The sequence below is a fragment of the Phragmites australis genome, chromosome 16 (genome assembly GCF_958298935.1).
Source record: "Phragmites australis chromosome 16, lpPhrAust1.1, whole genome shotgun sequence".
NCBI classification, from domain to species: Eukaryota; Viridiplantae; Streptophyta; class Magnoliopsida; order Poales; family Poaceae; genus Phragmites; species Phragmites australis.
Window position 1 is genome coordinate 12,482,866 of NC_084936.1, and position 144,179 is coordinate 12,627,044.

Sequence of the window (144,179 nt, forward strand, 5' to 3'; positions counted from 1 at the left end):
TACACTTATTGCCACATAATTCGTTTGTTTTAATCAACATGGCATTCAGTCGAGAAGACGTGTTATGTGCAGTATTGATATTTTTACTATAAATCCACAGAATACCCAGGACCCAGGAGGCCAGGAGTACACATGAGAAACCTCTGTTTGTTTTCTCTGAGGGCACACAGTGTGGAGTGTTACGACGAGAGGCGTCTCTCGAGGTGCTGAGATCTCGTCTAGTTATTTGGTAAACTCAAACTAACTGTTTTCCTTGCTCAATTTTGGAGCTGCTTTGTTCAATAGAAATTCCACCCCTAACGTGAACGCCGCAAAAGTTCTTAGTATCTGAATTTGCTCGATGACTTTCAATTCACAAAATAAAAGGAAATATGCATACGAAATATTTAAGTTCCGGTCATGCAGTCGCAAAACGCTTAGGGGCTATAGGGTTTGTTAATCATCACACAGGGAGTTCAAATTATTACATATAACATGTTTCAAATACTCATAATACTTAACATCAAGCATGGAGGAGGATAAGGATCAGCGCCTGCAGCAACTCAGAATACTTGTATATCTTGGCAACTTTGACATCGGCACTACAACCATCGCCTAACCAAAGATGGAAAATGTGATGGTATGAGCTCAATGTCCTCAATGGATTTGCCAATTGGTGCCAACAGCTTGAGCAATACGCCGACTCTTTCGTCGTGTAGCTGGAAATAGATTGTGACCTTCTTAAGGTGATCAGCTGTAAATGCTCCAGCTCCCGGGAATGCCGTTGGCTCCTCTCCGCTGCAGACCCGGCACACCTCCTGTAGTTGCAAGTTGAAATTATTAGGATGTTCAATCATGCACAGAAATAATAGGTCACAAATAAATCAAAACAAAACAGATGGACCACCTTGTTCAGTTTCAGAGTGAGGTTTTCCAATAGAGGTGAGCGCGACAGCAAGTACAGTAACGGAGAGAATTCATCAGGCGTGCACCATTCACCAAGCGTTAAGCTTGTTAGGTTGTTGAACATTGGGCACTCAGGTATTTCCCAATCAAATGCAACCTGCATGCATACGGTGAAGTGGACTAAACAAATAGTTTGAAAATTAACATCAGTCACGAGGAAAAGGTTGAGGTGAAGGAGAGAGAGTTGGATGAACCCATTGGTCACTCGAATCCATGTTCAAGACTAATTCTCACTCTTGTTTGTGTCAACAGCCTTCTGGAACAAAATTAGTTGGTTTTTTTTCACCCCGTAGTTTTGTGTGAAAGACGACAAACCTCCTAGAATCATCTCACCTAAACTTTTCAGCATACAGTACTTAGTATTTTTTCTTGGGGATAGTTTTTTGTTTCAGTGATGCAATTCCAACTTTCCTTTTGAAAAAAATGTCCATCATATTACTGACAAAATGAAGACAAAAAAAAAAAAAACAGAGCATGCATGCAACAAGAAAAGAAGAACTGGAAAGCTTACGAGCATCGATATTCAAAACAGGCAGAAGCATTGTACCTCTCTTTCAGCAGCGATCAACTCCATGCTTCTAGCATTTGAAAGGCCATCAAGTAAGCTATAAGTGACATCATCCCAATCTTCTTCTTCATCCTCCTCCACAGGATCAGAACAATGTAAAAACTCATCAAAAGTGACTACAGCTACTACTAGGGATGGCAATTTCTTGACCATAGCAGCTTTATATCGAGGATCCTTGATGCTCAAAGACTCCAAACTTGGAGCCGAGATGAGAAGGTTTTCAAACAGACAACAGTTAGTGATATCCAGGTGCAACAAAGAAGCAGATGAGATCTCAGGGACCTCAAGAGAGCTGTCCCTGAGCTCCAGCCTTTGCAGTGCTGGGCATGCAGAATTGATAGGATAAAAAACACTGCCATCCAAACAGACATTGCCGAGCAGCAAGCTCTTGAGGTGACGAGAGGTGAAGTCCACAATGTCACGCTCCAACCTGAGAGGCTCGCATTCCATATCTTCCGAGAACTCCAGCACTTTAAGGTTGTTCCTGATTGCACATCTGATCCAAAACTTTGCTTCTTCGATCCCCGACGACCGGAGGCGGAACAGGTCCAACGGAGCGACGCCGCGAAGGCGCAATACACGGCTGACGAAGCTGGAGAATTGCTCCCTGCGCCCTCCGAACTGATCTAAGTCAAGGATAAGGCATGGTGCACCGGTCCAGGTGTGTCGCCACCGTGAGGAGAGCACGCTCGTGTGTACGGCATCCAACGTCGGCAAGGAGGACATGACGTGGTGAAGTAGGGCATCGGGAAGGTTGCTGATTCTATCGAGGCCCCCGTGCATCGTGCTTCCTGTATTGTCTTGATCAAATAGTTGGCCTGCATTGTAGTAGTTAAAAAATAGTTTGTAGTTTGGCAGGAATTATAAATTTCAGATTGAGTATGACGATCACTGCCTCACACCAATTCTAATGGATGATTAGTTACAGGTAAAGAAAGGAGGAGAAAGAACGAGTCTATTTGCACCCAAAAAATATTCCTATGAACAAACTCAATATAATACTACTAGATTTTCTACAGTACAGAAAATGTATTGAGGTGTATTCAATGCTTCTCTGTTAATGAAAGGCACACATTCTTTTGTGTGCTTTTTAAAATGAAGTAAACATTTGTTTTTCAGGTACAAGCTGACAACAAAGAAATTTACAAATAACTTACTACTAGATGACGCCTGCTGAGTAGTACTTTGATCCTGAGTAAATTGCCCTTGCAGATCACTAGAATCTTCTTCCAGAATCAGGGCATCTGAATCTCGATTTCCTGGTTGCTGCATTCCCAAAGGACCATTGGAGTGACCTGGCATCCTGTGCTGGTCTTGCATTTCGACAGGATTGTTGGGCATTTGTGGAAGCAGTGAATGACCCTGTGTTCTGCTGGTTATGTTAGCTGTTCTCACAGCAATCCTCCGTACATAGTCCTCCTAAGTAATTAGGAAAGATATAAGATTTTCCAAAAAAAATTTGCTTAACATTCTCACTGATCCTTGAGGGGGGAAATTAGGTAGCAAAGAACACAAAAAAAATGCTCCCATTTTCTGCTTCATGTTTCTCCTTTCCCTGTTCCCCCATTCTTCATGCATAGCATAGGAATCAAGCATTGGGAAAGCTATGCAAAACGGGTACTAACATGAAGATTCTATATATCAAACGAGCCCATGAAGATAAGTCTCACGATTGTAGTGCTGATAGGCGTGCTAAACAAAATTGTCAACACATGTGCCAATTAACTGAGTGTGTTGTGAGCATTATCTGCGTTGTTACCAGATACATCTAGCACATATATAGTCTTGTATTGGCGTGAGCCTATTTCAACCTAAACTTTGAAACACCTTAAGAATATCAGGTCTAGAAAAAACTGATAAGTTGACAAGCTAAAATATTTCAATGATCTTTCATCACAAACAGAGCGCAGTTCTTAACTCTCTGGAATCGAAAAATAGCATATTATTCCACGTGGGTTACAAGTAGCGAAATACATTCAGGAGAGAAGAAAGTTCTACTTCTTCGTGACATGTTGCCCATGTGCCAAAATCTTCTGTTTTACCAACATATCAAAACGACCCACAAAAACAGCCTCAACATGTGCGTTGAACCGTTTTTGTTAAGTTCAAGGGGTTTAAAATACCCGATATTAAAGTCGAAGGATATAAAATAGACTTATTCCTTCTAGACATAAACTTATGTTTGTTGTTCCTGAGCTTCTAGCAAACCAGCACAAGTACTTTTTTTGAGTAATTAGTTTCATATTCTTCAATATAGTACGATAGATACATTCAGACATAATAAAGGACATTGTCATGACTGCTATCAACTTTACCTCACTGGTGGCGCCCATGTATGATTCCTCCTCCAGAACAGTGGCAACTCTGAAAAGTGCACCGAATTTCTCTGGTACAAAACTCGGAAGCCTCTCCATAAGCTTTTGCAACCTGGTCATATAAAAAGGTAGTGAGATGCTCTCTCTTTTGCAATCTCTCCTGGCAGTGTTGTTTCACAAAGTTGACTATCAAGAAAATCAAGCATGGTTATTTCAATATTTCAGTCTTGTCCCTACTTTGATGCCGTAGAAGAGGTTGAATACATGCTTGTTGTAGTATATTATTTAGTAGGATGTCTATGGCCTATTACTGTTCATTAGAATTGGTATCTCGCTCTTTGGCTACGTGCACGGTGGACTTAGGCAAATATTGCACAGGGGAGTTGGAATTAATTACTAGGAAAAGTGGATTATACAGATATAGTTCACCTGAGTTTTACCCTTCCAGGTGTATTGAGTGATGGTTAGTTGAATGTTTTTTCAGGTATATAATTTGATAACTTGTGGTGCATCTAGCTCACCAACCAATACAAAAATGGTAAAACTCTATATGCATGCTTCAAGCATTCGACAAAATGAGATGTCAAGCGACTTGCGTCCTTTTACCTAGTGTTATACTTATGATAAATTATCACATTTAGAACATGCAGGGAATCTGCTTGTATCGGGGAGCACGTACAGCCAAGACACTTAAATTCTCGTCCATTCTATATTTATGTGCTAGAATTTCCTGTTGGGACTCTTTATAGTGATTACTATTATGCATACGTACCAATAATTTTGTAAAGTAAGAATGGTGAGAGGTTTGGATTATTTTAATTACTTTTACAAAGATATACTTATAATACTGTTTAGCATAAATATGTGCATGATAATCTTGTCATCTTTGTGACATTTTACTCTTTGACTGACGCATTTTTGTGTTCGCGACTAAGTATCTGACACTTACACCTACTGTAGATATACCTCATTTATTGTTCAAACTAAAATGAAGTTTGCAAAAGCTAGTTGAAACGGAGCATTCACAGTTTCTGTAAAAGATTGGGAGAATGTTAGTAGTTTGCTGCTATGTGAAGCGGTGTGACAGAAAGCAAGTAGTGCTCAATGACAATACGGACCTATGTCAATGGAGGAAAACGAAAATACTGTTATACTTCTTGAAAAATTCCTACTTTCCAATCAGGCGTAAAACATTACAGATTATGATATGGCATTTAGAACCTTCTCCTTTTGACAAGCGAAACTAGAAAAAGGTAGTGAGCAAAACTATATATTTGAACCAAGTGTTATCTTTTAACATGTATATAGAGGATATATTCTACAGAAGATATCATGACCTGTGCAGTTTCTACAATATTTTCCCCTCCTTTTGTTGTGTGCTGGGGAGTCCGATTTCTATAGTGCGTGGAAATTATATTTCACTTTATCTGTATGAATATTATATTGTCAATTCTGTAAAATCGAATTGGGTCCTCATACCAATATGAAGAATTATTCTTCATTTAGATCTGCACACACCTGAATATTTTGAATTACTAAACAGCAAACAAGTACACTTAGCCTGGTAGATGTTAATTTTCAATACAAGCAGGGGCGGATTCAAGGGGGTAGGGGGGTTTCAGAAACAGAGAGCCCCATGCCCCCCTACAATTTTTGGACATGAAAGAGGAAGAGGAGAGAGGAGGAGAAGGAGGAGAGAAAAAAAGAGGAGAGGATGGAGGAACAAGAAGTTTAGCCCATCTTAAAATTTGGTTCTGGATCCGCCACTGGATACAAAAGTTACAACAACACAACTTTTATGTAGATCATAAAAGAACCAAATCACTTATATGGACTGAAACTACCAAGACTTTCCATGACCAGCCATGCATGATGCATTTTTTTTGTTTAGTATGATAAGTCCAAAGACAAGTTTATATATGCTCAAATTCTCTTTAGAAAACAATAAAATATTTAATTTGTCAATCCAAAGAACATGCGTGAGAAAGTAAGATGGTGATCCTCACATCAAGTCAAAAGCCCTTGAGCGAGATTCTGGAGGCATTTGGGACCTCCAGTGGGCACCTTGTCCAGCCGCAATGCCGTCCATGCAGAACACAACTAATGGTTATTTCTATGAACCGAGGTTTGTAGTGATGGAACAACGGAAAATGAGAGGAAGAACAGAAAGTATGAGGTTTTGTCTTAGGGTAGTGAGTGGAGTTTTATAGTGGTGTGGGAGAAGATGACGTATTGCATTTAGTGCTTGGGTGGTTGGGTGTTGCCACTATAATCCTTTTGGGGCCTGCGGTCTTTGATGTCGTGCACACCGTCAGACTCTACCGTATACCACGTGTAGCCCTGATTACGCTATTATCATCCATGTGTAGTTCCTTATTGTGCCACATATGGCAGTGCATGCCACATTGTTATACACGTGTAGTCTCTTACATATGCATGCTAGCCTCTATTATTCTGTGTCTTCACAGTGTACTTGACAATACATGTCTAGTCGATATATAGCTGTATGACATAAAGTTTTCACACTACTTAGTCATCTTCCTTATTACATATACTGTGCAAGTTGCCATCCTTGGAAGAAGTTTAGTTATCGAATTACCAATGTGCAAATACTTTATCCTTATGCATGCAAATCTTAGTAATTAAAAAAAAAGATTCTTGTTGACCACAAATGTTGTGCGTTGCCAATTGTTTCCGTAGGCTTGGAGTCTAGTTTTGATGTGAGATATATAGGAAAATGTACATTTTTTTCGTTAGTGTCGTTTAATTTACAGCACAAGCTCTCAACACCAGTGCAAGTTTCGTCCCAATGCTTATGGGTGACTTTTTTATGGGTGGTTTCAGGTGATGTGGCACTAATTGTGGCCTTCGTTTGCACGTTTCCTCGTCTACTTAGAACACTTTCGGTTAAAAGAAAATGTACATGTTTCACGAACGTGAAACTTGTGTCGAACGTGTATATAACTTGAATAGAACAAATGCAGATATACCAGTATACTAAGTATACAAAGTAAAGGAGAACAATGTAAAAATATTGAGCTTTATTAATTCATTAATAAATTAATAAAGTATAAGTTTCATTGATTACAATGCGTTACTCCACACATGAACGCACAAGCTATCTGACTAGTCTTGATCATCTGGAAACTATGTTTTCTTGGTTCTCGTGTCCTTGTGAAGCCTCCAGTTAATTACGCCCATCTCTCGGGCTACCTCCAATTAGGCTGCGTTGGTGGTTATCATCTCAAGGTCATCTTTGAGTCTGCAAGGTAGTAAAAAAAAAAAAGATGCACATCCAAGCAAAACATGATAATGTTCGAGAGTCTTGTATCATCGACCTCAGCATAATGAAAGACAACAAAAATGAGTTGAGAGCATGGTATGATACGTAGCTACAACTGGTGCAGCAACAGGGCTACTATCGGGAGCTCAAAGTCATACTTAACTCACTAATTCTCTCAGACCTAAGTATGTACTTCATCGGTCATCCAGTAAGGCAACAAAACTCTCGAATGACAGGCCTCATTGGTAATCATCGGCCAGGACAACCATAGCCTCAAGGTGACAGCATCATCAATGCATCAGTAGACAGCAAGGCAAATAGGGGGGCAGAATAACATGGCCCACAATCCTCAAATAAATCAATAGTCAAAGCCTCCTCAACCCTTAGCATCTCACTTGTAGGCAGCACCAGGTAACAACATAGTAGGATACCTAACGAATATCTAACTATAGAGTATATATGTATAAGGAATACATTATATATGAATAGGATATTTTGTTCATATCTTTAACGATTCTGGATATTGCGGACCCCAATCTACAGGACCCAGGATACTCGGAGATCATGAAAGCCCATACTAGGAAAGTCTTGATCGGGTTAATCGACTCGAGTACGATTTGTATCCACACTGTTTTCGGCTGCCTTGCTTTGATCGACAAGATGGAGGACTCCTCATTGATCATGGCAGGATTCAAGGCAGTGCTAAGGCCTATATAAGGCAGGGACCCAGACTCTTGAAAGGACAACTTCTATAAAACCCCATAACTTTGACAACCTATAGCAGTTTAACATAACTCAACTCAATGTAAGCACCCAGAACATATGAGATACTCAACGACTTCAATTCTAGTTTTGTTTAGATCCGATCTACTCCTTGTAATAGGTCTAACAATCTTGCTTGTACTCGAGATAATACATATACATCAACCTCCATACAAGAGGTAGGGTATTACTCCAACCGAAATCCCGAACCTATCTATATAGCATGTCTTGTTTTGTGCTCGATTCTTGATCTTGAAGGTACCCCAGTCTAATTACGAACACATTATCAGGAACAAATCTTTGACAGTTTGTGTGCCAGGTAGGTTGTCACACCCCAAAATTCCGATTTTGGGTTATTAGCATTTTAAAACAATAAAATAATATTTTTCCTGAAAATTTGAAAGCTTTTCCAAAAAATAGAGTTTAAAAAGAATTTGTTTTGTGTGATGAAAAATGTATTTATAAAATATTAGAATAGGTTAAGGAATTTCAAGGTTGGATAAAATCCTTGTTCCATTTTTCTCAATATCGTCCAAAAATTCTCTATGGACAATCTCATTTCACGTCCTTTTGATCCAACCCATCGTGCACTACCTTTTCTTAATGTTTTTCTCTTTAGCCCATGGCGCAAAACCATCAACATGCCATCAACCTTGCATGTGCATGTACCTGATCATTTCCATTCACCTCCAAACGATGTCGCCCCTTCGCCTGACAGCCATGACTGGCCAACTAAGCTTGAGTACGTGCTCAATCAAAACGCATTGACATCCATCAAGTAAGAAGAACCGATGGCCACTCTATTCTCTTTCAATTCCTAGCAATTCAGAGTGGAAACCGATGCTTTTATGGCCATAATGGCAATTAAAGCCGGCCGCTATTACTCCTCGTTGCCTAGCCTTGTCTTCTCTGTGTAGTTTCGGAGTTCAACACTGCCTCAAATACAAATCTTGATAGTACCAAAGTTGTAGGCCTTATCGAGATCTTCGATTTGCACCTACGAAAGTCCACATTTGGATAATGTATCTAGGAGTTATTGCCCCTGAGATCAGTGTTGCGCAGATAAGGCTGAATTCAAATAGTTTATCTTGTGATACATTTTTGGAAATCAAGATGATATTTTTAGAAGTGCGAATGAATACCAAAGATGTATATATTTTTGAGAACTACAATTTAGAGTATAAAAACGTCTAATTTGGAGTGCGAATGGTGGAGATATCATCCTCGAACCAAAGCCATCCATTTCGTATTCCACCCGTTCATTTCGTCTTTCATCTCTAGCCGTTTCCTCTCCCCACTTCATGGCCAGCCGCACCCAGTCCCATAAATAGGTCCAGCACAATCCCCCCTCCCCCTTCTCCACACCCAAAACCCTAGCAACCGCCGCTATCCTGCCCGGGCTCCGTTCGCCATCATGGACAGTCACGTCGCCGCCATTTGGCATCCATGTTCCCAGCTATCCAGTGCACAAATCACCGGGCCCCTTCATCACCGTGAGCCCCTGGCTGTAGCACACGACTCCACGAAGCAGAATGTCCATAGGAGAATAGACAACTCTAGGATCTATGTCACCGACTACGCTGCTCTGTGTCTGGCCGCGTCCAGGGCGCGAATCGACAATCTCATCGGTGTTCCCGATTCTTCAAACTAGATCATGCTGCACCACCCACGTCCTCATGTAGAATGTCAAATTCCCATCAGGATCACCAAAGGGTTTGTCCTGATCAGCAATGACGTAGTGGAAACGCGAGCCCAAATGCCAACATCACCACTGAATTGGATCTTAGATCCTGTCGACAACTGTACGTTTCTGCTACCTCGACCACCACCATCGTGTGTTCCTCGCCATGTTCTAAAACTCTAGGTGAATCTCTTGACTTAGAACCTTGTGTAACACGCCATTCCATGGTCCATGTCTTTTCAGCCGCGTCGCCGCTAGATGGCATCAACGTTCTCGGTGCTCTAGCTCTTCAAACTCTGCGCCCCTTTGCTACTGAGTGCCTCTGGTGTTCTTACGCAACATCACAAAGTGGATAGCCTAGAGGAGCAATGAAGTCACTGTCATCTACATCGCCGTGCCTGCTGCCTCATGCTTGGGTGCGTCCAGCGCACGCGCCGCGGATTTTGTCCGCGTTCGTGTCTATCCTTAGGCTATATTGATGCACCAACCACGTCAACGTGTTTTCCATCAAGTCATCTACATGTCCACAGGAGATCTCAGTAGGATCTACAGCGATGCCACCAGAAATGTGATCCCAACTTCCAATGTTGTTGCACAATCTCACCAAAGTTCCAACTAGTCGATCTCCTTCTCAAGTGAAGTTCTATCCAAACCTCTACCCTAGCATTGTGTTCCTGATATATATGAATCTCTGTGTTCAAGTACTTTCATTGAATTCATAATCTATCTCAAGGAACACGAGTGTCTTTGTTGTTGCGTCTGTTTGTGGTCACCACCCAAACCTAGCAGCGTTCGTTGTTGTTTTGCTGCTACCTCAGAACATCCCTGCCTTTAACAACAATACCATAGAGCTTTCCTTCTCGTTTTCTATGTTGTGCTTCCCTTATTTCACTGAAACACCACTAAAGCCCAGCGTCGATGTCAGTGGCCACGCGCCCGATCACCACCTCTGACGAAACCCGATCCCCTCCGCCATGTGTGCACCTCCACATGTCGTAGCCAAGGCGAGCACCTCCTCGAGTCCACGGCAACATAGCCGCCTATTCTGAGCCAACTGGTGTCACCACCGAGCCATATCATGCCGCCGAGGTCGAGAGCCCACCGCCAGCCATCGCCCCGTTCTGCTCTCTCTATCCTCTCTATTGGTATGCGTAATTGCAGAAAACCCCCTCCCTTTCTCTCTTTTGTTTCTATCTTTATTTCCTAGCCCCTGCCTTCTATAGTCAATTCCATTTCAGCCCTTTTAATTCAAATAGAGTTCATCATTTCAAATCTTGCTCAGCGAATTTCATCTAAATTCCAAGCCACTTTGTAAATTCATCTAAATTCGGCAAGTTTACAATGAATCATCCTTGTTCATGTCTGATAATTGATTGGTCACGTGGTAATATATAATTCTAGATATTATTTTAATAATTGAATGCCTATCAGATGGCTTCAATGTGTAGAGCTCACATATCGTTGCACATAGGATATGAGTTCAATATTAAAGTAATATTAATGAAATTATATAAGATTTCACATGTCAATATTCTAGGACATCTTTGTACATCCTTCTCCGGTAAAACCCTAGTTTCCGTCGTCTTCATGTTAAATCCACTCAACCCAGTTTTTTGTTCAATGAAAGCCCCAACCCTTGGTTCTTTCCTCTTTTGATTTGCAAATTGGGTTTATTTTGTATTTATTTAGTTTTGCTTTTAATTGTATGTCATCACGATTAGAGTACGACGTTTTTGGAATCGATGATCTGTAAAGTCAAGACTTTGTGATATTCCAAGATCTAGTTTATGAAGATAATGAGCAGCATCCAAGCAAGTGTCCTTGAACATCTTGTTCCTATTTTAGGGTTTATATGTTACCTGTTTATCCTTCATTACATGCTTGTCTAAATTGAAAACCTATGATTAGGGTTTACTAGATTTTGTATGATTATCCTTATCGCTATTGATGAGTCATGGGAAATGAAGGGTATATATGCTAGTCGCTGTTATGGTTAGGATAGATGTTAAACTTGACTAGTGATTATGCAACATAAACCGGGTATGGTAATTTTTTTGCAACATGGTACAGGGAGCCTAACATGATGGATGTTTGATGATGGTGAGGGCACGTGTGCGTGGAATGCACAGTTGGTTTGTGGTTGTTCCTGTGTGGGATCCTAAGGATCGGTTCTTGAAGCATGTAACCAAGCTAAACCGCAACTATTGATACGGCCTGACCAATTAATTAGCCACCCCTTCGGTTCTGTGAGCACCATTGATCAGTTGAGTGGCACAAGAGAGGGCTTCTATAGTGATGGAATCACTGTTAGTAGTGAAACCTCAGTAGGTGCTTGTGGGTTGATGGGAGCTTTGTAAAGGCCTTGTAGTGAACTTTTGGTAGCACACCATAGGAAGTATGCAAGTGCTTGATCAGAATGGCAACATGGAGACTATCACCTGGTAATACGGGTGATGAAATCACAACCCATGGGGAAAGATGAGCGAACTCCGCAGAGTATCAAACTGATCGATCAACCGTGCTCACGGTCAAGAGCAGCTTGGACTTCTTGTTGATTAGTTGGGATCAGGGTTTCGGCATGGTTGGTCGGGTAGCCAGGTAACGAGATTACCTGGTGAGTTTTGGTAGCCGGATATGGAATATCTGGTGAGTTTGGTAGTCGGATGGAATTCGATGAGCTGCTCCTCTTGTTTAAGTTGTGTCTTCACATGTAGAAATTAGGATGTTTGTTGTTGGAGTTATAGGTTAAGGTTGCTTAGTACAGTAAATCAGTGTCTAACCATTTCTTGACGTAAGCCCCATGTCATACTTTCCCACACTTCAGAGTATGATATATACTCACACTTACTATTTCCAATAATAAATGCTGCTCAGTTAGAGAAGACTACAAGAAGATCAAGGAAACTGAAGACTGTTGATTGGAGATGGAGCGTTCCAGATCACGTTGCCCCTAGTTATTGCCTGTGGTGTGCCCAAAAGATCCATAGGAGTCCTCTTGTGTTCTTCTGCTGCTGTCTTGTAAACTCTGGTATTTATTTTAATAAAGTTGTTTTTGTTCGATATAGAACTGTATATCACTGATATGTCACCACATGTATGATGAAACCGATCCTGACATACATGTGGAATGCACCTGGTTATTCTTTTGAAAAACCGGGCGTGACATAGGGGCATTCTTCTATTTTTTAGGATCGATTATGTCTCAAGTGCGCATCCGCGTTGGATTCTCCAACACCTATTTCTACGACCACTTTGATTTGGTGACAGTCATCTTTGAATCACCTCCCGTTGGCTACGAGATCACCTTTGGAACTATGGTTTATCACTGGGACAATCAGGGTGGACTAATCCACACTGGTATTCTCAAGTCCAGTCCATTGGACGCATATCGCAAGATAGGGCACCTCGACTGGGATCCCAAGAAGTCTAACGTTCTCCAGCTCATGGACACCGATAGTGACGACGAAATTAGGGAAGTGACAACGGCGGCTCCATCGACAGCCGGAGTAGTCGAACGTACCAATTCGTGTTAATAGCCATAGCCAGTGATGCACCCGTTGAGCAGAACACTAGAGATAAGGATATTGTGATGAAGGATGATATAAAAATTCCTGATGATCCAGTGGTGCCAGCCGCTACTACAAGAACCGGCGCCATGGAGGCGCTATCATGGAGTGTTATCCCTTATACAACTCTTCATCAATGGACCGCTATGGGTCAAGTTCATCCTAGTCTTCAATGATGACTTGCTGTAGATACGCTTGCTCCAGCAGCTCCCTTGAGATCAAGGAACAAACTCCCTTAGAATAGTAATTATGGAGCAACATCGGTCTGACCACAGATAAGCTTAGGCAGCGGTGTTTTCAGTACACCAGAGGCCAATGTCCATGGCTCCCACATGATTCTAATATCTTTCCCTAAGTTGAATTCAGTGAATCCGTTGACCTTGATGGTTAACCCCAGTGGCTCTAGGCACCCTAATCAGTAAAGTGCCAGTTCGAGGAGCAACAGACGCAGATAGCCCCGAGTCGAGGGATCACAGACAAGAAGCTCGGATAGTCGAACTCGAGCATAGCCATGTGGGCCGAATTGTAACTGCCCTATCCTTAGGCGCAAAAATTAGGAAGACTTAAGGAACCGCATTCCTCACGATCGACATGATCGACATGATTGACTTAAGGAACCATCGCAATGAATGCCTTGAGGATGATTGTTGGTACAACAACCACAGATTTCTGAGACGAGATGGTTGACATGGCTCCCTTAGTCGAAGGAACATGCATGATAGTCCTTTGCCATCTCCTCCTGAGGAATTCAATGGAGGCTGCGAAGCTTTCATGCATGAGCTTCGGTCGATACGATGTTCCAAGAAGTTCAAAGCAGGTCTGATTCAGAAGTATGGAATCTCAACCCTAACGAGTGGTTGCAGATCTATACAACTGTTATTCGAGCAGCCAGCGGTGACAACAAGGTGATGGCCAATTATCTATTAATTGCCCTTGATGGACCTGCGAGGTTCTAGTTGCTAAACTTGCTACCTAACTCGATCGATCATGGGTGAAGCTGAAGGCTTAGTTCATCACAAACTTCCAAGGTACATTCGAGCACTTGGGGACGGAAGACGATCTTCATCAGTTGAATCAGGGTAAGGAAGAATCCCTTCGAGATTTGATTCACAGGTTCAATGATAGGCGTAATACGATCCCAGACATCTCTAATGAGTCAATCATCATTGCCTTCAAGCGAGGCATCAAGGACATAGATTTGGTCAGGAAGTTGGCTACTTAGAAGATTCATACGGTTAAGGAGCTCTTCGAGTTGGCCGACAAGTACACAAAACGTGCTAAAGCTCAGGTACATGCCAAGAATCCTCAGTCTGGGAGGGACAAGCCTGAGTCCTCGAAGAATGAGAGGAAGAAGAATAACTTGGTGACAAGCGTAAGGGTCCAGACACGACTATAGCTGCGGTCGATAGGAGAAAGTCACACAATACAAGAGATAACAATAGCCTGAGCCGAGGTGGCGGGAAGTGGTGTCATGCCCATCGGGCCAACCAGCATGACTTTGATGAATGCCATGACACTAAAGATGATGATCCTGAATTCCATGAGGTTGATAAGAGCTTGGCGCACATCTTTGGAGGATCCGCCTTGTATGAGTCCAAAAGACAGTACAAGGCAGTTGAAGGGAGGTCAATCTAGCATGATCAGGCCTCCCTGGTACCTTAAGTGGTCAGAAGTTAAGATCACCTTCGATCAAGTTGACCATCCAGCTGCAGTTCCACACTCAGGTCGGTATCAGGTTGTGGTCCAGCTGACTATCCTCAACATCAAAGTTTCTCGGACCTTGATCAATGGGGGTAGTTCGCTTAACCTCATCTTCGTCAAAACCTTAGACAAGATGGGGATCGTAAGGCTAGAACTCAAGAAAGGAGCTGAGCCCTTCCGCGGTATAACTTCAAACTCATTGACCATGCTCCTTATCCAGATCGAGTTGTCGGTTACATTTGGTGAGCCTGATAACTTCCACATAGAAAAGTTAACTTTTGATCTTGTGGACTTTGAGACGGCTTACAATGTGATCCAAGGCCGCCCAATGGTTGGCAGGTTCCTAGCTCTAGTACACTATGCATACAAGACGTCAAGATCCTAGGCCCCAAAGGGGTCATAACCATCAAGGGAGACCAACGTGCAATATTAATGTGACAAGCAAAGCCTAGATATGGTCGAATATTTCTACCGAGTGACAACCACTTCGAAAGGTACGGAGTCTAAGCGCTAGAAGCATCAAGCTGCCGTCAAGATTAAGGACTCCAAAATCGTTAGCCTCACCGAGGCCTCCCAGTCCGACGACACCGCCAAAGGATAGAACACAACGGTGCTAAGGACAAGAAGACAGGTGGTGGTGTCAAGGAAGTTCTCAACCTGTCTGAACCAGCTAAGACAATCAATATAGTGGTTGACCTTAATCCCAAATAGGAACTCAAGCTCATCACTTTCCTCCGGAAAAACCAAGATGTGTTTGCATGGAAACCGTCCGATATGCCCAGAGTCCCTAGAGAGGTGATCGAGAATCGACTGGCTATGAAACACAACGACAAACCTGTGGTGCAGAAGCAACAAATATTTGTGGAAGACAGAAAGCAAGCCATCCTACATAGTTTCATCCGAGAGGTTCGTCATCCTACGTGGCTTGCAAACCCTGTCCTTGTAAAGAAAGCCAATGCTAAGTGGAGAATATTCATCGATTTCACCGACCTCAACAAAGTTTGTCTTAAGGATCCTTTTTCTCTTCCTCGCATCGACCAAATTGTCAACTTTATGATGAGTTATGAATTGCTGTGTTTTCTAGATGCCTATTCGAGGCATCACCAGCATGGGGATAGAGGATTAAGAGAAAACTACTTTTATTACTCATTTTGGTGTATTTTGCTATGTAAAGATGCCATTTGGTTTAAAGAGTGCTTGTGCTACTTATCAATGGCGTATTCAGAATTGTTTATAGCCCCAAATCGGGCGCAATATTGAAGCTTATGTCAATGATATTGTATTCAAGTCTAGAACCAAAGATGCGTTGATTGTCGACCTCAAGGAAACATTCGACAACCTCGAAAAATACCGTATGATGCTTAACCCCAAGAAGTGCATGTTTGGCATTCTGTCCGGCAAGCTTCTTGGCTTCCTTGTGTCAAGTCGTGGCATTAAGGCCAATCCGGGCAAAATCAAGGCTCTCGACCAGATGCAGTCACCTCAAACACAGAAGGAAGTTAAAAAATTGACAGGATGCATAGCAGCCCTTAGTTGATTTATCTCTAAGATGGGAGAGTGAGGGATGCCCTTGTTGAAGCTTCTGAAGAAGAACGACCGGTTCGAGTGGACGGAAGAGGTGGATAAGGTGTTTCAAGACTTAAAAATGTATTTATTATCTCCATTGATTCTAACCCCACCTAACAAAAAAGAGGAGCTCTTTTTATACATTGCAGCTACTTCACAAGTTGTAAGCACGGTCTTGGTGGTTGAACGGGAATGCCCTGAGAAGAAGGCCATGATCTAGAACATGGTTTACTACGTGAGTGAAGTCCTACATGATGCTAAACTATGATACCCGTAAGTGCAGAAGTTGCTATATGTCATCCTAATGAGTTCCCAGAAGCTACAACACTATTTCTAAGTGCACAAGATCACCATCATGATAACGTATATGCTAAAGGATGTTATACACAATAGGGATGCTACTAGACGAATCGTGCAATGGACGGTCGAGCTCAATGAGTTCGAGGTAAACTATGCACCACGTATGAGCATTAAATTGGGAGTATTAGCAGAATTCATGTTGAGGAAATAAAGCCGAACATGGTCAAGGACTACTGGATGCTCTTCTTTGATGGATCACTTATGCTTCAAGGCTAGGGGGTTGGCATTGTACTCAAATCTCCAACGGACGATAAACTCAGGTACGTCATTCAATTAGAATTTAAAGCTTCCAACAATGTTACAGATTACGAAGGACTGGTAAAGGACTCCGCATAGCTATATCGCTTGGAATCAGATGATTACTCATGAAAGGGGACTCACATCTAGCCATAAACCAAGTACAAAAGGAGTATCAATGCTTAGACAACAACATGGTGGCTTATATGAATGAGGTATAGAAGCTCGAGCAATGGTTCGAAGAGTTGGAAGTCACACACATCCAAAGAAGTACAATTCCATTGCTGATGAAATTGCCTGGCTCGCTTGATCCCGTTCTCCAACACCTACAGGAGTCTTCATCAAGAAACTCCTTAAACCATCTGTCTTGATACTTTTGAGCTAAGATGCTGCCCAACTTGGCCGGTAGTCTGGTCAGGCCAGTGGACAAGATCCGCAGACACTGTAGCTGCACTACTCGAACACAAACTAACTTGGATGACTCCATTCTGAGCCTATCTCGAATGTTGAGGGATCCCTAAGGATGATACGCCTGCAGAGAAAATTGCTTGTAAGTCTAAGCTATATGCTTTAGTAGATGGCAAGCTCTACCAAAAGGGGAGTAATGGAATCTTGATGAAGTGCATCACTCATGAAGAGGGCAATAAGACATTGCTCAATATTCATAGAGGCATGTGTGGTAATCATACATCTTTTCGCACGTTGGTCGAAAAGGTTTTTTGCCAAGGATTCTTTTGGCCGAATGCCCTCTAGAATGCTTCTAAGCTGGTCGAAAAGTCTGAAAGCTACTAATTTTTTGGAAGGCATACCACTCGACCAGCCCAAGCTCTACACATATTTCCTCTTTCTTGGCCTTTCTCTGTTTGGGCCTTGGATATCTTGGGACCATTCCCAAGGACCTAAGGTGGTCTCAAATTCCTATTTGTGGCTATTGATACATTAACTAAGTGGATCAAGTCCGAACCTGTGGGAAAGGTAACCATAGAAGTTGCCAAGAAATTCATGCGGAGCATAATTACTTGATATGGTATTCCGCATCAGATAATTACAGACAATGGTAGCCAGTTCAGAAGTGGGACCTTTATTGCGTTCTATGAAGAATTTGGCATAAAAACTTGTTTCACTTCAGTAGCTCACCCTCAAAGTAACAATCAGGTTGAGCACGCCAATGGTATAGTCTTGTAGGGTATCAAAAATCAGGTTCTCGACAAGCTTAAAGCTTACTCAAAACGCTGGGTGAAAGAGCTTCGCTTGGTGCTATGGGCCATTCATACCTCGACTAACAAGGCCACTGGTGAAACTCCTTTTTTTAGTCTACAGAGTAGAGGCAATGCTTCTGACTGAATTGCAATTCGGATCACCACGAGTGGAAAGTTACTCAAAAGAAGGGCAAGAGCAGTTATGAGTAGACAATATCAATACACTGAAGGAGTACCATGATTGAGCATCCATTCGAGTGACCAAGCATCAACAAGCGTTGCGTAGATATCATAGCCAGAAAATCCAGCCCAAGAAACTCACTGCTGGCGACCTTGTTTAATGAAAGGTGTAGAAATAGGCTAGGCTCTATAAGTTATCACCTAAGTGGGAAGGACCCTACACAGTAGTCGAAGTTACTCGACCTGGATCAGTATAGTTATCTATTCCAAACAGTAAGATACTCAAATACTCGTGGAACATCAACCAACTGCGATAGTTTCATTCATAGTTAAGGTAACTCGAAGGTAGGTCGATTACATTTTGATTAGACTGACTATCCTATTACATATTTTTCTCTTTCTAACCTGTGTGGCTAATCCAAAGTTAACAGAAAGGATTTGTCTAGCTCTTGCAAATAGTGAAGATTCTACCACTTCCAAGAGTTCGTAAGTATGTGGACCCCTACTTGCCCTCGAACGAGTTGAGGAACCTTTTCCGCTCCTCTTTGGGGTGGCAGCTGATTGTCCCAGGGATCGGCTGTTGGCCAGCATAAGGGCTAGGGAGATTGACCGAGGCGAAGGCCCTGCTAGAGCTGTGGACCGGCGCCAATGATGCCAAGTGGTCCTCTGTGGGGGCGTGAAGGCAACTATGCTTTCTTCACCACTGGAGGCTCATGGGCTCCATCGCCGAACACCATGTTGGTGACCTGGTCGATGATCTCATTAAGATCACCACCATTTTCATCTCCCTCCTATACGACCCACGTTGCCAATTCTTGTGCTGCTCGTTCCATGATGTCAGCGTCAAGGAAATCCTGAAGGTGGCAGGTGAAAGGTCGATGACCTCTAACGGACATTCTGTTTCCTTTCCTCCTAGGCCTTTCACTCAATTCCTCCTCGTCAAAGGAAATGATGATGACACTAGGTGGAACCATGGTGAGAGGCCTTGGGGTGAGAGGTCCTACTCCTCTGATTTCTGGACATGGCTCGGCTGACGACGATGGAGTGGATGGTATGATTTCAAGCTCTACAAGTTTTCTACTAGGCAATGTGTAGGGAGAAAGGAAGGAAAAGGGGTGAGAATAGACGGCCTCAGTTTTCCTTATTTATAGCTGTGGAAATGGGTCATACTGTGGAAACAACACCATCAAGATCTGCTAGTGCCAGGCGTGATAGAGGTTGCCTCGATTGCATAGTGCATCTGGTGGAAGTCAAGGCATTGCTAAGGCGTTATGACTTGTCTAATCTCTGCAAAGAGGGGTGTGGAATCATTGTGTCGCATCACATCTCATGCCTAATGTCCCACAAGATTCTGAAGTTCTAGTTGGTGTCACACCCGGTTTTAACGGACAAAATCATATGCGGCTTATATGTGCCCAGGATGTTCAACACACGTAAGGACGTCACAGGTGAAGTAATAAAAGCAATACTTTTATAGAATAAATGTTAAACTCTTACAGCAATTGACATATATTATCTTCTATCAAGATATCTGCAGCGGAACAGAAGCACTGGTGCCCAACAACACCGCAGGCAACCGACCGGGAGACACACGCCTAGAATGTCACAACCTCGTCTTGATAATCTTCAACTTCTTCACTCACTAAGCAACAACACACATATTGCATGGTATAGGGAAAATAGCAAGTGTGAGCACATACAGTACTCAGCAAGTGGGGAAAAGTAATGATATGCAGGCTTATACCAAGAATAGGCTAACACATGGTATATTTGCGTAAATGCGAGTAATGAAAAAATATTTGGACTCAAAAGCATTAAGCAATTATTAAGTGAATGTAACCCATATAGTCTAATATCCAGCATACAAGGCTCCCCACCTTGCATACTATAACCGTCTAGTACTCCCTGTACTATAACCAAAACCATAGCCATATAGTACTCCCTGTACCAGAACTATAACCACAACCATCTAGTACTCCCTGTACCAGAACCATAACCACAACCAAACTCATAACCACAACCCATAATCACAACCCACTAATCATGTGAGGATCCAAGTCTCTCATATCTGTGAGCACGGGTATTATAACAGTTTTACACTCTGCAGAGGTTGTCCAGCTTTCCCCACGAGTCAGTGAATTCCATGTTGCCGTGTTCGCGAAACACTTAACACACGCCAGTGGTATGCTGCCAAGAATCACAATATGACACTTTCACTAATCAGAGACTAATCCAGTATGTGTCTGCCCACTAGGTTTCACCGCCAGGCTTTAGGCAAGCTAGGCTCCTACCCAGAAGCCCCCTTTTGTGCTGACCTAACACACACTGGATAGACTCTAATCAGTATATCATGCCTTACCCATATTAGTCTCGTGGTTGGTACGTTACTTCTTGGGTTGTCGCTCCACGAACCGGTCCTTACTTAGGTTACTTGAGCAAACACTAAACCAACATCATAACCATGATAACCATCAAAACCACTTTGCTCAAGGCCTAAGGTTCCATGTTGCTAGACCATTAACCAGTTAACCACTATTGTTGCATATGTTCATTAGTGAAGTATATGACACTTCCCAATATCCCAAAAGCATGACTAAGCAATCTACCCACAAAAGACACCTAACCATAAACTATCTAGATTCCAAGGGATGATAAGGGAAAATCTAGGGAAAACCCTAACATAGGTGACTACCTATCATATTGACACTGCATGCAATTTTGTAAAACAAAACATTTAAAAATATGGGTTCAAGATATGTGTGTTGCTACTCAGTGAGTGAAGAAGTTGAAGATTATCGAGACGAGGTTGTGACATTCTAATCATGTGAGGATCCAAGTGTCTCATAACCGTGAGCACAGCTGATATATCAGATTTTACACTCTGCAGAGGTTGTCCAGCTTTCCCCGCAAGTCGTGATTTCCATGTTGCCGTATTAGCTAGACACTTAACACACGCTAGTGGTGTGTCACCCGGAAAGTCACTTCAAAGCCGTTACAAAGTTTCATCCAGTATGTGCATGCTCGCTAGGTTTCACCGCCGTCAAAGTGGTATTCACGCCACCCAGAAGCCCCCTTTTGGGCCTTGTAGCTCCAGAAAGTTTTCACCCTTCCCTTCCACTACACATCTCATACCACTAACCAAATGGTTCTAGCCTTTGCCGTCCCCACACATCCACTCTTCCGTTTGGCACGCACAAAAACTGGAATCCACTAATTAATAGGCTAGGGTTGTTCCATACCAGGTCTCGTAGTTGGTACGATATTTCTTGGGTTGTCGCTCCATAAACAGGTCCTTACTTAGGTTGCCTAAGCAAACACTAAACCAACATCATAACCATGACCACTATCAAAACCACTTTGCTCAAGGCCTAAGGTTCCATGTTGCTAGACCATTAACAATTTAACCACCATTGTTACATATGTTCATTAGTCAAGCTTATGGCACTTCCCAGTATCCCAGAGCATGGCTAAGCAATCTACCCAACAAAAAATACCTAACCATAAACCATCTAGGTTCCAAGGGATGATAAGGGAAAATATAGAAAAAACCGTAACATAGGTGACTACCCATCATATTGATAGACACTGCATGCAATTTTGTAAAATAAAACAGTTTAAATCATAGGTTCAAGATGATCAAGGACACTTGCCTTTTACCCAATGCTGCTTAGTGTTGTCGAAATCTTGGTTTTGAAGTCCCTCGAACTGCTCTGGAACGTTATCGACTAATCGTGAGAACTACCGACAAACAACACAAAAGAAAACACCAAGAATAACATACCAAACATCATTAAAACACTTTAAAAATACTATGGTTGGATAGGGATGATTTTAGAAACATTTATACGCAAGAATCGCCTAAATCAGAGTTAAGATGAAAAATGAACGAACTTTCAGAAGATGGATTAGACTGAAAAGGAAATGCTGATTTTCCGAAACTATGTTTCTATGGGAAAAGGCTTCATTGCACAATCACTGTGTCAGGCTTGACAATATTATTGCGCAAGATTCAAAAGTGTAGGGCAGACTGGACTTCGCTGACTAGGCTAGGGAGAATGATGTGGCGCTGACTTGGCATATTATACAAGTATCGTCTTGGATTAAAGAAGGGATACACTAAGATCTAGTACCGACCACCTATGATGGATCAAAAAGGCCGAAGGTTGCACTTCTAGGTTAAGGATACTACTGGTGACTCTATGTAGTGGTGGTGGTTCGAGTTTCATCGAAGACGGCGATCGGGCACGTGGCCACAGACATCAATGTTGGCTTCAGTAGTGTTTCAGTGAAACGAAGGAAGCATGGCGTAGAACGTGGAAAGACTAACTCAGTGGTATGGTTGGTTTTGGAAGGGGTCATCCAAGGTAGTGGCAAAATAGCGATGACTGCTTCTAGGTTTGGTGGTGACCGTGAACAGATGTAGGAATGAAGACGCTAGCGTTCCCAGAGATTGGCTTTGAAATTTGAGAAACCGTTTGAATAAAGATGTTAATATATCCCGGGAACACAATGCTATGGCATAGTTTTGGGTAGATCATCCACTGAGAGGAAGAACGATCAACAAAGATGTGACGGGTGATGGCTGCGACGTACTGCGGTTGGCATTGGCGTCCTGGTCGTGTCGTTGCACAAACGGGGATGAGCTCCTAGGTTCACATAGAAGACTTGATGGGACACGCCGTGACACAGTTGGTGCATCCATACGGCTTTCGAATTGACGGGGAACGCGAATGCAAATCGGTGCGCGCACAGAACGTGTCCAGAAATCAGACAGCGGGTATGTTGACCTTGATTACGGTAGTTTGGATGCTCTACTAGCCGACCAGGTTGGCGAGAGCATAGGGAACATCACGGGATATGCACTGGTGAAAGGGCTTGGTGATTTGATCTCTGATCGGTCGGGAACATCAATGTCAATCGGCTACAGCGCGGCTGTCGCGCGGCTATCCGCGACGGCGATGACCGTGGCAGCGTAGATCGGGCTTTGGCAGGGACTAGGGCTTGGCTAGGGTCATAGTATGATGCTAAAATAGTAGTAAGGGAGGAGAAAAAGGGGTCCTCACCTTGCTTTGATGGTCGAGGAAGGAGGATTCGTGGAGAAGACGACGTAACACATCACGGGCGGTGGCTCCGGCGAACGGCGGCGCTCCGGCGACGCACGGGCACGGCAGCAGCGACTTATAGAGCTTGGGAGCATGGAATAGGGGTAGGAAAGGGTGTGAAACTCATATTTATAGGGCTAGGGCCGGGTGGTTGAGTTGGAGTCCAAACCGAACACGAATCGGATTTGAGTTCGAGTCGGTTACGATTTTCTTTTTCGTAGCTCTCTATTCCAAGGATAATATCTCCATTGTACGGACTCCAAATTGGACGTTTCTTGATTCCAAATTGTAGTACTTGAAAACATCTACAACTTTGGTAGTCATTGGAACTTCTGAAAATGCCATATTTATTTTCAAAAATGCACCACAAGATAAACTGTTTGAACTCGGACTTATCTGCACAGCACTGATTTCGGGGGCCATAACTCCTAGCTCCATTATCGAAAAGAGGACTTACATAGGTTCAAATCGAAGCCCTCGACGAGACATACAATTTTGGTATTGTCAAAATTTGCATTTGAGGCCGTTTTCAACTCCAAAAATTCATGAGAAGATGAGACGTCCAGGACTCCGCAAAAATTTACAGATTTTGTGGATCCTTTGTTGGGCCATCTAGAAGATTTTGCTAAGGGTTTGGACTTGAGCAAGATTGAGCCCAAAGACACTTTAGTTATATCTAGGGTTTAGAAAAGAAACTTTTGTAGAGAAAATAGAATAGAGTTTGAATTTGAATTGAGCTTGGAGTGAATTGAAGAGAAACGAAAAAGATGAAGTTGAACAAGAATAGGAGTAGATAAGGAATTTGAATTTAGATTTGGGTAGAATTTTGAGAAAGAGGAGAGATTAGCTTTAAACAAGGATTTGGATAAAATTTGAATTGACCTAGAGAAGGATCAGGTATGATCAAGGATTGAACAGATGATGAATTTAAAGATTTTGAATTCCAACTATTAAGATCCTTAACTTATTCACTACTGAGTTTTGTAAAAACCTTTTTAAAATCTTTTTCACTCAAAACACCACAGAGAAAGAAAAAGAAAAAGAACTCTAATGCATTTACCTGGGTCCTAACAAAACTCAGCATGTAATACACAAGAAATAATAACATATATTGATTGATTGATTAAGAAAATAGGTTTTAAAGCTATTCTACTGGTGAAGCTATTCAATAATCTTAGAAAATTTTAGAAATTTGAGAAAACTGAAAATCAGGGTGCTACAGTTGGTCCCATATGTGTTTCCTATCAAGTTCATGTTCGTATGTTGGTTAAATACACAAGTCGGTGAAAGTTTGCAAAAAAACATCATCATGCTATTTCTTTTTCTAGTTGTGTACTAGTCTCTTCTCTACTTCTTTCGATTGCTTCGAGTGTATACTCGTGGACCAATGCATCTAACGATTTGTCTAGTTGAGTTTTCAAGCAAGTCTCAAGGATGGTTATAGCATGTACTCATTAGTTTTTGCGTCTACTTATGCTAATTCTATTTCATCGACAAATGAATAGCAGGCAATGGCATAATAAACAGGCAAAATTGTAGGACTGTGACAAACATTCCCATACCACCAAAAACAAGTTATGAATGTTTCTAGTCAAACAGACCATCAGCTTGTGGGACTTCCCTCACTGTCATTGTCAGGCAGGCTGAGCCCTAACGACTCAACAAAGGCAGGAACTACATGCTTGATGCTGAGAATAAATTTTGCTGCATCCTCTACAATGCAATCAAACCCCTCTGTCACTATTGATGTGCTGAGTGTAGGGTTGTAGCTCTTGAGAATACCAAGTACTATTTTAGTGCTTACGGAGGCCGATTGATTCATGTGGTCGAGGGTCTACTCCTTTAGAGTCTAGAGTGCTAAGATCGTGGCATCTTGCTCGGCAGCAGTAGCATTTTGCTAGGTAATTGTAGCATCTAGTTCGGTAGCTATGGCCTTTTGTTCAGCTCTTGTTGTCTTCACATCATTTTTTAGTTTTTCCTAATATTTGAAATTATCGTTGATGGTTTTCATTACGTCATTGATGAGGGCCTCTTTGCCATTCAAGGAGGACTCAAGAACTAGAGAAGCAAATAGAAATTGATTATCATTAGTTGCCCAATGATTGAATCATGTACTTGTGATTTGGGAGTGGACTTACGTTCGATTCTTTCTTGGCTGGCATTAAACTCCTTTTGGCAGTCGGTGTGGTCAATCTCTGAATATTGGGCCTTGGCATGAGCACCTGTGGCTATGAGGAGAACCTCTATCGCCATCCAAGGGTCATTAGTTGGAATCGATGTCAAGGTCTAAGCTTGCTTAGGCTGCGGGTCTGCTTCAGATGCATCCGAGGCAGGATCTTCCACTCGAGGGGCTGGAGGTAGCGTAACAGGAGAGGTCGACGTCAGTTGGATGACCAACCCTCTTGCGGTTTGTTCTTTTGGTTTCTCTGGAAGTGATGTCCTACAATTGACAGAATGAGGAAGGGAAAGGAAAGCTGCTAGTCAAGATGAAGATTCAAGCCAATCCTCTTGGTATTTCTTTTTCTTAACAGTTATTTTCCTCCACTTCACACCCACGACTGGGACTGGCTGTGTCGAAGGAATGGCCTGGGAATTAGATGAAGTCAAGGGAGCAATCACTTGCTAGAAATTAGCCAATAGTAATTCATCTTATTGGACTTATCGAGTGAATACTGAGAAAGAATGACAAATGAAAGAGCGATAACTCGAGGCTAGTTACCTCTTTGGCCGAGTCATTAGGCGTGGAGGTCTCTCGAGGAGGCGATTGAGGGGTTACACTTGTTGTTCCTTGAAAGAAGACCACTCATGCAGACCAGGCATTAATAATCATTTACTCGATAACCAAGAAAGCAGATGAACAAGTAGTCATTGAAAGACTCAATCTCAATACCAATGGACTTTTTCCTTGTGTTCGTTTGGGGGGGGGGGGTGGTTGGTCGGGTGACGAAGAAGATCTCTTGGATTGAAGAGACCCTTCAGCCTCTTAACCAGTCGATGTATTCCTCTTATCGCCGGCGTCTGAGGAAGTGTCTTCTTGGTGGAAGTTTGGAATTTGAAATCAAAAGACAAGTCAAATAAGTAATAATTAGTGCTTCTCTTCTAATCTAAGCAAATTCTTACCAGTGGACATTGATGATTCTTGAGGGAGTAGGGCTGGATAGAGCACTATTGTCGCTCCTCAACAAATAGCTTGCTTAATCGAGCAGTGGTGTCTTGTAAAGACAGAGCTGAAGAAAGGAAGAAGTCACTCGACGGAGATCAATTGCGGCTGCAGAGAGAATTAAGGGCTAAGTAAGTCTTACATCCGGCCGCTGTCTCCAGCATATTCGCAAGCAAAGTGATCCCATGCTTTTAAGGGGCTTAGCCTTCGACTGACGAAGTCTTTAGCCACATGCTACCCTGTTAAGCTACTCTATCTAAGTTCGCTAATCTTTTTAACATAATAGGCAGTATGGTCAAGCTCACAGTGCTTCTTCGACCAGGACGAGTTTGGGTGGGGCTGAAAACCTCTATAGACCAAGGGAGAGGAGACAGGTCAGGATTGGAGACATAAAACCAAAGTTTTTTCCAATCTTTTTGCCAGAGGGAGATCAGAGCAATCGGGATATAGGAATTCTTCATTCTATTCCGTAGTTGGATACCACAGCCCCCAATATATTTATTTTTAGTATTTTTCATTTGATTGTAGAAATACTGAAATAGATTCAAACTCAGCTCGATGCTGAGGAAGGCTTCGCAAAGATGAACAAAAACACTAAGCATGGTGATTGAGTTTGGGTTTAGGTGGTGAATCTCGATTTGGTACGAATCGGTTACACTGAGATGAAACTTAGAAAGGGGAACATTGAAACCACAATGAAAAAAGGACTCAAAAACCACAATCTCGTTGTTGAATTGGCAGGATGGGAATTCCTCACTCAATGCTAGCTTCCAGTTGGCCAAATCGCAAGGAGGAATGATGCCTTTGCCTTCAAGTTCCTTGAACCTTGATTCTTGCATCAACGAGATCACCCAGGCCTCCGCTAGCAATCTCATATTGTCTAATTGCTTGGGGGATGCGTTGGCAGCCTTCGAGTTGGAGTCTTTCTCTAGCGAGGAAGGAGAGGTGGTGTTCTTGAAAGGGCTGGAGGCCACGGGGCGGATATTTCTGTATGGAGGCACACGTTTGGTCGAAGAAAGGAGAAGGCTTGAGTGAAAGAATTGGCGATGCAAGGGTGAAGAATGGCTGAAGTCTAGGTTTGTATGGATAAATATTTTAGAGTTCAACATTTTCTTTGGTAACTGCTCCCGTCACTGTGGTGCCTCGTTCGGCATGAAAGACGAGATGATGGCATTGTGTGAATCTCTGCATGCTCATCTGAGTGCATTGAATGCTCATGTACCCAATGTTTTACATTTCAGAGATGTTCTTTTTAACTCTACTCAAAGATGGATGTCGAGAAGTCGAGTTTTCAAGTCTTTCTCAAGTCTCGAGTGCGGACAATGGCAGGACACTTGACCCAATAGTGTTTTCACTCGATACTCGGAATAGAGCTTTTCTTTGCTTGATTCTTTCGATTGCAGGCTTGATCTACCTTACTCAATCAGGTTCAGACTTGACAGTACTCGAGTAGACGCTTGTGGAAATCCTCCTTGCTGAGCATAGTTAGGGAGCTACTATCGAATATCTAACTATGGAGTATATACACATAAGGAGTACATTATATATGGATAGGATACCTTATTCGCATCTTTAACGACTTCGGATATTACAAACCCGAATCTATGGATCTCGGTATACTTAGAGATCACGAAAGCCCATGCTAGGAAGGTTTCGATCGGGTTAACTGACTCGAGTATGACTAGTATCCAAACTGAATTTTTAGCTGCCTTGCATTGATTGACAAGGCAAAAGACTCCTCATCAATCACGACAGGATTCAGGGCAGTGCCAGGGCCTATATAAAGCGAGGACCCAAACCCTTGAAAGGACAAGTTGTACAAAACCCCACAACTTTGACAACCTAGAGCAATTCAACACAACTCAACTCAACGTCAGCACCAAGATTATAGGAGATATTTGGCGACTTCAACTTTAGTTTTGTTTAGATCTATTCTACTCCTTGTAATAGGTCTAGCCATCGGATGGCAATGGGTTGGGTTCGTTGCGGGCGAAGCAGAACCATGCCTGACCCATGACCCGATTCAAGTTACCCGACCCACCCCCGCGAAGGGTGATAGGCATAATATTGTGCCCATGCCTATGCCTATCGGGTACCCGAAACCCACGGGTCACCCGTGGGGATGAGGGTTGGTGGCTGGTGAGAGGGGAGCTAGGGATGGCACTCGGGTATGGTGGCGGTCGGGACATCACTGGGGGATGGGGTCGGCTGAGGTGGCGCTCAGTGATGGGGCGCGATGCTTGGGGAATGGGGTGGCTGAGGGCAGCAGCACGGATCTAGCACCCAGAGCCAGTGGCGTGCAGGCAAGAGGCTGACGACGGGTGAAGCTAACAGAGGGTGAGAGGCCGACGGTGGGGGAGTGCGGGAGGGATTTGGTGGTGCACGGGAGGATTCGGCCGAGCATGGGTGATGAGATCGGGCGGCAGTTCCGATCGGGCGGATGGTAGTAGGCGTGGAGCGGTCGTGATCGAGGGCAGCGCTTAGTGATAGGGGCCTAGAGGCGGGGCTCAGTGCGGTGGTGGTCGGGGGCGGCACTCGAGGACGGCGGCCTAGAGACGGTGCTCAGGTATGGCAATTGCCAGGCATGGCGCTTGGGGACAGGGGCGCTCGGGAAACGGGGCGATCAGGGGGCAACGATGGTGACGATGGCCACAACCTCCTTAGTAGTGGAGACGGTAGCCTCGGCCTCCACGGTGATGGGCTGATGGCGGCGTGGGAGGAGAGAATGAGAGGTGGTGTGGGAGGCGAGAATGAGAGGCTAGGGGAACGGGAAGAGTAGGGGTCCTCATGGGCCTGGGTTGAAGGAAAGCAAAGCTAGGGTTAGACCTGTGGAATGGGCTGGGGAGTTTTGAGCCAACAATGCTTAACGAGTATACCCATGAGTAGATTATAAAACTCATGCCCGACCCACTACTTCGCGGGTACCTGACCCGCTGTGCCCGTGGGTAAAAATTCAAACCCATGTCCGTGCCCGTCAGGCGTACTACCCACGGGTAGAATTGCCATCTCTAGACACCTTACTTGTACTCGAGAGAATACAGATACATTAACCTTTATACAGAAGGTACAATATTACTCTAGCTAGAGATACGAACCTATCTACATTACGTATCTTGTTTTATAGTCGATCCATGATCTCAAAAGTACCTAGTCTACACACATTATCAGAAACAATCTCGGGCAGTACCGAAGGCAGCATCACAACCGACAAGAAAACCTTCACATGAACAGCATGACAGGGCACCGCAGGCTGACATTACAGCCAGCAATAGGGCATGAGCTGCCTCTGAACAGGGCTACCTGACATCACCGCAGTAGAACAGGGCATGAGGTAGACGGCCACCACAACACCCTCATCTCTAGGGCACATCATCACTGGCCGCAAGGGAACACAGTTGACGGCCATCACACCCATGGTGCCAAAACATAGCACCATCCCCGGCATCAAAGGGGCACCTCATGGCGACGACAACACGGACAGTATGTCATCGTGCAGGGCGCCTTTACGACAGAGACGATGCGGATAGCACAACAGTATCCAGGGTACCTCATAGTGGCGACGACGTGGGCTGGCCGGAGCACCTCACGGCGGCGACGTCGCGCGAACATCGGAGCACCTCACGGTGGCGGCGCATTACACCCAGGCCAAAGCATCCTATGGTGGCAGCATGGCTGACGGCCTCAGCCTGGCATTCACGACGGAGACGATGCGGACAAAAGAAAGGCGTCGGAGTTAGTGCGCACAATGAGAAGACGAACATCATCCGGGCAGCAATAGTGACCTCATCAGCAACATGACGGTGAGAGCTTCGGCACGGCGACAGGGCTGGGCGGCTAGCGGGAGATTGGTAACAGGAACGACGGAGAATGGTGCGAGCAGTACAACAACGGCTGGGGCACCTCATGGCGGAGACGACGCGAGCCAGCCGGAGAACCTCATGACCATGAAGTCGCGCGAACTCCAGAGCACCTCGCGGTGGCGGCGCATCACACCCAGGACAGAGCATCCCACGACAATAGAGTAGCAGACGGCCTTAACCCAGCATCATCGACCCCGACCCGGTGCAATGGGGCGGTAGATTCCGATTGGCAACACGGCGAGAGCGCCACCGAAATACAGCGACTCCATCAAGCCAGCGCAAGAGAGGAGGAAAAGGGGAAACCACAGATGTGAACTAGAGCCCACGGAAGGAGCGCAGAAAGGGCGTCCACATGGTGTCCATGCGATCGGTGGCAACGGACTTGGCACAGTCAGTAGCAAGCTCGCGGTGGCGGCCTTGATCTGCGGAGGTGGCAAGAACTCAAGGCTCCAGTGCAGTAGGGCTTCGGCCGTAACTTCCCGATCGATACCCCTTCATCAAGCGCCCCCTCTGCTTATATAGGCCGGCCATCGAGTGAAACCCGCAAGAGATCGTCTCAGTTACGATAGGAGCGGATAGAGATAAACACCCAATTCACATCCAAATCCTACGAATATCCTGGGATATTCGTGCTCAAACCGTTGCGGATAAAGAGAGGGCACCGGCAATCGGCTCGATTTGAGAGGGCAGCAAATTGTAGAGATAGAAGAGGGGGCACGCTCGGGCTAGGGACCGAAGAGTGGCGGCGCCCCTCTCTGCCCATCCGGAGGCAGCAGATGGAGAAGGTTAAGCCGACCGGCCGTGTGCCGAGCCAACCCGGGCCGAAAAGAAAGAAACAGGGGGACAAAGGAGAATTTTTTTATATATTTTTTAATATTTTCAAGAATACATGTCCATTTAAAACAATTACATGTGTAGACTACTGTTGCCTGCTTAATGGGTGAGAATTTATGGTTTGACGCTCAGTGTATTAAATAATCGAAGGGAGGAATATATCGCCCATTCAGTGGGCGAGACCTTCATCTTGTCAGGTGAATGGGTGACATCTTTATTAATATACAGTGAAATAGGCATATGTATAATTGTTTTTTCTAATATCACTTTTGTATACTGCAATTTGAAAAATATTGCACATTCATTAGGCGAAAAATGCTAGTTATGCAAATAGCTATCCAAACGGCATCATGGAGTGGTTCATTCTATCCTTAAATTTGGTTCGATATTATTTTGTCGACATTTCTTTATTTAGTTGATATAAAAGTGTGTGAGTTAACTTTTTTTAGTGAAGTAACGTTGGGAGGATATAAAATCCAATTTGTCGAACAATAGTAGTTGTGAAATATAATTATCATATAACCCGGTACAGAGGTTACATATGCTGATAAACATTACATGGGACATTCGGTTTATCATTGCTATGCGAATGGGCCCTAACCATAAAAAGATGACAACAATAAATATTGGCATGTATGGTATGTGTAAATACTAACCTAATAGTGTGCCGCTGCTAAACCTAAAATATCTTAAGGAATGAAAATAGGCCGGTTACAATAACTCCCTATTGAGTCTACCTAGGATATTTGCCCTTTCACAGGGTATTAGGGCCCTCTGTCTTAGCGCAACGGGCTCTTTCCCGCTTTTTTCTCTCTCTGCTTCGCGTGCCTCAGTCACGGCGTGCTCCTTCATTACCTTCCTCATGTGCCCCTCCTCTTCCTGGCACTTGAGCCGTAGTTCCTCCTACTGTTGCTCGTACTCCCGACGTTTGTAAGCTTGCCTCCTCTACCACATGCTCATGTCGACCCACCGCTTCTTGTCCTCAGTTTGCTCTATGTCCAGCCATCCCATGAAGTCACAGATAGCTGGAGGAGATTGGAGAAATGAAATAAGAGCGGAGATTAGTAAAACAGTGCAAGAAATCATATGAAAAGTGCCACATGAGTGATCTATGTTGCTATACCGGTGGGTACTCGTACGGTCCATGTCGAGACGGGTCGTACTAGTAGTTGGCACACATGAAGGAGCGTCCGCCACAGGTGTAGAAGATGTCATGGGACTCGCAAAGCCTACAAGGGTCGCCACAAAAGGATATCGATGGTTCAACCCTTAGGGGATGAAAATCCCCCAATATTTCTTGGTGGGCTTGGTGATGCTGAGGAAGACAGTGCAGTTGAGAGAGCTGAGAAAAAGGTGGTCTATCTATAGTTGAGGGTGGGGTTATTTATGGTGGCTGGTGCTGGTGTATGGACTGAGTGCATGGGCATGGCTAGGAGTTGGAGCATGGGATTCCTAGTGAAAGTTGTTGCTTGGTGTAGTCATTTTATTATACAAAAGTTCAGGAAGATGTTTTTGTTGCCTCTCGCGGGAAGGTGGTTCAACTAGTGCAAAGCATTGAGTTTGTTACCACCAATATATTCCACGTAAGAAATTCTTGTGTCATATGCTATGTGTACCGTACTATCGTTGTTGTAATTTATGAGGGTTTTGCCAATTTAGTATGACTAGAAGCAATGTATCCTGAATATAGTAGTGGTAGGGTTCATAATACGAATGGTTTTGATGTGGAAAATTGCAAGCTAACGATTAATTTCCTAACAGGATGGCACCCCTACCTTGGCCCTTGCCTCTGGTACACTTTTGTCTACGTGATGACGCTGGTTTTCACCTTAATGTAGAGTAGGTTTTAGAAACTATATAGTTGTTAGTGGTACCTCTAATAGGCAAGCATAGTCTAGTGAATAGACTTTTCGATGCTACCCCTAATAGGCCAGTGCAGTCTAGGCAATAGGTTTTTCAGTTCTACCACATCTATCCACTACCGAGGATTTCGTGTATATAAACAAACCCAATCAATTATCTACTCACACATCTCCTAACCTTAAATTGAATTGAGACAATGGCGTATCATCATCCTCCTGATGGCCCCATCGAACCACCGCCTCCATACCCTCATTTAGACGTCTATGGTAGAGATTACTATAGAAACCACAATGCTCTTCCTTGCTCGTTTTGGCCGCTATGTCGGCATGGAGATGACGTTGTAGTCCAAGTTTATGAGTATTTCGGTGACGAAGGCCGTCGATACTTCTATTGTCCACATTTCAAAGTACGATCAAATAATACTCACTTTCTTTCCTATTATCTCAACACCATCTACTTATCTCATCTATCACTTTTTTCAAACAGATGATTGTGGGTTCCAGTTCTAGTTTGACCCACAGATAGAACCACACATTCAAGAATACATCTGTCACCTTCACGTCGTCATCGAGAAACTACAGGAACAATTGCACTAAGAGAGAGCCAAAAACTTTAGAAGATGCTATATCCTGCCTCGCATGGTGGGTTAATATCGATGTGTTCTAGCTGTCGGCAGAGGATTTGATTTTGTATTTGACTTGTACTATTTTTCATTCCCTAAGGCATGTTAGGTAAAGTGCCAGTACACCACTAGGGTATCATATATGCCATCGTTCATTCGGTCAACATGTTTATTAGGATTGTTATGGGATGGTTGTTGTACGAGTCAATGGTCCAAATAAAAAAATGATACATGAAAGCTATTATGACAGTAACAATAACATAGTAGCATGAAGAAAGACAATAACATAACACCATGAAACTAACAATAACATAGCTGCTTAAAGGTTACATCTCCTCTTAGGACTGAGGCCCCTAGTCACATTTGTCCTCGGTACCCTACACCTCCTCACTCTCACCTGATTAGCTGAGTACGTCAGGTGGTCTGGTGGAATGATCAGTCGCTCCGGTCGTCCAGCGGGCAATGAAGTGGCGTAGTCGTTCTGGGAGGGTTGTGTCCCCGGGAGTGGCGTGCCATGTAGCTGTGACACACCGAGCTCGTCGTTCTGTTCGAATATGAAGTTGTACCTAGGGACCTGAGTAACATCCTTGCTAAGTAGCTCCATGTAGCTACCCTGTGCCTCTACGTCCACAAGATCAAGAACCCTCACAACCACTACAACACTACTCCATGGTTATCAACCGTGCCAAGACGTGGTTGACCTTGCAAAAAAGGCTTTTCCAGCAAGTGATTTGAGAACACACGTAAGAACACAATGCAATCTGAATATTAGTGATTACCAATGAAGTGCTCGAGTTTTGGATTCTACAAACCAATAAACGGTAAAACTGTCTGAAACAGAATAATCTAAGCAAAACCCAAGCCTAAAACTAAGATGGCTATTGTGTATATATATAAGGGGGCCTGAGGAAGTCAACTTAAGGTTGTGCAACTATGGAAAGAGGCGTAGACAACCTGGACTCTAACCCAATACGATTACTTGACCCGAGAAGGTCCAATACGGTGATGCATTATCTTATCCCTTCGACTCTAACTAAACTATAAGGTATATTTGATCGAGACTAGATCCATTGGAAAGGAATCATCATAAGATTTCTAGGAAGTCCAAGAACGTCTCAAACGGACTTTGTATGCGAGAGTTATGCTCGTTTTATTGACGTGATATCCTCGAACTCGAGTAGATTTTGGAGTTCGACTAAGATTCGACATTGACTCCAAGTGGACTTGGAACTTGAGTGATGATGTCTTGGTGAGTTTGTGATGTGTCCAGATAAGGTTGTGGTGCTTCTCCTAAGTTCTTAAGCAATAAAATAACATAAAAACTTAGCAGTATGCTATTATTTACGAACAAAATATGAATAATGAGGAACAAATTCACTTTGTGTGTATTCAAGGGAGCTATGCCCTTATCATCCTTACCTTGTTTACAACAAACCATCGTCGGTTTGCGTATAGCATTGTCTTATCCATAAACTTCTACACAAAGCAAAATGCGCAAGAAACTCTCGTTATGCAATATCATAAGTTCTTTATGAAACAATTATATTTCTCTTTGAAATGATTGTACCTAATCATAATTGGCCATATTAGACAACATTGGTACAATGTATGCACATGTCATTTCTTGCTCCCCTTATTTAAAAGAAGTGATATTGCATTGTAACTTGGTATCAATTTGTATCTTCTGTACTAAGAAAATTGAAGCGATGGTTGTGGTGTATGGTAGCAGCCAACAACGCTCCCATTCTTGTGAACTATTCAGTGAGTTGCAAATATTAAGTAGAAAAACTTGACATGATATTAATATTGCTACTGCAGTCCTCTAAATGATCACTTTGTGGTGCAAAAATAGAAAGTTTCATATCTGAACAAATATAAACTCTATGCACCATATACTCGAATTTATCATTGTATTTGCTAATAGCATGAAAAATATTCTATGACAAGCAAGGCAAATCATAATTAAGTTTTAATTTCTCCTCTAAACTATCCAGATCACAAAGAACATCAAATTCATTACAACCTAAAGTATTTAGAGAAGATAGCAATTTCATCTCTTCTTGCTCACAAGCAATGCATTGAACATGTTTAATTTCAAAACAAGTATTCATTTGTAAAACAGAATTAACACATTCATTCACAAGTTGTGGTTGTGATATAAGTGAAGCATTACCACACAACTCTTTGTTGTCAAAAGGAACAAGTAAATCATATTTTGACAAAGATAAATCAAGAATTGGTTCTACTAACATTTGTTCTACATTAGAATTATTGGTGGACAATTTCTGGAGATCAAAACAATTCTCACCTTGAGTGATTGTAGCAAATTTTCATTACCTTTCTTATCTTCCTCAGGTGATATAGGTACTTTAGCATTTGTACCTTTTTGTAACATGCATGATATATCAGATGTCTCCTCATTCTCCTTGTTTTTCTTCTCATTTTTCTTGTCTTGTTTGTTCGCATTTTCCTACAAAATGTTAGGCACATGTAGAGGTGCAGCAATGGGTTGCTCCTCCAAAAAAATGCACTCCTTCTTTACAAATAGATGTATGAAATTGAGGAATAAATCTTTCTCTCATATGAATTTTCATTTCTTTCCAAGTTCGAGGAAACTTATTACATGCGCACAAATTGTTCCACCAAATTGATGCACAATTAGTTAAAACACTAGTGACATTTCTAATCTACCTATTTTCACAAATTCGATATTGTGCAAAAAATTTATCTATTGTTGTTTCCCAATCAATGTATTCATTGACACCAAATCCATCATAAGAAGGAAGGGATGAGAGGGTATTACGACCTATGGGAGGAGATGTAGCAGTGGTGGTGTGGCTCTCAAGCAACTTCTTTTTCTCTTCATCCATTTCTTGGTTGATTTTTTAAGCATAGCATGGCATCTCATTTTCATAAATTTCAGCAATATTAGATTTAGTAGCAAGCATAACACAACCTTGCTGATTTTCAGATGGGCAAACAGAAGTAAATGATGACTTGATGGTCATATCATTCTCTCCCCCTTGAAGCAAAGCCATCCTCGACTTTGAACAAATATCAAGCACTTCCTTCCTCCTGTTCACACTAATGGTTTTGTTGTCCTTGTTCGTCTGATAATATTCTTCTACGGATCTTTTGTCGTGGTTTAAATGCTGCAATTTCTTATGTAAGTCATGTTTAAAAGAGGATGGAACAAATATGTTACGCATAGCAATATTTAAAGTATCCCTTGTAATATGTTCTAACCCTTCTTTGCATATTCTATTCCACCAGTTGATGGTAAAACCTTTCAATTCACTAGTAGCTTGCCTACCTCTATGCACTTCATGAACTAAATGAGCATTAAACTTCTGTTCGACCGTCATCTCCAAATCTAAATACCTTTCAGCATCATAAGCATCCGTAAAAGATGGTATAGTAAACTTACCCTTAGAAAATGGATCATCATTAACACATGAGTTATGTTGCTCAAAATTATTACCTCTCTTACCTTAACGGTTGAAGTTTAATCCATTCCTTTGTCATGCATCAAATGCGTTGCAGTTGCGCATCTCATTATCATCAACAACCTCCTGTTCACAAGCTGCTTCGTGAGGATCCACACGTCCATGGTTTGGTGGCTGATTAACCACTTGATCAATGCCTGCATTAAGCATTGCAATACTTTCATTGAGTCCTTGCAATGTATTATTTGTTTCTACAAACTTCTGGTCAATGGCATCATTAAAAACAAGGCGGTGCCCAATCAACATCATTGTGAATTTTTCCCTCAAATCACACTCTTTCACATCTGATGTTTTACCTGCCATGGTTAGTATCAAACAAGAGACAGCAACTTATTATCCCTATCGACTACTAGGTGGTGGAGATTGAAGTGGGATCACACACTCTCAAGTGTCTTACCACGCTCTTACATATGTTGTTACCAATCACAACAGTTGGCAAACCGGTGGCTGGTTCATGATACCTTACTAGGTGTGAGTGAGGTAGTTGCAAAGGGAGAAACCGTTCTGATCGAGAGAAGGTGTAGCTTGGACAAAAAATATTTAGTAGAAAAGAATAGCACTAATTGAAATCATATTAGCCAAGCTGAATAAAAGTCCACAATACTCATCATAGTTGTTAGCCTAAATGTGTTCCTAGAACTAGCTCAAACAAGCCAAATTAAAATAAGGTAGAAACAAGCACAATGAAATAGTATTCACAATACCAATTGAATTCTCTTTCCTTCTTTCTTCTTCTTTTTTACTCTTTTTTTTTCACTCTTTGCTTCCTTTTTTTTGGTACTCTTTGCTTCCTTTTTTTTTAGTACTCTTTGCTTCTTGCTTTCTTTTTTTTGTGAATGTGACACGAATTCAAAACTTCTATACTACCTTTTCTTGGACCAGAGAGGTATGTGGGTCACAAACTTTTTCCAGAGAGCAGGGTTATAAACTCTCTCTCTCTCTCTCTCTCTCTCTGAACTTTGGCTTGCTCTATTTTGGCTAAGCAGTTGCACTCGAACTTTGTCAGGCAAAGTTCGATATGAAGGGTGTGGGGGGGGGTGGAGTGTTCAAGAGTAGCCAAAAACAGATAGACTTTGACTAGGTCGTGAAGGCAAAATCGAGTGGATAGTCGAATCCGACTATGTGGTCGAACCCGAAAGGATGGTCGAATCCGAGGAGGTGGCCGAAACGACTAGCGATCAAACCCGAATAGATGGTCAAAATTACTAGTGGCCGAACCCAAGTAGATGGTCGACTCGGCTAGTGGTCTAACTGAGTATATGCTTGAAGCTATTAGTGGTTGAACATGAGTTGATGGTCGACTCGACTAGAGACACAATCTCGGCTATAGCAAACAAGGCTAGGCCAGAATACTCGATGACTAAATCAGCAAAGACTCGGCACTAATACTAGAACACGATGACTCGACCAGCAACAAAGACACCGACGATGGACTCAAACTCAACAACGCGAAAACTAAAAAATTGCGAAGGGCACAAAGTGGTTTGGACAACGAAAAAACTAAGATCTAAATCCCTTTTTTTGTGCGGCAATTTTCTGGATTTTAGGTAATAGAATATGACAAAAAAAGGGGATAACTAACATTACCTAACGGGCAACCGACACTCTGATACCAATGAATTTGGGTTTGCCCGATCTTCCAAAGGTAATATGATAAGTCAATTTTGTAGAGTTTTGACGTTGATGATCCAAAGGCTCTGACTAGAATAGATCAAGAACCCTAGTCAAGAACCACTATACCACTACTCCATGGTTATCAACCATGCCAAGACGTGGTTGACCTCGTCTAGAAGGCTTTTCCTTCAAGTGAATTGAGAGCACAAGCAAGAATAGGTAGATGCAATCTGAATATTGCTAATTACCAATGAAGTGCTCGAGTTTGGGGTTCTATAAACCGATAAACGTTGAAACTGTCTAAAATAGAATAATCTAAGTAAAACCCAATCCTAAAACTATGATGGCTACTGTGTATATATAGGGGGGCGTGAGGAAGTCAACCTAGAGTTGTGCAGCTGAGGAATGATGCATACACAACCTAGACTCCGACCCCGACATGATTACATGACCCGAGAATGTCTAAAATGGTGATGTAGCACCTTATCCTGTCGACTCTGACTAAGCTATAAGGAATATTTGGTTGACACTAGATCCATTGGAAAGAGCTCGTCATAAGCTTTCCAGGAAGTCCAAGAACGCCTCAAACAAACTTCGTATGCGAGTGTTATGCACCTATGTATGTTGATAGGCACCAACCTAGTCACCTATAGCGGGAATTCCTGGGACCTCCCGAACTGCCACATCACACGATGAGGTGAGTACTCCTCGATCTAGTTGTCAAAGACGAGGGAGCAAGTCATGAGCCAGTACTCCCAATAACATAAACAGAGCACTGAAAGTCCTAGCGGAGCGCGTCGATGTACCTCAGCCTTCATGTACGGCCTCCAACGGACACAATCCACCGTCATCTCATCGAACTGTTGAACAAAGTTCGGGTACGCGTGGTGTGTCCGCACGCTGGACCATCTCATCTGTGCAACCAAACAAAGTTAGAGAAAAAAAGGAAGTAATGAACATATACGTACACAAGTAGCATAGCACTTACCCTACGTCTGCGCCACAAGGACTGCATGGTCAGGGTGTCAACACCATCCACATTGAACTGGTATGTGCTATGGTAGACAACGGGCCTGTCAATGGTGATGCGCTCGTATGTCCACATCTGAAGCAGTAGGGGACACCCGGTGAGGATCGCATTGATGTCAGTCTTCGTGCAGTTATCACAAAGGCTGCGGTACGTCGTAGCCAGCACAGCCGAAGCCCAGCTATACTGCGGGACCTTTCCTAGGTTGGCATCTATAACCACACTGGCGTATCCTTGAGACATTGTTGTCATGATTCTTGGTGAACATGACCCATCCGAACAACCACATGAGGTACACCTTTAGGTGGCGGGAGACGTCCTCGTCACTAGTCTGTGGGTGGATGTTGTCCTCTTGTAAAAAAAGAAACAAGTACCATTATCTTCTTCCATTAGTAATGTAAAGGAGATGAGAATACAGTACAAGATATACGTATAACAAATTGAATGAGAAAGGCCTTCATCGGGCCATGCTTCTTAGACCCTAGAAAAGGCCTGAACGGTGCTACACCGTCCCTCCATTCAATGACAGAGAAGTGGACCAGCATCTCATCGTGCCAGCCCACGCCCACGTCCTAGCCCCAACAGCGACACCCGCGCAAGGCAGGCCCATCAGGAGCGAGGCATCCTCGAGCGTCGGTGCCATCTCGATGCACGGGAGGTGGAATGGATGCGTCTTCTGATGCCACCTGTTGACGAGGGCCGCGAGGAGGGCCATGTCATTGCTGAACAGCGTCGCCTCCTCCAAGGCCCCCGATAATGCATCCACCTCCATCAGCCATCACAACAGAAGTAGACCAGCAGCAAGCAACCTGCAAACATAATATAGTTAGAGACAAATAGCAATAAAAATTGGTATGAAATGCTAAATTCAAAATGGACCAACCTTGGGATCCAGCGCTCATCAATCCTCATGAGCTTATCAGGCACGTAAGGTCATAGTATCAGGAGCTCCTCAGCCTACACCATGGTGCAGTACGAACGGTGCCTAATGTCGAGCTCGGGTCAAGCAGCTCCAGGTGTGCCATACCTTCATGTTCACAAGTTATTTACATTTGTATATGCAAAACAAACATAGAGTAAGAAGTGTTGACCACTCTAGAACTGGTCTAAACTGGTCTTTATTTATGGGAATTGAACAGGTAAACGTCCGGCATATAACATGAAATAATAAATTGTTCAAATCGTACATAAATATGTGAACAAATCACAACTTAATAGGTTACAACCTCACACATAGTGACATTCTCAGTACTAAAATAGTAAAGTACAATGTTGTGCACATGAATATCCATCACAACATTAATCGATCTCAATGAGCCGATAGAGCTGACGACCGACAACCCCGAGGATGTCTCCCATCTACACCAGACCAAAAAGGTCCTACTTCCGTGGGGTTCACACTTGAGGCACCAACAGTGCATTTCTTGTAAGTGTGTCCTATTCTATTGCAGTTGCTGCACAATTTCATGCGACGCCGAGCTTTTGCTTCATCCATGTCATTACGGAACCTTGTAGTCCTGGGTATCCTTTCTTCTGCTTCATCTTGTTGGGATTAGGTTCCTTCATGAAAGAACCATAAATCCCAAAGCTATAGACCACATGGTTCCAGGTGTCGAACAAAGCATCCTTCTTGAAGTACTCAGAGATGTACCTATGAGTCCTCATACTCGTCACAGCACACACGTCAATCACATGCGAGCATGGCTTCTGTAGTAGCATCGACTTGTAGAAGGTGCAAACGCATCTGTCCTCGAAGATGGTGCACTCGTGGATAACTCTCACGTTTGCCCACTCTCCTTCCTTTATCCTTGGATAGAATTTTGTATATGTGTTGTGCAGTTCCAATGATCTTCACCCAGTGCATCTTTGTCTTCTCCGCCTTGTCTTCCATGTACTTAGTCATTTTCATCCCATGAATCAAACGAACATCATTCAGCATCATGTGGGCTACCACATAGCGGACCCTAAAATACTTGCAGGTCCCTTGAAGTATGAACTCTACAATACCCACCAACGGCAACCCCCTCACACCTTTCATCACCTAGTTGTAAATCTCTACTAAATTTATAGTTATAATGCCATACCTAGACTCATTTTTGTTATAGAGAAGAGCCTATTTCTGCTTTGGCTCATTCTCAATCCACTCGCTAAATGACTTGGTAGATGACCCAATCCACCACTTGATGCCAGCTTCATTGTCCATTGGCAATGACTCAAGAGGTACTGGTTTGTCCTCTTGTCCTCTCACAGGCCTCCCTGCAGGCTCATGTGTTTGCTTCTTCGTCAGCTCATCTAATGTCTTCCAAAGAGTATAAAACTTCCACTGCTGGTTCTGATCACACAGCCTCTTGAACATGTTCGTGAGGTTCTTGTTCTTGAACTGGCGGAAGAAGTTTACACCCATGCACCACCTACTCTATAGATCTAGCCACACATGTCCAATCAAGCCATCATCTATTCTATTTTGCAGATCCTTAATTGTCATGACATCCTAGCATGCTGGTCATGTATAAGACACATGTTTGAACGAGCACCAACAATTATCATCCCCACATGGTAAAGGAACCAATACCAACTACTGGTTTTCTCACTCTCTAGAAATGCAAAGGCCAACGGTAGAACTGGGTTGTTCCCATCAACCCCAATAGCAGTCAGGATCTATCATGTGTACTTGCTAGTAAAAAAAGTGCCATCGATGCACATGATAGGTCGATAATGCTTGAAAGCTTCGATACATGCTCCTAATGCAAAGAAAGATCGCTTCAGGACGTACTTGTCATGTTCGGATAACAATGAGTACTTATTAATGTCGTAATACATCTCTTGGTTCCTTCGAGCAAAGGTCTGTAGCAAATATTGCAAATTGTCATATGATGCCTCATAGGTCTCGAACCTCATCTCAATTGCCTTCCTCTTCGCCCTCCATGCCTTGTTGTAGCTTATAGTGTACTTGTACTCCTTCTCAATTTGCCTAATTATGTACCCTGGTTTGTAGTTCAGATTGTTCACAATCTGGGCATACATCACATTGGCGATGAAGGATGAGGTGATGTTCTTGTGGCTAGACTCAAGTTCGTTCATCATGCAAGTGTGGTCAACCACAATCGACGCCTCCCAATAGAAAACTCACTTCCCCTTGAAGCTGTGCACCCACCACAGGCAACCCACCTTCATGCACTTGATATTATATTAATTCTTGCTTAACTTCACAACATAAAATTATCATCGAAGTGATGTCGCCCATTGAGTCACTGCATCCTTCATGGCCTAACTGGTAGGATACCTAGCACCCTGGGTCACTTCATTCTGCGTATGCTCCCAGGCCACCAGATTCCCCTCATTCACCACAAGATTGTTGAAGTTTGGATAGTTTCAGTCCATGGGAATAGGAGCATTGTCCTCATCATCCGAGATGTCATACTCAGGGGATTGATCAGTCCGAAGATCATCCTGCTCTATCTGTTCAATTAGAGAAGGGATTTGTTCCCCCTCGTCTGCCTCAAAGGTTAGTTTAGTTGGATACTCTGATGAATGTGCACCATCCGGATCGACATCATCCTCATACTCTTCCTCATCACCCTCTTCCTCCGCATACCCCCACCCTACATCTCCCCCACTGCCTCCTTATTCTTCCATTACACAAGCAACATAGGAGGCCACCTCTGTGCACAACATCCTACAGGTACTCTTTCACACTGAATCTTCCCTAGAATGGGTACACCTCCCAGGACACACCATCTCTCACTCGATTGCCCACAATGCTAATGGTCATCTCTTGAACCACGGGTCTATTTTGAAACCACATCAACCAGGCGTACAACTGTCTGACACTTTTATGCATAGGTCTTGAGATACCCTTATCCATTGAGTGAAATATGGACAATACTACCCCTTTCCCCTCCTGTCCTCTCCTCTCGGCTATGTTGGTATGAAATGAGCTGCTGACGTCGATAGGGCAGGCATAGCCGGATTAAATACCCAAAAGATCTTACCCATTCAATGGACGAGACATTTTGGGTTGGTCCACCCGGTGTCGCAGCCACATAGGTCTCATCCGTTCAATAGGCAAGACCAAGTTCTCGCTCACTGAACGGGCGAGATGTTCTTCTCTCCAGTTATTTAATGCATTGAGTGTCAGGGCCTACAAGTTCTTGCCTGTTCAATGGGCGAGATCTTGTTCTCTCATGTTGAACGGGCGATGGTAGCCTACACATGCAATTTTTTCAAACATGCATGTATTCTTGAAAATATTAAACAAAAAATATAAAAAATAAGAAAGGAAAGACACGCTCGGGCCTGGCTGGGCCGTCCTGCTAGGCCGTTGCATGAAAAATAGAAAAGAGAAAAGCCCAGGCCTCGAGCCAAGACAAGAGAAGAGAGGGGGAAGAGAGAGCTTTGGGCCAGCTTGGCCCAGAGAAGATGCCCCCATTTTCTTTTCTTTTATTTCTTTCTTCCTTCTTCTTTTCCTTTTTATATGATATGTATATATGTATGCATTGCATATAAATATGTGACAAAATATCATCACACAAATGCCCATCACCAAGTTGAGTGTTACGCGAAAGAAAATGAGCGAGGGCTTGACTTGGTGTTTAGAACTCCTAATGGGATCTTCACTACAACCGTGTAGTAACGACAATGTCAGCCACTGAAGATCTCATATGAGAGATTTTATCAACTCTATTGTGACCACATAGTAGCCATGTTGCTAGCCAATAGGGTTGAAGGGTTTCATAGCTCCACGTGAACCGCACTGGCACACTTCACTACTCCCAATAATCCTCAGTTGTGGTGAAGCACCATACCACTTCAAAGGTGATTCTTGGCTCCACTACGACCATGAAGGTGCTAGCCAGTGCAATCATGAATGAAATCCACTACGACCTTGAAAAGGGTACCAGCCAATGAAGGAGTAGAACGAATCTTCAACTGACATCCATTGCGACCATAGAAGGTGCTAGCTAGTGTAGTCATAACATGAAAAACTCGATCAACTTCACTACGACCATAAAGGTGCCAGCCAGTGTAGTCAAAGATTCTGTAGGTCCATAAACGCAAAGCTGGCGTACTTCTTTGTATCATCAAAAGTGGATAGAATGAGCTACAATACCTATGAGAACATGGTTAAATGATAATAATAAAGGAATGCATACGAACAAACCTATTTAATGCATTTTATATTTTGAAATGTATGATTTTCTTGTGTCACCGAGCTATGAGATGACCACAAGGTATGGCCACAAGAGAATCTTTCCTTCAGAAACAATGAAAAGTCATGACAGCTACATTTAGATGTATGATTCTTCAGTGTTCGTGATTGAAGAACACATGTTTGGATCTATCGTAGAAAACATTGGGGGTTCCCCAAACCGCCTCCTCGGCTAGAGCACTTTGACAACCCTATACTCCCTGAGGGTTGTATTTGTGGGCAAAAGGATTTAAGATGGATAGGGGGCAAGCTGTGGCATTGTTTCCTTCATTTTTTGCGAGGGTGGTGGACGATGGTCACTCTTCGGCATTCGCAGTCTTCATTCCACCCAATGGTGGTGGCTTTTCTTGAACATTTGTTGGTACTTCTCCCTAAACAGTTGGGAGGACTTTGACTTGATGACACCTTCGCTTCGGTGTTTTGAACATTGGTTGTCCATCATTAGGTTTTTGAGTTTGTTTGAACTTACGCTTAATCTTGGGATTGCGAATGCCTTTGAGATCCCACCATCCATGTTATGTGGGACTAAACCTCGTGGGCAACTTTTATGTAACATGGCCCTTGTTTATATCACACCGAGGTGGCAAGAATCTGCACACAAAGCCTAGCCCCTGTTGCTCTTTTCATATATTCGTTCCCGGGTGAACTTGTGGTGAGGGTGGAAGAGTACAGGATGGACAAGAAGCTGGTCACTTTAGAGGCAGAATGAGTTAGCCTCCACGCCCAAGCGTAGACATGGGAAATATGTCTTCTATGCAATGTGTGTTCATTTTCACAACTTAAAACTGCCACAACACCTCATGTATCTCTGGAGGTGAGTTTGCAAGTAGCCATACCTTGAGATCACAACACGCTAACGTGTAGAAAAGCCATGATCATCATTGGGTGGATCGGCGCCTTTATTTATGCACATGATGGAAAGATAACTTGCAATGAGCCTCTGAGTTCTCCCTTTTCAATGTTTATGGAAGGGGAACAATTGGCGGCTCTAGGCGAAATATTTTTTTTGTCAGAACAGCCATTAATATGGGGCATTAGATGAATGCCCTCCTGAATGGAGCTGATAGGGGCCTATGTCATAGACCTTCTATATGACATAAGGCTCTTCCCACTTAGGCTCAAACTTACCTTACCTTTTGCTAGTGTGTATTATCGAGTGCCTGAAAACAAGCACTAGATAAATACGCGAGGTTTGACAAGCCTGTCATACGCTCGAATCATGTTCTGTTGATAGAACTGTAGATTTTGGAGGGCGTTGAGGCACCATTTTTCAACAGTATCCAATTCTTGGAGCCGAAGGAGAACTCGTTCATCTTGCGTGATCTCATCGTACAAGGCAATCCGAAGCGCTGGCAGCTCCAACTCGATGGGTAACACAACTTATGTGCCAAAGATGAGTGAGTAGGGCGTCGATTGCGTGGGGGTTTGAACAATGACCCGATACACCCATAATTCTTCAAATAGATGGCCATGTCTGTCCCTTTTTTGTTTCATGACTATCTTCTTCAGTATACCCACTAGGGTTTTATTAAATGCTTATGCCAATCCGTTGGCTTGAGGGTAGTACCATGTGGAGTAGTTCCACAGAATCTTATGCTTTTCAGCGAACTTGTAGATCTTACTTGATTTGAAGGATAGTCCATTGTCGGAGGTGACAAGATGAGGAACTCTGAAGCAGTAGATGATGTTGCGCTATAAGAAGTTGATGATGTTGTCGGATTTCACCTCCCTTAGAGAAATTGCTTCTGCCCACCTAGAGAAGTAGTCAGTTGCAGCAAGAACAAAATGATGCCCTTTAGAGGAGGGTGGCTCAATTTTGCCTATATGTTGATACCCCAAGCATCGAAAGGACAAGAAGGTATGATGGGATGAAGTGGGATTAGGGGACGGTACTTGAAGTCATCGTGCACTTGGTAGTCATAGCAAGACCGTGCCACTTGAATGCAATCAGTCATCATGCCGGGCCAATAGCCTCCTGTAAGCTTAAAGCTATGGTACATCTTTGGCCCGAACCTATGTAAAAACCCCTCTCTGTGTTCCTTCATCTACTCAAGGCATCCCTCTTCTATTCTACAAATTCATAAGATTGGTGGTTCACCAATCGTCGACAATAATGGATCAAAGGCGCACATGCATCGCTCGGTCATCGAGGACGCGTCTTTTCAGCTAGATCGCCTAGACAAAGAGGTGGTCAACCGATGTAGCCATTTACCCACTATGTTTTCCAAAGTGCATGGGGTAGTTGAGAAGACAGAACGATCGCTTCGCCGCACTCGTGACAAAGAATCTCTTTACCACCATGCAAAACTTATGTTGCGACGGTTGAACTTCTGAGCCTAGCCAGTGATAAGTCTTATCTCCCCTATACTTTTGCAAGGACTGGATGATATTTTTGAACTGATCAGAAAGCCTACTCAAATGGAAGACCTTGACGACTCGCTTGAGAACTCTAAGGCGTTTAGAACCCTGAGTAAATGATATGAGAACCTAGAAAATCTGGTTAGACGTATCATCCTAATCAGGAACCCGAGTTTTACTTGATGATGCGGTTGGGCAAAATTCTTATCTTTGCTTGCCAAGTATTTAATTCGTCGAAGCCTCATTTCATGTACAGGTGGTGGGCTTGACGATGACTATTGGATAATTACCATATCTGAGCACCTCAGGGATTCCCACAATTCTCAAGGCATATCTCTATCTCGGGGAAAGGGATCCCTGGATGAAAGGAAACTACCCATAGGCATCCAGGGTATCCTTTAAATAGGGAAGTTTATCTCCAAGAACAGGAGGGAAGACTACAGAGGATGTACAACGCCCCCCGTATATATACAAAGCCTAGGCCCTTGCAGAGGACAAACCATTACAAGTCGCACAACCTAGAAGATACCATAAGCCGAGCAAGTAAATTGCCAACTAAGATAGATCCATCTAGACTAGCCATACCTCTCTTGTAACAGGTTTATATTAATACAAGACAAACTGGACGTAGGTTTATTATCCTAAGGAAGACCCAAACCTATATAAAAATTCCTTTGTGTGCTCTTTTGATTCGTTTTGCTTAAGGCATCCCCCATCTATTCTATAAATTTATAAGATTGACAGTTCACCAATCGTCGATAGAGGAGGAGGGTTTTGGGGGTTTTTTGGAGGCAATGGTGCGAAAGGCATGAAGAAATGATGGAGGGTAAACAATGACGGTGGTGTGAACGATGAAGTGGGCTCTCTCTCTGCTTTTATACAGGGTGGCAGCTCTTGAAAACCACTCTCTTTGACTGACGTCGTGGCATGACTCGAGGCCACGATTTCCTGCTTTACCATCACATCGCTTTTCATGCCCGACGCCTACAGGGTAGCTGGGGCAGTAACCCAAGGAACTCGGATCACCACGCCACCAGGCGCGTGCTATCCCATTGTAATCATGATATCTTGTCAGGTAAAAGATTCTCACCACTACCTAAAATCTATGTTGCGATGGTCCAACTTTCGAACCCAACTAGTGACAAGTCTTCTCCTCCCTGTCCTTTCATGGAGACAAGATTAAACGCAGCAACACAAAATAATTATTGAACGAGAAAAGGGCTCAAGGTAGCATTACTAAACCTATAAAGAGCGGTAGGCTATTCTAAGAGGAATTTACTGTAAAATAGATACACTCCAAAAACTACAAGATTTGATCGGGAGATAGATTATGATTTTAGAGGAATATCGGTGAAATAATTGCAAAAATCGGAGTTAAAACGAAGGAGTTACGGTTGATACAAGATTTGCCATAAGAAAAATCTTGGAAAAAGAAGAAGACACTATTTTGCGGACTTGGTCTATGGACTATGAACCGGAAGGAAGCTCATGAGTGTGGTGCACGGAGGACCAGGTCCGTGGACTAGAGGGGGGCACTGGTGCTATGGACACGGTCCTTCGACCGGTGGACCAAAGGGAGTGCGGGTGGCCGGTCCACCATGGACCGTTGACCACGGACCGAGGGGTGGCGGGGCCCACATGGCTGTGAGAGGGCGGATGGATAAGGGAAGGAGGCTGGGTGATATTTTCACAGTGACTCACGGAGGGAGAGAGGGAGAGGCGAACAGGAGAGAGGAGGGAGCCAGAGAGGGAGGCACGCCGGGGGGAGAAGGGTGGCACCGGTGATGGAGCTCACCTGAGAGGGAGAGAGTAGAGCGTAAGGAGGCTCGGTGTGAGGGAGAGCGCCGGAGGGAAGGGGAGTGGTCGGGGGCGATGCAAGAGGAGACGGTTAGAGGGAGTAGTGGCTGGGAGATGGAGGGTGGCCGAAGGGGCTAGGCCGGCGGCGGGGAGATCTCATCGGAGGGAGAGATGGCGCTGGGAGGGAGGAGAGGAAGGGAGAAGCTGGGACAGTGCGGCGACGCAACTCACGGACTAGTGGCGACGTGAGCGGCGCGGGGTGGGATGACAGCAGTGGCCTGAGGCGTGGCGAGCACAGCGGTACGCGGGGATGACGTGCGCACAGTGAAGCGAAGGCACACGTCGACTGTGAAAGGGGTGGCGCGGCGCAGTGTGAGCGCGGCGCAAGGGTGGCACGATGCGAGCGACGCACGGGACGATGTGCGTGGGTAGCAGCGGTGCGCGTGATGGTGACATGAGCGGCGCTGCGCGGGAGGAAGAGGCCGGCCGAGCGACGGGTGGCACGGTAGAGGCTTTGATAACGTGCAGCGCAGTGTGCCGGCTTCATACGGTCGAATAGTTTGGAAACATGGCATGGCGGCAAGGGCCAACGGCGATAGAACGATGCAGCCAACATGGCATTTTGTTGGGGAGCAGAGAAAGGAGAGGGGTAAGAGGCTCACCGTGGACGGCAACGGGCACATGAGTGAGGACGAGCAGAGCACGTCACGACAGCATGAAGACGACGCGCGCGAGCGACGTGGTGCGGTACGGTGCCACGGCGATGGGCACAGCTATAGTGTAGGAACGCGTGGGCTCAGGACGGCAATAGTAGCATGGCGCGGAGGAGCTGAGCGCGGTGGCGAGCATGACCGAGCGACGCGAGTCGACAGGGCAGATGGGATGGCACGGTTGACGGTGCTTGCAGGGGGCGCGAAGAGGAGCCGAGGCAACACCGTGATGCTGCTGTTGTGCCTGCCTAAGCCATGAAGGGAGAGAGGGAAGTGCAGTGTGTTTGTGTGAGGCTTGTGCCCGCTGTTGGTATGCATGTGTATGTATGTGTGTGCCTATGTGTATGGCGTTGGGAGTGGGAGAGGATGAGCACAGGCTTGTATATGGCATGGGGGATGCTCGCTTGCAAGTGGAGGAAGAGAGGAGGAAGAGGAAATGGCTTTGCTTCCCGATGAAAGATCAGTGAGGGAGGGAGAGAGGAGCATGGGCTGTTGCTCTGTGGTGAAAAGATCAAAAGAGAGGGTGTGAGGGCTGGTGAGCGGAGGAGGGAATGGCGGCGGTGATTTTTACTGGTGGTGTGTTGTCCACAGAGAGAGGAGGAGAGCAGGGCATGGGTGAGGAGTGGCCGGTGGACTTTGCTGCCCATATGAACAAAGAGAGGGAGCACAGTGAGAGGGAGATGAGAAAGAATGTGGGTGAGAGATGTGTGTGTTTGAATGAGAGAGATTGAGAGATTTGTATGACAAATCAATTTGATGCATCTGAATTGTAATAGCATTTGTAAAGATTCAAATTGAATAATTTGAAATTGTTATTAGATTTGGAAAGATTCAAACGAATGCATTCAAATTTGGAATCCAATGTGTGATGATTCAATGAATGTATTTGGATTCAAAATGGATTTATAGCAATTCAATTTGAAGAACTTGAATTGAATTGGATTGGCATGAATTGACAAGATATTGGAGCGGGGATTTGAATTATAAGATTAGAAGTTGAACCTTAATTCAAATCAAATGAATTGAAATTGCAGAATGATTATATTGAAATGAATGGAATATAATTCGAATGATTCGAATTGCATGCGGGTATGAAATCAACAATGATTTGATGAGTCTGGATATGAGATATTTGGGATTCAAAATTGATTCAACAAGAATATTTGAAGTCGATTGAATGTCGGTGAATTGAAACTAGATTGAGATTCGAATTGGAGAGAGACTCAATTAAAGTAGAACAAAATTAAATGGGGATAATTCAATTGAATAATTGAATTATAAATTTGAGTTGGAATGGAAGATTGATTTTCACGGATTGATTTGGAAAAGGAAGTTACCAAGGTAACTTAAACGGATTCGAATTTGAGAGACATTCAAATTCGAATTGCCACACAAAGAACCATAAAAAAAATAAACCAAAATGCATATGATCAATTCATTGCAACGATTTATTTAGAAATTAATTTAGTGCTCTTTGGAATTCTTAGCCCAAATAATATATTTGAATATATACATACAAGTATATACACATTCAAATATATATTTCCTTGATTTTATGTTGGTTTAATAATTAGAAAAAGTTTTAATTTGGAGCGAATTTTGCTATATTTTTATATGCTAAAACTCAGGGTGTTACACTAGAGCTTGTGGTTGTCGTCGTGGTCGTTGCCGAGGGCTGCGTGCCCCGGAGCCCGTGATTTTCCCGGGGCCTCTTTCCCTTGGAGAGACCGAAGAGGGCATCCGGTGAACCAGCTCTCGGAGCCGGAGTGGCTTCGACTACGCCTCCCTAGATGGGGTGGACTTGGAGTTCCCTGCACGCGGTTGGTGTCACGAGGGCTACATCGGAGGCGCTGGCAGGGTCTGCGCACTTCCTACACCTCCTCGGAACCCTCTTTCGCCTGAGGGGCACGAGGAGGACGCTGGGCGGACAGACCCTACGAAGATGTTGGCTCGCTCGGGGCATCCCGGGTGCTATCAAAAGAGATACTTTGGGACCAAGCCCATACCCCAGGGTTCAACTGCCCAGAACCACTGGAAGGCGGCCCGCTTGGCTGCGGCCTCGGCCTCGACCTCTCCTGGCGCGGCAAGGTCTTCGCCATGCAGATGCTGGAAGGCCTCCGGACCGTCTTGAGCCTCCGTACCAACCCAAGGTTCTGGGTTGACAGAGGCTGAAGGAACGCCATCCCACACGGCTGCGGGGCTAACGGGTGCACACTGTGTGCTTGGTTGTGGCAGCCACGCATGTGGTTGCATGGTTGCAACGGTGGATATGGCTACTGGAGCTAGCGCTTTGGTGGTTTTTTCTGGTGGTGTCCTAACCTCTCTTAGCACTTCTGTGTTCAAATCCCCACAGACGGCACACTGTTGGCGTAAGAGATCGTCTTGCGCTAACAAGTACAGTGAGGGTTTCTTCTAAGGAGGAGACTCAAGCTTGGAGACGAAGTTTGAGAGGAAGGGACATCGAAAATGTATTGATAGTCGAAAAGATTGGTCTAGGGAGGTATCACTACATGTCTTTGGGTTGTACATAGCTTAATGTATAAGTTATCACCATGTACAAATATCTATGACCTGGCCAAATTACATGGTCTTATTCTGGATAACTACTTTTGACCCCTACATAGAATATAAATATCTACCATAGCAACTATTGCTGGTCACCAATTGTGGCCTGGTGCCGCACTTCTAGGGGTATTAGGATGACCTCCATTGCACTGGAGTGTTAAGATAGCACCTCTTGCACTGGCATTAATTGCCCGTCACTTCATGTCAGGTTGGTTGTAGGAGGTGTCCTTTCCTCCCCGATATTATCTCCATGGAGACCTGCTGCATCTTCGAGCTTCGAGAAGGCCACATAGGCACCGGAGGGGTGGGCCTGAAGGGGTCCACAAGCTCCGGAGGCCAGGTCTCCTGCTGAGAGTCCGGAGACCGAAGGCTCCATAGGGACCTTTGATAGTGATCCTTAACTATTGTCCATAGGCTAGTTTATTTCCTCCAACACTACCTTCTATGGTCACTTACTTAGTAACCCGAACGTAGTTGATATTGTTATTTCTATCACCTATCTGCAATCTCCCATGGGGTTACATGCACTCCAAGCTAGCCTATGGCTTAGCCACCACGTCTACGCATAGATCTAATACTCTGGCAAGGATGTCACAAGTAGAGCAACTAGACTAAGTAATGCAGGCTAACAAAGCTAAGCTAGTCGAAGAACCTCCAAGAATTAAGATACCCAAATTCAGGCAGAATATAAAATAGAAGGGATTGAGTAAAGTGTTACCAAACAAAAAGGAACTCAAGGCTTTATTGTAGAGATGATCTTCGCCACAATGGTACAAAATATTTGGAGTGTCGGCATCCCATCTTCTAGGTAGCATTTTTGTCCATCATTCTCTATGCTCTTCTTCTAGCCTACTACCAAGCTACTAGCTCACCCAACGGCACCTACAATACACTTTTGGAGTGTAGGAGTGTACAAGGGCCTAGTTGCAAGAGGGTCACATTGTGACCAATGCAGTGGTGCTTGGATGCTATGTGAATGTGTGATTGACTGGTTATTTATAGGGGCGTTGACTGGAGTAGGTTGTGCGTCAGGCAGCACCAACCTCGCCGCGTTGCCTACACATGGGTGCCAGCCAGCGCTTGGATCTTGAGGTGGTGCATCGGGAGGCTCAAGCTCCATTAACTAAGCAGGAAGGCCAACTCCCTTGGGAAGCCAAGTTTTGAGGCAGTTCCCATCTCAGATTCTCATGTGAAGTCACCCCGAGTGGCATACATGTGGGGCCAGCTGGCCCCACTTGTTATGTCAAGCAGACTCATGGATGAGGGCCACCTCTCCCTCGAGTTGGGCCAAGAGCAGGCCAAGTGGCTCAAGTTATGGCATCGAGCTGGATCGGTGGTCATGTGGGCAAGCATTGGAGAAAGTCAGGTGTCCTCGGATCAATCCCCTCTCAGTCAACCTCGGCAAGGTCGTTGGCCTGCCTATGTTTGGCCTCTAGCAACCGATGGTCATGGGCCACCCTTCGACCGAGTTGGTCCAAAGGGGCCGCTGAGCAGCCCAGGTGGAGGCACCGGTCACCCTTCAGCCATACTCCCCTTCGTCAGCCCTTGCAAGGCCACAGGCTAGCCCGACGATGACACCGGGTGACCTCTATGTTAAATATATGTTCAGCCATAGAATTTCCTGACTGAACGGCTGGAAATCATTGCCAAACTCATTCATCCGTGGATTCCTCTGACCAAATGACTGAAAACTACAGCTGAACATGTCCAACATTCGGTCACAGATTTCTTGCACCAAATGTCTAAAAACTGCTACCGAACTCAGCCGGCAGTTCATTCGTAGATTTCTTCGGCCAAACAACAACCGAACGTGATGAGGCTTGTCCGGTATGCTAAACTTTCTGTGATGCCTATTTATTCATTTTTTGGCTTTTTCTGTAGAATAAGTGGATACCAATACTGGTGGAAAAGTGAGTGTTAGTGCGACGAAAATGCATAGAACGAAGTATTTACACCCATTTGTTTACCGGTACATGGCAGTAAAAAAAATGGTGTTTCACATGTGTCAACAAACATATAATTACACATATCTATATTTACTGAAGATATTTAGTAGAATCCACAAAAATATTTAGCAAATCATGACTGCACCCAAAATATTCAGCAAATTCCACCGAATTGAAGATACTTCTATCTAGATAATCCTCCTCATCTTCTTCTTGAATACAGGATTGTCATCCTTGGTATAGAATCTGCAGTCTGCAACAATGCTAAATGTCCCGTGTCATCATCATAAGTAAACATATGTGCATTTACATAGCTAGCATCTTAAACTAAAGGGCGGAGAATAAGTCATCTGTTGTCCTGGCAAGCAAATGCAGTCTTAGCTTTGGGATGACCTAAGCCATACTTAAAGAACAACAACAACAGTCAAAAACCGATTTGTATGACCCTGGTGTCTAGTAGCAAGAAAAAGGTGTTCCTGAGGACCAAGAATGGTATCAAGATAACTAGTAACTGCATAACTGACTCAAACATTATTACTCGGTCTCAGAATGTAAAATTAAAACAAGAAAATAAGAATAACATGAGAATAGAAAAAATTACCATGCTAACTAAAAAAACCCCTAATTCATATAAAATCTATAAAATTCCCGTACAATTCAATGGTACATTACATGGAATTTGACACAGTAGAATGAGTATAGAAATATAACATAATACAATTTACAATATCAATATCTACGGTTACAATAATTTCAAATTTTGACATATTATTTGCCACAAATCATTCAATATATAAATAGCATATAACTTATATAAAGGGACTCAATTTATCTTCATATATAAATTCTAGAACAACTCAAATCCACAGGCTAGAAAACCCCTAAAATCCATATAAAATCGTAAAATCCCTCTTGAGGCAGCGGCGGTGGTGGGCATCAAGGAGGTAGAGGACCCAATGAAGGTGGGCGTAGATACAGTGCGGAGGAGGACGAGATGGAAATGGATGTCGGGGAGGTGGAGGAAGCGAACACCAACGATGATGGTCACGATGCCAATTCATGTTGGCAACATCGATGGACGCTAGCGATGTGAAGGAAGAGGAGGTGGCAGTGCAGAGGAAGACGGGGCAGTCCAGAGGAACATGAGGGGCAAATGACTCCATCACTATATATACCTATCCAGAAAGATTCTAAACAGATCTAGTTTGCAACCATCATCCCAGATGCCTTTTTCTTTTACAATCTTCCTATCAAGGACATAAATCTCTCACCTTTTGTTTCACTCTAACTATTAAATAAAATGCTTAAAGCAACCAAGTTAGCATGTTTTGAACTAAAAAACATTTGGCTCCTTTGTTGATGCATCAAGATCAAGGAGTTCTTCTTTCAAAACTTAGTGCAGACAATTTCCTCATGAGACATACAGAAATCATGATGGGTTTTGGACCCCCGAGCTCCACTAAGCTAATAGCAGACGGTTCGGCTAGCGAATCGTCTACCTTATCTCTATCACAAGTAGATTTTTCTAAACCGACTATGATATCTTATCAGATATGTGACGTTCACTAGTAGTGTGTAAATCTTTTTCAGGATGCATAGCATTATCAAGCTAGCAATTAGTTCTGCGCAAATAGTGATTATGCGTAATTATTTGCCTTCCAACACTATGTTTGAAGGACTCAATACCATTGCTGGAGTCAAGAATTCCAACCCTTCGTCTCTAGCTAAGCTCAAAACACCAATTTTCTATGACAAAACTATGTTCAAAATATATCCCATGAAGTGATCAATAGAATTTGGAGGGTGCTCTCATGAATAGCAGGGATGCAAAGTGGCTTCAACATTTTTTTTAGTTGGGTGGCTTCAACATTACATTCTAGTGGCCTAAATTTTTTTACTATTTTGGTAGTAAGATTTTATTTGCCAATGATGATGCCGGACGCATAAATGGTGACTTGGCAGTTGGCAGGCACATGAACTAATTGTTGGAGAGGTACTGATTTCAGAAGCAATAAACTAGAGATGAGTACAAACAATAGATCGAATGACGCAAAAGGTTTAACAAATAACTCCCAAGACATGTACAATTGAAAGATGTAGTAGTGATGCAAAAGGTGGAACACTTTGAACTAATAACTCAGAAAGAAGAAGATGCAGTGCTGACGTCCAGTTGGCATCATGTCCACCCGCAGCATTTGAGCTAGAGCCCTCCTTGCATAACACATATAATGGTTATTTCTATAAACTGAGGTGCGATGGAACAACAACAAAATGAGAGAAAGAATAGAAGTATGAGGTTTGGTCTTGCTATAAAGGGTTATACAAGTTAGTGGAGTTTTGTAGTGGTTTGCGAGGATGACGGTGTTGCATTCAGTGCTTGGGTAGTTGGGCATTGCCATTATAATCCTCTTGAGGCACGCGGTCTTTGAAGTTATGCACCCCGCTAGACTTCATTGTATACCATGTGTACCCCTGATTGCGCTATTATTGTACATGTGGAGTCTCTTGTTGAGTCACATATTGAATGCCAGATTATTATACACGTGTATTCTTCTTGACAATATGTGTGCATGTGTGCTAGCAGGGCTGCATAAAAGTTCTCACGGCACTCTATTGTATGCCTTGATATGCATTGTGCAATTTGGCATCCTTGGAAGAAGTTTAGTTCCATTAATTACCAATATGCAAGTACTTCATTGTGAAACATGCAAATGTTAGTAATAAGAACAAAGAAATTATTGTTGACCACCAATGTTGTGCGTTGCCAATAGTTGTCGTAGGCTTGGAGTCTAGTTTTGATGCGAGATGTATATGCCCCCCCCCCCTCCCAAGTCTCTGCCTCCTTTCAATGGGAAGAAAAGATTCCATCGCTTTTCCCTCTTCTTTCTTCTCTAGGACTATGAAGATCGCAGGTTGCCAATTGATGCCATAGGTTCAGAGACTGGTTTTGATGTGAGATATATAAGAAAAGGCAAACTTTTAGTTAAAGGAAAAGGTACGCTTTGTTCATTTACACCCTCCAATCTGATTCCATTTTGATCTATATATAAAACTCTCAATACCTACATAGTATATCTTGTCACAATGCTCATTTTATGGCGGACGACGGATCTCTGTTGTGAGAAGGTTTGGCATGACTAAACTTTGGCTAGATCCAAATGCTTGCCTGAACATGCTTTAGAAAACTATTGCAAGTTTGGCATCTACCAAATACATCTTAAGCACCACTGAGTAAAGTATAATTGAGTATTATTTCCACTGCCATTAACCATGGCAATATACCACATCGTGTGCCCAAATTCCTACCTCGTGGTCAAATCACAGACTCCATGTTTGTGGATCTTGAAGCAACAAGACAGGAGAGAGGGAGCAAGATGGTTAGAGAAGGCCTCTGTCATTGTGCTTGTCCTATATGCTGAACTCCACCACCACGACAACTAACTCTAATAAGCTTTATAGATCAATTGGGTGGTATATGCAACTTAATATGGTATTAGTGTCAGAGATCTAGAGTTCCAGTCCCAACTAGTACAATTTAAATTGAAAATTGCAGGCCACTCTAATTTCAGCTTGAGCCTATAGGTGACAAGGGGTGTTGAAGCATAAGTATATTATTCGATTTCTCATGAGGTCAACTGGTTAGTGATGCAACTTAGTATGGTGACATGTGCTGATATTACAAACTAAACATGTGGTATGTCTTAAGCGACTTTTGGTGATGAACACTTCTACTCTGATCCTCATGATGCTTGATAAATAAATAAATAAATATTCTGCACATATGCTTATTTCTCAAACCAAGGTTAAAAAAACTCTAAGTTTTGTTAAGGTACACATATTTGCACAAAATATGTAAAACGGAATGCATGTACTGTATCAAAATTCAATAATACATAACAAAACTATATTTTTCTTAGTTCATAGAAAGTCCCAATGACACCATTAAAGAAGTTTGCCACAATCCCCCCCCCCCGCCCCAAGGGGTTATCCCGGTGGTTCCTCACCCTATGGGATAGTTGTAACTGGTATGAGTAACCAAAACACTCGCTCCAAGCCTCCAACCACTTATTAATAATCTAAGGCATCGTTTGGTTCTCGAAATTGAACCATTAAATAGGGAATTGGGATTGGGATTTTTTCTAATTTTGATGTTTAGTCCAACCTGTCCGAATCAAAAGAAAATTGACTATGAACCAATCCTCGTGTTGACTTGCCTCTTTGAGGCCTCAACTCCTGTGATGAAGACATCGCACCTTCAGATACACACAAGGTGAGCTCGTTCCTCACTAATCATACTTTCTTAGTAAAGAATAGGATACTACTAAGTTTTTATGTTGCTTTGTTGCTTAGGAACATGGGAGAAGCATCAAGCTCACATGGACGTCTCACTCAAAGGAAAAGTTTACTCGGACTCAAAGTCGAGCTCTAGTACAACTCTAAAGTCTCCTTGAGTCTCAATACAACACATTAATAAAACTTGCATAACTTTCGCATACGGAGTCCAATTGAGGTGTTCTATGACTTGTTGGAAAGCTTATGACAAGACATTTCCAATGTATCTAGTCTCGACCATAGATTCCTTATAGTTTAGTCAGAGTCGATGAAATATGGTGATACATCACTTTTGTGAGCCTTGTCGTGTCTTGTAAGTGTGTCAGGGTTGGAGTCCAGGTTATGTACGCCTCTTTCCAAGGCTATATAACCCTAGGTTGTCCTCCTCACATCTCCCCTATAAATATATAGTAGCCATCGTAGTTTAGGCTCGGGTTTTATTTAGATTATTCTGTTTAGACAATTTCACCATATATCAATTTGTGAAACCCCAACTCGAGTACTTTATTAGTAATTAGCAATATTCAGATTGCATCTACATATTCTTTCTTGTGTTCTCGATTAGCTTGCAATAAAAGTCTTCTTGGCAAGATCAACCGTGTCTTGGGACGGTTGATAACCACATAGTAGTAGTGTAGTGGTTGCGAGGATTCTCGATCTGTTCTGGTAGAAGCCTTTGGATCATAAACATTGAAACTCCACCAATCAACTTATCATATTACCTTCGGAAGATCGAGCAAACTCCCATCATCCTGGGTGCCTGTTCCAACTCTGGCTCTGGTGGCTCCGTCATCAGCGACCCCTTGTTAGAGAATTAGCACGTGCATCAACATGGATCTACCGAGGCAAACAATGAAAGATCCGACACAGCATAGAAGACACGATGTTTGTTAACAAGATTCAACATAAACATACATCCCTAAGGCATGACTACATGTGCACTTTTCCACAGTTTCAACACGAGTTGTCCCAGGTTTTGACAGAACCGCTGGTACCCCCAACGAGATTGTCTTCATGATGGTTACAATAATGGTCCTCTCATATTTATGAGGATGACAGGTTACAAGAGTCTAAAACAAACTCTACCCTACCATTTATACAACTCCAAGTCCAAACGTAATCGACTAGTACTCACAATTTCAACACCCCTCCCATCATATGGTGGTTCTCTAGTGGCCCTATCACCCGCGACCCCTCTCGTCTTCCGTTGGTTCTCTAGCAACCCCTCCAGTCGACTTTCTCATCATTGGTACTACCACATTGTCTTCTTCAACGGATGCTACCACCTCATCTTCCTTGTCGTTGCCTCCCCTCAACATCTGATTATCTCACTTGCCATGAAATTCCACTACTGCCTCCGTACCTCGCTTGACCAAGATCTAGAACCGCTGCTGCCATCACCATAGACAACTCATCTAAGTCTGGCTCCTCACCCTTTCCCTCCTCAGCATACACCCATTGCAACTCACTCATCAGTACCACTCGTCATAAGTTCCCCTTGGCACTTCCACAGCCATTGCCACCATCCGTGGTGGTGGTCGTTGAGGTGCAGAAGCAACGGGCGAGCCTACCATCCTCATCCCTAGGGCTCTCGACCACTACGCCACTGCCCATGCCATCCACTTAGGATGTCAAGAAGAAGGAAGACGAACCGTTCATTGAGGACTTGGGTTCATACTTGGTGTTGACTGTTGATGGTTGGTGCATGATTCATGGTTATGTGAGCACGAACGCCACTGGTAGTAAATTAGGTAGGATGCATCATCTCAAGCACATTCCTTACTCTTCTAATTCAATCTTATGATTGTTCTTGGCTTCTTTTCCAAAAATCAGTTGGTATTAATTTGATACAACCTCTGTATCAACAATTTCCTTGCTAACCAAACAAAATAATTGAATTGCAACATATTTCCATTTCCAAGTAGATCTGGATTGCAGTCCCACTTCAACACATCCTATCCAATTCAATAAACCTAACAGGGCCCAAGGGCATTTTCAACGGTATACTTGAGCTAGCTATAAACCGGTCCACATCATAAATTTGCCTACGTGATGAAGAGAGAATATGAGAAAAGATAAAAAAAAAACCAATTACTTATTATTAGTAGTAGACAATCTATTCACAGACTATAACATGTTTGCAGTCTATTACATATGGGCCCCAATAGATTTGGAGAGCACGCCATATTCTTGGGAGGGAGGTTGTTATTGTGTTATCTAGTCTCAGGAGGTTGTTATTGTGTTATCTAGTTTTAGGAGGTTGTTATTGTGTTATCTGTAGATAATATGGATAACTCTTAATGATAGTACTTGGCTGTCTTGGAGAGCTTAAAATAGTGCTTAAGCATAAGCAAACACTTAGAAAGGTTAAAAACAATCAAGGGTTGCTAGCACCCGAGCGTCCTATCCAAGAGCTAGCGTCAAACACATGTCTTTTGTACGATCCAACTTATGGACACTCTTACTACTATCCGATGAAAACTAAAAAAACCCACTGCAACACATATGCATGTTGCTCGCAACATCTCATCCAAAATCTCCCCACAACACATGCGCATGGTGCTCACAACATTGCATCCATCAAACGATTAGTTCACTGTCACAATTAAGAAAAAAGGACCACCGTAACAAAGAAAGGCCTACTGTTGCATCAGAATATTCAAATTGCTACAACAAAAACATCAACTCTTCACTTGGTTAGATTGCAACATACATATAGAGAGTGCAACAATCTAGTACATAACTTGCAACAAAAAATTCCTTCACTCGTAGAAAATGGATTACAACAATAGTGTGCAACCAATATGCCTAAAGCAACAAAAAAAAATACACGTCTGCAATAAATCAGTAACCTTATTGCAAAATTACATGTCGTTGCAAAAGATTAGGCTGGGGGGCATATGCAACAAATAAAAACACTTGTTACAACAATTTAAGAAAGAATTTATAACTGTAATAAGAGAAATTATCATCTACAACAAATCAAATCACTACTGCAACATATGAAATTTTGTGCAATACTTTTCAGTTACTTGTGTAAAAAAAATCAACAAATAAATGCAACAAATTGGGAACTCAAATGTAACAGTTAGAGATCAAATCACCACATATAACAAAAGAAAAAGAAATCCGTGCAACAAATCAAATCTGCATCTACAACATACAAGGAAATCATCCACAACATTTTAAAAGCCGCCTATTTATCTTCATCTTCTCCGGCGATTGGACCAAATCTGACAAGGAGGGTTCCTTCCTCATCAAATCCGGCTATTGGAATCTCCATCTCTACTAGATCCAGTGATTAGAACCTTGTTCCTCACCTGATCTGGCCGCTCATAGGGAGACCTTGCACAAGCTCTAATCATGATGGACGGTCTCAGTAGTGTTGAAGTAGTAGAGGAACCAGGTCGTCATGGAGTAGTATAGGGAGTCGAAACAACAACACTCCATTGCTTCCTTGGCTTCAAGTTTTGTAGCACCAAAATCAACAGCAACAAGGAGAAAAGGGTCTTTTATCAGTTTTTTAAGGGTCTTTTATCAGTTTTTTAAGGATCTTTTTTGGAATCAGATTAGTCTCAAATCTACTGCATCTCAGCATTATAAGCATAGGCTTTGAGCTTAACAGAAAAACCTAGACATTTGGCCACGCTACCGAGTCGGGCCAAGCTGCTCCCTCACAAACCACACACAGCTCACGTGGGCTCGTGAGTGTCACCAGTCACTTACTATCTGCCATGTGGTGCACCACTGCAGATCGCTTCTCCTTCACAAGAAAAATCCGAAGCAAAAGCAAAATGAGAGATTTTGGATTTTGCCACCGGCTAGAAGTGACTTCGCCAGAATACCACTCCCCACCTTAACTTTGCTAGAATGCCATTACAACATTGCCACTTGCTATAATGATATTCCTTCCTTTTTCTTTCTCATTTTATTTTCTTTTCTCATTTTTTGGCTTGTGATCATACTGTTTTGCCCCTGGGCTCGGTTGGAATACATTGGACTAGACCGAGTCAAAAATATCAAGGTGCTCATGCTCGTGCTCATGACTATATGTGGTCATGCATGTCATGTCCGCACCTAGACCACACTCGTTTGTTCTCGTGCTCATGTTCGTGTTTGTCTCTGTGCTCGTGTTCATGTCTGTACGTGTTCATATTTTTTAATTAACTCTCAATTTTATTTTGGAGTAGAAGAGTGGTTCAAAAACTCTAAATATTTTTATGAGCAAACTAGAGCTCACTAACAACCCATTTTAATTGGTTTGATCCAAAAATACTAAGCCAATATTTAATTAAAATTCTCTAAAGAAGCCTACTTTTATAACTTCTAGCAATGGACCGAGTCAAAAATACCAAGATTGACATGTTTGTTCTTCCAGCAATGTTGCCCTCGCGTTCGAGTGACATCGACTTGCACCTGCGCCCTCAAAGCGACGCCACCACCTTGTCCCTCGCCCACCACTAGGTTAGTACCGAACCCCTCTACTCCAGTATGTATTTGGATCCTAGCGCATCCATGTACTTCAAGGGGAGTAACCAAAATCCCCTTTTTACTTCAAACCCTAGGATCCTGATGCTTGGTCAGAGTGGGCTACGAGGAGGAAGGGGCATGGAGGGCGACCCGAATGATGTTCATCAAAGGTATTTTCTTAGCTCTTTTATGCAGATTTTCTCTTGATTTAGTACTAAAAGCCGAGTAGATGAGCCTCCCATTTTTTTCTTCTTCTTTTTCTTGCAAAAACGATGAATAGGCTAGATGTAGAACCGGTTGGTACAGCTGCAGGAGATTTCCTAGCTGCAGATGTAACATTTTTACTTCATTATGGCACCAACTTAGGTGAACCACGGGTCCGGATGGTAAATTGGGATAAGATGCAAATTCAGCAAACACAAAATGAGGAAGGAAGGCTAGAAATCATAAGTGATGACCAATTGTTTTTTTTTTGGGGGGCTTGAAGGATGAGGATGAGAGGGCAGCGAAGGCTACCGAAGATGCTGCAAAAACAAGTGGTCAACAAGTCCATGTTGTGGATTATACGCATGGTGCCACCATTCCTATTGATGATATTATCCCAAAGGATAGAGTCATGATATATGACAAGAATAATCCTTGTATGGATCTTGGCATGATGTACCCTTGCATGAAGTTTAGGTTGGCTATAAGACAGTTTGCCATAAACAAGGAATTTGAACTTGGCATTGAGAAAACTGACCCATAAAGATATAGAGGCTATTGTAAGGGTGAAGGATGCCTATGGCACATTGTTCGGAAGAGGTAGTCTAATAATATTACTACTATGGTACTAACTTGCCACCTAACATTCTAACTTGTTTGAAGTGTGCTCAGTTGTGTTGCTTACTGTTATACTTTCATGGTTTTTTTCAGGTGACCGTGTTGATTGATGAACACACCTGTACGTCCAGTAGCAGGAGGAGGACTACCACACCTACAAGTGTGTGGGTTGCTGACAAGGTTGTTCCTATCCTTAGGAAGACTCCTCATATGGCTAAAGAGTTGCAGAACAAGTTGCAAGACGACCACAAATGCACCATTGCATATGACACAGTGTGGAAGGAAAAAGAGAAAGCTTTGCAAGAATTGTATGGTAGCTGGGATGAGAGTTTTCAGCTGTTATTTAGATGGAAGGCAGAGGTATTGAAGTGGTCACCATGTAGTGTGATTGAGATTGACACCAAGGTGGTTGATGGAAGGATTTACTTTTATAGGTTCTTTTGTGCACTTAGTCCTTGCATTGAGGGTTTCCTGGGAGGATGTAGGTCATATCTTAGTATAGATTCCACTGCACTCAATGGTAGATGGAATGGTCATTTACCTTCAGCTTGTAGTCTAGATGGTTATAATTAGATGTATCATGTTGCCTTTGGTTTTATAGACTCAGAAACAGAAGATAATTGGGTATGATTTATGAGTCAGTTGCACAAGGCTATTGGAAATGTTAGTCCTCTTGCTGTTTTGTACATATGCTTGTAAGGGGTTGGAGAATTCAGTGAAGGAGGTGTTTCCTAAAGTTGAGCAAAGGGGATGCTTTAGGGATCTTATGAAGAATTTCATCAAGAGATTCAGTGGTGACACCAATTCACATTTGTATCCTACAACAAGGGCATATAGGGAGGATGTGTTTCAGGAACATATGACCACAGTTATATCAGCTTCACCTAAAGTGTCTGATTGACTCAGCATGTGGCATTTACTAAAGTGGTACAGGTGTAGCTTCAACCCAGCTATCAAGTGTGATTATGTCACTAATAATCTGGCTGAGAGTTTCAATAATTGGATTAGAGACGTAAAAGACTTGCCTGTTACTGGGCTCTCTAACAAGATAAGGGAGATGATAATAATTATGTGGGACAAGAGGAGAAGGGTAGCATCAAGGCTCCAAGACAAGATACTATCAGTAGTTCTACATCAGTTGAAGGCAAGGACTTGAGGGTTGGGACACTTGACAATTTTGAAAGTTGATCATTATGCTGTAGAGATTTGAGACAATAGCAACAATGATGCTAGAAATGTTGTTAAGGCACAGGCACATGAGTGCACTTGTGAGGAGTGGCGGCACACAGGTAAGCCTTGTCAGCATGCTCTAACCTTGATAATTGCACAACAAACTACGAATGCGAGGATGGAGGACTTTGTTCATGAGTGCTACCCTTTGAAGAAGTTCAAATAATGTTCCAAGAGACTGATGGAGCCACTTCCTGACAAGTCACAATGGCCTCATATCTATCATTTGAGTTGGGTGCACCGCTTGCGAAAAGAAATGTTGGAAGACAAAGGAAAAGGAGGATCAAAGGCTGCCTTAAAGGTGGTAGCAAATCTAGTGGCAAGACAAAGGAGAAAGAGAATGGACCGAAGAAAACAATGATTAGAGGCCCAATCAAGTGCTTGAGATGTGGCAACTTGGGTCATAAACAAGCTAGCTACAAATGCGCATTGCATGGAACAAAGAAAAGGCAAGCTTTTTTAACAATTTTTCCTTACATGCTTCTTTCATTCACTTGATGCCTCAATTTACATTTTTTCCAACTTGTAGGAAGAGAAAGCCTAGGAAGAATAAAACCAAAGCAACAAAAAATGACCTTACAACACCACCTAAACCAACCAACACTAGAGAAGCAATTATGCAAGAAAGCCCAGGAATGGTCACACGGAGGTGCCTTGCTATGTTGATGGGAGAAGGCACAAATCAATCGTCCATGACCGCTTCATCTCCTCCTAAGAAGACTCCGCCCAAGAAAATGACTCCAAAGAAGAGGGGGACCTTGGAATTTGTTGACTGAATCTATGTGCGGTGTAGGCACTGTCATTTCTAATATTTACTGAGGTTAAACTTTGTTGCAGATGTATCAATAGATTTTAAACTGGTGTTATGTTACAATTTATATGGACATCATATTATGTGTCATGTGATGTATATACTAAGTTATATTTTAATGTACTATCAGGTTTGTTTGGATAATTTTAGTCCATGTTCTATTGCAAATTCCAGTCCCTGCATTGCAAATTTCAGTCCAGGTTCCATTGAAAATTTTAGTCCATGCATTGCAAAATTTAGTCCATGACCCTAGGGTTGGAAATATTTTTGTAAATTAGTACATCACATGAAAAGAATTTTAGTGAATTTTTCCTAATTTTTAGAAATTTATTTGAGACATTAAATATTACTAAAAATTATAAAAGTATGCTTCTTTAGAGAATTTTAATTAAATATTGGCTTAGAATTTTTGGATCAAACCAATTAAAATAGGTTGCTAGTGAGCTCTAGTTTGCTCATAAAAATATCTAGAATTTTTAGATCACTCTTGTACTCCTAAATAAAATCAGAAATTAAATAAAAAATATGAATATATAGGTACAATCTTGAGCACGTACATACATGGATACCAATATGGGCACGAACACTAACACTAGCATGAGCATGAACTAGCGTGGTCCAAGCGCGGATTCATGCAGGCACGACCACGGACAGACACGAGCATGATCATGTTACACGAGCACTATCTCGATCCAGTCTGATGTATTCCAACCTAACCTAGGGCAAAACAGTCTAATCATAAGCTAAAAAATGAGAAAAGAAAAAAATGAGAAAAAAAAAGAAGGAATGACATTCTAGCAAAGTCACATGGCCTTCTAACAAAGCCACTTCTAGTCCGGTGGCAAAATCCCAAATCTCTCCATGCAAGAGAGAGAGAGAGAAACGTAAAAAAGAAGGGGAAGCAGAAAACCCTAGTTAGCCAGATGCCGACCAGCGAGGCGGCGATGGCGGGGGAGGAGCAGGACTGGTCGGAGCTGACGCCGGTGTGCCTGGCGGAGGCGTTCTCGCGGCTGGCACTGGAGGACCTGTGGCGCGGTGCCATGGCGTGCTGCCGCTCCTGGCGGGACGCCGCGCGCTCCCGCCCGGGTCTCTTCGAGGTACTCGACCTCGAGTCTGGGTTCGAGATGACCGTCGGCGCCGACGCCGCCGCGTGGTGGACGCCCGCATTCCAGCGCCGCGTCGACGCCATGCTCCGCTCAGCCGCCGCGCTCGCCGCGGGGGAGCTCCGCGAGATCCGGGTGCGGCACTGCTCCGATGACGCGTTGGCTTTCGCCGCCGAGAGGTGCGTGGGATCTTTAATTTGTGAGAAGTGGTGGGTGTGACCTCAATTGCCCAAATGTTTGAGCAAGATTGGGGCTTGCGTATCTGCGCGGAGTTGTTTCTCCACTGGAATTGGAAGAGGGCCATGAAATCTTTGATTAGTTAGAAGCCTGGAATGATGCATATGCAATTTATTTCGCGTTTCCAGCTCTAGAGTCTTCCTAAACGATACATTTTCCCTTCTTTATCATTGTTAACCTAACAGTGCGCTGATATTAAGTAAGGATGTGAATCATCTTTTACACTTCTGATCAAAGACCGTGGCAATTTTCTAAAATTTCTGATTAGTTGTTTCGATTGTAGGTGCAATTTTGTTTGTACACCCCTTCTCCTTGTCCTTGAGCTTTTCATTATACAGAGAAAAGTATCTAGATTGGCCATATAAAATTGTTACTGTATTGCTAGATTCTCCCTGAAACTAACAGTATATAAATATGTTATTCAACTTTTACTGTGAATACAATGGTAACTGTTTTTGTGCATGTTTGACCCTATCTTTCTTTAATAAGACGTTCATTAAACATTAGTAATGGATACACTTATTACTATCTTGTTTAAATACTGGTCCTGTCTTTCCAGCTGGTGGATGTTGAAATTGAGAACCTTTATTACAAACTTGATATTGCCTTAGCTCACTGAAAAAAATCTTATTTGCTTCTGCTGTAGTGTAATGTGATAAGCATTGTGATAAGCATCATACACCTTATATTTGATTTCTAAGTTAAGTGGTTCAAATCATGCTTAGGTAGCTATTTTAGATTGACCCTTCTGAGTTCAACATATGTCCTAGTTTGTTTTCTATTGTTGGGAAAGTTGCGTCAGTAACAGGGAACGAAAGATGTTGTTCAGGTCCATATACTTAAATCAGTTATTAGTGCCATCTCTTTGCTTGGATTTTAAATATCATGAGTCATTCTGGTGCCATATCTTTGCTTGGATTTTGCACCTTATTATGAGTCAGTAACTGTGTCTCCATCTGTGCACTTGGATTAGAGGTATTACTTTGAGAGAGTTAATTCATGTGCAGGTCTAAAAAACTCAGTATACTTTCCATCAAAGCTAGCCCTGGTGTAACTGATTGATCAATGACTGCTGTTGGAGCATGCTGCCCTATGCTTACAGAATTGGACATCAGCAACTGCTATGAGGTTTCATACAAGTCACTAGAGGTGATTGGTCAGAGCTGCCAGAACCTCACGGTCCTCAGGCGGAACATATTCAACTGGATCGACCCATCCGAGCATGTTGGCATAGTTCCTGAGGATTATCTAAGAGAATGTCCCCAGGATGGTGACAGGGAAGCCATCGCAATATCCAAGTTCATGCCAAAGCTGAAACATCTTGAGCTAAGGTTCTCAAAGCTAACTGCTGTTGGCCTCAACTCAATCCCAGGAGGATGCAAGGAACTGGAGGTTCTGGACCTATTTGGCTGTGCAAATTTGACAAGCAGAGGAATAGATCAGGCTGCTGCTAACCTGAAGAATCTGGAGAAGCTAGTGAAGCCCAACATCTACATACCTAGGTCCTCCTTCCACATGAGGAGGTACGGGCACTGGCAGTTATACGACGAAAGGTTCCAGACTAGTGTATTTCGGATATAAAGTATGGCCTCGAGGACCAATTCAGGTGCTCCCCATGAACCATGATTAGTGCACTTGGTGTGTATGTGTGTGCGAATAATAACCATGACGGTAAGTGATTTGTACAGTTTTATTTGTTTCTTTAGCAAACATAAAGTACAGATGGTTCTACTCCAGCTGTTTGTAAAGTTATTCACCATGGTTCTATTTAACTTATTCTCTACGGATGCTTGCCTGAAATCTGACACCTCTGTTCACCTCTTCTCTTTCTTTGGTTCTGAGAAGATAACTGATATTTTTATCTCTGTGTGTCTGAAATTAAATGGGCGTTTCATACGAGGAATTATGCATTCAAACCTTTCAAACAGAATCAGATCATAGCATCTTAATCTTTGGCGAATGGTCCATTTGTCTCGTCTTTAGGCCATTGTGCTTTGGTTGATCCTGAAATAATGGTATAAAGTGCGCCCATGTAATATGGTTTGCTTATTCGGTGCTGATTCAAAGGCATCTTTCGTGCATGGGTGTTATCTTCTTGGCCTTTTTCTGCAGCTGATTGTGATCGCTCGTAGCCGTTACCTGTCGTGTTCTTGTGCACCAAGATATGGTGCGTCCTTCCGTGGATAACTTTCGATCGGTTGGGGTCTGTCTTACTGTTTACAATTTTTGTGTTCTTTTTTTCTTAACGCATCTATATCTGTCTGTAACAGAAACTATGTGAGGACCGTGTGAAGGGTTTCACATACCTTTTTATTAGCTCTTTTTAGGAGATAGAGAGGCTTAAATTTCAATCCCCAAGAACTCTTTTTTGGCAGCACCGAACTAAAATACTCAATGCCTTTCTTTGTTTGAAATCTTCCTGAAAACTCCACTCTCCCCTTCCCTTTCAGTCATTATTATCACAGTACCCTTTTCAGAAGGATGATTACTATGTAAAACTTCTTGCATAATAGTTCTAAAAAGAACTTATTAACACCCTGTATAATTTCTGACATCCATTTGCATCAACCCATTAACTAGTCCTGACCTGCATCACCTAAGTACTTTTTAACTGATTTTCGTACAGGTTTTGCTGGGAAAAAACATTTATATGCATGTGGTCATCCTTTTCTTCCTGTCCTTGATCTGCATTACAATTGGGTGAAAACTACATATCACAGGGGAAGGCCAGACAGTGTTTTCTCTCCATTTGGACTAATAAGTCACTGGCAACAGATGAAAACCAGTTGACTGACTTCACAGATTACAGCCAATATTGAGATCTGGCAAAGGGCCCTGGTCCATGGAGCACCATTGAAAAATTACCTACCACATTCAAGATAAAAGCCAACAAATCTGCTCTTGCAATGCCAGGACATCATCATCAGTGCCCAAAGCACTGAAACAGATACATTAAAGCAGAATATTGCATGCATAAGAGTGCAAAAATCAGGCTTATTCAGTCCCACTAGCTAAGTGCCCGTGTCTTGCAACTAAAATATAAATATTTGATACGGTAACATCAAACATAAATTTAAGATATGAAGATATAGATGTATTATAGGAGCACCGTCAAACGAATACGTCAGAAGTGATATTGTATTTTGATTTTAGATGAGATCCAAAAAATGAGAAAGAGATTATTTGTATCCAGTAACTAGGCAGCTAAAAATTATTTGAGTAGGGTGAATGAAAAAGTAGATAAATTTTTAGAGATTTTATTAGATATGGGAGAGTAGGGGAAGAGGTGACGTGAAAGTAACTCGTGTTTTATATAGTAGAGATTACATCTGGAATGTGCTAGTAATCCTAATATATATGTAGATCTCGGAATGAGTAATAAGAACAAACGAACACCTCCACTCGCATGGCTCCCCAATCTTTTCAGAATGTTTGCCCCAGAAAAGCATAAAGGCATAGGTTCCAGCTTCCCTGATTTCTTGCTGATCTTATCTTAGCATCAAGAACTCTGCTGGATTTATAAGAGGAGTCTCCATAGGCGGACACTCCACATCAGAGTTGAATTGCTTTTGGTGAGCAGTCCATCTGAAGATGAAGAAAGGCATCCTTTCTCTCTTCCTCCTCACCCTTGCTTCCCAGGGCTCATGGTGTGCAGCTGAGAGGAGCCCTAGGATCTCTGCTGATCGTCGTGTCAGGCCTCGTCTCCAGGTGCAAGAATTGTATGGTCAGTTTTCCTTTTCTTTTGTCTCTTGTTGTTTCAGCCCTTGTCATGGTTGTTCCAGTTATCTTATCTGAGGAACTGCTTGATTTGTTCATAAATTGAAGGCAAGAAGGATCTAGAGATCCAGAGCCCCAGGAAGCTTGGGCATGGGCAGAGCCTCACCCAGCATGAGGCGAGCGCAGTGGAGATGAAGCATCCCAGGAGGATGGCCATAGGGCACAGGGGAGGCAGCGTCGGCGGTGGCGGCACAAGCGTAGGTGGGGGCGGGGGTTCCGCGGCGAGGCCTCACAACACGAAGAACGGTGCGGCGGCGCTGTTGGTGCCGGCGACGACATCCTTCCTGACGCTTGCTTTCACCTGTGGCGTTGTTCTTTCAGCCTTCAGCTTTTGAAGCCCTCTTCTTCTTGGAACGAGTGTAAAAGTGTAATCCAGTGTCTCGGATTCTATGCTAGCTAGTGGTGTGCAATTTCTAGATCTGTGTGTGGTTCTACTGTGTAATGTCCAATTGTTTGTCGATACTTCACTAAACATGTTGGATGGCTAGCTTATTCCCAGCTTGCATGTTACACGTATAATATGGTTCTTGATGCATATGTTGTCAAGATAATTTTAGTTTACCTCATTCTGTTACAGCATTTGAGAGATTTTCACGGTTTGTTTGGATATGCACAAAATGTAAAGGTTTAGTACTAGTGAAGCTTCATTTTTCATGAGCACAAAATGTAAAGGCTTAGTACTACTCAATGCCAGCCTCAAGTGTTGCTCTTCCTTTTTCCCATTTTTTATTTTCTAATTGGAAAAGCCAGTGAATTGGCATTTGGCTCCCTGTTAAGCGTTCAGTTGCCACTTCATTTATCCTTCTCCTAGGAATAGAATTTGCTTTGTTTTGTCCTTTTCAGGAAACTGATGAGTCTAGACTCTAGAGCTCGATCTGGAATATCAAATCGTGGTTCCATTTTAAAGTTGATACACCCCATGATTTTTAAGCTTGAGGTGGTGTCTGGAACCAACAAAGCATAGTGTCGCACCCTAGCTTCGAAAATTCATCTATTACAGGCACCCACGACAGGATGTATAGTACCACGACTATACTTACAAGTTATATAGTAAATAATTTCATAAAATATATACTTGGCCAAAACTACAAGTGATTTAGCTACTTACCACAGAACTACATGTTTAACGTCAATTATATCACAAAATTACAGATTCCAGTCAACAACGCATAACTAGCTGCATACATGTTAAGAGGATAGCACGTATGACTAGGTGGCTATAGATTCTTAGATTCTATAAAACAAAATATGTACTTTTGTGATACTATTGACATTGACACTAAATATCTAGTTTTGTGATAATTTTTCCAAACAAAAAAAGGCTATTCGTATAGCACGACCGTTTGTGGAGAATGCTACTTGTTCTCATATGTAACATGCCCGATTGTTTTTAAGCAAGTCAACTAGAGGGAAAATAGAAATGTTTCGCAATCAGTAAATCGATGTCAAGCTTTATTAATTATCTGAAGAAGTACAAGTGAGATATTGGATCGATCAACAAATCAGGGTCACTCCTAACGCGTAAAAAATAAAATGTAAGTGCAGGAAAAAAATATAATGCCTATAGCGATGTTCATATAAACCAATGCCCTAGCTATCTTTATCGGGCTTAGCTCCCTTAATTCTTTGGACATAAAATATATTCTCTTCTTCTCTTATTCATCCTGTGTCCTCTTTTCTTTGGGTAAAATACATATGATGATGATTTTTCAGAGAACTTCTTACGTGCCATTGAAAGCCACGGAGAATTTTGATATCTTTCATGTCATTATTTTTTGCTTTTCACTTCGCTCGGTGCCGCTTCCGTCACCACCGAAACCTTAGACTCACCATTTTTGCTCTGAAAGATGTCAGGTTTTTTCAAAAATGGCCGTTTTGCCTTTGCTTACAAGTGTCTCCATCTCTCTAACTCATTTCCCCCTGTGCTCGATCGGACCGCCTTCTGTCTCTTCACTTTCTCTCTCGGTGATAGGCTAAGGTCGGCCACAGCGAGCATGGAAGAACACGGCATGAGCAGTGGCGGCGGCGCTCAAGCTTGGTCCCAGCCAGCGTCGGTGAAGAGATTGCGCTGGCGTATTTGGAGGAGATACTCCCCAAGGAGCGGTCTTGCTCGATGAAGCAAAGCCGGTAGAACAACCATCGGCGGCTTCGGCTCCCAAATTTGTATGCTGTTGCAGACGCCCAGGACGGCAGCGGTGGTCGGGGTAAGGACTGCGGACGCTAGATCTATGCGCTGGGGACACCAATCGCCGCGCTGGCCGAGCCCATCTCCTCGCCAGCAAGCATGGCTTGCAGCAAGCATCTCCCTGCCATGTCCACGGTACTGAGATGCAGTTTTTACGGGAGAGACAGAGGCGAGAGGGAAGGGAAACACTGAGGGCAAAACAGTCTTTTTCGGCACCATAGCATGGTGACGCAGTGGCACCGAGGGGAGCGAAAAATAAAAATAGTAGTGGTAATAGAAAATTTCGCTATTTTTTAATAGCGCATGACAAATTCTCTCAATTGCTGCTGCTGTTGTTGTTTTTAGGAATGGCTATAAATTTGAAATGTCCATTAGACCTCGGTAAGTTAGGTCAGTTTTGGAATAGGCTTGGACCTATATATATACGTAGTAGGCAGATTGTTACATCTATGTCGTGTTTATTTTTTTTTATAGAACATGATAAAAGAAGTCTAAACAAATTATATTCACTAATTTTGAGCATCTTAATATTTATTTATGAATTTATTAATATTTAGCACATTCATTTAATTATGGAGAAAATAATAAACATGCAGTAATCCATACGTCACGACTTGTCATCTTCCACTTTGGATTCTCTTGGTGATGATCCATTCCACAAACCAGCCAAAAAGCAAGATTTGTCATATCCCAGTGACTCTAAATCTTTTTTTTTTCTTTTTGGTTTCTATAAAGATTTGCTAAATATTTTGCTCTTTTTTTTTGTTTCTGATCACCTGATTGAAGAATAAATCTTCTTGAAAGTAATTACTACACGTTCTTGCCTTAGCGGAATCGATGGCCGGAGTCAAAGAAGAAGGCGAGGTGACGACGCTGCAGGAGACTTTGCGACAGTAGGCACTGGCCGTGGAGGAGCTGAGGGCAGAGCTGGAGGAGTGGCGGGAAGCGTCATCAGGCGCGAACGAGGCGCTGGCCATGATCCTGCGGGTGCAGGCGGAGAAGGCAGCTGAGCGAATGGAGGCAGAGCAGTTCCAACGGGTGGCTAAGGAGCGGATCCAGCATGACGAGGACACGCTGGCCTTCCTCAGGGTCGTCGTCTTTCACCAGGAGATGGAGATCAACTCTCTCAACCGCAGGCTGCTAGCCGTCCACGCTGCCGCTGGCGATGACCTGTTTTCGCCAGCCGTCGACCTCCCCTGGTTGAGGAAGCTGGCTAAGAATGACGTGGCATCACATAGGAACACTTCCCTCCTGGCGGCGCCTAGAGGAGCTCTGCTCGAAGCTCGACATTGTCGTCGATGCTGACAAGAGCTATCCTTGCAAGAACATCGGCGACAGAAGGCCGGCGAGGACGGTGTCGGACATAGGCGAGGTGATCGGTAGGGAGGAGTGGGTGAGACCCAACCAGCCGGTGCCGCCGAGGCTGCACCGGTCGGCCTCCCACCGCCTCCGGCGTGCACTGAGCTGCTCCGCCCAATGTGGCACGCGCTCAGCCAGGGCCTTGCTGGAGATCATCGCCGAAGAAGAAAAAAGTGTGCAAGGGCAATGCCGCACTGGACGCCAACGTTGAGCACATAAAAGCCACCGTGCAGGCTCTGGAATCCACCATGTGCATTGGCGACGCGCAATCCGCACAAATCTCGACGGCGCTACGCAGCGGCAGCAGAACGTTCAAGGAGGCCATGGATCATCAAGCAATGTGCAGGTGAAGGCTATCAGGGAAGAAGGCAGCAGTTCTTCCAAGGGGCAAAGCCACCACCCACAGGCACAGGGTGAGCTGCTGATGAACCATCTAATCGAGGTATGCGTCAGCGTCACCTTCACTGCCCTCCTGATCAAGGTCGCTGCATCCATGCCGTTGCTTATGTGCCACCTTATTTTGGTCTTAGCTGTGGCGATTAGAATATTTTTTATGAACTACTCTTGATCAATTCTCAATTCTGTCAAAGGACAATTTTTGCCGAATTTTTTTGTTAGTTCCCCCTTTTAATCAGACATTGTAATAATAGATCTCTTGAGATGATGGATCAAATTTGCAAAAAAATTTCGACCTTATGTTTAGTGAAGAAACAAGCCCAGGTAATGCATGAGTGCCATTGAAAATGTCACTGTTGAACTGATACTTCTCAGTGATGAAATGTATGCTTGTTTTCTACTACAAAGCACATGAACTGCGTCGATAGAAGACACTTCTATTGCTGTTAGCATCATGGCATGAGTTAACTATCTTTTGAGCTGCTTGGATAAGAGTTTCTTCTGAATTAAATCTCAACAGGCGATGATGTACATAGCGTGAGACCACTGGAGATCTAGACGGCATTCAAGATTGCTAAGTGTGATCAAAAGATTGAGGATTGCTAATATCTTTATCCCTCTTCGTTTTGTTGGATTTGCCTCTGTTGGCACATATGCGCGTGTGCTAAATTTTGCTACTGTGACAGGAGAAAATACAGTTCATGTAAAGATTTCAATGATAATTGTAAAGGTCAAATAGTTGACTCCCAAATACGTCAATGGCAGATGGAAATGTGCTGTCCAGTAGCAGCGTCCTAACAATGATGATTTTTTTTTAATCTAAAATCGTTCTCTTGGACAGGAGACAGTATCTAAAATCATTCTCTTGGACAGTAGTACAAGGGCAGCTACAGCAGGTAACGCTCAACAAAGTAAACTGTTGATACGGCTAAGCAATAAGGTAAATTGTTCAAAAATGCAGGTTTAATTTGAAGCGCAACTCGTCCAAAGCCTAAGTGGCACGTTCATTAACCCACCGACATATCATTCCAACAATGGCAACAGGCATCAGACATTTCTACAGTTTCAAAAGTCGGGCACTAACCCACCGAGAAGTTTTTCTCAGCAAACCTCGTTCCTACTGAAAGGAAAATACAGAAACTTATAACCAAAGCTAACCTTGCTATGATTGGTTATGTACTAATTTTGCTGTGACTGCAGATCTTGCAAAACTCTGTTGGAATAAACAAAATAAGAAGAATCATTAATAGAATAAAGGATCAGAAGATAAATAAAGTCCAAATACATAAACTAGAAACAACAAACCTTGAAGCTCAGTGAACCACTATGAAGCATAACACCCAAAAATATATAATTAGGATAGGTAAGATGATGAGGGCTAACTTCAGCCAGCGGTAAAAATCTTCTGTTTGAAATCATCAATGAATAAGAATTCTGGTCAACATAATCATGGAAAAGAGATTAGCATTTACTGAGAAATTTGCATCTGATAAAATGGATAATTCGGTCAAGTGGTCCAATTATTGGCATAATGCTAGGAGGAAATGTGGCCGAGGTATAATCAGGTTCATCAATTTCAGCTGCTGGTAATAGTCAGCACCGGCCAAACCGCTGGGACCGAAGGAAGCAGCATTATCTGCCGAAAAAATTCAGGTTCGTTTGAATTCTTGAAGCTATAAATATGTCCAGATCAATAATATTATGATAATCAAGCTCGTAGCCTGTAAAGTGGTTTGCTAGCGAGCAGAAGGTCTGGGGTTCGATCCTCCCTTGTGTTGGCTCTATTTTTCCTTAAAACTACCTGCTTTCATGTGGGTCCCACCTCTGAGATCCCACGACATTATTGCTTTTTTATAAGTTGTTTAAAAAATGAATTTTGTAATTTGATAACCAAAAACCGGCCTTACTGGCTGGATCTGGAAAAAATATTAGAACTGATAGCAATAACACTAGATATGAACCCCTAACCTTTGCCCCACCCTGCAGAGAATAGGCCTGCGCCTAAAGTTTGTGTCCATGGTAAGCTGCTGGGCAAGTGACTTATTGGATGGTGAATGTGGTCAAGCCGTTAAAGTAGGGCTAGAAATAAAACCCGAGGCTTGCAAGCCAGCTCGGGCTCGCAAAGGCTCAGCTTGGTTCGACTCGACTCGGAGGCAAAACGAGCCGAGCCCAAGCCACCTCTCCAACTCAATGGCAAATCGAGCCGAGCTCGAGCTGGCTCACGAGCCAACCTAGCCCACATGGCACCACAAGAGCCCAGGCTACCTAGCACAATAGCCACACCGAGCCCGAAGCCCCCAACGGCCAGTGGCCTAGCGCAGCATGACCCAGCGCAATAGCCACACCAGCAGCCCACTTCCACACCTCTTCTCCCGGAGCCCCCACCCGTCCGTGGTCGTTGCGCACCCACCGCTTCTTCGCCCGACAACGCCGCCCACCTGCCACCTCTCCACCCATGGCCGCCGCTCGCCCGTCGGCCCAACCTCTCCACCCACCAGTTATCGCTGCCCGCCCAACGCCGCGACCTCTCCACCTACCCATTGCCGCTACCCGCCCAACGCCACGACTTCTCCGCCCGGTAGCGCTGCCTGCTGGTGGCCTCTTGCCCGCCACCTTTCCGCTTGGTGGCGCAGCCCACCCACCGCCTCTTCGCCTGTGGCCTCTCCGCGCGCCCATGGCTGCTACCCACCCCGCGCCTCTCCGCCTCTTCACCCAGAGCTCCTCAAGCGTGGCGGCACAACAGCGCAACGCCTCCCTCCATCCCTCTTCTCCCCCATCCCTCTCCTCCTTTGGTAGCATTGGCCACAGGAGCAGGGGCTCGTTGGTTCATTTGTGTGACATGAAGACACTAGGCAGACCTGGCTCGCGAGCTAGCCGAGCTGGCTCGAGCCTTTGTCAAGCCCGAGCCGAGACTACTTTTCAGCTCAAAAAGTTAACCGAGCCAAGCCTAGCTTGGCTCGCTTACAGCCAAGAGGACATGTTTGGTTTAAAAAGCCCTAATGTGCCCAGCCTAGCAAGAGGGTCACCCCAACTTTGCTTTCGGTCGGTCACAAATCAAACATCATTTTTTTCTGGCAAGAATTTGGCACTTAGGTTTTTGCATAGACAAAATTTTGGTTCGGCTACCTAAGCACAAACACAAGTCTGGGAGAGAGCACACGGCCGCTGGTGCCACTCATAGTCCAGGAGCCTCCGCAGCCCCTCTGCACTCTCCACTAATGAACGTGTAAGTGGCTTCCCTGGCATGTACCTAGTTCTATGCTCAACTTCACCCTTCTTTGCTCCTCTCATCATATCTGATCTCTGTCGCCTTATGCTGCTTTCTGCTTTGCTAATGCTACAAATTTACAGCTCTCTGCTCCACTTGAACTTTTTTTATTAATGATTTAATTTCTCGCTTAATTTTTGCAGTGGCCATTGTGGATTTCAGTGATCTCTGTTATGGCCAGATTTATTTGCTGCTACTCATGCCATTGTGGTCACCATCAGTTGCAAGGTGTCACCTAACACCTAAGCGATGGCCTAGTGGTCCAGGTAGCCAGGGTTAAAGACATCAGATTTCAAAATATTCACCTAAGCACAGCCAACTACTAGCCATCTCTCAAATTTCCTTCAAGTTTCTATGATTTTTTATACAATTTTTAACACCATAGAACATATGAGAATATGTACTTGTACTAGCTAGATCAATAAAAAAAAGTAGCTCGAAACATGTCTCCACTGGCTGCATTGCATTGTAGCCACAGCTACCCACCAGTTCACCTTACAACGACGACATGATGTCAATATGTCTTCTGTTTTGCCAGAGTTTATCAGGTGACATCTCACTTCCATTTCACAACACAATGCCATTAGTACTGACAGACCATAAATCTGTTTTCTCAGAGTTTATCAGGTGACATCCACTTCCATTTCGCAACAAAACGCCATAAGTACTGACAGACCTTTTCAGGTAAGGTCTCACTTCCATTTTATGGAAATGAGGAAAATTGGGCTTAATGGTCTCACCTCCATGTTATGGTATGGTTCATTAACATCTACCTTCATTTTTTGGTCATTCATTGTTGGCTATGAACTACAATATTTACATAAAAGAAAAGAAAAACATACCTGTCATTTACAAGCCTAATCATAGCAAACTCAGGGCTCATCACCAATTTTCAATACCAAGTGTCCATCTTCAGTAGACATGCAGATCTCCGTCACAACCTAAAAGTAACAAAAGGGCACCAAATTTTAAATGTTAAACAAATCAATATACCAAGGAAACCGTCAAGCATGAAGGTGGTGAATGGTTCCCTAGTCATGACAAATCTTAAGTGGGTGCTTGTATGGAAATACTTAATGCACACTCAAGTTGCACGCTAACAAAAGCTATAACTACTATCGGAACTTCACATCACAATCCTTTGGCAAACAAAGGATATATAGTAGGCAACCTCATATAGTTTCAGTTCTGTGACACTGACTTGGTCAAGTAGTCAATTGTCAGAAACATAGCATCGTTAGTGATGAAGAGCATACTTCAGGCCCCGGATGCAATGGATGAACAGCAGCACATTGGCACAGAGCTGGGTGGCACTGCACCACTGTCACCATGCCCACGGTGCACTAGCTGGGCAGCTGCCAAACCCGAGGCCATATCATGCACCAACCCATGGACACCAGCAATTCAATCCCATGGCTAAGTATAGACAGCTAGAGCTTCGTGCGTGTAGGCTGATTTCGTCCTTGTAGCAAGCAGAATTAAAAACAAATTCAGAGAGTACATGGACATGCAAACGGAAGGCAAATAAACCTGATCTAAACTAGCTACAGGGTGTGACTCCCTCAATTTCACCACTGGCAAGAAATATTGGAGGGCGGGTGGATGGATTTGCGTACAGGCAGAAGGACCTGGGTGGAGAAGGGAAGAAGCGGAAAGGAGGTGGAGCGGATGACAGGTGGTCCATGATGTCTAAGGTGAAAAAAAAAGGGTACAATGGACCATTCACAAGGCTAAACGGAGACTAAAGTGAGGCCAATTGATGACAGGGGTATGTAGTACGAATTAGTCCACAAGACTAAAGAGAGGCCAATTGATGGCAGTGGTATGTAGTAAAGAATTTTTTGAATTCAGAATGGTATAGAGTAAATCAAGACTTCTTCGATGGCAAGTTGATTGGGGACTTATTTGATGGCATGTAGTTGATATTCTCCTTAACATTGGATTCCCAATTGGCCATCAAAGTTTGCATTATAGAGCAACAAATAATGCACCAAACTACGCCCTCCGGTCATAAATTCATGATGTTTTGGACAAGATACGGTCTCCAATGCATAGTTTTGACCACTATTTTCTATTAGAATATATTTATAAAATCCATTAAATTTGTTATATCATGAAAACATTTTTCAAGACAAATCTACACACATGATTTTAAGGTTTCCAAACTAAATATTTTAAAAGCTATTGTTAGTTAAAGTTTTAAAAGTTTGACCGAACCATGTCCAAAACGTCATGTTTTCATGATAGGAGGAAATAGTTCTTGAGTGACATAATGGAGCAGCATAAAAACAATAAGTGATTTCATTCCAAACCTGATGGTACTCTTTATCAGTAATTTCTCTTTTTAGATACTCCGCAGCAGCAGCAAGAATTTCCTGCTTGGTCAATGTTGCATTGGGGTCTTTTCTCAGGAAGAGCAAAATGAGTATGTTTCTGTTGGGGAAAGGTGAATAAATAAATATAGAGAACTCTGTCAATATCAAAATGGTATTCCATGCATTTTCAAATTCACAGTGCATTACCGTAGAGAATTCTTATCCTCATGCTTTGCAACATATACACCATGAACATGAACAGCAACTAGGCGTATCGACTCATCAAGCTCTTTATGAGGAAGTGAAGCACAAGATTTTGCAGCATTGGCCAGAGCTTGCAGCTTTGGTCCATCCTTCCTATTGGAAGCATATTTTGCAGCTAACTGCCGCAAGTCTCTAACAACTGCCTGCATGCTACAGTGAACAGGTATCCATTAATATTAGAATTGAAGAGTCCAATGATGCAAACAGGAAACAGTACAGTACAGACTAGAGGAGTCTGCTGATACAAATAGAAAAAGAGCATAAAATACAGACAATGAAAATGAGGAAGCCAGAGGTTAGTGTGGTTTTTAGCACTGAGAACACTTGCTCTTACATAATCTACAAAAAGATATGTATACTTGTCCATACATTGTACATAACATTTGAGGGCATCTATTTGCTAGCATTAAAATCTGTAATTATACTAGCAAATATAGAAAATAAGGTAGTATTAACTACTAATGCAATGCGAATCCACAAATTTCAACAACTTTTATACTAGTTTGTTGTAACAAAAAAAAACTGCTATTTACATGTGTCCTAGACTGAGAACCTCACCAGTTCAGGCTTACTATGTCTGCATGTAAATGTATGCTCTCCCATTTAGTCCCTAATAGTATCCATATTTGTTTGTATGCAATAATAACTAACACAGTTGTAAGGCTTACAGAGACCCAGTCACCCAGAGCCTCACCTCTGTTCAGGCTTACCATTGTCTCTGTGCAATGGCATGCTCTCCCATTTAGCCCCCAATAGTTAACTATAGTTTGTATACCACTAGAACTAACATCATTACACCAGTGTCAGACTTAAAGCACCCTCAGCCACACCTAACGTGAAGGACCCTGTACACCTCTGCTAGGCCATGGTGGGATGAAACAACGTTCTCTCCTGCCTAATACTGTACAATTATAGTTTGTATACAACAATAAATCAATAGCACACTGCTTATTTTGGTATTACTCATGGCAAATTTGTAAATGCGTGATTATTCAGCTAAACCCTCAAACATTAGATAACCTAGCCATGTTAAGATTATAGATTGCCAGGAAAATTAGATAATTATCAAAAAATGGATAAACACTACAGCACGTCATCATCTCCTCCATCTTACATCTCACTTCACCATTAATTGGCACCTATCCAATATACATGTGACACATAAATATTTGTTGATACGATATTAAATTAAATAAGCTAGAGTATCAAGGAAACAATGTACAGTAGCCATTTAGAGCTGAGGACTATGAATGGATCTACGCTTAAAGGTCACAAGATACTGGAATGATATATTTTTTTTGTGAACCAGAAAAGATTAACAGCCAAGGCAACCTGCAAATTTGTACACACTGACCTGCGAACTTTATTGGCAGTGAAAACAGTATCCAAAACAGAGTGCACATGGTTTTCATTTCCTTGAGCAGAGCCGTCCCTGCCCTTGCTCATATTTGGATGAGGCCCTTTTGAAGGAACATTAGGACTTGTTGAATTCTTGGTCTTCCTTGACACAGTACTGCACATCTCATGGGTGTCATGGAGGATAGCTATCTCACGAGCGGACCAAGCACGCTCTTGCTCATTGACTACATGAGGATAGCGTTTTAGAAAGGACAAATCTGCTGCAGATATAAATTTATAATCCTTCAGAATTCCACGTCTTCTACACAATGGAAATAATATCCTCTTCCTCCTAGGGTCGTCCAGTTTGATCACTTTGTCTAGGATATTTGAAGGGATGGAGTCCTTTTTCGTAAATTCAAGAAGAACTCTATCTCTTTTGGAAGCATATCCATCATCAAACAACAAAGAACTTTTACAAACCCATAAACCACGCACCAAGTCTGCATACCCTGGAAGCACTTTCAAAACCTCTTCCTCTGAATAGGTTGGAGCAAGGTGCATTAGGGCATCAAATTGATTTACTTCTGAGACCTATTTCAAGCAAGTGAAAGTGAAATAGAAAAATTAGAAAACAACCTCAACAGGTTTTTCTTATTCAAAATCGCATTAGAGTTCCAAGCATTCGTTGAGATGGGAGCATCTCATATATAACCTCAGTAAACCATTTCTTCAGGCGGTCTTCCAGTGGTAGCGAAACCATCTCCCTGTTATGAAATGCAGATCAAAAATTGTAATATGTGTTTCACATGCATTGCAAAGCTCGGGCACATAGATAAAAATCCTATAAAGAAAGGGACAGAATGGCAGTATACTAAAGAGGAAAGGGAACTGAAAATTAGCTGTCCAATAAAATGCAAAACATACACATGGTAAGGCCTAGATTGCGACAGAGGGAGTGGTGGTGGCTGACTGGAGGGCGGGGCTTGACTCCCTGGCATCCAGGTGCCGTGGTGGCAACCTAGCAGCGATGCAAGGGGCAACCGAGATGAGGCAAGAGACTCCTTTATTGATTCTTGCTTAACCAATGGACTACAAATGATGTGCTTCTTATAGCCAACCGGCTAAGCCAACCAGAAGATCCTAACAACCAAACTAATTGCTAAACAACCCAACTAATCAAATCTTTATCCTAACCGACTGGAACCTCTGATCTTTATCCGGCACCCGTGCTGTCCTCAGCCAAGCTGCCTCTTGCAACGCTGATACATTTGGCCGACCATAACATCTCTCCCGTACACGAGAAACAACTCGTCCTCGAGCTGATAGTCTGGGAAGGATGTCCGAAATGTGTCCACGGGTTCCCACTTTGCGTCCGCCTCAGCCATGCCACTCCACTGCACCAGGACGTGCCAAACACCTCGACGCAGACTTGCACGTAGCACTCACTCTTGGTGTTGGCAGCGTGCGTCCGTTCTCAATGGGGAGCAGAGCAGGGGATGATGATGGTGGTGTTCCATGGAACGGCTTGAGCAAGCCGACATGGAACATGTCATGCAGCCGCGCACCCTCTGGCGGATGAAGACGATACGCGACGGAGCCGACGCAAGCTGCCACTTGGAACGGACCGGTGTATCAAGGTCCAAGCTTGCCGGCAAATCAAGCCCCAGAGACGGAGCTTGGCGATGAAGAAGACGAAGCCAGACCTAGTCCCTAGCGTTAAATTGCAGCTCGTGGTGGTGCTCGTCGTAGTACTTCTTGGCATATTGTTGGGCCTGAAGGAGTCGCTCTCGTACTTCCGCAAGAAAGGCATCGTGATCGTGCATCATCCCTTCAGTCGTCGCCGTCCGGACCGTGCCGGGGGAGAATGGAACAAGTGCTAGTAGCCCACGACCAGACAACCTGAAAGGGCGTTGTGCGCAGGGCAAAGTGGAACGCGTGTTGTGGCAGAATTCTACCTAAGGCAGCCACTCTAGCCAAGCACGCAGGGGATCGCCAATGCAACACAGATACATGGCTATGATTTTGTTCACGGTCTCAGACTGGCCATCGAACTGCGGGTGGAATGTCGTGCTCATGTGGAGGCGGACACCGGCTATCTTGAACAAATCACACCAGAGGTTGCTAGTGAAGATGGGGTCTCAATCACTCACAATGGAGTTGGGAAACCCATGCAACCGCACGATTCCGTCAAAGAAGGCGCGAGCAAATGACGACGCCGTGTACAGGTGGCCGAGCGCAATGAAGTGAGCGTACTTCGAGAACCGGTCAACCACCGTGAGGATAACCGACTTGCCATGGACCTTGGGCAGGCCCTCGACGAGATCCATCAAGATATCCTCCCATATTTGAGACGGCACGGTGAGGGGCTGGAGAAGACCAGCGGGGTGCAGGGCTTCCATCTTGTTTCGTTGGCACATTGTACAGGCGCGCACGAAATCACGGACAAGGCCACGGTCATGAGGCATATGAAAATCAACACATAGCATGTGCAATGTCTTCTGAATCCCCTCGTGACTAGCGGCGCGGGCGACTTCAAGTAGAACTGGAAGCAAGGGCGACAAAGCTGCCAGGAATACACGACGCCCAAGCAAGATGAGACCGTCCTGCAGGCACCATGGTCCATGGCTCACCGTGGTCACCGGCTAGAATCTGGCCGCAAACGGCCACCATGTCCGGATTGGTGTCGACCTCGCGTCGGATGTCATCGTAGAGCTTGAACGTCGATCCAAAGACAGCAAGGAGAGTGCTCTGGTCCACGTCACAGCGCGAGAGAGCGTCAACCACCGTGTTCAGGCGTCCTGGCTGATGTTCCATAGCAAAGTCAAAGCCGAAGAGCTTGCTAATGCACTGAGGTTGTGGTATGGTGGAGAAGCGCTGGTCCAGCATAAACTTTAGGTTGTAGTGGTCGGTGCGGATGATGAAGCGACACCCCCCCACTGGTATGGCCACCAATGGCACACCGCTTGCACCAACCCGATGAGCTCGCACTCATAAGCTGCTAGCTTGCTATGGCGCGCCGCGAAGGGCCGACTGAAGAATGCTAGCAGTCTCACCCCTTGGTGCAGCACCATGCAGAAGCCGATGCCGAAGGCGTCGCAGTCCACGATGAACGGTTTGTCGAAGGCCGGAAGCTGGAGGACGTGTGCCATGAACAGAGCGTTTTTGAGGGCTTGGAACGCCGTATCCACCTGTGGTGACCAATGGAAGGCTTCCTTCTTGAGCAGCTTGGTGAGAGGAGCTGCAATGATGCCAAAATCTTGGATGAACTTGCGGTAATACCCAGCAAGGCCATGGAATCTGCGCAACCCCTGAGCTGAGCGTGGCATTGGCCAGGAGACTACCGCCCGCACCATGTCGCCGACCATCGACACTCCGTCCGCCGAGATAATGTGGACGAGGTAGGAGACCGAGTTGGTGTCGAACGTGCACTTGGAGTGTTTGAGGAAGAGAGTGCGCCCGTAGAAGCTCCAATACAGCCTTGACATGATGCAAATGCTCCGACCAGGACGAGCTATATATCAAGATGTCATCAAATACAAGGGCAAATCGACAGGGAAAAGGCCACAACACGTCATTCATCAACCCTTGAAATGTCGCTGATGCGTTGGTTAGCCCGAACAGCATCACGAGGAACTCAAAGTGGTCGTGATGTGTTCAAAATGTCGTCTTCTCGACATCAGCTGGGTGCACACGAACTTGGTGGTAGTCAGAGCGAAGGTCGAGCTTGGTGAAGTACTTGGCACCGTGCAACTCGTCGAGTAATTCGTCGACCACCGGAATGGGATATTCGTTCACGGTCTTCTCGTTGAGCGCTCAGTAATCGAAGCAAAAGCTCCACGAATTGTCCTGCTTCTTGACCAACAGTACTGGAGCAGAGAAGGCCGATGTGCTAGGGCGGATGATTCCTTCAGCGAGTATGGCAGCACATTGTCGTTCGAGCTTGTCCTTCTGTAACTGAGGGTAGCGGTATGGCCACACGGCCACCGGCACTGTCCCTGGCAAGAGATGCATAGAGGTGGTCTCGCCACGGATGTCGACGCCGGGAGATCCAAGTCCTTTCCAGAAAACATGACGATCACTGCGCTAGAACGCCATGCATAAGGCCTCAAAATCCCAGAGGATCGGCCCCAACGTGCACAGGTATTGGACACCCGGCACAACATCATAGCCCTCAAGAGGAATGGTGTAGCAGTTGACGGTGAAATCTTCCAGGCCGATGCGCACGTGCATGTCATGGCACAGCCCTTCGCACGCCACTTAGTCCATGTTTGCCACCGCGACATGCAGACCAGCGTTTGGCAAGACAGGCAGCTGAACGCTCTAAGCCACCGATTCGTTGATGAAATTATGAGTTGAGTCGGTCTTGAGGAGGGCCACGAGCTCATGACCGTTGATGGTGACGCAGACCTACATGGTATCCTCTGTGCGGATGCCGGTGAGGGCATGAAGGGACACCACTGGCGTGTCGGAGCCAGACTCCAAAACAGTGTTCGGCCCACCGTCGTAATCGTAGTCGAAGACTTTGATGTAGAACAGGCGCTGGCAATGTTAGTCGCTGAATTCTTACTCTTGGTAGTAGCTGAATTCTTACTCTCATCGAGAGAGGATGACACTAGGAGTTGGGGCAATTTTTTCTTTATTTCTCACACAAATGCCATGCCAACCTGAGGGGTTGGGGATACATATTTATAGGCCCATGGCCAGCCAAGCATATGCCAAGATGCTAGTCTAAGATGCTGTCCTAGATGCTGTCCTCTAGTCTAAGATGCTGTCCTAGATGCTGTCCTAGTGTCCTAGATGCTGTCCTAAAGCATATGGGCAGCAAGACCACCATGTGGCAGCCCCACAAAGACCATGCAGTGCACAAGGACTTATCCCATCATTCTCCCCCTAAGTCTTGTGCGTCGTCTTGTGGGAAGGTTGAACCATCCCGGTCCTGGAGCAGAGCTCAAGGAACTTGAGCCTCCCAAGAGGCTTAGTGAGCAGGTCCGCAAGCTGATCCTTGGTGTTGATGTAGCTCGCCTTGATGCTCCCTTCCTCCAAACAGCCTCGGATGAAATGGTACCTCACCCGGATGTGCTTGCTCCGTTCATGGAAAACGGGGTTCTTTGCCAGGGCTAGAGCGGACTTGCTGTCCACCCTGAGCTCCACCGCTCTAGTGTCTCTGCCGAGGAGATCACCAAGCAGTCGAGCGAGCCAGAGCGCCTGAGTCGAAGCGGTGGAGGCCGCTATGTACTCGGCCTCGCAGCTAGACAGGGCCACCACCTGCTGCTTGACCGACTGCCAGCTAACGAGGCACTTGTCGAGGAAGAAGAGGATCCCGCTCGTGCTCTTGCTGGTGTCGATGTCGCCGGCGTGGTCGCTGTCGCTGTACCCGACGAAGTGTGCCACCCCAGGGCACCTAGGGTAGTAGAGGCCGTGGTCGAGAGTCCCCGCAACGTAGCGGATGATCCTCTTCACAGCCTGCTGGTGCTCCGTCGTCGGTCGCTGCATGAACCGACTAACGTAGCCGACGGAGAATGCCAAGTCCGGCCGTGTGTGGGCGAGGTAGCGAAGGCTCCCCACAAGACGCCGGTACTGCGTAGCGTCCACCTCCTCCGTCGTGCTGTCGCGGCTCAGCTTCAGCCTCTCCTCCATCGGAGTGAGAGCTGGGTTGCAGTCGGTGAGCCCAGCTAGCTCAACGACGCGCTTGGCGTAGGCGGTCTGTCGAAGCGTGATCCCGGAGTCATCCTGGTGCACCTCGATCCCCAGGTAGAAGGAGAGAGGTCCCAGGTCACTCATCTGGAAGGTGGCCTTCATCTCTTCCTTGAATGCTACCACCTCCGCATCCTTGGTGCCGGTAATCACCAAGTCGTCGACGTAGACACCCACCAGCAGAGCAGTTCCTCCACTGCCTCGTCGGTAGATGGCCGCCTCGTGCGGGCTTTGCTCGAAGCCCATCCCTTTTAGCGTGGAATCCAACTTGGCATTCCACGCCCTCGGTGCCTGCCGCAAGCCATAGAGGGCCTTGCGCAGGCGGAGCACCTTGCCCTCCTTGCCGGGGATCGTAAATCCCGGCGGCTGGTGCACGTAGACCTCCTCCTTCAAGTCGCCGTTAAGGAACGCCGACTTGACGTCCATGTGATGAACACGCCAGCCCTCCTGGGCAGCTAGCGCAAGGAGGAGTCGCACGGACTCCATCCGTGCCACGGGAGCGAAGGCGTCGTCGAAGTCGACCCCCTCCTGCTGCACGAAACCTCGTGCCACCAAGCGAGCCTTGTGCTTGACGATGGCGCCGGCTTCATCCCTCTTCAGCTTGAACACCCACTTAAGGGTGATCGCTCGGTGACCACGAGGGAGGTCAGCAAGCTCCCAGGTGCGGTTCTTCTCAACCGCATCCATCTCCAACTGCATCGCGGCGCGCCATGCCGCGTGTCTCTCGGCCTCTGCAAACGACCGAGGCTCGCCGTCGTCACACGCAAGGTGCAACTGCGCCTCCAGATCGTGAGGCACCAGTCCCGGCATCGGCTGGTCGCCGAGAAGGTTCTCCATCGTACGGTACCGCAACGGCTCGCCGTCGTGGTACGCGTCGATGCGCTCCTCGTCGTGAGAGAGCGGAGTAGCGAGCTCAACCGGGCTGTGCTCGACACGAGCTGGTGTTGGAGTAGACGCGCCCGGAGAGGTGCCTGTCGGTGCTGGAGTGCGTGGCGTTGCCGGCTGTGGTGGAGCCGGCGAAGAACTCATCGCAGCCGAGGTCCTGGCTGGAGAACATGGTGCTGTCGAAGTAGCAGGCGCCGGGGTCGGTGGAGGCTCGGGGACTGGGGTAGACACGCTCGTCGAAGAAGAGCTGCCTACTCCCCCAGCTCCCTCGAAGTGGACGTACTCGACAGTGAAGTCGTCGTACGTCGGAGCCGATCAGTCGTCCATCGCCTTGTCCCACGCCCATCCTCGCCCTTCGTTGAACACAACGTCGCGCGCCGTGTGCACACGCTGTGTCTTCGGGTCGAGGATGCGGTAGGCCTTCGAGCCCTCCACGTAGCCGATGAACACTCCCGGAGTGCTCCTGTCGTCGAGCTTGCTGATGTGGCCAAGCTCCTTGGTGAACGCGAGGCAGCCGAAGACCCGCAAGTGGGAGACCGCCGGCTTGCGCCCATGCCAAGCCTCGTACGGCGTCCTGCCGTCGAGCGCCTTGGTAGGCGAGCGGTTGAGGATGTAGACGGCCGTCACCACCGCCTCTCCCCAGAAGACAGCCGGCATCCCCCTCTGCTTGAGGAGGGCCCGAGCCATCCCCACAACCGTCTGGTTGCGCCGCTCGACGACGCCGTTCTGCTGCGGGCTGTACGGCGCGGAGTAGTGACGCTGAATGCCCTTATCAGCGCAGTACGACGCGAATTCAGCCGCCGTGAATTCGCCGACGTTGTCGGTGCGCAGCACGCGCAGCTTGCGGCCGCACTCCGCCTCCGCAGCAGCCTGCGCGCGCCTGATGGCGTCCGCAGCCTCTCCCTTGCTGCCGAGGACCATCACCCACATGTAGCGGGAGAGGTCGTCGACGAGCAGCAGGAAGTAGCGTCGTCCTCCCGGTGTGGCCGGTGTCACCGGGCCGCACAAGTCCCCGTGCACAAGCTCGAGCCTCTCCTTGGCTCGGAAGCTCGCCCGCTGGGGAAAAGGGAGTTGCCTCTGCTTCGTCAACACGCAGACGTCGCAGAGCTGCTCCACATGGTCGAGGCACGGCAGGCCTCGCACCATCTCTGCGGCACTGAGCCGCTTCAGAGCCTCGAAGTGAAGGTGCCCGCTTCGCTCGTGCCACTGCCATGCCTCGTCGTCCCGACGAGCGGCGAGACAGAGGGGTTGTGCCACCTGCACGTTAAGGACGTAGAGTCGATTTGTGCCTCTGGTTACCTTGGCAAGAAGGCGACGACGGCGATCCCAAATCCTCATGACTCCATCCTCAACAACCACGCGCGAACCGTTCTCATCCAGCTGTCCCAAGCTGATGATAGAGTTCCTCAACGCGGGAATGTAGTAGACTCCGGTGAGCAGCCTGTGCTCACCAGACACGGCAGTGAAGATGACGGAACCGACGCCCATGATCTCCACGCCGGAGGCATCCCCAAATTTGACGGAGCCTCGGACGCTAGAGTCAAGCTCGGTGAAGAACTCCCGTCGACCGGTCATGTGATGGGTGGCGCCGGTGTCGAGGCACCACCTGTCAGTCTTGTCGTTGCCGGAGCCGTCGCCGAGGAGGGCGTGTGCTTTTGGCTCGTCAAGGTGGAGGAGAGCCGCTGCGGCCGGTGCCGCTGGAGGTAGCTCTATGCTCGCATGAGCCATGAACAGAGCCGGCTCCTCCTCCTCCGCCTGTGCGACGTGGGCCTGGCCGCGTCGTGGCTGACGACAGTCCTTGGCCCAATGGCCAAGCCGGCCGCAGTTGCGGCAAGTGTCGTCTCGTGCCGGCTTGTGCTTGCCGGCGGCGCCGCCCTGGGCGCCTCCGCGGGCATCACCCTCGGCACGTCCTCGCGCCCCGGCCTGGGCGTTTCTGCGCGCCTTGCGCGGCTTGCCACGCTTGCGGCCGCCTGTCGTGGAAGAAGGCTCCCCCTTCCTCCGGTCACCCTGGCAGGCATCCCACTGCTCCCGAGTGAGAAGGAGCTTCCCGCCAGTGGTGATGGGCCCCGAGAGAGATTGTGGCTCATCGCTGTCGACGACCTTGAGGCGACCTATCGCCTCCTCGATCGACATCGTGGAGAGATCCAGCAGAGACTCGATCGAGCGAGCCATCTGCTTGTACTTCTCGGGGACGCAACGGAAGAGCTTTTCGACAGCTCTCTCCTCGCCGTAGGTGTCATCGCCGAACTGCACCATCTTCTGCAACAGAGTGCTGAGACGGAGAGCAAAGTCATCAACGTCCTCACCTGGCTTGAAGGCCGGGTTCTCCCACTCCTTGCGAAGTGCCCGCAGTGTGGACTTGCGGGCGCGGTCGCTGCCGATGCGTGCCGCAGCGATGGCGTCCCAAGCCTCCTTGGCAGTCCGTTTATTGGTAAGCGAGAACTGCATCTCGGACGGGACTGCTGCGATGAGGGCATCCAGCGCCCGTCGATCCTGGTCGTAGTCGACGTCACCGTACCGGACTGCCTCCCACATGTGCCGCACCTGGAGCTTTACCCTCATCACCGCAGCCCACTCGACGTAGTTGGTCTTAGTGAGGGTAGGCCACCCACCGCCGGGGCCGACGTCTCTGACAACAGCCTGAAACCCGTGGTGACCACGGTACCGATCCGGGGAGAGAGAGCCACGCCGCCTGTAAAGGCCGCGCTCTCCATCGACCCGTCCGCCACCGTTGCCGTGCGCGCCTCCTCCAGGAGCGCCGCCGGCGTGCGCGCCTCCTCCAGGAGCGCCGCCGGCGCGTCCGCGCCTGTCTGGGCTGCTGCCCCGCTCGTGGGCGTGCGCCGCTGCCCACTGTGCCGCCCGCTCTCGCGCTGCCTCTGCCTCCGGCAGCTCGAGGTCCGCGTCGGCGCTGTTGTCAGCAGAAATGGAGCTGCCGGTGCTGCCGCGCAGAGCCTCGACCTCCGCTGCCGCCGCACGCGCTGCAACCGCCGCCGCCTCTGCTTCTGCCTCCGCTCTGGCTACTGCTAGCTCCGCCGCTGCCAGCCTCGACGCCCTTGCCGCCGCCGCAGCGGTCTCTGCCGCCGCTCGCTCGCGTTCCTCTGCCGCGGCAAGTTCGGCCTCCTGCCGACGCCGCGTGCTCGAGGCGACCGAGCGCTGAGACTGCCCTGCGGACATGACGCGCTACCGGGGGAGGGCTGCTGCGTGGGGAGAGGGCTGCTTCAGACGAGCTACTGCTGCTCTGCGCAGAGGGAGAGGGGTGAGCAGGAGCAACCGGGGCTGCTGCTGCTCTTAGCTGGGGCTGCTGCGAGGCTGAGGGGGGAGATGAGCAGGAGATGCTCAGGCTACAGGATAGACAGGCTCTGATACCACTTGTTAGTCGCTGAATTCTTACTCTTGGTAGTAGCTGAATTCTTACTCTCATCGAGAGAGGATGACACTAGGAGTTGGGGCAATTTTTTCTTTATTTCTCACACAAATACCATGCCAACCTGAGGGGTTGGGGATACATATTTATAGGCCCATGGCCAGCCAAGCATATGCCAAGATGCTAGTCTAAGATGCTAGTCTAAGATGCTGTCCTAGATGCTGTCCTCTAGTCTAAGATGCTAGTCTAAGATGCTGTCCTAGATGCTGTCCTCTAGTCTAAGATGCTGTCCTAGATGCTGTCCTAGTGTCCTAGATGCTGTCCTAAAGCATATGGGCAGCAAGACCACCATGTGGCAGCCCCACAAAGACCATGCAGTGCACAAGGACTTATCCCATCAGGCAACAGTGGCCGTGAATGTATTGCTCATCGCTCCGTGAGCTCGGCCTGCGTGAGCCGCCGGAAGGGATGTGGCGGCGTGGCCGATGCGGTCGATGGTGTCGCGGGTGTGGTCGCATGCTTAGGTGCCACCGGAATGGGCGTCGACACGCGGCCACTAGGGCATGGCGCGGACCGCCCAAGCTGCTGCTGCGACGTCCCGTCGATGACCTGAGTCTGGCGCTCATAGGCGTGCGTGAGACTCATGGCTTGTTGGATGTCCTGGGGTCGTGGAGCTCAACATCGATACGGACTTGCTCGGGTAGGCTGGTCATGAACAGCTAGACTTGTTGGAGCGGTCGACGTTGACCTACGCGACAAAGAAGTGCCAAAAATTTCTCCTGATAATCATCAACCGTACCGTGGAATGGCAGGCGTGCAAGCTCACCGAGTTTGTTGCTGTAGAGGGGTGGGCCAAAATAGAGGTGGCACGGCTCCTTGAAGCGATCCCAGGTCGATGTACCTGTATCACGTTCTAGCATGAAGTACCAACGCTGGGCGATGCCGGTGAGGTGGTATGATGCGATCCAGACCTTGTCTTCATCATTCGCTGGCCACGGAAGAATTGATCACACCGGTTTAACCACCCGAGTGGATCCTCCTTCCCATCGAATGTGGGGAACTCGAGCTTATGGAATCCGGGAACGCCGTATTGGCCGCTGACAAGCGGCGGTTGGTGCTATGCAGGATCGATGGTGGCTTGGAGCTGTGGAGTGGATGGAGATGGCAATTCAATGGGAATGAGGGATGGGGAGCGAGGAAACTAGATATGATGGATGGCGATGGTGTTTGGAGGCTGGGGTGGAGGTTGTGCAGCGACCGACGAAGGGAAGGTGGAGGTTTGTGCAGCGGCTGGTGGAGGGACGGTAGTGAAAATTGCAAGCACACTATGCTCGGCAACGGCGGAAGATGCAGCCTCCATGGGGCGTTTCTCCATGGTGGTGATGCAAGAGGACATGTTGGGCATCTGCTACGCCATGTCACCAAGCTGCTTCTGCATGTTAGCCATCATCTTGGTCATGGCCTCCATCCATGGCTTGTGCCTGCGCTGCCGCCGCAGACCCATCCCCATCATTGGAGCCTGGCATCTCTGATACCATATTGGTAAGGCCTGAATTGCGACAAAGGGAGTAGTGGTGGCTGACCAGAAGGCTTGACTCCCCGGCATCCAGGTGCCTTGGCGGCAACCTGGCGGTGATGCAAGGGGCAACCGAGATGAGGCAAGAGACTCCTTTATTGATTCTTGTTTAACCAATGGACTACAAATGACGTGCTTCTTATAGCCGACTAGCTAAGCCAACCAGAAGATCCTAACGGCCAAACTAATTGCTAAACAACCCAACTAATCAAATATTTATCCTAACCGACTGGAGCCTCTGATCTTTATCCGGCACCCGTGCTATCGTCAACCACATTGCCTCTTGCGATGCTGATACGTTTGGCTGACCATAACAACATATTTGGCGAAGTTGGGCTTTGTTAGCAAGCCTTAAGTTTGATATCACATATCAGTAATAGAAAATTGCCTAACATCATGGGATAATAGCACTAAACAATTCAGAGTACATGAAAACATCTTCATAAATACCAAGAAGCTAACAATGATACACATACGACAAACAAACAGAGAAACACAAATAGTTATCATAAACCTAATATGTCTGATGTAGAATAGTAGTAAACCTACCATATCTGATCTATTGAATAATCTCATATGCATGAATAGTGAACATTAGCATTTATGTTTCAGCATTTATTTTGATCAGATAGATGTGATTTCAACATGGTATTGTGGTGTCATGAGCGTAAGCAGTAGACGTGTTAGTCAAAGTTGTTTAGAGACCGTTAGGACATCCAAAGTGACACTCTTTCATGATCAAATGGCAAGGGAGGGGACAGAATTGTTAGGACTCTCTTCTACATAACAAGAGGTTATGTGATGTTCAGAATAAAGCAAGACGGAAACGAATTAGTTTCCCCAGTACAGATCTATCTACTCTCCCTTGCGCCTCCCTCCTTCAAGCTGTTTCCATCCAGCCTCTTTCAGTTTTTACCCCGTCATGAACTAGGCTCATGGCATTGTGTTACCATATCATACTTGCGTATTTGCTTTCCTCCTACTTATTAATGTCTCATTATTTCTTCAACTAACACTTCCAGAATTCTAGTTTTCTTTGACAACACTATGCATGCCATACTTACATATCTGTTTTCTCCTACTTACTTATGTCTCCTTATTTCTCCAACAAACACTTGGCAGAATTCTAATTTTCTTTACATTATAACATTATATACTTTCATGCTCTACAAAGCGATTAGTGGATGAGAAATCTACTAAGTCATTTTAATGAAAAAAAAGGCGGAAAAATGTTTAGCCTTTTCATAACATCATAAAATAAAATAAAAAGAATATTCCAGACAACAAGCATTGCCATAATAGTAATCATAACGGGAGCTGCTCCCATAAACACCCACAATTCCTCAGAAGTCAGAACCAAATCAAAGATAGGGAAATGATGTGCACTGAACCTTATTGCTTGGCATTTGTTAATACGCTTGCTGCTTGTCGATGTTCCAGGACACAAGGACGTTACATAATCGGATCTGAATAATAATTTGGACAGGATCAGTTGGTTGGCATGATAGATGAAAAGGTTGTTTGTTAGGTAAAATTTCACATCATCCTGACAATGATGATAATAAAGCAAAAAAGGGAAAATAAGAAAGATGCCAACAAAATAAAGTTAAATCGGTGTATAAATGTGTCACTACAGTATATATATGATGTGGGGGAAAGCAGTAAAGAGAGACTTGAACAATTGGAATGTATCCAAAGAATTATCTTTCAATAGGAGCACATGAAAATTAGCAATCCATATCCAAACCCTGACCTCGGATGACCTACTATTATTAATATTATGAATACTTTTTTACTCTTGTTTATATATTATACCCTCTTTTTTGGCTCTCATTGGGTTTCATCTATATCCTACCCCAACTTGCTTAGGACAAAAGGCTTTGTTGTTATTGCTGTACAGTGTACACTGCACGCGCTCCATTTGCAGTCTCACTATCCCATATATTCTAACCAAGGTTTGCCACATTGACAGATTTGGCAATGAACCCTTCTGAATCCTAATTGCGGAAACTACATACCTCAACATTATAAATTCATTTTTGGCAAAACCTGCTGCTAAATCGAGCAATCCAAATTTGGTCGACATGTTCTGTGCAATATAGTACAATAATCTTATTGGATCCATTTAGATAAAGTTGTTGCAAACAACAAAAGATAATCTAGCACTCCTATGCAACAAGTCAAGGCCACATCGGTTTCTAGATAAAGTTCAGCATTAGCAAATTATGCTATTTTTAAAAGTTACCCTTTAACTAGTACCCCTACAGTCAAAAATAGGTGATGTTATGCACTTTTTAAAACTTTAGTTATCAATATCTTTATGAATATTTAAGTTTGACATGTGAAAATGTTACGTAGATTTGTCTTGAAAAGCACTTTCACACTAAAATAATTTTAATAAGATTTCCAATATTATATTACAATAGATATTGGTGGTGAAAGCCATGTTTTGCAACTATGCCGACGTCCAAATCACTAGTGATTGGAGGGAGTACATGTATGCATATATATCCTTTAGTAAAAGAAATGATTGGGGTATTTTGCATTTTTATTTGCTTTTTAGCTTGGCCAAGGATGGAGCCTCTCCCTCTCCCTTCCGCACCCCTCCCCCCCCCCCCCGGCGCCTCAACCTCCCAGTGCCCCACGTCGGCGTCCACCCCGGTGCCGGCGGCCACCCTCAAGACCGTTCCTACCCCCGGGCTCGTCACCCAGTCCTCCCGGGCGCCGGGTTCTCCTTCCCGCTCCCCTGCTCCTTCCGGCCGTTCTAAGGCGCAAAGGTGGAGGGACTCCAGTCCTGCCTTCTCGGTCTCGGTTGGAGGCCCTAAGGTCTCTGGCCAGGCTAGCTACCGTGACGTGCTTATCTCCTCCGAGCCCGCCGACGGATGGGAGGTGTATGAAAGCCGGCGGACCCGCCGGAGGCGTCTTCGACCGCCGCGTCATCCCCGTCGGCCAGTTCCTGAGGTCCTGAGGGGAAAGTGTTTCAACTGTCTGTCGCCGTCGCATCGTGCTGCCGTGTGCCGTCGCCCCACGCGCTGCCTGTGCTGCAGGGCTTCTGGGTACCGCTCTGCGGCGTGCTCTCGCCGGTCGGCTGCTGCGGCGCGTCCTGCTCCTGTCCGGCCGGCGACGAAGATGGTGTGGCGCCGCGTCGTGCCTCCGCCTGCAGGCGCTCGCCTTTCCCCGCGCCGGCAGCTGCCAGGCCGGTGCAGGATGTCTGCGTAGGCGTGGTTGGAGATCGTGGCCGCTGGAAGCGTCGTCGGGCTCGTCGGCGGCGTTCTGGTGGTCGTTGCGAACGCCCCCCTTCCACGACTCGTTCTTCCAGTGCTGTGGACGAGGCTGCTTCCCCGCCCCCGGTGTCCTCTGGTGACGTCGTGGGCCGGGCGGAGGCGGATGCTTCGAGGAGAATTCCTCAGCGCGTCATCGTTCGTTCGCCTGGTCTGGATGGTAATGAGGATGATCTTCGCCGTGCCCTTGTTGCCACTGTCGTGGGTGAGTGCTCCGGTCTCTCCGTTGAGCTCCTCAAGACGCTGATCGCCTCAAGGTTTAACCTATCGGGGGAGGTGTTGATCGTACGGCGGGACTCGCCTGCAAGTTTCCTCCTCATCCTCCCGGACGTGGCCTCTGCTGATCGCGTCTACAACGGCGGGCAACCTTTCATCTCGCCCTCCCTCAGGCTCCATATCATGCGCTGGTCCCGTTTCTACCGCTCCAATGGTCTGGTTTGCGCCGGTGAGGTGGATGTTGTGATCCGTGGCATCCCGGCGCACGCCTGGGAGCTGTCCACGGCTGATTAGCTCCTCAATGAGTTCTGCTTGGTTCGTGAAATCCATCCTGACACCTTCAATCGGCGGGACGTCTTCCGCCTGCGGGCCTGGTGCACAAGGCCTGAGCTCCTCCCTCCGGTCATGGAGCTGCTTGTCGGAGAACCGTCCCTGTCTCACGGGGGTGATCCGCAAGTGCTTAGGACCTTGTCGTATCCCGTTGAGATCAAGGCTTCGTTCGCCTCCCCGGCGTCCGTGCCGGCTCCCCCTCCGTCACCGCCCCCCGCCCCGGCTGGCAGTGGCGATGGTGGCGGTGTTTCTCTGCTACGTCGTGGTGCTCCGGCTGCCCCCTCCCTGTCGCAGTCTTCCGGAGCCGAGTCGGCGCCCCCCGGCGACGGTCCTCACGCGCCAATCTGCTCTCGATTGGGCCCACGTCCGGTGGGTGCATGCAGTGCGGCAGCTTCCCCGGTGCTGAGACGCTTCGGGTCGGGCGTTTCTCCCATGCAATCGTCGTCCGTTGGCGGTTCGGGGCGCTTGCCATGCATTGATGGGATGGCAGCGGTCGGCCTCCCCGAGGTGTTTTCCTCCTTCCCCAGGGAGGACGCGGGCCTTGACTGCTGCGTGATGCCCCAAGCGGCTGCGGCCTCCTTCGGGCCCTGTGCAGATGAGATCTCCTCCGCTCCTGGTGGATCCCCTATGGCTCTTGTGCTTAATGCCGCCCCGGCCCCTGGTGATAGGCTGAGTGGCCTGTTTTCTGAGGTTGAGCCTCTCGAGCTAGCTCCCTCGGTTGGCGCTGGGCCCTCTGAGGTTGAGCCTCTTAGGCTGACTTCGTTGGACGACGACGCTGATCCTCAAGTCTCTGGGCCGGTTGCCTTGGTTGGGTTGGTCCCGGACTCGGCGGTCGCGCAACTACTTGCCTCGGTTGGACATGCTCCGGCTACTCCGGTCGTGGCGGTTGCTTCCTCGGACGCCCCGCGGGTGCCTGCGGTCTCTACCCGTCCGCGGCCCCTCTCGGTCTACTTCAGGCGGCGCCGGCGCTCCAGGTCTCCCGCCCAGCCCGCCGCCGGGGATAGTTCCGCTCTGCAGCAATTCATCTCCAACATCACCAAGCCCGTGCAACAGCTGCTGCCTCAGCCGGCCGCCCCCAAGGGGCGTTCTAGGCCCCGTCCCCCAGCGTCCCTCCCCCGACGCAGTCGGCGGGTCGCTGGGGTGGGCCCTTGCTCCCCGGGGCCAATTCTGAATGATGCCCAGAGGCGGGTGATCAAGTGCCTTGGGATTTCCTCAAATTCAGAGAAGGTTGGTCATGAAGATCTGGAAAGATACAGCAAGCTTTTTGAGAACCCCCTCACCGGCGCTCACCTCTCTGCTTTGGCGGCTCTTTTCGGCTGGAGGGCGGAGGACGGCGACCAGGTTCGTGCTGCAGACGTCCTGTCTATCTCTTGCTGATGCTTCTTGTGGTCGTCCCTGTCAAGTTTCTTCCAATGAATCCCTCTTCAATCCTCGTTTGGAACGCGCGGGGCCTTAATCAGCAGGGCCGTCGCAATGCTATTCGGGATGTTATTCTGTCTGTTAATGCTGATGTGGTGTGCCTTCAAGAAACAAAGGTTGCTGTCATGTCTTCAGGGATGCTCCTTTCTGTTTGTGGTTCTTGCTACGACAAATTTATTGCTCTGCCTGCCCACGGCACTAGAGGGGGTGTTCTGATCGCTTGGAAAAGCTCTGTCTGTCAAGCCCTGGCCTCACGGGTCGATCGCTTCTCGGTTTCCGTCCTCTTCTCTAAGCAAGAGGGGCGAAACTGGTGGTTACTGGTGTGTATGGTCCTCAAGAAGATGAGGAGAAGGTATTGTTCCTCCAGGAGCTGAGAGATGTGCGTGCCTTGTGTTCGGGCCCCTGGCTGGTCGCTGGTGATTTCAACTTAATTTATCAGGCAATTGATAAGAATAATGCAAACCTGAATCGGGCGTTGATGGGAAGATTTCGTCGCTTCTTGGATGACACTGAGGTTATGGAAATTCCACTGTTGGGACGAAAGTTTACTTGGTCAAATGAAAGAGCTTCTCCTACTTTGGTGAGGCTCGATCGGGCCTTTTGCTGTTCTGATTGGGACATTATCTTCCCGGATTCCGTTCTCCAGAGTTCTGCGTCAACCGTTTCAGATCACTGCCCCCTCATCTTGGGGCTGAAGGTCGCCTCCCGTGGCAGGCGACGTTTCCATTTTGAGAGTTTCTGGCCGAAGCTCCCGTGGTTCTGTGAGGCGGTGCAACAAAACTGGTCGGCTCCTGTGCAATCTGTGCAATCTCTTTGCGCGGTCGAGCGGGTGTTCCTCAAGTTGCAGCGTCTATCCAAAGGCCTCCAAAAATGGAGTCAAAGAAAGGTCGGCAATGTTAAGCTGCAGCTTGAAATGGCCAAGGAGGTACTGCATCGTCTTGAAATTGCCAGAGATTCCAGGAACCTTGACCCGGGGGAAGAATGGCTGAGGAAGAAGCTAAAGCTGCATTGTCTTGGCCTCGCATCTCTGGAACGAACTATTGCCCGGCTGCGTTCTAGGATCCTCTACCTGCGTGAAGGCGATGCTAACACATCCTTTTTCCACCAGCAGGCCCGTTACAGAAAAAAGAAGAATTTTATCCCCAAATTTCAGGTTGGCGACTCTATGGTCTCTTCGCAAGAGGGCAAGCTTGCTGCTGCTTCTGAGTTTTATGAGCACCTCCTTGGTTCGGCAGTGGAGAGATCTTACAGCCTGAACCTTCCTGCCTTCCATTTTCAGCATCAACAGGATCTATCGGCCCTGGATACGCCATTCTCCATGGACGAGGTTTGGGCTGCTATCAAATCCTTGCCTCCGGATAAGGCCCCCGGACCGGATGGTTTCACAGTTAGATTCTATAAATCCTGTTGGGAATTTATAAAAGATGACATAATGCAGGCCCTCGAGGCCATTCAGAGGGGTCATGTATTCAAATTCAGATTGCTTAACACTGCTTTCATCACTCTTCTACCCAAAAAGGTCGACCCTCTACAGGTCAAGGATTATAGGCCCATTAGTCTCATTCATAGCTTCGCCAAGCTGGTTGCAAAGATCATGGCTAACCGTCTGGCTCCGTTTCTCCCTGATTTGGTCTCCAAAAATCAGAGTGCATTTGTCAAAGGGAGAAATATTCAGGACAATTTCTTGCTTGTGCGGCAGCTGGCCAAATGTTTGCACAAGAAAAAAGAGCCTCACATCCTTCTCAAGCTGGACATTTCGAAGGCTTTCGATTCGGTCTCTTGGCCTTTCCTGCTGGACGTGCTGCAACAGCTTGGTTTTGGTCGCCGCTGGTGTAATCTGCTCTGTTTGCTGTTATCTACTGCATCAACTCATGTTCTGGTCAATGGTGAGATTGGGGATCTTATCCATCACCAGCGGGGCCTTAGGCAAGGCGACCCCTTGTCTCCAATGGTTTTTATTCTCGTCATGGATGTCCTAAACTCTTTGATCAGTCATGCCTCTCGTGAGAACCTGCTGCAGCCCTTGGCGGTTCATCATGTGCAGCACAGGATTTCTTTTTTTGCGGATGACATCATTCTGTTCCTTCGGCCGTCAAGAAATGATATCTGCCTGATTAAGCATTTGCTGGAGGTTTTTGGTCATGCCTCCGGCCTTAACACCAATTTGGAGAAGAGCTCTGTAACGCCTATTCAGTGCTCCGAGGTTGAGTTGGGCGTAGTTTCAGATTTGATGCCTTGTGAAATTAAGAATTTCCCCATCAACTATCTTGGTATCCCCCTCAATATTCGCAAGCCTTCTAAATCTGAATTACAGCCCCTTGTTGACAAGGTTGCCAACAACCTCCCTTCCTGGAAAGCGTCGCAAATGAACAAGGCTGGCAGACTTATTACAGTAAAGGTGGTCCTTTCTGCTATCCCTATCTATCTCTTGATCGCCCTCGACTTGCCTAAATGGGTTTTCAAGGCCTTGGACAAAAGGAGGCGTGGGTTTCTTTGGAAAAGGCAAGAACAGGCGAGCGGTGGTCACTGTTTGGTTGCTTGGAGCAAAGTCCAACAACCATTACAGTATGGGGGACTCGGCATTCTTAATTTGGAAACTATGGGATGGGCGCTGCGTATCCGGTGGCTTTGGCAGCAAAAAACTGACCCCTCTAAGCCTTGGGTGGGATTGCCAATTCAAATTCCACGGATCGCTCAGGCTCTGTTTGATGTTGCTATTGAGTCACTGGTTGGCAATGGCGAAGGCACCAAATTTTGGGCTGACCGGTGGTTTCAAGGAAAATCTATCCCGGAATTGGCTCCTAACTTGATTAAGTTGGTTCCTAAGAGAATTTCCAAGAAGAGAACAATAAAAGAGGCATTGAACAATAGAAGATGGGTATTTGATATCAAAGGCGCCTTATCTGTCCAGGTGATTCTTGAATATTTGACCATTTGGGGTCTGGTAGATGATAAGGTTTTAGATCCTGCTATTCCTGATCAGCACTCTTGGCGCCTCTCTAAGAGTGGCAGCTACAGCAGCAAATTAGCCTACGAGGCCTTCTTCATTGGTACTATCAGGTTTGCTCCTTGGAAGCGAATCTGGAAGAGTTGGGCTCCCCTGAAATGCAAATTCTTCATTTGGCTTGCTCTCAACAACAGATGCTGGACGGCCGACCGTCTTGCAAAACGTGGCTTGCCTCATCCCGCTGCGTGCCCTCTTTGCGACCAGGTCGGGGAGACTGTCCAACATGTTCTGGTGTCCTGTGTCTTCTCCAGGCAAGTTTGGGCGGTCATTCTTCAGAAGCTGGGGCTGGTTTCCTTGTCTCCTCAACCGTCGGATACTCTTTTCTCTAGTTGGTGGTGTAAGTCCATAAAAGGCTTGCCTAAAGATCATAAGAAGGGTTTAAATAGCCTGATAATTCTGGTGGCCTGGGAACTTTGGAAGCACCGAAATTTCTGTGTTTTTGAGGGCGGGTCCCCAAGTATCCAGCTGGTTCTCCAAAATATGAAAGAGGAGTGTGGTCTTTGGTGTTCGGCTGGTGCTCGAAGCCTCTCCAAGTTGGTCTCCTCTGGTTTTCAGTGCTGAGTCCAGGGGGCAGCACCTTGTTGTTCGTATTTAGGTGGGGGTGTGTGCTGTGAGCTGGGGTTTATGGCTGGGTCTTATGACCTTTTCAGTGTAGCCCATTAGCTATCGTTTGGATTTTTTGGTTTTTTTGGTCTCTTGACCATTCCCCTGTAGCCCGCTGTTTCTCCTTCTTAATGAAATGACACGCAGCTCTCCTGCGTCGTTCGAAAAAAAAATGATTGGCAAAGAAAGTTGCAGTACATTAATGAGGAACCACTTTTTAGACTACATTGATGAAAAACTAGTAAGACACTTACGTGCTCATTGTGAAATCTATAGGCCCACCCTCATTTGATATCATCTTATTATGGTACTTGGTTGCAATATTACTCTCTGCTGGTTGGTAAGCGAGAGAAATCCATGGCTGGAACAATAGAAGAGTACATCAAAAACACTTTAAAGTTTACACAGCAGAAAGGTACATAATAAACACAGAATAAGACTATATTAACTTTTGTCATGTTACAATGTAAAAGCAAACTTGACTTAGTTGACTAAAACACCTAATGTCACAACTTACAAGACCCAAAGCTCAGACAAAAAGATACAATAGAACATAACTGTACCAAAAGTAATCCTGAAAACAAGCTAAGGCAAACCAATTTCCAAGAAAGTAAAAAATAATAATATCATTATTTATAACCTCAGAATCTTCTGTGGAGTCCTTGGAATCTTCTAGGCGCTGATTTCCCTGTAAGCACAAGTAAGACATGATCATGGATAGATGCTCAGCACCAGAAGCTACATTCAACCTACTCTTATTACTAGAGTACTTTTTTAGTAACAGACCAAAATATCTACAATAGAAAGCAGGAGGTTTATCAAGCAAAACAAAAGACAGCTCAACATGGAAAAAAATAATGTTGACACATTAGTAAGGGAAGGCATTATTGAACAGTTGCTTGCAAAAACCAAGGACAAAACAAGTTCGACCACATTCCAAGGACATTAATCTATTCTCCTTGGGATTATGCATCAAAAAAAGTGAATGCTAAATAAGTCTTACGCCCATGCAAACAGAGCATCTGGCTTATAAAATTGCAGGCAATTAGCCTCCTTCAGATGTTTTACATGATCAGTCCAAGTACCAGACAAGACAAGAATACATGTATGAAATACTTCACTCAAATGAACATACTGAAAAAGGCCAGAAAAAGTAGTAGAAAACAATAGTTAAATAGTTGATTGCACAATTTCAAGACTGGTAACCTTTAGAGCAACAAATGGTAATAAATCTAACAGAGAACTTGTGCAGCACCTTAACTGATGGAACCATTGAGCCACTAGAACCATCATTAGTTTCCCGGGGTTGTAGAGCCTGCCTAGCATGCGACCGGGTAGAATTTACATATGACATTGATGGCCGCAGTTGCAGCACTGCATCAATATGATTCAAATGAACCTGAAAAAAGAGCAAGAGATTGATTCTACAGAACATCATACCAAATAAGCATCTCATACTATTAGTCGCCTAGCAGCCAAAAGTTATTTCAGAAGCCAAAAAGATTTATTGAAATGTGTAAGCTGTGAATTACAATTACTAGATATCAAGGACAATAAACTAGGGAGACAACAAACTTAGTACCACTGATTTGGGTGGAACTGTGTGGGGGGCTTGGGGGAAGGAGTGTTGAGGGTTACAGGGAAATCAGAAATCAATGTCAATGACTGAACTGTAATAATCAAGTACTAGCCTTATCTCTGACTGATGATTACATCAGCTGCGACAGAAGATTTAAACATATGAGTTTGGGTATACAAGATCAATGTGTAACAAGCAACCGGGTATTACATAAACCAGGAACTTGTTCCTGAATAATTTCTCTTGGACAGGAAGGTGGCAACTTAATACACAAGCAAAGAAATAACCTATCCCTCTAAAACACTTACAGGTAAAAAGAGCGGTCCCAAGCCACAGTTATCCTAAGCTAACTGTGGCATGCCACAACTCCATAGGCTACAGTAGCTTGGCTAGTCATAAGCAAGTTGTGTCTAACCAAACAACCACAGAAGCTGTCATGGTACTTACCAAGTTGCCTTGAAGAACTCCAACTGCATAATCAGCCACATCAGCTGCCTTGGATGATGATAGTGTCTGTTACCAACACAAAAAAGAGGACAAATACAAGTGATATTAATGAAATATGAACATGAGCAAGAGAATTGTTTGCATGGAAGCAGAACTATTACCAGATTAATATACCATCACAGGTGATAGAAAAGAATCCTATAATTAGCTTAACTAGTAGAACTATATTTTATTATGATCCAATACAGTCCCTCCGGTCACTAATACTTGACATTTTGGACACCAGCATGGTCTTAAAAACACGACCTTCATCACCATCTTATATTGTAATATGTTTATAAAAATACAAAAAATATAACATTATGAAAGTATTTTCAAGAAAAAAGTACACATGGTTTTCATGTTTCGAACCTAAATATTTTATAAGATATTGATAGTTAAGTTTATAAAGTTTGACCACATGTCTGTACAAAACATCAAGTATTTGTGACCAGAGGTAGTATAAAACAGAGATCCAAGATGGATTATGACAAAAGGGCATCTATATCTTCCTACTCCACTAGAATGAGATCAGCAAGCACTAGTAACTAAAGTTATTCAACATACAAATGCTGCTCTTCTTGTACCAATAGAAACATCAAAACATCAAGGTTCAACACTACCAAATATCTCCACAGCCATTTTTGAAGAACTTTTTGTTCATTATTGTTTACTTTTTTCAGGTTTCATATCCATAAGAGTGGCTGGGCTTTTATGTTGGCTCGCCAAACCTATCACAACCCTCCTTCGCCCGGGGCTTGGGAACAGCAATGTTAAAACAACACTACAAAGAGTAATTATTCCTACGAGTAACTTGATTATGCAGCACAGTATAGCAATCCCAAACTGGCCCTCTCTCACTATAACACGATCATAAATGTTTTCTAGTACATTTTTCGAATTAACAACAAATGGAACAACTCAACTGAATGTATCAGAAAATCACTGAAAGGCAACTAATGTAGTAACACAATGCAGAAATCCTTGGGTACGAAAGAGATAACCACTATATTAGAAGATAAAGACATCCAAGACTGATAGCAGCCTGTGCTGTAAAGTATTGGGCCTCACAACAAGCACAACACTCGAGTTAGTTGTCATTTGCTTGGAAACCTGAACAGACTGCCAGTGTTAAGTCAGGAGAGGATGAGCCAACGAGGAGGAGAGGACGAGCCAACAAGGCCAAGCCAAAATGCCCCTATAACTAAAAGAAAATTTAAATGAAGTACAAAACCTACAGGAGAACCATTCAGGCTCAACTAATTCAAGATATTTGAATTCTTTTAGAAACTATTACTAACCCAGTGTGGAAACATGCATGTCATACATTTCCACACAGCATTGCAAAAAGATAATTTATATCATTAATGTACAAAAAACTAGCACTACAACACAATGGCCATCTTCCAGTGATGTAATAGGCTAGAATTAGATGACCATGGACCAAAGTGGTGTGATGGCGCCGACGACCGGCTGCCGCACCACAAGGACAGAGGATGAGAAGGGGACTAGGACCAGATCGATGTTTCTTCAAGCTTAACGAAAACAGTGCTGCCCCCTCTCTTTAGATAGAGTCTGACTGCAAACATCCAGGATTTAATGTCTAGGCCACAACTAACTCAATCTCAACTAAGTGATTCTTATCCCTAAATTACTTGATGCTAGAGGAAAATAACAATGTAATGTCCAGACCACAACCTGATCTAAACCGTGGCATAATTCACGTTTATACCAACCAAAGATTATGGAATGGTAAAAAAGAGCATTCACATGTTGTATAAACGATGAGCAGCAAGTTCATAATTGATTACAACAAGAGAAAAGAGCAGGGAACAAATTAACTAGTAAAAACATAGTCATGAACAGCAGGACATAGCATCAAGTACTTAGCAGCAAACAAATATAAGGTGCACTAAACGAAGTGAATCATGCAACTGAGAACAAATCTAAGGTGCACTAAGAAAAGCGACAAACATGCAAGTGCCCAAACATTACACATAAAAGTATGATAATTGTAATGACATTGAGATTCAACCAACGAAGTGAATACAAATTACTGAACTCTGCCTAAAGATATCACAGATAATTAAATCTCACCTAGATGCTCACAAGTAAATTAAAGAGTAGGTCGTGTGACTCACCTGTTTTGTTAGTCTCAAAGATGCGGAGACATCTTCGTCGTAATTTTCACTCTGCGTATTGATATTCAAATCTACTTCAATTTTTGAACTCAATGGCTTAACACGAACCTGATATAATCATAATTCCTTCAGCGAAGTAAAATAAACTAATATATTTAAGAATAGAAACTGACCACAGAAAAAGAACATATACAGTAGAGGATGTACCTCTTCACATATCTCATTTAACTCATAGGGACGCCAACATGGCCTCAGGGGGTATTGCATAACATACAGCTGTGATAAAGAAAACAATATATAAAACAACAATTTACAGTCAATAATATTGATAGAAAAACAATACGAACAAAAGGACTCAATTCAACCAGAAGAAACAGATGTATACTGCCGCAGGAATTTTGGGGGAGATCCAAATACCCCTTCCATAGTCAAGCTATTAACTTTGTTAAACTGATCAAATTGCTCAGATAATTTGCTGTATGCATATTGCATATGTTTGGTAAGAACTAAGAATACATTTCTTATTTACCATTATCAAGAAGAAAAAGGCAGGAAAATGGTTAAAACAGAAGAGTTTACAACAAACACTTCTAGGCCTTCTTTTAAGATGTAATTACAAGGCCATTGACTCTGAATAATGACTGCATAAGCATGCAGAGATGAGGAGACAAGTAGCTTGCCTGATGGGCCGCACAAGTTCAAGAGATGAAAAAAAATGCAATAACCTAGAAAGCAAAACAGGGGCTACCAAAAATAAAGATCAAGAAAAAAAGCAGAAACTAGATTACAAAAAAAGAAGGTACAATGCCTAGCATAGAATGATATGGACTGGGTAGGGGTAAGGGTCCGAAGATCGGGGTGGAGGCAGATTCACCCTCCAAGCTCGCTGGACTTGTTCCAGGTGAAACAAGGAGGCTCTGAACAGCCGGCGGAACGGGATAATGGCGAGATCGCCCTCGTGACCAACAGGGCTTGTCCCTGTGGCAGGAGACTCTGATCATGTCAAGACTTAACTTGTTTATTTCTTGCTTGACTTGCAAAGGAGATGGTGTGCTCTTTATATAGAGCCATCCCTAACATGTGTGCTAACAGATTGAAGGCTAACAGATGGATATGCATCTAACAAACGTCCAAGCCAACTAACATGTAGATAATAATGAATGCATGCTACTAACTAATTCCTGGACGTGTGCTGCTGTTGGCCGGTGGATAGCTTCTGCCTTGCCATGGCTGCTGCCCATAACATAGAAAGACAAGCAACACAAAATATACCTTCCTGCAAATGCACAACTTTTCTTTTATTTCTTAAACAGTAGAGCTGCCTTATCCAGTAGCATAGAAGTGAATCTAGAGATATGCAAAAAAATTGAACTGACTTCTCACTGAGAATCTCATAATAACCAACTGTACAAGCCTACAAAGATAATAAAATATCTGTAGATGTAGCCAGAGGGATCCTACATATCTTGCAAAATTCCATGATCAAACTTGACTACATGTCGGAAAAACAAAAGGGATAAATAGTAAAAAAGACAACATGAATGCTGAGATCACTGCTCACACACAAATGTGACTTTTTTGTTTCTTTACAAATGCAATCAAGTTCAACAGATTTTGCAGAGCCATGCAATACCCTTCCCAATGTCTCCAATGTTATATTGAGAATATTTTAAAACTTGTACACTTAGTTCTCATGTTTTTACAAAGATTATTTCTCAGTAGATAGGCTCTCTAGGTAGTAGGACGATATAGAACAATAATAAGCCAGTGCACGCGCGTGCATGGAGAGATAGAGGGAGAGGTGTCATTGTGTAAAAAGATATTACTTGTACATATGCCACTCCAAAACTAAATAACCGAACAGCCACTTCAAACCCAAAAAATAAAAAATTGTTAGTCGAAAACACTTTCCTTATGTATGCTACTCAATCTGGTTTATGTGTGTATCACAAGCCCTAGACAATCTAGGTAATGTTGCTTGTAGATGAACATTCAAACCATTAATCCACAACTAAGACGAAAACAAGAAAACAGGTGAATCTCTCACATGGTAATAACTGGCAAAAATAATCATGGTGTTCTAGTCCAACAGGATGAAAGTATGTTGACCCACGAAGCACAAAACACAATGGAATTTGTGCTCAAACAAGGGTTTCTTGTCTTCTCTGATAATGTGGAGACACCAGCAGTTTGCAACAGATGTTTGATCGGACTCTGTACTGCTCAATCATGTATCTCTGACTGCATGTCTGGCATCTTCTTCAATGAAGAAGAAATTAATATCATGCCATGACTTGGGGTGAAAGGCTACTTGGATCTAGGGAGAAACTAAGATCGTGCAATTTACTCTTTTTCATTTTTGTCAACCACCATCGTTACAATTTATAGCTTTGTGGATTACTTATATAGTTATTAGAAGACTTTCAAGTGGCATGTATAATTTATCCCATAGAGTCAAAGTAGAAACAAACTCCTATGGAAGTGGCGACCTACAATCAGTACGAGAGGAGTTAGAGGTCAAAGAAGTATTGTTCTTATGTAGAAGCAAGGAGGCTTTGGTATAAATAAACCGCAGCCACTTATTTGTGGTATGGTGGACAATCTCTTGCTATAAGCCCTAGAAGCACCTCTCATACAGCTTAGGATGTTTGTTAATAGAGTGGCTTGAGTTGCTGCATAAGCCGGTCCAAAAGTGTGTTTCAAAGGGGCTTATAGCTTTGTAGTGGTACTTCTATTGTTATTAGAAGATTTTGGAGTGGCACATATGCAGTTATCTCGGAGAATTAAAGGTTGTTTGGATCCTGAGTTTTGTTAATCGGTTTTACCAAACCGCATTTTTTTTTTTATCTTTACTAAGACAAAATGTAAGTTGTTATGCAGCTAGTAGAGAAAATGTTTTTTGGATAAAATTAGTTTTATGACAAACAAGGAGGAGTAGCTTTTCACAAACCCATTTTCTCAGTTTTAGGAGAATTTTTTATCATCAAAGATTCCAAGTATCTTAAAATTACCAAACAAGGTATCAGGTGGTCAGGCTCAAAAACCAATTTAATAAAATTTGATTTTGCCTACAAGAACCAAACAACCCCTTAAAGTAGAAACACACTCTTCGTTCAGTCGAACAACAATACAATAATACAAATGCACATGTGTGTCCGAAGAATTAAAACAGAAAGCAGCGTGCCTGAATTTACTACTTTGGAGATATAAACATGATAACACAACAAGAGTATTAGACAATTTGTCCATGAATATTAAACGACCTTATTAATTGATGTTTCAAACAACAGGCCAACACGGCATTGAGAAACACAATTACTTGCCCAAAACCCAACAGAATGATCCAATTCAATCCGTCACTTAGTTCAACACATTCCTTTCCAAAGTTTATTACAGTCTAGAGCTACGGGCCCCAACCTAGAGTGCAGGAACCAATTTGTTTTTGAAGAAAAAAGTTCAGAAACCAATTTAGAGCTTAGCCAAATCAAAGAATGAGCACGAGCAATGATTTAGCAAAGCAAACATAAGACATATATCGATAGAGCATTCACGTTCTGCGCTGAAAGTTGCAGTCACATCGATCATTGTAGTCCAAACAAATCACTTGCATGCCCCTAATCAAGATAGAACATGTTTAAAGACTTAAGAAATTCCATTTCCCAAGCCCTGGATTAACTAATCATCAACAATGGCGGAAACCAAACAGACCCATACCACAGATCGCTACCAAAGCAGAGCAAAGATGCGAGAACAGGCCATCGGCGAAACTAACGCTACAAACAAGGAACAGGGACGGGGTTCCGCGAGCCGTTACCTTGGTGTCTTCGTCGAAGGGCTTGGGGGTGAAGTACACATCGATCTCTCGCACCACGAAGTCCTCCTCCCCCTCCCCAAGGTCAGCAGCGTCCCCCGCCCCGTCCACCTCCATCGCGTCCACGTGATCATCCTCCGGCGGCGCGGGGGTCTCGATCACCAGCTCCGGCTCCGTCTCCGGTTTGGGCACGGCCTCCGGCTTGGGCTTGGGCACGGGCTTCGGCATGGGCTTGCCCTTGGCCCTGGGGCGGAAGCGGGTGGAGGGGGCGGCAGCGGCGGATGAGGCGGCCGGCGCGTCGAGGGAGGCGAGGTCGTTCATGTCGATGTCGGCGTCGAGGGACGGGGGCTTGTCGCCGCCGGTCGCCATGGCCACCGCGGCTCCTTCGCTAGGGTTTCGTGTGGGAAGCACAGGGGTTTGGGATTCTGGGGGGCCAACCTGGGTTTACCGGGGCTGCAAGTAGGGCTAAAAATAGCTCGGAATCAGTTGAACAGGACTTTACTGTATTTGAAATTATATATTTTTTTAAATAGATTCAGATATGAACAATTCAGATACGAATATGATCACGTAGAATATCATAAACGAATAAAAAAGAATATAGATAAAAATAAATACGTCCGGTCAATATTTATCGGAACATGAAAGACTACTAAAATTATATGTAAAACCATAAAAAAAACAAAGAGCATCATACTAGAAAGTTACTACATAATAATTGAAATAATATAGTCCATACACTTAGTCACTTGGATAAAAAAACAACATAACTTAATTCATCGCAAGTTCACGCGTTATATTTGATACAAGTTCACATAGACATACAATACTTAAACTTAGTACACATATTTAAACTTAATTTATCGTAAACTCACAAAAATAATAAAATACTAAAGATAGCATATGCACAAATGGAAGGGAGAGTCTTCTTCAAGCAAGTCTGCCATCGAATGGATAGCGTCCAAATGCCACCGTCGGATAGGATGGGAACCGATAGACAACTACATCTATACCCTTGATCCGCGTCTCGTATGCTGGCTAACGATTGAGATAGAAGTATCCTATTTAAAAAAATAAATGCGTTGTCCTTCCAACCTGTGACACATTTAAAAATAAAGAAATACTTCTTATTTTACTCTTAAAATTCGAAACACTATCAAAATTATCATGAAAAATTCTGAACAATTCTGATGATATAGATGATACTATTATTTAGCCTAAAAAATTCAAATAAAATATATGATATGTACAATGAGAATCTTATTGTACAGATCATATTTAGAGTTGAATTTTTTTTAAGCTAGATTATATGATTCAATAACATAAATATCTTTTAGAATTTTTCATGATTATTTTAATAATATTTTGAATTTATTTAGTATTAGATTGTTATTTTAACCCTGGGTTTCAGATAATATCCGAACTCAGGTAGTCTGGATATCTGATGCTGATGTTGATGGATCCCACATGCCGCCCTCGAGGATGATCAACATCGTTGAAAAAACTAACAACAATGCTCGATCAGTTCCTTGACCAAATCTAGCATATCAGAATTGGATCCTCCATGACCAATCTGTTCTTAGTGCTCTTCTTTCTTCTGTGTCTCCTGAAATCTTGTCACGAGTTCTTTTTCTTTCTGCTTCCCATGAAGTGTGGGCAGCCCTTAAACGTATGTTTGCATCTCAAATCGGGCCAAAGTCATGCAGATTCGGCGTCAACTAGCACCTATCTAGAAGAAAGATCTCACTATGTCCGACTACTTCAACAAAGTAAAAGGGCTCGTTGATGCTCTCGTTGCAGCAAGCCAACATCTGCAAAACAAAGAAATTCTCTCCTACCTCTTCACCGGCCTCGACATGGACTATGATCCGATCGTCACGTTGCTCACCACTAGAGCCGATCCTCTCTGCCGCGATGACATTTGTGTGCATCTGCTCACTTTTGAGATGCGACTTCAACACAATTCCAGGGTGTCCTTCAGCTCCTCGATGAACTCAGCTATGCGCGAGTAGAGGTGGTGGTGGTTGTCGAGGGCGTGGCCATAGGCGTTCCAGTGCCAACAATGGGCATGAACGCATGAACAACAACATCAACTCCAAGACAAAGATGGTGTGCCAAGTCTGTGGGAAGATCGGACATTCAGCACTCAAGTGCGGGTACCGATTTGGCCATTCCTATCAAGCAGAAGACAAGCGTGTCACGGGATCTGCAGTGATTGTACCTGCATACAATGCCGACACAAATAGTATATTGATATCGGTGCTACCGACCACATCACCAATGATCTGGATCGCCTGACGACACGTGAACGCTACACAGGGAAGGATCAAATCCATGCCGCGAATGAAGCAGGTATGATCATTTCCTATATTGGTAATTCAATGATTAACACTCCCTATAGAAATCCTCATCTCAAAGATGTGCTTCATGTTCCTGTAACCACCAAAAATCTTCTATTTGTTCATCGATTTAGCACTGATAATGGTGTTTTCTTTGAATTTCATTCAAATAATTATCTCATCAAGGATCAAGCAACGAGAAGGACTCTTCTTCACGGTCAATGTAAGGATGGTCTTTATTCATTCACCCCTGACCATGGTGTTGCTCCTAGAAAAGCCTTCATCAGTACTGCATCTCAAGAACAGTGGCACAATAGGCTAGGCCATCCATCTACTCCAATAGTTTGTCAAATAGTACAACTCAATAATCTTTCTTATTCCAATGCAAATAACACTGTCACTGTTTGTGATGCATGTCAGTTGGCCAAAAGCCGCCAATTACATTTTGCTTTGTCCAATAATGTGACTTCATATCCTCTTGAACTTGCATACTCAGATGTGTGGGGACCTGTACATACATTTGTTGGAGGATACAAGTACTATGTAGGCTTCATTGATGATTTTAGTAAATTTACATGATTGTATCTACTGAAGCATAAGTTTGATGTGGCTAGCGTCTTTGTCCAATTCCAAACCAATATTGAACGCATTTTGAACAAAAAGATTCTTTATATTCAATTTGATTGGGGAGGGGAATACCAAAAACCTCACTATATTTTCAATCAAATTGGTATTTCACACTGTGTATCATGTCCACATACTCACCAACAAAATGGTGTTGCAGAAAGAAAACACATGCACATAGTTGAAGTGGGTTTATCTCTCCTAGCTCATGCACACATGCCTCTTAAATTTTGGGATAAGGCTTTTTAGACAGCTAGCTTCCTTATCAATCGTCTTCCTAGCAAGACAATTCACTCTTTAACTCTTGTTGAAAAATTGTTTGGCACAAAACCCTCATACACCTTCCTTAAAATCTTTGGTTGTGCTTGTTGGCACAACCTTAGACCCTACAATAGACACAAGCTCCAATTTAAGTCTGTGCAATGTGTGTTTATAGGGTACAATGGATTACACAAAGGGTACAAATGCCTTGACCCCAAATATGGGAGAGTTTACATTTCAGGAGATGTCCGATTTGACAAGACTATTTTTCCCTTTTCCAAAATGTCCCCAAATTCAAGTTTCATTAGATCTGAATCTCAACTTCTTATTCCTTTCACTATAGATAATCTAAACCACCCACCATCAGGGAGTTGTGAATCTAGAGATTACAATTTGGCTAATGATCATGTTTTGTCGTCTAATTCTTAGTCTGATTTTCTTATGCAGACTACACTTCATCAGCATGTTGTTGTCGACAATAGCACTGAAGCTGTTGTTTCTACGGCTCACTCCCCCTTTGATGGAGATAAGGGTGTAGTACCTGATGATGAGCAATCTCAGACACCCTCAAGATCTACTGCAGCGCATGACTCTTTGCCAGATACTTCCTCTCCAACATCAGCGCCTGATCCAATTGAAATACCATCAGACTTCTCAGTTCCTGTTGTTGTACCTGAAGCCCCTCATCAGATGAGAACAAGACTCAAGAACAATATCTCCAAGCCAAAGCAGTTCAATGATGGCACAGTAAGATATGTAGGGAGTCTAGTGATGGAACCAAGTGATCATCTAAAAGCTCGTCAGCATGACAATTGGAAATTGGCCATGGATGAGGAATATCGAGCATTGATAAACAATGAAACCCGGGAACTGGTTCAACCAAGAAGAGGGATGAATCTAATATAGTACAAGTGGGTGTTCAAACTCAAGAGAAGGGCAAATGGTTCAGTAGAAAGGTACAAGGCTCGGTTGGTAGCAAAGGGCTTCATGGAATTGGCTATGCTGACACATCAGTCCAATGATAAAACCAACTAGTATGAGACTTATTCTCTCTTTGGTTGTATCACAAGGTTCGATTCTACAACAGTTGGATGTTCAAAATTCCTTTCTTCATAGGATCTTAGAAGAAGAAGTGTACATGAAACAACCTCCTGGCTATGAACATCCTCAACACAGAGATAAAGTATGCCGGCTGAAGAAAGCTCTATATAGGCTCAAACAAACACCAAGGGCTTGATGCTCACGTCTGAGTTCAAAGTTGCAAGAATTGGGATTCACACCATCTCGTGCAAATTCTTCTCTTTTTATTCTTCACAATGGTGCTACCAAGGTATATGTATTGATCTATGTTGATGACATTATCATCATTGGTTCTTTAGATAGCATTATCAAAGGTCTGCTTGCACAACTTCAACAAGAATTTGCAATTAAAGATCTTGGAGTCTTGCATTATTTTTTGGGTATCAAGGTACATAATACAGATACAGGCATACTATTGACTCAATCCAAATATACTGCTAATGGAGAAAGCTAACATGACTACACCTTCTATGACTACTTCTGAAAAATTAATCAAGACTGATGGAGACCCACTGTCTGCTGAAGATACCTTCAGGTACAAGAGTGTTGTAGGTGCATTACAATACCTCACACTTCCTAGACCAAACATTGCGTTTTGTGTAAATCGTGTATGTCAATTTCTTGCTGCACCAACAACCACTCGATGGGGAGTAGTCAAATGCATCATTTGGTATCTGAAGTTCACACCGATAATGGGACTCTCCATCAACAGGTCAAGCTCAACTCTTCTGAGTGCATTTTTAGATGCTGACTGAGCTAGTTGTCCAGATGACAGACGCTCAACAAGTGGCTTTGCAGTTTACTTTGGTGATAATCTGATTTCGTGGAGCTCTCACAAATAAGCTACCGTTTCAAGGTCAAGTACTTTAGTGATAATCTGATTTCATGGAGCTCTAGCAAATTCCACTAACGAAGTTGTTTGGGTTCAATCTTTACTTGGTGAATTTGGAGTATATCAGTCTCGAGCGCCATGCCTTTGGTGTGACAATCTTTGGGCCACATATCTCTTTGCTAATCCAGTCTTTCACGCATGCACGAAGCATATTGAGGTAGATTTTCACTTTGTGCGTGAATGCATAGCACAGAAGGCCCTGGACATAAGATTTATACCCAGTCAAGATCAAGTAGTAGATATCTTCACTAAACCTTTAGAGGCACGCCAGTTAGTGCCATTCGGAACAATCTCAACCTGAAGATGCTCGGCTGTGATTGAGGGAGGATGTTAAAGGATGATTTGATCAGCATAGGTGATTAGCTGTTAGATTGATAGCTGTTAGACCATCATGCATATTCTGTACACGTTTTTAGCTCCTTCTTGATTGTAGCTTCATCACTATAATCATGCGCAACTATCTGCTGGAGACTCTGAGTTCGCTGCGCCACTCTTAATGTTTCTCAAGATGGTACTGTAGCATGTTTGGGACCTCTATATTGAACAAGCGCTGCCACTGATTCTGTGTGCGGTAATCTCCCAATTAGTGTTCGATTACAGGCAGAGGCAATACATGGCCCGCCCATTCGAGCCACTCCGGCCGGAGCTAGATGGCAACAACACTGTTCTGACAGAATTTCGATGAAGAAAAGGTAGAGCTTGGCCCTATGAAGACATTGGTAGAGTCAACTATAGTTGGGGCTTAATGAAGAAGACAACTTGTGATGGCAGCGCTCAAACAAAGTGATAGAGATTGGTTTCAATTTGGATGGATAGCTACGGTAAAGATTAAGGGAAACGATTGATAAGAAGGCTAAGCATGTCGCGAGGCAATTAGTTTAGGTAAAAACTCAACGAAGATTGAGATCAGGGTGGCATCACGAAGAGGCCATCCTATCTGGTAGTGCAAGCAGGCGCCCCCGCAAGGCAGCTTGAGGAAGATAACAGAGCCCCGTTGGACCTCGATCTAACAGTGAAAAAGAAAGTACTCTATAGAATTCCATCCATTTAATCAAATACCAACATAGATCATCTCATCCCTTCAACCAAACACCCAACTAGGATCATCGCATTCTATCCCATTCCATACAAGTTGGTACTATACCATACCATTCACCTCATGCCCCCCAACGAAACGCACCCTTAGAGGCCAAACTTGACCACAACCAGGCCACCAAATTGTTGACCCGGTTTTGACATGCCAAATTTTGGCCTGGTTTTCATTTGGCAATTTGGTGCACAAACCAAACAGGAAGAGTGAGCTCAAAAGGATTGAGTGAGTTCGGTACTAGTAGGAACATATTGCTCTTCTGCAACTTGACATCATAGTCGACAACAAAAGCTCAAGCTTGGGTCGGGCAAACTAGGTAATATTAGTGTAGTAATATGAGGTCAAGAAAATATATTTAGCTTAAATAATCTCGGAAGCATACGCTCGGTAATGCAAGTTTAGATCAAGTAAGCTTGGACCTTGCCAAACAACTTGAGTTCAGCTCGTTAGGCTCAGCAAGCTTCAATTTAGGCTCGATCTCAGGTAGGTTGTTCAGCTCAAGCTTTTCCAGCAGCCATAAGCACGGAAATTGCAACTATATATTGCTTCATTAGGTTTACTGTACATATTCTTTCCTCTCCAACAAGAGCGAGTCGAGGGTAAAGCTCTGTCATAGAATTGAAAACCCTGTCCAAATAGACAATAAGATTATGAGAACTAGTTCCTTGATAACTATGAAATGGTTAAGGCAATAAGATTATCATAAAACTTACACATACAAATTGACAAAGGTCCATTTACACATCCAAACTTAATTATGTTGATGGAGAGCTCCAATTTTCTCATGTTTTTTTTTTGCAAAGAAATAAAAAGTTCTATCCGGTCGACATCTCCAGGAGATGCATCTCAGCCAGTCTTTCCCCTGTGGCTAAACTTGGCGAAGCGGAGCCGACTTCCTTCTGGACTTGCCTCGTTCTTCTGAACTGTAAACGCTTAACTGAATTTGAGTTCCACATTTCTGAATGTCTGCCAGAGTTTCCGGCCATTGACGCACATTTTATGGAACTAGCAGCATGCTGGATGGTGAACAAGAAATACAACCGACAACAGAGATAGAGACCAGGAGGAGTATTACATCAAATCATAATCACATATGAACGGTGCATGATTACTCGATACACATATGCAAACGATTCATATCTAAACTTATAGAGCTATCTCTTAACAAGTTTCAGTTCTCGCTTCTAGGACAATCTCTAATGCCAAAATCAAATTAAAGGAACTTCCAGTGCTCCATTCATGTGCACCTTGCCACTCTAACATGAAACTATTGCCTAAGGTGAGTCATGGTTGCTTTCAGTATAGCTAGGAAGAAAATAATAAGAAATTATTCCTACAAAAGAAGACCATGACAGAAGAAAATTGTAGCATGAGATTGTCCAAAAAAACATAAAAGAAAATTGCAGCATGGAAAGTTCATCATGCATTCGCATTCAGTAACAAAGCACGACACACAATAGCACAATGACCATCGGCAAACTAGTTCGATGTCTTTAGCACATCACATGCAACACAAACCCACACACAGGTACCGTCCATCAGAGTCCCAGACCGCTTATTACCGGAGTTGACGAGCCAACACGACTGACCGCATCGGCGCCGACACGAGAACCTTATTCTGTCTAGGCTCTCATACACACTGCTCCCATGTAATGCAGGCAGCAACTACGAGCACACCATATATATCAGGGGCAGAAAGGGAGCAATTCTGACATATATGCCATGTCCATCTCGATATCCACCACTGGTTCCTGCTGCCACGGCATGCTCTGCATCCCCGTCGATGGCAGTAGGCCATTGCCCCTGCAGCTGTCACCGTTGAGCACCTGGGTTGCTGCTTCAGCTTCAAAGTCAATAGGAGGAGGAGGAGGAGGAGCACGGGTGGCATTACTGGCCTGGGAGCTCTGGGCTAGGTCTTGCTGGGATAGTTTGGAGAGGGAGTTGACCCTCGACATGATCACCGCTTCTTCGGCCGCACCTGCAGGCTCGGTGTCGCTGTCGCTGAGCAGATAATGGGATAGCTTCTCAAGCGCCATTGCGGCCATTGTCGCATTATCGTTGCTAGGTGGGTTCCTTGGATCAATCTGTTGGAAGGTCTGGGCAGTGTTGTTGAAGGCATAGTTGGATAAATCCAGCTCTATCGTCATCTGACTAGACGAACCATCGGAGTACATTGGCGTGACCCATGACCTGTCTGGCTGATTGGTCGACCTAATGTCCTTGACGAACTTCCTTACGTCCTCCGGCCGGATCAGGCTGCTTGAAGAGGTGCCAACGCTGGCAAGATTAAGGTTCTGTTGCTTGCTTGGATTGGCCATGTAGCTTGCGGTGTCATTCATGGTCCTTCTGTTGGAGATGGAGAGTTGTGTTCGGCGAGGTGTTTGGAAGGATGAGTTGTTACAGTTGAACATGTCCCCTTGCAGTTGGAGGCCACCTGAAGAAGTTCTTGTGATAACAGAGGCACGCTTAGGAGCTGAAAATGGGAAACAAAGAGTCATCAGGTTGCTTTGCAGTATGAGTTGATATCTTGCTGTATTTTTGTCATGGATTTCAATGATTGAAGAATTAGCAATTGTAGAAATTAACCACGGAAAGACAAATCTGTAAAATCAAACTATCAATTCTTCAGTACAGAAATGAAGTGCCGCTTAACTCTGGTGTTTGTGGATCAGATTGTAATTTGAATAACCACCCAATCCCAAACAAATAAATTGGGTTTGAAGCTGGCAAGGTCATTTATAGTTGCTTACATGATTTTCAATGGACTCACTATGTAGAGAACTGGAAAGCCACATAGATTTAAGATCAGTAGGGTTAGAAATATCCCTAAATATAAAACGATCGGATATCTACCAATTAAGATGCGCACTACTTGTTAATGTAAGAACTTGGGGCAAACAGAAAAGTGGTTATCACTTATCTGTGCATTTGCACCTCGATTTGTGAAAATGGCATATTATGTTATTTCTATTCAGTCCTTGCCTTCTCAATGATGCGTTGTTCAAGATTTATAATATTCACCTATTTGGGAAAACCTCAAGTAGATGGAATTTGGACTTAAAGATAGTATATGATATTTGAACTAATATTTGTGCTTTGAGAATGGTTTAGGAAATGGCACGGGGTGGTTTTGGTACACTATGCACACTGGCAGAGAAGTACTAAAAAGATCGAAGTTCTTTCTTCTCAAGTTTACCTGAGCTTGGGATGAGTATAGGCATGCCCTCCTGCTGGGATCCATTATGATTTCTTCCTACAACATTTGTTCCAATTGACATGGAAACCAGCTCACCAAATTTCTGTGGCCAAAACTCGTGTGAATAATAATGGTGATATAAATCTTGGGTGCTGGAGCTCCCTTGAACTTCATACTCTGAATGCCATTGTTCAAAACAAGGATTCTCCTGATCAATAGTGTTTTCCTGGCTCAATGAATATAGACGATGGCTACATGAGAGGAGTTTCACAATGTGCGCGTTCAATATTCCTGGTGCACACTGCAGAAGATGCCTTCTAAAAGAAAGAAAAAACTTCACTGATTAGATCAAGAAAATTGTACAGAAACATATGGCAATTAAAATAAAGTAACTTATGTATTTATATATCTATATTATGTAGATGTATATGAATACCATTTCCCTCTCTCTGTACATACAACTGGTCCTAATAAGTTTTTCTTGCTTCCTGTTAATAGCACATGTTACCTCATCGTCACTCCTATACAAAATGTTTGTTTTCGAAACTCAAAATATTCTAGGAGTTTATAAAAATTTTCACCATCCATCGTCATCATACAATGAGAACAGGGAAAATAGAAAAAATATTGCATGTTTGTACAATGGTATTCCCTAAAAAATCTTCAATAGTTTTAAAGGGGATTTTGTTGTAGGAGATTGTTAAAAATTTTCTTTGCTACAGGACGTACTACTACAGAGTGTTCTATAGTTAACAAATGAGTGTCCTAGAGAAAAGAATTTTTTTACAATGTTCTACAACAAATACCATGATAAAATAGTGTCCCACAAACAATTTTTTCCTTTTCTTTTTTTTCAATGAGTTGTAAATAGAAACATTGACATATTAGTTTTTGTACTATTCTATTGGTGCGTTCAGCAAATTTTCCTTTCAATTAGCATCTATTTGACAGTAATAATTACATCTTATTTTGAAGAATATTTGTAAAATATTTGAGGTCATTTTTTCCACTAAATCATGAAAGATGAGCTAATAGTCGTAACCCCGCGATACCATATATTTTTTTTACTGAAATTGAATATCCATTAATTGTTTACTATGTTTCACAAACACTTGAATTATACATAATTTGTCATACACTATGCATTCTCCATATATTGCAAAGAATATCTTTGTTTGGCTAATACAAACACTGTTGCAATTTATACATAGCTATATGTCTGTCTCACCTGTGCATGCTTGCTTGCCCACTAGTAAAATCTGTGCTTCCCAACCACGCAGTACTCCTCCGTGGTTGTTGGTTGGTTTCTCTGGAAAATCTTGGCCTCCGAGACAACTAATTGGAGCAAGTATACAATAAGGACTAAAGCAAAATGTAATGACACAAGAAGGGGCAAAATTAACCTCCTCCTTAATAAATATTGTTAGACATCCTTGCTAATTCTCAGTCATACTGTGTTTGGGGCGACACATGCATGCTTTATTTTTTCAATACAAAAATCGTTTTACCATCTTAAGAGAATAATTGCAAAAATACGATATTATTCACCAAACAAAAAATTCGTATAACATTATTCCTTCACATACCATAATCTCCAATGTCCCAGGTCCACCCTCTGGACAAGTTACCCTCAAGGCAAATATATCTGGCCAATCTATCTCCATCTTGCTCTTTAGACCTTTATTGAGTATCTCCCAAACCAGTTTGTTGTTTGTGTAATAAAATTTTGCTACAAGATCTCCATCATACCTCAATTGCCACTGCCAATACAAAAGAATTTGATGTAAAAAATAATGATAAACTACAAAAATAGTAAATACTTGATATGGCTCTCCAAGTTCATTTTACCAAATCAAGCATCAGGTTCCTTGTACTATTTTAGAAACTTTACAGGGACGTTTCTGGATAGTTTTTTTTGGAGGACTATCTGAACTATAATGACACAATGCATTGCATTATATTATATTATAAAAAAGAATAATCACTAAGAACATAAGTTTAAGTGGAGAAAAGTAACCTCCCAGGCTCCAATTCTTAGAATGGAAGCATGGAATTGAGAAGCCTTCGGTGTTAGTTTCGTAACAGATCTTGTATCTAAGACACCACGGTTAGCACCAGATGTTGTGCATTGCCCTTTCACTCTGGCATCACGAGCAAGCTGCATTTGGACCATGTTCACAAGGGACGTGCTTTTCCTCAAGCGTAAGCCTAATGGGCTGGATGCAGCAATAGAACTCTGGTCCAATCGCTCACGGGGCACACCTGAACCTTTGTTACATTGCTGTGGTGAACGCAAACGTAAGAAAGCTAGTGTTAGAAAGACATTCAATAGGAACTTAGCTGTGTTAAAACATTAGTTTAAGATAGAATATGCACGCATTTGCTTTTTAGTTTATAACTTTTGGCAAACATTGATACCTGTGTGTAAGTATTAGTATTTTAGCACACTGAGAAAATTAGAATAACTTTTTTATATATGTTCTGTTGGACAAGGCAGATCTGGAAAGAAACTAACTAAATTTAGAACTGGACGTGTTAAAAAAAATTATGCAGTAATATAACAATAAGTCAATAAGCTATAACGATAAGATATAAGATAAAGTAAACTGTAAACAAAAGTAATATTATATAATTTACATAACACATGTTGCACTTAATTCACTGGCAAGGGTTTTATTTTTTTAACGTTTTGTTGTGCAATTGTAAACACTGTAGCATTCCACACTTTGGAGAACTAATTCAGCAACAAAATAACAATGAACACAAATACTTGTGAATTTGATACGCTAGGCTGTTTTGTAAATGAGACGATACATGGGGGTAAGAAAAATTATTTCGCTAGACTGTTTTGTAAAAGATCACTGAATGGTATCATGTGCACTTAAATCTTTGCTTCGGTTACATAAGGTGGAACTAGATGCAAATGCGTAAACTTATGAGCAACTAATGGCTTATTTGTTCCATCTTTGTAGTGAACTACATTATGCTAGGTTGTTTTTGTTAACGTACAAAGGGCACATCTAAAAATGCTATATACCCAAACCATTGCTTGTCTATGAATTGTCACACCCCATAATTCCTAACTTTTTATTATTACTAACACCTATTGTCAAGCAATTTGATCAAACTAACTTCGATTCAGCTTCGGGCCAAGATCAATTTGCATGTTACAGAGTTCCACTATCAATTAGTACCTTTAGAATTAGATCACAATGGTGGTTGGAAGAAACCTAGCTCATCAAAGGCATTACTTGGTGCACACTGACCTCATATCGAGCTTCTACTTCTATTTCATGTTCAATATGGACAAGGTAGAAATTGACTAAGAACAGTGACTAGGCAGGCCAAAGTTGGTAGCAAAGTAGCATGCATGGGCACCTATTGATGTAATGGTGCCAGCCACATAATGTGCCTGCAGCGCATAGTAAATTTCCTTAAGACTTATTGATATTCATCAATTTAATTATGCTAATCTATCTTTACACTATCAAACATAGCATTTTTTGAGAATATCATAGGAATTAAGAATGAATTCATGGAAATTAGATCCATACGCCAAAAGAATAATATTTGGAGCAACTCCCTTAATTGGAACCGCATCTGGATCAACTCCGAAAAAGAAGACAAAGTTTGATATGATCACCAGCATCCATATCGCTTGACTGTATTGCCTCCCAATGTTGTTGCCTGATCAAACCGGCCATCTTCAATATAAGGCGCATGCTGCCATTCAGCGTGAGGAGGTCGCAAAGAGAAGAAAAAAAAAGCTAAAGACACACAAATAAACCCTAGAGCACCTCCAAAGGGATCTAGTCATTTGTTGTGTGAGGAGGCCGCCAAGAGAAGAAAAAGTAGAGATACACAGATAAACCCTAGAGCACCTCCAAAGGATTTAGTCATTTGTTCATCATTTTGAGTCCATATTAGAGGATTGATAGATCATACAATTCATTCTTTTAATCTATTTGTATCTTGTAACCCTTAAGATTGTGATTTGTGGAGTTGGTTTCATCATTTTTTTCATCGGTAATTGAAGAATGGAAGTGTTTTCAATTTTCATTTCATTTCATTGTGTGCTTCATTTGGTCCATTGGTATGTGCGTGTTGGGAGAGGGTTGGCCCACAATAATGTCAATGGCAGAAGAGGGAATAATGGGTGAGTTAAAATTCCTAGACCAACTAGTGTTTTGAGTGACACATGGTTAGTTTCATTTATCTCGGTGGTATATTTTGGATTGTCATCTCTTTATTGGCAAATCATCAATTTCCCTAAAACCATAGGTGGCAGTTAGCCCAACTAATGCCCTACAATTTAAGAAACTAATAATTGGCATTGCCTTTATAGCATGAATACATTAATTTTTGGAGGACACATACTCATGGCTTGAAGACTATTAAGCATGGATAGAGTTTGCAAAATGTAGCTGAGAGTCAAAATTTAAGATGTTTGAAATAAGGCATAGCATTACTCATAAATGGCTTCTAAAATCAATGACAAAAAAAGGAAACAATACTAAAGACAATGCTTAATTGCACTTCTCCATAATTTTTTATTTAGATATACAAAGTGTGGAAGTAGTAGCTACAAAAGATATATATGTCATCTTTCTATTTTTCAAATACCTGCAATGAAGTCATGTCCCCACTCTAGCTAATTGATGCCATGTCCATACCATGTTGTGTGTTTTCTACCCAAGCAATGGTTCAAAAGGCACATAATAAAATCATACTTGGATAAAGTAGAGCCTACATAGATAACATGTACAACCTCTCAATCTCACATCAAGATATCCTAGCTAAGTTCTTTCTACATCTTCCTAGACTTTCCAATGCTCTAAAAATCCAAAATGTGTACACTTTGCATCCATAAGCGCAAAGCATCATGCAGCAACCAACATGCAAATAGCAAGGTCGCTGATGACGAGAAAAGAGAAAACATATAGGGGTTAGGAAAACACCAAAATAAGTTGACTTTATGAACAGAAACAAGAGCTCACCTGTAGAGGTGGCGACCGGAGCCGAAGCATATTCCAAAACGGTGACTCCTCTAGCACCCCATCATGTTCATCGTCGCCCACACGGTTCCATGCCTTTCGTGGTCTCTTTCTCCATTCCTTTGCAAGTATTCTTTCCCCCAAGAAGGAATCCTCCATAGCCTTTCTTGGTTGGTCTCTCTGCTTCTTGCGAGGCTTTGATGAAGGGTGGCAAAGTGGTGTAGTATGAAGGGCGTCTGGGAATGGAAGCAAGGTATGCAAGCGTTTTGTAGGAGTCATGGCACAAAGAACAGGTGCCACATGGCAGTGGGACTGCTGGACGGGAGTTTCAGTTTTTTTTTGGCTCTTCTTAGGGGTTTTGGGCTACTGCCTACTATTGTGAAAGGAAAGTGTATGTATTTGTAGAGATGTGGTGTATTTGGTTTTATTGGAAGCAATTAATGAGAGAATCCTTTAACGAGGTGTAGGTAGCGATGGAATGGATACTTGAAGTGCCACTCTATCTCACCACACCATGAGTACGTAGATGTTGTTCATATGCTAAGTTTGTCATCTAGCATACTAGTGGCGAAAAAGAGATATTTCTACGAGTGAGTGTCGCATTCTGCACCACCCTACCGAAAGCCAATTGTTTTGTGGCCGCATGGTTGTTGTTCATTTGGTGTGTAGCGCTCACTTTTTTTTTTTGAAAGAGCTAATATACCAATCGCTCTTTGTTCTTATCGTATGGAGTACTATTTACTAAACTTTACTAATTCATGACTTTAATCACAGTTTTTGTATATTTCTAAATTGGTACACTATCATGTCTAAGTTGCTAAAGCATCGAGAAGAAGTAATATGTTTGCATTGTTCTCTATGACTGTTTATCATCTACATATCTATCTCCATAAAATTTATGAATTGCAACTACCAACGGAATTGCCATTGTTGTTATCAAAGAGAGGAATAGACTAGGTAAGCATCACTTTATCTGAGGGAAATCCATTATATATTTTCTTGTTGCAGCTAGTTTAGGGCAGAACTTTATTGTGAAGAAGTGAATGGTATATATATACACAATGCACTAATGTAAAACACAATCTTTCTTTAGAACTATGTAGTGTTTGTAACAACATTGGTAGATCTACTTTATAGTTAGTGATAAAATTTGATACGATGCTAATGTTTTGAAAACAATTGCCTTTCTGATCTAGAGCTACAATTATCAAGGTTCTTGCAACATAAGTATATAAAACCCTAATGATTTTTCCTAACTGACTTTCCTACAATTTTTCTAATTGATCTACTCTTATGGTTTGTGCCAGAAAAAAATCCAACACTTGTCTTAGAGCCTATTTTTTTAGCTAGAGATTGTGAAAAAAAACTTGTAGATTTCTAGATTGTAAAAGTTGGATTGTACAATTTGTAAAAGCTGGTAGAACCCGGATTGCTAGATTGTTACAGTCTAGGGGCTGGATTATTACAAGCTGAATTGTGATGATGACATATTTATTTCAGCTTGCAGGTTGTGAATCACAATCCACAATCTACAATCTTTAGCTGAAACAAATAGGGTCTTACACAAATTTAGCACATATTTAGTTTCCTATCATTTTTTGTCTAGATTTCCTTCACACTTAACTCCCTACTTAGCTCATTTCCTTGCTAATATTTGGTCGAATGGCATGTTACCCATTTAGTTTTCAGATTTTGGCAGGCAATTTTTTTTCTATGCTAGGTGGGGGCAAATTTGGCGTCCAATTAATATTCCTCGAAAGTTCCTTGAGTAGTCCTCTTTATCCAAACACCCCTTAAAATTAAGGTATTTTGTCACTCTAGAACCCACAAAAATACATATCTTAACCCACAAAAATACATATCTTGCATGTCCAAATTGCTTGTTTTTAAAAACAAAGATGTTATTGTCTACATATTAGCTATGGTACATGATTAAAGTATGTCTTCCCAAATTATGTGTCTTTACACTACCACAGAAACAGTGAAAGCAGGCAGAGTGTCACAGACTGTTTCTTAGAATTTGCCACTAATAAAATATCCACAAACGGTTTCTAAGACAGACGTCTCTATAACATAACCGTTGTCTAGGTGTGCAAAAACTCATAGATGGTTTTTATAAATCATTTGTGTCTATCTGATAGATACAAATGGTTTTTAGAAAAAATCATTTGTAGTATTGTCACATACGGTTTTTTTCTAAAATCCATATGTGTCTCTCTAATAGACATAGATGGATGACAGATTGTACTTAAAGACCGTTTTTAGGAAGGCGAACATGTAGATAGTTCATTCTAATAACCGTTTGTGACACTCAATTATTACTCTTAAGATAGGACCCTTTGGCGTGAGGTTTTAGATAGAGGCGCGAGCGAGTCTTCATATAGTGGGCTCGAGCTTCCTCTACGAGGCAATTTCTTTGGAGCTTCCTTTGCAGCATGAGCTTCCTCTGTGGGGTGATTTATTTGGAGCTTCCTCTATAGCGTGAGCTTCCTCTGTTAGAATCCCAAGAGGTTAGTATTTACCTTCTTTAGCTCTAAATTGATAGGTTCACAAAACCATTGCTTCAAAAAAATTGAGCTTAAGATTTCCTATATATGCATTTGATGATTGTGTAATTGGGATACTTTTGGCTCTCGTTTTCACATATTTGTTTGGCTTAGAAAGAGAATTCTACAAATTTGATAAATCCTCAAGCTGTTGTCTTTTTATAGGTTAGAACCATTGCTTCAAAACTTTGTGCTTAAAATAATTCTCTAAATTGAATATTCAATAACTAATATATTTTGAAATCACAGATGGCTGACCGAAGTTAGATGTACCTAGAGAATCATACTTGTGATGAGTTCCTTACTGGCATATTTGGATTCATGCATACTGCCGAGACGGATATGTTGAACAAGAAAGAGAAATTTAGATCTTATCCACGCATTGATTGCAAAAATTAGAGAATGTTTTCGAACATACATAATATACATGCACACTTTATTATACATGGAGTCATGATTATCATGTGATGTTGACACATATACTTCCTATTGTAATTAGGAATATTTTGCCAATCAATGTCTGAGAGTCGATTATGAGCCTGTGTTTTTTCTTTAATGCAATTGCTTAGAAGGTCATTGATCCCACAACAATAGATGCCCTAGAAAGAAACATGGTGAAGACCTTATGTCAGCTTGAGATGTATTTTTCACAATCATTCTTTGATATTATGGTCCACGTCATTATCCACCTTGTCAAGGAGACAAAGTATTTAGGTCTAGTTTCTACATCAGATATATCCATATTAGAGATACATGGGCATTCTGAAATCATATGTAAGGAACTGATCTTAACTAGAGGACTACGTACTTGAAGGCTATATATCTAAGGAGATTGTTGAGTGGTGTATCGACTTCATTGATTCTTTAGGTGCTATTGGTGTGCCCATTTCTCGGCTTGAGAGCCTGCTGGCAGGAAACGGGACCATCAGAAAAAGGCAAAAACTCTTGACCAGAAGGCTTATGCTTAGGCTCACTTCATCATTTTGCAACAAATGGGATCACTACTGTTGACCTGCGACATGTCGGATATAAGGAAGAATCATTCGTTCTTGCTAAGCATGTTACCAAAGTTTTCTATGTGCGTGACACATCACAAAAGAACCGACATGTAGTTCTAAGCGAGGAAGGACGGATCATCAAAGTTGAAAATGTTGTTGACGAGTAAGAGTACAATCAATTTGATGAAGCCCCCGTTTTGCTGATATTACACCATTTTTAAAATTGCACACCATATTGATGAATTGATGTAAATATGTGTTAATGCTAAACTCTCATAGCAGATTATCAAGTATTAAGTTCATGCCTGTGTTAAAAATGCTTGTGTTGAAATTTATATCATGTCTATGTTGAAATTTATATCATCTCTGAAAACATATGACAGTTCTAAAGACATATATGACAATACGAAGATACAAATGAACATCAAGCAAAAACCGCCCGTGTCATACGACACAGATGAACATCAAGTGAAAATCATATGTGAGTATTGGTTGTCTATGTCTGTCTATGGCCATGGTCACAGACATACATTAATAAAAACCATATGTGATGTGTTGTAAGACACATATGAAGATTCATAAAAAAAAATGTTTGTGATGTGTCTTTTAATCTAGTTGCCTATTTGATTGTTCATTTAGTCAAACAGATCACGTGTAAGCTTCGTATTCTCCTCCTCCCTAGTGCGGTGACTCTCCAGTCCTACTCCTCGTCCTTCACTGCAATGGTGCACCGGACCTACGCCTCCTCCACTACGACTGCGGTCCAATCCTCCTCCTCTATTATGATAGAGATCCGACTCTCCTCCTCTTCCTCCACTGCGGCAGTGGTCCGGTCCTCCTCCACTATAGCGGCAATCTAGATCTCCTCCTCCTCCTCCACTGTAGCGACACTCCGATCCTCCTTCGACACTGATCAGGTATTGCAATGGTTCCATGTTGTATTCCTTATTCCATGTTCAATCCCTAGGGTTTATGTGTCTAGTAATGCCTGGTGGTAGTTGCAGTATAAGCAAGTTAGCCTACAAGTTATTGAAATATTTAGGTTATGCATGTTTCTAGCACCCTGTATGATTCCTAAAGCTTGTATCGTAATTTTTATACTCTCTCAGGATAGCATTTTTTTTATGTTCTATATTTTTCTCACAAAATTCTCAAATAGAATTCTATATTTCTAAACTTCTGATTGGAATGGACCTTTGTTAGATTGCAACGTTTGATTTTCTGTTTAGCACCCAGGTTATGCAGAACTGCCATCCTGAGATGAATACAACACCACTATTTGTGTACTATAGGCCTCTATAGTTAGACATGCTCAAAAATAGGGTTGCAATTTACGCCAGACCGACCTTTATTCAAATGTGATTATGCCAAGATTTTAGAAGTGGGGCATGGGAATGGAAGCATTGTTGTTTCCATTCTATTGTAATGTTCTCAGAACTATTACTTTGTGTAGCGACTTAACTTTGATAGTGAACATTCATTGAGTCACCTAATTCATAGAAGACAATAGACTGATGTTTTCTGTTGTGAACATAGTTTCAAGTCTTGCATATTGACATAGACTTGTGTCGATAAAATTCATCCCAGTATGATGTGCTACAGTGTTGCTAGGGGTTTCATCCAACATCTATGTTTATGAATATGTAGCACTTTTATGTCCTATTTTTTTTCCTGAATATGTATTATATGATTTATTGTTGTACTATACCCGTGTCATTTTTAGTCAATTGCAACCTTTTTTCCACTTTCTTTCTTTCTTTTTAAATAATGAATTAATATAAAGGTCTTTTGCTATTGCAGTTTAACTAGATGGCATCAAGTGCTCAATCTTCATCGTCATCCTTTGATGAACAACCCCACTCAAATGAAGAAGCTTAGGGAGGTACAATGACCTCAGGGGGTTGAGCTCAGCATGTTAGGACAAATACCAAGTGGCCAATAGATAAAATTGCCGCCACCTACTTCAACTTGACGAGGCCACCTACGACCCTCCTTATGGCGAAGAACCATTTTTGATGGGTGTGTGGCCTCATTGATAGGGAGAGGGTGTCATTGGTCCTTAAGAAGTGGAAGGCCCTTGGTCAGTTAGAAGCGGAGGCATTGTTTGTATGCATTGAGAATTATTTGGAGATTCCTGAGAATATGAGGTAACTTGTGATGAGATTTTTTTTTTGAAATTGATCAACAAAGCTTGGAGGGCATCAAGAGGCTCCTTGTTAGGGATGACATTGCTCATAATTGAGAGCCTTTTGAGGACTACAAGTTCATAACACAGGAGGATTGCGCTACCTTTTGTGGACTTGAAGAGTACAGATGAGTTCAAAGCTGAAAACTTGAAACACAAGGACATTCAGGCTTGCAACAAGCACAACCACAGGTTAGGCACAGGCGGCTACGAAGACAAAATACTTCAATGGCCGAAGGAGGACGAGAAACTTGAGAAGGAATGTCGCTCGATACCATTTTCTGAGTTTCTTGAGGGGTGTGCTAGGAATTGGTTGCGAGATAGGGAAACCATGTCACCTAGTGGAGAGATCAGATTTAGAGCAGTGAGACCAAGAGGTCTCTGAAAAAATAAGAGAGAAGCAACTAGAAGCTAGCCAAGAGTCATTCACCAGTGTTAAGGACAGGGGCATCCTCTCTGCTGCCCTGGGAAACCTAGAGCATCTAGATCGGGTTTGAGGACTTTTCAGTTACGAGGGTTGGAAGTATGCATTGCTTGAACATCGTGAAATGTAGAGGACGAGGAAGAGAAACGAGCCCGTGGATATTGAGCAGCTTTCTCAGAGGATTTGGGCCGAAGTCACTGAGGATGTCATGGTCCATGTGAGCAGCTTGCTTTAGGCACATGGAATTTAGATTGTACCAGTCAGTTGTAGCCCTATTGTCCTAGAAAAGAGTAGCTGTACATCAATGGGTGAAAGTGCATTTATCCCTTATGTGTGGTTTTGGTAATTAATGATAATACATATGAATTAACAATTATGTTAAGATCTGTTAGTAAGTTGTTCCATAGGCGATGCATGGAGAAGAGATATACATCAAGATGAATGAGCTCTAAGTGATACTCGGGTAAGTTAATGATAATACCTATGAACTAACAATTATATTAAGAATTACTATTAGGTTATTCCATAGGAGATGCATAAATAAAGATGTATGGATTCATTGAGAATTGCCATAAGTTCAAAGAATTGCATCAAAGTCATTAAGATCTTAGTGATGCTCATAAAAAGAAGAAGAATAAGAATGAAATATGAAGGCTAAGTTATTTGTGGAGATCAAGTAACTAAAGGATCCATAAGAAGACATAAGTTGAATTGAAATCATATATGCCAAAAGTGAAGAATAAGATTGGACTGCATATATGATAAATTGAATTTAATGAACATGTTGGATACAAAATGGTTTTCTATGGCAAGACGATGAAGGGCAAGCAAGGCTCGACTGCGATGGACCATTCGGTGATGAAGGGCAAGCAAATGGCTTGACGCCGATGGACCGTATGAGGCCATGAGAAGCTATGAATGATTCACATCAATCATATGAAGAATCAAGAAGAGATGGAGTGAAGATTATATAGAAGTTGGCAACCCTCAAAGTTTGAAAGAAAGAAGCAGTACTCGAAGGTATTCGAGGGCTCCAATGTGATTCTAAAGAGTTTTATCTTTGAATTTGAGTATAGGTATTCCTCAATATTAAGAGGGATGCAACATAGAGGTAATTATTGTGTCTTAGTGCTCAAGAGTTTCTAACCAAATCCAAAGTGAGAGTTTGCTTTATGAGCCCAGTGCAGAAAGTGTGAAAGTGTCTGAATTGGGTTTCAGAGAGTTCCTAGTTTAATCCTATAGGTTTAATATCATGAATTCAGTTATGATGTGTAGTCCTCTGAATAAGCTTTCCATAGAGTTCAAAATTGGACTTCCTGATCAAAATTTATGGCGTTTTCTCTTCGGTGACCTCAGCTATTTTGTTAAACTGTGGAGACTCTGCACTTTTTTGCGGAGAGTCCGCATTTTTGCAGAGTGTCTGTAAATTCCAAGTCTAATGGCTAGTTTTTTTTAAAATAGAAGCTTCTTGTGTTAAAATCCGGAGGGTCTGCAAATTTTTACGATACTTCGTTTTTTTGCAAACAGTCCGCATTTTCATAGGTGTAACAGCTAGTTTTTAGGGGTTCGATATTCATACCCCCTCACCCCATCCTTTGTTGCTGCTGGTGGGGGCACGAAAGAAAATCATTCTAGAGCCTAAAGAACTCTTTTCCACTCCAATTTAGTGAATGGTTTAAGAAGAAAAGTGAGTTGGGTTGAGAGATAAAAAGATTGAGAGTAAGTGAGTATAACTCCAATCTTGAGCACTCGAGTTCATCAGCAAGAAGTTCATGGAGTGCATGTTACTCTTGGGGATTCAATCCCCTAGGCGGCTAGGCATCGCTAGAGGGCACCCAAGGTTGTAGTGTGCCGTGAAAAGTTTGTGAAGGTTTCAATTTCGTCTTCGCAAGGGAAGAAATCAAGAGTAAAAGTCAAGCTCAAGTGTGACCGAGCTTAAAGAGAAAAAGAATTGAGAGAGGCCTAGCTCAAATGTGACTGAGCCTCTCAACGGAGATGTAGGAACCTCTAGAAAAGGTGTCCGAACTTCGGAAAACAAATTACATAACTCTTCTCTTATTTCTTTGTTTTTTGAGTTCTTGCTCAATATTTGTGCATATTGCTCGATCTATTTTCTTGTGAACTTTGAGCTGCAGGTACTTAGTGAAATAGGTTAGAATACATCCACTGGTGCTGGGTAATTCATGGATTTTATCCACGTTGTATTGCATAGGCATCTCTTGAGTTTTTCCTGAAATCTCCGAAGCATCCGCAGATTTCTGCTGAATGTCTGCACTTTTGTGGAAACTCCAGATAAATCTATGGATTGTCTTCATATTGCTAATTCGCTGCATTTAGTTTGTAAAATTTTTCAGGATATGCCTATTCACCTCTTCTCTATGCAACATCGTTATCCTTTCAATGGCCCCACACTACGCGCCCTCGTATGTGGGCCCAATGATATCATCATTGAGGTCAGAAGGGTTAGGTGTAGACACTAAAGAAGATGCAACACTCTGGTGAGGTGCAGCAGGGCTATGCAATGGTTTAGGGTTTAGGCGGACATGGTCTATCCTAACTTCATGTCACACAAGTTGGAGATCCTCCCCCCTAATTATAAGATCATGGCTTAAGGGAAAGCTCTTTTGCATAGGATCCAGTGGAAGAAGAGTGACATACCGTTGAATCCTCTGGCACTCAGCATTGGTTCCCAGCCATCAAGTGCACTCACACAGTCACATCTAACACATGCAGCATTTTTCAGCACTAGCAATATTTTCTCTAGCTTAGGAACATCAAGCTAAGAGCATCGAGAAGGACACCGAGGATGAGCAACAGGTCATCCAAAAGCAATAGGATGTCAAGTAGAAAGAGGTTGCCCATGAGCATGATGTGCCAGCCTCAGAACCTAGTGGGTACCCCAAATTCAAGTATGGCCACCCGATGCTTTCCCCTACTAATATCACAAGGGTAGGCCCTGCTTGTGTTCGTCTCCTTGATTTCTACATGCAAGAATTCAAGGCTACTTCTTTGTGGGTTTCAATTATTTTTTTTGACCTCTTTAACCTTGATGTACTAGACATGTCACTCATAAGGTGCTTCATATTGTAAGGACTTTCAAACACACATTTCAATCATTCATAGTACTATATATATATGACATCTAACTCACTTCTTATATATATAGACACATGATACAAAAAACAGGGTGAAAAAATAGCTTGTTGCATATCTTAACGTATTTATTTTCGCCCTACAAAGCATTGAATTAGATCAAGGATTTGTTGTTAACATCCTTGTAAAGGAATTGTAGCATTTTAGCACCAAAGAATACTTCATTTTTCCCGATAACCCGGGTCATCATTAGATTTTAGTGGTCATAATTCCTAAAGTCGATAGGGTGTGGTACACTGATTCTATAAAGGCGCAAACACTTGGCTATTCTAGATTGCACAAAATTATCGACACGTGAGGTCAGTCTGATTATACTCAGTTCATTTTAGGTTCTTTTCAATTCAAAAACTTTAATTTATATTAGTGTTGCATGCATGTAGAGCTTTCGAGAGATACGCCGGTCAAAAATGAGATGCACAGATGGAAGGATCAACTCTGCATCATTCCTTCAAATTCCCAGTATAGTAATATTTTTAAATATGTTCTTATTATTACTTTGTCTCCAACCCAATTTACACATATATATTTCTATGCTTTCCATTACTACCAGCAACCACAAAGCAACACAGGTGGCTTCTATGTTGCCCGCTACATGTAAATCATCACAGATCTGAGGGTTCAAGATCCAAAGGTTAGTAAATCGTCACTATTATTTTAATCTTGATTTACACATGCTCATTACTTGTATTTTCCCTTACCGACAGACTTTCAAACTACCAATAACTCAACGTCCAACTACAAAACTATGTAAAATCCGAGAACAACTCACTTGTTTCTTAGTTACTCAAGTAATAGACAAGAAATGGGGATTCCATTGTCCTGCAGGTGTTATGTGATGTTTGGCTTTGAACTATGTGATGTATGGTCTTGAACTTTATGTGATATGAGCTATGTAATATAGATGTGTACATATGGTCTTGTGTTGTTACATTGTGTACATTTGATAATGAGTTTTGTTTTAGTGATTTGTGATTCTGATATATCTATGTGATATTGCCTATTTACATTTCATAATGTTCTGTGATTGTAGTATGTTCGGATGGCAACCAGGGAGCAAAATGGGTGCTCATTGGGGGTTAAGGGCACATAAACTGTTTTTGCATAATTGAAAGTGCATCTAGCCCCCCTATATGGTTTTTGACTAATTGATGACAAACGATTAAAGGACTAATGAGTCTACTGAGGTTATGAACATGTTTTAAGTCCCTTTGGAGAAGTTAAACAACGTCGGCGTCCCTAAAAGAGAATAGAGAAGCAGTATGTAGTTACTCAATAGGCTTTAATTCCTTTTATTTTGAATTTGAGTTTAGGAATGTCGTACTATCAAAAGGGATGTGTAATGATAGTCTTGGTGATGTCTCGGTGCTCAAAGTATCCTTTTAGAATCAAAACTTGAGAGACACAATCACCCACGGACACTGGGAAAAAGGGAAGTATAGTCTGAACCCGGAGTCTCTGAGTTAGCCCGGATACTTCGGATTTTGGTGTCTCGCCCGGAGTCTCCGGGTAGAGCTCCGAGATAGGGCTCTCGGTATGGATTTATTTTTATTCCGGAGTCTCCGGGTTGGTCTGGATACTCCGGGTTCTGGAGCATCCAGACCCTCCGTGTAGGCTTCGGACTGTGCTTTCGGCTGAGTGCTAAGTGTTACCCGTAGTCTCCGGGTAACCCAGATACTCTGGATCAGTTCAAAAAGCACAGTAATGGCTAGTTTTTGAGAGGGTGGGTATAAATACCCTCTCACCTTATTCTTCATTTGCTGCTGAACAACTCGTGGACAAAATCATTCATTGCCATTCAATAGCCCTCCTAACTCCTCTAGAACTTTGATTCTTGCAAGATTTGGGGATTAGGGTTGGGAGAGTGAGATTAAGTTCTAAAGAGCTTAAATCCCATCCCTGAGCACTTGAGTTCATCGCCAAGCCTTTGATTTGCATTCTTTACTCTTGGAACTCTTGGAGCTTTGAGCTCTTAGACAGTTAGCGTCGCTCGGAGAGCATTCAAGCTTGTAGAGTGCCCCGGGAAGTTTGTATTACCCATCAATTTGAGTAAGCAACCCTAGCTCGATCTTTGTGATTACTTGGGTGAGAAAAGGGTTGAAAGAAATTCGACTCTTTGTGAGCTCCTCAACGAAGACGTAGGCACTTCTTTGTGGAGTGGCCGAATTTCGGAAACAAATCTTTGTCTCCTTTACTTTTTTGCATTTCCTTTGTTCTAGTTGAATTTGAGCGATTTGCTCCGATCTACTTGCTTATGAATTTGTGGCTGCAGGTTGTTGGTGAAAAGATCTTTAGGTATCCCTTAGAACCTGTGGTAACTCATAAATCAATCTAGACTTGCTTAAGTTTCCTTTGATTTTGAAGTTCCTATATAGGCTGGATAATTCGGGTGAACTCGGATACTCCGGATCTCGGAGTATCCAGATTAAACCGGAGTATCTTGGTGTTGTTTACCGCTGCAAAGTTTTTAATTTTCAGGAAACGCCTATTCACCCCCCTCTAGGCGTCATCAAGTACTTTTAATTGGTATCATAACCTAACCTCCTACAAGGCTTTACCACTTGGAGGATTTGAAGATGTCGACTTCCGGGGAGAAAGGTGTGGGAAGCCCGAAAAGTCCAAATGATGATATTTCAACATCGGGTAATGGTAAAGGCCAGGGAGCTGCAATTGAATTCAATTATGAAAAATTAAATGCTTCAAATTCATATATTTCCATGCCTTCCGGGCGTGCACCATATTTTGATGGTACACATTATGCTGCTTGGAGGTACAAAATGAAATTGTATCAATATCTCTTTATTCAAGTATTTGGAAGATTGTTAACACAGGTTTTGAGTTGCCGGATGAAAATAATGAACTCACATCCAATCAAGAGTAAAACCTACACTGCAATGCACAAGCCGTAAGTGTGCTACTTGGCGCCTTAAGCCCCGAGGAGTTCAACAAGATTGATGGGCTTGAGGAGGCCAAAATGATATGGGACACACTTCAAGTCACACATGAAGGCACCACAAGTATGAGAGAATCAAAGATTGAGTTGCTTGAAGGTAAATTGGGAAGATTTGTTATGGAGGATGATGAAACCCCCCAAGTCATGTATGACCGAATGATAGTACTAGTGAACAAAATTAGAAGGCTTACAAATGAAGAGCTTGATGATCATAAGGTGATGAGAAGATTGCTTAGAGCTTTTGCATCAAGGAACCCTACCTTGGTCACACTCATCCGAGAGAGAAGGGATTACAAGAGGCTCACACTAAGTGATGTACTTGGGAGGATTCTTGCTCATGAGCTTATGGGGGAGGAAGCAAATGAAGTCAAAAATCTTGTCCAGCAAAGCTCCACCTCCAAGAACAAAAAAGTCACATTCAAGACAAGAAAGAGCAAGGAAGTTGTGGAATCAAGCTCAAGTGAAAATGAAAGCTCGGATGATGAAGAGATAGCCTTCTTTGTAAGAAAATTCAAAAAATTCATGAAGAATGGCGGCTATAGCAAGTACAAGAGGGATGTGCCCAAAAGACGAACATCCAAGAGGGTTTGCTATGAGTGTGATAAAGTTGACCACTTCATCGCCGAATGTCCTAACAAGAAGAACAAGGACAAGGAAGAAAAGAAGAACAAGTTTTTCAAGAAGGACAAGTACAAGACCAATAAGAAAAAATATTCGGGCCATGCTCATATTGGCGAAGAGTGAGATTCCAACTCCGACTCCGACTCCAATGATGAAGGAGTCGCCACCATCGCCATTCACGTCTCTACACTGACAAAGTCACTTTTTGGTGACATAAGCGATGACGACACTCCCAAGTGTCTCATGGCGAAAGGACGCAAGGTAAAATTACAATCTAAGCTCCTAGATAGTGATAGTGATAGTGATTGTGAAAGCATGCTTAAAGGTCTTAGCAAAAATACCATGTCTAAAATAAAAAAAACTAATGAAAACAATAGGGAGTCAAGAGGAGATCCTTGAGAAGCAAGAGGACTTGCTCATCTTTAAAAAGGAGATAAACCTTGAACTTGAGGAGATCATTGTTAAAGAGAAGGAGAAATTTGAGAGATTGACCAAAGATTTTGAATTGGCCAATGTCTCAATTTCTAGTCTTGAGGGTAGCAACTCTACACTTCAAGAGAAATTGTCATGTTTGGATGAAACTCATAAAACTCTTGAAGTGTAAATTGATGCCCTTAATAATAGCTCATCCAACTCTAAAGATGCAAACTTGCTATCTAGTGCTTCCACTAGCAATGACTGCTCTCGTTGTTACAATATCAATATAAATGATTGTGCTAGGGATCAATGGACAAGGGAGATTTCGTAGCTGCAACGGAGTTGGGTCCTCATATCGATCCAAATGAATCAGTTTTTCTACAGAGGTCAATCTTTATCTATTAGGCAAGAGGATAGCAAGTGGATGATCCACATCTTCGGGTCAGGTGCTGATGAGCACATTGAACTATCCATGTGGCTAAGAGCCCTCACAGCCCAAGTGGCAGACAGTTGATTGAAAGATAACTTCGATTCGCCTGGCCAGCAGGCGGAGGCCAGTCGTCTCCCCTTCCTACGGGTTCCCCAGTGACACATCAACCACACCCCTTCCTTTTCTCCGATCATAAATAAAGCCCCCTGATGTTGCAAGCATTGCAAAAGGAGAATGAGAGGCTCAATGCCTTGGTTATGTATGAATGCATCAAAATATACATATCTAAGGATGCACTATACAAGAATATTGAGGCTAAAGATAACAAGCAAAAGTGAGGTCTTGGATTTGATATGTATGCAAGCAAGCCTAGTGAACGTGTTGTGATCAATGGCAAGGAGTGCCTCAAGTTCATCAAGGGAGGCAAGCAAGATGATCACACCGCTCAAGCGAAGCAATCCGAGGGCCATGCACCGCAATCCACTTTTTATGCTTCTTATGTGCTTAGAGAAACCACCATAGTAAAGTGGTTGCTCTATATGTTGGTGCCCATACAAAAAATAGAGTTGTGAGAAGGAATGTGTGGGTGCCTAAAGTGCTTGAATAACATGAAAGGACCTAAATAAATTTGGGTACCTAAAACAAAACCTTAAACTTGTTTTGTAAGCGTACTCCTCCGGTGGATCAAGTTGGGTGCTTGATAGCGATTGCACCAATCATATGACCGGAGAGAAGGAAATGTTCTCATCATTTGAGGAAAATGAAGGCTCTCATGAAAATATTATTTTTAGATGATGGGAAAGGAGAGGTAATCGGCTTAGGTAAAATTACTATTTCCAACGATCATTCTATCTCAAATATCTTGTAAGCCAAATCTCTTAGTTATAACTTGTTGTCCGTGTCACAACTTTGTGAGATGGGCTATAATTATCTTTTTACTAATGAGGGTGTGATCGTCTCTAGAAGGGAAGACGCCTCAATATCTTTCACCGGTTGGTTGAAGGGTAAGCTTTATCTTGTTGATTTTTTAACAGATGAATTGAGGCCCAAGACTTGCTTGATTGCTAAGTCTAGCATGGGTTGGTTATGGCACTGCCGACTAGCCCATGTTGGCACGAGGAATTTGTCTAAACTTCTAAAATGGGAGCACATCTTAGGAATAACAAATGTTTTCTTTGAGAAAAATAGGATTTGTAGTGCATGTCAAGCGGGCAAGCAAATTAGAGCTCCTCACCCCGCCAGGAATGTGATGAAGACCACAAGGCCATTGAAACTCCTTCACATGGACTTATTCGGACCAATATCCTACATAAGCATTGGAGGTAACAAATATGGTTTGATTATTGTTAATGATTATTCTCGTTTCAGTTGGATATTCTTTTTGCATGACAAAAGTGAAACACAAGCCATACTCAAAAAATTTGTGAGAAGAGTTCAAAATGAATTTGATGTGAAAATCAAGAGGATGAGAAGTGACAATGGAAGCGAGTTCAAGAATACACAAGTTGAAGAATTTCTTGATAAAGAAGGGATCAAGTATGAGTTCTTAGCACCCTACTCCCCTCAACAAAATAGGGTTGTTGAGAGAAAAAAGTCTCATAGAGTCAGCAAGGACAATGCTTGATGAATACAAAATTTCAGATCAAGGGCGGAGGCCATCAACACCGCTTGTTATGCCATCAACCGGTTGTATCTTCACAAGATCTTGAAGAAGGCCGCTTATGAGCTTCTAATTGGTAATAAGCCTAATGTTTCATAATTTAGAGTTTTTGGTAGCAAATGCTTTATTCTAAATAAGAAAGTAAGAAGTTCCAAATTTGCTCCTAAAATAGGTGAGGGTTTCTTGCTTAGTTATGGATCAAATGTCTACGCCTATCATGTTTTCAACAAAACCATCAGTTGTGTTAAAATTGCGCGTGACGTGACATTTGATGAGTATAATTGCTCCCAAGTGGTGCAAGTTGATCCTAATATTTTAGGAGATGAAGAAATTACAAGCGAGGCGATAAAGAAGACGGCAATAGGAGAAATCAAGCCTCAAGAAACTCAAGAGTAACAAATGGCCAATAATGATCAAGCTCAACCATCTTCATCTACTCAATTGGAGCCATCAACATCAACTCAAGATCAAGATCAAAATATAGTACAAGATCAAGATCAAGCTCATGATGACTCCAACAAATTTCTTGATGATGATGAAGCAGAAGACATTCAACCTCAATTCCAAGTGCCCACACCCAAGAATTCATCAAAGTGTCCAAAGAGATCACCCCGTTGATAACATCCTTGGTGATATTCAAAAGTGGGTAACCACTCGTTCTAGAGTTGTAAATTTTTCTGAATATTACTCTTTTGTCTCCTCTTCGAAACCTTTGAAGGTAGATGATGCACTTGAAAATCCGGATTGGGTGATGACCATACAAGAAGAGCTCAACAATTTTAAGAGAAATGAAATATGGTCGTTAGTCCCAATCAAAACTTGATTGGCACCAAATGGATCTTCTGCAACAAACAAGATGAGAACGAGATCGTGACAAGGAACAAGGCCAGGTTGGTTGCTCAAGGATTCACACAAATCGAATGTTTGGATTTTGATGAGATTTATGCTCATGTAGCTAGGCTTGAGTCAATTCAAATATTACTTGCCTATACTACTCATTATGATTTCAAGCTATATCAAATGGATGTGAAGAGTATATTTCTCAACGAACCAATCTCTGAATTAGTGTATGTAGAGCAACCACTCGAATTTGAAGATTCCAAGTATCTTCGACATGTTTATAAACTCCATAAGGTGTTCTATGAGCTTAAGCAAGCACATAGAGCATGTTATGAATGTCTTAGGGATTTTCTTGGTAAAAAGGGTTTTGAAATAGGCAGAGTCGATACTACTCTTTTCACTAAAAAAGTTGATAATGATTTATTTGTTTGCCAAATATATGTCGACGACATTATATTTGGTTCTACTAATTAACTCTTTGTGAGGAATTTAAGAGGATCATAACTAAAAGATTTGAGGTGTAAGTGATGGGAGAGTTAAAGTTATTTCTTGGATTTCAAATTAAACAACTCAAGAAAGGCACATTTATATGTCAAACCAAGTACATTAAAGATATGCTCAAGAAGTTTGACATGGAGAATGCCAAACCAATCAAGACACCTATGCAAGCAAATGGACATCTTGATCTTAACAAAGATGGCAAGGTTGTGGATCAAAAGGTATATCGCTCTATGATTGGTTCTTTACTTTAAATTGGTGCATCTAGGCCCGATATTATACTTAGTGTGTGCAAGATTTTAAGCCGCTCCAAAATAGTGCCATTTAGTGATCATTAAGAGAATTCTTAGATATTTGGTTTATACCCCTTACCTTGGCTTATGGTATCCCAAAAGTTCATCTTTTGACTTTATCGGCTATTCAGATTTCTATTATACCGGTTGCAAAGTGGATAGGAAGATCACATTGGGGACTTGCCAATTCTTGGGTAGGTCCTTGGTGTCTTGGTCCTCAAAGAAACAAAATTCCGTAGCCCTATCCACCGCCGAAGTCGAGTATGTTGCTGTGGGCGCTTGTTATGCTCAACTACTTTAGATGAGTCAAACTTTGAGAGATTATGGCTATAACATGACCAAAGTCCCACTTTTGTGTGATATTGAGTGCCATCAAAATAGCCAACAATCCCGTGCAACACTCAAGAACCAAACATATAGACATCCGACACCATTTCTTGAGACACCACTCAACCAAAGGGGGTATCGATATTCACCATGTGAGAACCGAAAGATAACTAACCGATATCCTCACAATACAATTAGATGAGCAAAGGTTTTGCGAGTTGAGAAGTAAGGTAAATATGCTAGATTCTCGCAACGTGGCTTGATATGTTGCATACAATTGATTATTTTAGCTTTATAGTCTTGGTAGCTAGAAGTTTGCAAAAATGTCATTTTTGTGCTATTTTCGAAAAGATTTGTTTCTTTGATCTTTGGATCATATTTTCTACTTGTGATCATAGTTATTTATTGTTGTTTGTTGGCTGATCACAAGTGGTAAAAGGGTCTTATATGTCCAACAATCCTTCTCTCAAAATTTCTCGTCAAATCTCAGCTCAAAATCCAATCCATGTCAAGTTCTAGAACCCAGAGAGTCTGGACTAGCTCGGAGTATTTGGATTCTGGACATCCTCAGCGCTCTGCTGGTTCTGTTGAGTTGATAGAACCCGGAGTCTCTGGGTTCACCTGGATACTCCGGATTATGTCACTCAGTTCGGAGGGTCCGGGCCACCCTCCGGGGAGAGAGTCTCGATTCGGAGTCTCCGGGTCCGGCCGGATACTCCGGGTCATTCAGTGGATAAACTCCACCCGTGGAAGTTACATCTCTTCTTTCTATCCTTTCACTCCTCTCACTTCCTCTCACCGTGGAAGTGCCCCTCTCCGGCGATTTCCTTCCTCCGCCGTGGGATTCAGGAGTTTTTCATCAAATCAACATCAACTCTTGGCCGGATTCTCCGACCCTCCCTCTGGATCGACTCTCAGTGCATCATTTGCCCTAAAGGTACTTATCAAGAACGATTCACCCGATCTCTAAATGTTTTGCTTTAGAGTCAGATTCCTTTGATAAATATGTTAGTTATCCATCCTAGAACCACCTATTTCAAGAGTTTTGCAATGCCTTGGTCAAATCATCAAAACCCTAAAAAGTTGCCCTAAGTCAGACAACCCGGAGTATCCGAGTTGGCCTGGATACTCCGGGCTGTCCAGTTTCTGCCAAGTTATTTTTGTTCATCAACTCCACTTTTTGTGCAATCTTTCTCCTATCTCAAGCATATCTTTAATGTGTTTCTCAGAACTTGTTGAGATGGGACGAGATAAGGGTCATGCTAATCAAAGGAGAACAAAAGCCAAGTTTGATCTGTTTGCCCAAAGTGATATTTCTCCACAACAAACTGAGAGTAGTGGCAGTAGCAATAGTAGTGGCAAAGGGAGTGGACATGGTCACGCTCGTATGGTTGTTCGGAAGATGCCGGCCTCATCAGGAGGCATTCGCATTGATGAGCCAACTCAAACCCCCAATGTGCCTTGCGGCAGAACAAAGATGGAAGCTATGAGAGGAAGAGGAAAAGGAAAGGTTGTGGCCTCCG

General features: G+C 43.6%; 5 protein-coding genes and 1 pseudogene across 9 annotated transcripts; 3 read left to right on the forward strand and 3 right to left on the reverse strand.

Annotated features, from left to right (window-relative positions):
• Positions 1–581: 581 nt before the first annotated feature.
• On the reverse strand, positions 582–2,332 carry LOC133895061 (putative F-box/FBD/LRR-repeat protein At1g78760). The gene is made up of 3 exons (XM_062335265.1): positions 1,493–2,332; positions 887–1,042; positions 582–797 (listed from the first exon to the last, which is right to left on the reverse strand). The coding sequence occupies exons 1-3, from the start codon at positions 2,294–2,296 to the stop codon at positions 582–584; spliced, it is 1,176 nt and encodes a 391-aa protein (XP_062191249.1). The 5' UTR covers positions 2,297–2,332.
• A 64,673-nt stretch (positions 2,333–67,005) lies between these two features.
• Positions 67,006–69,324, forward strand: LOC133895903 (F-box protein SKIP1-like). Its single transcript, XM_062336427.1, is given in 2 exon segments — positions 67,006–67,483; positions 68,549–69,324. Coding segments are annotated over 2 exon segments (933 nt in total). The 5' UTR covers positions 67,006–67,124; the 3' UTR covers positions 69,123–69,324.
• Positions 69,325–70,869: 1,545 nt separating this feature from the next.
• On the forward strand, positions 70,870–71,831 carry LOC133895904 (uncharacterized). Its single transcript, XM_062336429.1, has 2 exons — positions 70,870–71,265; positions 71,367–71,831. Exons 1-2 carry the CDS (start codon positions 71,133–71,135, stop codon positions 71,651–71,653), a joined length of 420 nt encoding a protein of 139 aa, XP_062192413.1. The 5' UTR covers positions 70,870–71,132; the 3' UTR covers positions 71,654–71,831.
• A 2,509-nt stretch (positions 71,832–74,340) lies between these two features.
• LOC133895062 (uncharacterized) lies at positions 74,341–75,430 on the forward strand (annotated as a pseudogene).
• An 808-nt stretch (positions 75,431–76,238) lies between these two features.
• LOC133895286 (uncharacterized) lies at positions 76,239–111,297 on the reverse strand. Of its 5 annotated transcripts, none has more exons than XM_062335496.1 (15): positions 110,842–111,296; positions 107,235–107,303; positions 107,028–107,135; positions 104,848–104,913; positions 104,077–104,220; positions 103,462–103,509; positions 103,076–103,182; positions 95,357–95,431; positions 83,159–83,210; positions 82,460–83,037; positions 81,049–81,255; positions 80,839–80,959; positions 79,369–79,467; positions 76,564–76,660; positions 76,239–76,471 (listed from the first exon to the last, which is right to left on the reverse strand). In XM_062335496.1, the coding sequence occupies exons 1-13, from the start codon at positions 111,205–111,207 to the stop codon at positions 79,399–79,401; spliced, it is 2,010 nt and encodes a 669-aa protein (XP_062191480.1). In that variant the 5' UTR covers positions 111,208–111,296; the 3' UTR covers positions 76,239–76,471; positions 76,564–76,660; positions 79,369–79,398. The 5 variants fall into 5 exon arrangements, with proteins under 5 accessions (XP_062191480.1, XP_062191479.1, XP_062191477.1 ...); XM_062335495.1 differs by having other exon boundaries at positions 76,564–76,663; XM_062335493.1 differs by having other exon boundaries at positions 76,564–76,692.
• A 7,384-nt stretch (positions 111,298–118,681) lies between these two features.
• LOC133896259 (uncharacterized) lies at positions 118,682–122,078 on the reverse strand. The gene is made up of 4 exons (XM_062336832.1): positions 121,907–122,078; positions 121,549–121,655; positions 120,321–120,637; positions 118,682–119,597 (listed from the first exon to the last, which is right to left on the reverse strand). Exons 1-4 carry the CDS (start codon positions 121,982–121,984, stop codon positions 118,810–118,812), a joined length of 1,290 nt encoding a protein of 429 aa, XP_062192816.1. The 5' UTR covers positions 121,985–122,078; the 3' UTR covers positions 118,682–118,809.
• Between the last annotated feature and the right edge of the window lie 22,101 nt (positions 122,079–144,179).

Bases quoted from the DNA above. Each gene is read 5' to 3' on its own strand.
- LOC133895061 (XM_062335265.1), bottom strand. From the start codon at position 2,296: ATGCACGGGGGCCTCGATAGAATCAGCAACCTTCCCGATGCCCTACTT. The intron at 1,043-1,492 runs GTACAATGCTTC...GTATGCATGCAG, and splicing joins TGATCGCTGCTGAAAGAGAG to GTTGCATTTGATTGGGAAAT. The intron at 798-886 runs GTGGTCCATCTG...TTGCAACTACAG, and splicing joins TCACTCTGAAACTGAACAAG to GAGGTGTGCCGGGTCTGCAG.
- LOC133895286 (XM_062335496.1), bottom strand. From the start codon at position 111,207: ATGGCGACCGGCGGCGACAAGCCCCCGTCCCTCGACGCCGACATCGAC. The intron at 104,914-107,027 runs GTGAGTCACACG...TGTTGGTAACAG, and splicing joins CTTTGAGACTAACAAAACAG to ACACTATCATCATCCAAGGC. The intron at 80,960-81,048 runs GTAATGCACTGT...TTTCCCCAACAG, and splicing joins GAGGATAAGAATTCTCTACG to AAACATACTCATTTTGCTCT.
- LOC133896259 (XM_062336832.1), bottom strand. From the start codon at position 121,984: ATGGAGATAGATTGGCCAGATATATTTGCCTTGAGGGTAACTTGTCCA. The intron at 121,656-121,906 runs GTATGTGAAGGA...TGCTCCAATTAG, and splicing joins CTGGGACATTGGAGATTATG to TTGTCTCGGAGGCCAAGATT. The intron at 119,598-120,320 runs GTAAACTTGAGA...TCCCATTTTCAG, and splicing joins TATACTCATCCCAAGCTCAG to CTCCTAAGCGTGCCTCTGTT.
- LOC133895904 (XM_062336429.1), top strand. From the start codon at position 71,133: ATGAAGAAAGGCATCCTTTCTCTCTTCCTCCTCACCCTTGCTTCCCAG. The intron at 71,266-71,366 runs GTCAGTTTTCCT...CATAAATTGAAG, and splicing joins CCAGGTGCAAGAATTGTATG to GCAAGAAGGATCTAGAGATC.